This window comes from Zosterops lateralis (genome assembly GCF_965231275.1).
Source record: "Zosterops lateralis genome assembly, chromosome: 1".
NCBI lineage: Eukaryota > Metazoa > Chordata > Aves > Passeriformes > Zosteropidae > Zosterops > Zosterops lateralis.
In genome coordinates this window covers 15,303,835-15,448,013 of record NC_139762.1, presented here as the reverse complement: position 1 = coordinate 15,448,013, position 144,179 = coordinate 15,303,835, and the positions used below count along the sequence as shown (strand labels likewise).

The 144,179-nt window shown below is 40.1% G+C and overlaps 1 protein-coding gene across 4 annotated transcripts; it reads right to left on the bottom strand.

Annotated features, from left to right (window-relative positions):
• Positions 1-28,108: 28,108 nt before the first annotated feature.
• On the bottom strand, positions 28,109-141,541 carry NRP1 (neuropilin 1). 4 transcript variants are annotated; one of them, XM_083866729.1, is made up of 17 exons: positions 141,041-141,541; positions 137,671-137,845; positions 94,757-94,938; positions 90,042-90,269; positions 82,270-82,425; positions 79,362-79,528; positions 61,814-61,969; positions 58,983-59,127; positions 57,234-57,565; positions 52,558-52,702; positions 49,585-49,668; positions 46,564-46,623; positions 39,311-39,442; positions 35,350-35,624; positions 34,769-34,862; positions 33,123-33,182; positions 28,109-31,868 (listed from the first exon to the last, which is right to left on the bottom strand). In XM_083866729.1, exons 1-17 carry the CDS (start codon positions 141,105-141,107, stop codon positions 31,579-31,581), a joined length of 2,748 nt encoding a protein of 915 aa, XP_083722855.1. In that variant the 5' UTR covers positions 141,108-141,541; the 3' UTR covers positions 28,109-31,578. The 4 variants fall into 4 exon arrangements, with proteins under 4 accessions (XP_083722855.1, XP_083722853.1, XP_083722856.1 ...); XM_083866727.1 differs by having other exon boundaries at positions 49,564-49,668; positions 141,041-141,540; XM_083866730.1 differs by having other exon boundaries at positions 35,350-35,621; positions 141,041-141,540.
• Positions 141,542-144,179: the final 2,638 nt, after the last annotated feature.

Below are 144,179 nucleotides of genomic sequence, written 5' to 3'. Positions count from 1 at the left end.
TGAAGCCAGCAGGATTTGTCTAGTAACAGTGTGTGGTACTGTAATGATTTGTTTTCTGTGTGCCAGCTTTAACAGAGAAAATTTGGAAATATTTGAGAGAAAGGACAAAGGAAATGACAATATGTTAAAGCTAGTTTTGAAGAGATTCGATTTACATTGACCACTTCAGAGATTATTGTAATTTGTATTGTGAGGAGGAGTCTGTTCTGTGACAGACTCACTCTACACCTCCACGATCTCTACTCCTATCTGTCTGCCTAGTGGATACTTAATTCTATGTGAATATTTTAACAGGAAAACATAGTGTATGGCTAAACCAGGTCAAAGAAGATTTATTCAGCTCTCCCATATAATTTACAGGAAGAGCCTGTGAAAAGAAATCCTTTCTTGCTTTCCTGCTGCTAAGTGGATGAAATGTATGTCTTTCTTGCCCCTGTTTTATTCAGAATATTTATGTATATGTTTACTTATTAATGAAATTTCTTAGAAGCAGATGTAAGACCTACTTCCACTCTCCAAACCACTTACAGTAACTATATCAACTTTCTGGATCTGTTCCTTACTCGGAGACTGTGAGTTCCAGGAAAACCTGTGTGGGTGTTAGCAGGGAGAATTATTTCTTCAGTATGCATAAGGCAGTGCTCTTTCCAAAAACTTTTGGTTTTGGAAGATGGATACCATGGCTCTCCGTTTACTCCTGTGCCCCTCCAAGGCCTCTTTCTGCAGTACAAGAGTTAGTGGTATGTCAGACTGTGACATGGGACATGTGTGGCACATGGAGCAGGGAGGACTGAGGCAGCTCCATTACATCTGCATAAATCCACAGCCATCCACAGGTGGCAACATGTGGTCGTGGAGCTGGAGGGGGAATATGAGATTGTCTTGAATGAACCATGAAAAAAATTCTAAATGCAATTTTCTGCTTTGCTGTAGCAGAACAGGGGAGTGTGCTGTGAAACTGAAGGTGTGGTAAGTGCTGCTTCACAAGCTGCTCTGTAAGCACTGCAGTGTGGTCAGGCAGACCTTGGCTTTTGTGGATTAATGCTGGAATTTTCAGAATATTCTAGGGATTTTGAATAACTACTCCCAAAGCACTCATGAGAGACTTTTCTGTGCTTTTCCTGCCAGAATGAATGGAAAATGTTCTTCTTTTCTGTGTTCTGGTTTACACAGAAGTAAACCTCTAGGGCTGGTGAGTGTGATGATGAGCCTTCCACGGAAGCATGAACTTCAGGTGGGCTCCTTGGGGGCAGCAGGTAACTGAAACATATAAACAGTACACAGGCATATGACAAGTGAGAACCAAACTTTGTAGGTCAAATAATTTCCACAGGAATAAGCAGAGGGACTAAAACTTTACTGGGAGAGAAAACATCATGGAAATATGGAGAGGGGAAAAAAACAGTGAGAAAAAACAGATTATGGCGTAGGGGGAAAAAAAGCTAATGAAAAGCTTTCCAGGCAGAGAGTTGGCTGAAAGGAGGTTTGGAGCTGTGACAGAAGAATCTAATTCCTCTTTGACTCTTATTCTATTCAGGAAGACAGGCAGTTATAAATTATTTCTAAATGGGGAGTTTGCATCATAGGAATATTTTCTTTTCTCCTCAGAAGAGAAAAGAAAAAGACTCCAGTTTGGCTCAAATAGCTCAGGTCAAATAGATAAAAAATATTTATCAAGACTTTGCTGCTTGTGTCTTTACAGTATGCCCTTGCTGGGGTTTATCAGTGCCAAGAGCATGTCATAATTCTAGAAGAAGGGAGGCAAGGGAGACCTAATAAATAAGTTACAGGGAAATTTATGCTTCCAGCCACCTGCTACCCAGTCAACTGTGTTAATGCCTGGCAAAATCGAAGTCCCTGTGAGATTTCCTGTCTCCTGAATATTAGTTTCCCCTGTAGTAGGTAGCTACCTCTCTAATGGGTTTCTGGCCACCTGCAGACCTGTCCAGCTGGGTAAATTGCATTGCATTGTAATGAACATGCTTAAGCAACCAGGAGGAAAGTTGCTTCAAAATTATTTCCATAATGGGAAAACAACCCCCTTAATTAAAATATTATGCTCTTAAGTATCAAATAGAACAGTTAGAAACCCAAAAACACTTAATAGGAGCTTGCCTTTTTGTCCTATCTTAAATGGCAATGAGTGTAGCTGATGGTACCACTGCAGCTCATATATTACCAGGACATACTAAGTTGTGTGATCTGTGTAGTGAGACATATGGGGACACTGGAGGCATTATCTGGACATGCTGTTGGGATATTTTATTAAAATACATTTTCTAGACACTATGTTATGCACCTGGAGCCTAATGTATTCATAGTTAATAAATTCTAATGGATATATAAATGTGCAAAGAAAGTAAGGTCAGTGAGAAGGTAGATATGTCCCATAAATAGCACACTCCAGAGTTTTTTATCTGCATGATGACAAATCTCACCCTCCTTTTATTTTCACCTTCCACACACTAAAATACTTCTCCTGGGAAATAGTAGCAGAGGGATCCAATGAATGTTATTCATGGGAATATCAAGGAGAAATGGAAAAAAAATAATCTAGTTTTTCACATTGCCATGTAACTTGTCACAGAGAATACTGTCACTGGAAAATCCTGACAGAAAAGATGGAGATTTTCAAGCATGGCAAAGGTGATAGACAGGGACAGACATGTCTCACCAGAGCAGCTGAGAAGGTGCTGGCCTTACTGGAAAAACTCTGCCTTGTAATTTTCTGTCACAATTTTATTGCAGATCTCTCTTTTAATCTGTGTCTTACAAAAGGAAATGGTCCTTATCTTTCATCCCCATCTTGCAGGAATAGAACTGAGCTGCTCTGACCAGGCAGACACTGGATACTGTGGTTGCAGTCACTGGAGCTGTGGAATTTCTCCTGGAACACCACACACTGTATGGTTACAAGTCCCTGCAGAGGCTGTTAGGGAGCATCCATTTGTCTGCAAATGCATGCTGTAAACTGGTAAGTTTGACTTTCCAAAATTAAGAGAAGAATTTTCCAGATGTTTGATCACTTCATTTGCCTTGTGATGCCTCAGAGGGGCTGGGATCCTCATCTGCTCTGGGGCTCTCTCAGCAGCCAAGATTGTGGGGTGACTTTGAGTGGCAGACATGGCTTGTGAGGTAGAGAGGGTCTTATGTTTGAAAAGAGGAAGCTACTTTGCCACTTCTCCTCATAATCATAAGAAAGTGAGAAGAAAGATTGGAAGTAGGAACTTTGCTGACCCTTAGGTGTGACAAAATCACTTTATGGCCCTGATAAATACCTGCCTCCTCTGTGTGTTTTGTCATTGCACTGAAGCTGGAGCTTTTGCTTTTGACTCTGGTTGAGTAAATATCATGATTCTGTCTGGGCTTGCCATCCTTCTAGCTTCTCTCGAGTTTCTAAAAGAACCTCTGTGTTGAGTCATTTCTCACTGAGCACATACTCCTGAACCCCATCATGAAACAGTGGTCAGTGACAGCAGCTACAGACAAAATCCATGCCAATTCCAACTTTGAAAGTTAAAATATAGTTCTTTTACTACCATTTCTGAGACTCTGCCCCTTTTGTGATCTTTCTAGGGCTACATGAAATGTGGTTAATTAACCTGCCATCACCTTCTTTTCCGTGAATCTACAGTCACATTATCTGCGTGGTGTGCTGAAGCTTTTCAGTGACGTATGTTTTTCCCCGTGCAGACCTTTTATTTAACCTCTTGGTAATCTACTAAGTCAATTCAGTTTTTCAGTTTTGCATGAGTTGTTTTGGCTTTTTAATTTTTTTTTTTCCCTTGTGTGCTGGTATTCCTCGTCTTGGTGGTCTTACTATTAATTTCGAAGCAGAAAAGCCACATTCCTGTAAGGTACCCTGGAGGGCCACTCTTTCGGTTTGATCCTTGTCCCTGGTCTGGACTTGTCCATGCTTTTGTGGAAGGAAAGGCTTCTGTGTCTTTGTAAAACATACCTTACAATACCTCACTAACCAACTTTTTTTCTTAGATATTAGGGAATTTTTTCTGTTTTTATACAATTTCAGTAAAAAGGAAAACTACAAAAAGAGGAAATTTGCATTTAATAAAGAGGCTATGAAAAATTGCAGCTTGAAAATGTCCTCCTGCTTGAGGGAACTTAGTATAGTGAAATAAATAGGTAAAATTTAGATAAAATGGAGAAAGATAGCTACCACTGCAATGCAGTGAAATGGAATTAAGGAGTCTGAGTGATTCTTTCTTGTAAAGGTCAACATCATTGACTGAATTTTTGTGAACCTAATAAATTCTAAGATATGCTATAAATAGGAGCATCTCAAGGGCAATGCTTAAGTCATTCAATTGAAAAATGGGACAAAATAAATAGTAAAATGATAATGAGAAATGGCAAATCAAGTTAAAATGGTACGTTTAGACCTGGCTTTCTTGATAATACAATTTTAAAATGTTACCAAATCAATTCTTATTTAGAATGCATTTTGGAAAGAGATTAATTGACTTTGGATACAAACCAGGTTTCCATACTGGCTTTCAATGAGGCCAACATTATGTGTATTTGATTATTTCTAAAGGCTGTCAAAACAGTGAAAATCTTTATTTACATATTTGCAATTTGATATGAATTTTAACCCGTAAATTCAACATTTTATAAGAAAAGGAAGTAATGTATTACCACACTACATTCACTGTAGAATGACAATATTTTATTTTAATTTTCAGTGATAATGTACAATTTATCAGTAAGAAAGATAATTAGTAACAGACTTGTAATAAATATTGTCAAACTATTTTTTTAAATTGAGAATTCAGGGAATTCCTATAGTTAATGCCTTGTAGAGATCAAAACAAATGGTCATGGTGGTCCGTTACAATTTTAAATCATATTCATAGCTTTAAAGAAAATGGTCATCAATTTTATATTCATGTATAATGTTTATTTTTATTCTATGAATCAGACTTGAGGCTTGTCTTTTTTCAGGAAAAAGAGTGTCAGTTCTCAGCAGCCAAAATTGTTCTGTTCCCAGCTCCTGTAAAAGCTCCTGTTGTGCGTTTCATCCCAACTGTAAAAATTTCGTTGTCCCAAGATAACGTCATGAATCACAGATCAAGTTTGTCTTTGATGAAGTTGGGGCTTGATCAAGTAATTATATTATCAGGAGATGAACAGGAGCTGGAGAAGGGATTTAAGCTGGTAGCTGCTCTCTGCATCAATGCAGATGATACCAGCTGCCTCCCAGCCTGGCTGGCTCCTCGCTGTGTTCTGCCTCCACTGATGATGCTCCAGCTTCACCAGCCAGCAGGAACACCCTGCCCTCAGCAGAACACAGGCTTTGACAGGCATCCATCAGAGGGAGAATGAAAATTCAAACAAACAGGAGCAGTCCTAGGTCTGTAGGTGTACATTTTACAAAGCTGCCTCTGATAATAGTTTATGTAATATTTAGCCACCTTCCTGAGCTAGTGCTCACTGGTCAGAGTGGTGAAGGATAGCATCCATATCATCTCTGTAAGCTGAACCATCATGTTAAACTGCATCAGATGAAAAATGGGAAGCTGTGGACATACTTTCTATTATGTAATCCACCTCTTTGGTTTTGAGATCTTTTTCATTCCCCTGTCCCTCAGACAGATATGCTATACTTCCAAATTAATGCATTTAGACTACAGCTTCAGCCTTTTTCCACTTGTTTGTCTGCTGGGAGTGCACGCTGCAGATTGAGGTAAAGCAATAACAGGAAAGCATCTAAGCTTAGAAGCACAATAACCAGAGGCACTCTCACGGAGCAAGTGGTAAGGTCATGGAGAAGTCACAAGGAGGGCAGGACCTAAAAGAAAAAAAGGACTGAAACAGGATATGTACACAGAAATAATGCTGATAACATCTTTGTCTTGTGTTCAAAGCACTCTGGCCCCTAACAAACAAGAGCAGTGTGACTTGATGGGTAGGAAATAAAGGATGGAAAAGTAGCAGGTGGCTCTGGCCATCTGTAATTCTTGTCTAGCAGAAGTCAGGGTGGCGATGGAGACTTGCTTACTCAGGTCAAAAGGATTCAGGATGCCAAGCAGATGTGCAAGGGGCAGCAAAATACCTGAGAGCACTGGGGGGAACAGCTGAAGCAGCTGTTGGTGTTGCAGGAGCAGAGGACCAGAAGGAGAATCTGGCAAGCATCAAGCCAGGAGAGGAGCCATCCCTGCAACAAATTATACCAGTTAAACTGGCCCTTGTTCCCCACACTGGAAACCTTTAGTCAAGCAAATATCTTTTATCTAACTTTGTGAGTGAGTTTTACTTTATTCCTGTGTACTGAAGGTCTTATGAGGTCAACCAATAATAATTTGGGTTCTTAAGCTTTGTAACATGAAGTCAAGACAGGCTAGGACAGGAAAAAAATGTAGAATAAGTTGTTTTAGGTTAACCTTGGTAGGTAGCTCAGCCTCACACAGGCCCTGGCTCACTTTTCCACAGCAGCTGGGCAAGGGCACCAGAAGGGCAACAGTGAGAAAACTCATACACTGCTACATCAGCACAACAGACCCCAGATGCATCCAGACTCCAGCGGAGTTTACCTGTTATATACATCTTGTACAGCCCTCCAACTAAAAATGGGCTTTTTTAATTTTGAAAACCATTAGGAAGACTTGTGGATTTTTTTATCTTTAAGGCAATTGCAATGAGATACTCCAAAAAAGAAAATAAATACTCAAGCTACTTCTTTTCAGCTTGTTTTGAGGAACCTAACAGCCAGCCAGAGCTGTGCTCTATAATTATGGTATCCAAGATAGATGAACCTAAATAGTTTTTGTATAGATTTCTGAGAGATCAATATTACTGCTTCTTTTTTAAGCCTCTCCTGTGACATAGATAGATACATAGCTAGAAAAGTTGTATATTTGGCTGCTGCAGATGTGGGAGAATTTCTGACAGGTTCTCTAAATATACTGAAAGCAACAATTAGAGCTTTCATTATATTCTCTGACATGGAAAAGTTTAAGACGTTACCTATAAATGTAATGTACTGGTTTCTTCTATAAAAGTGGTCCAGCCTTTGGAGGAAAGAAGGTACTCTAAGTGTATAGTATTTGGACACCTAAGCTTGTAACTAATAATTTGAAGGGGTGTTGGTAATGATGGGTGATTTCCCTTCTCTTCACAAGCCCCAGGGACAACAGAAGTGAAGGTCATCATGGCTGCTACCAAGACCTGCTTTTGTTTCTGAGTCCTGTTATGTATTTTCTTGGGATCTGAATTTCAACGACAAACTAAAACGCAGTTTGAATCCCACTGTTCTTTTTCCTTCATAAGGGGAATACAGAGGACCAGAAAACAATGTCAGGAAACCCTTGCATTTATTTTTAGGGCTGTTCGTTAACGGTTTTCCCTCCTCCCCTCCAGAGAAACTCCTGTTGAAGCCGATGACTAAGGATTGCAAAACTACTCGTTTCTTGTCCTGTGTTCTGCTCTTGGCTGATCAGAAGGCCTGGCCAAGTTCAACAGTTCAGTGAAGCAAATAACAACCCCCTCCCCACAAGGGTAATGCACTGCCCACATGAAACTGTGATTGTGATTAAAACAGAAAAGTGGTAGCTGGGAAGAATCTAAATGCACATTTCCTCCTGTCACTGTGTGGTTTTTGCACTTACCAGATGGCAGTTTCATACTTGCTATGAATCCTCCTGTGTGCCCTGTGGGCAAAAAAGGCAGTCCTGCTTTTCTCCCTCTCTGCTCATCTCTTTGCTGGCTCCCTTGGGCAGAAAATTTAGCTCCCAAAAAAGGCACAAGAACTGAAAGAGCAGCTGTGGTCTGGTTGACTGTATGGTTGCACAAGTGGCAATACCAGTGCCAGCAGCAGGATGGGAACACCCACCCAGGGATCTTGGGATAGTAGGAAAACACTTGGTTGGTGGCCATCCAGTCTTCAGGTGGCTTAAAAAATTGGTGATATATAGTCAGGTAGGGAGGCTTAAGAGTTGGTAATGTGTATTACTGGGAGGTCTGTAGGCTCACAGGAATTCAGCAGTAGATGCCAATTAAAGGATCGAAGAGCAAAGATCCAAATGCCAAAATTAGGTGGTGATGTTTGCAACAGAGAATGATTAGAATAGTGAGGTGCTAATTTATGCAGCTGGAGGAGAACTTTAGAGAACTAACAGGTATGAGTGAAGTAAAAATAATTAAAGTTATATTTAATGAGAGAAGTAGGAAAGCAGGTTAGCACTGTTTGCTCTCTGAGGAAATGAGAAGGAAGATAAATGAAAGTGAATAGAGAAGATAAATAAGAAAAAAAGTAGTTAATGGAGAAAAAATGAAAATCACTATTTTTTTTTCCTTCGTCTAATGGTATTATAGAAAGAAATAAGAAAAATATAATTGTGACATTAGGAGAATTTCATATTCCTTGATGATTAACCCATCTCAGCTCCAACAGTATTTGATCATCTGGATAGACATCAGTAGGTAAATCCTCTGTCAAAATTAATCAGTTTTAAGGAAGAAAGATTAAAAACGCAGTCCTGTAGACTTTCATCTGTAGCTAAGGTAAAGTTTGCTTTTTCTGGCTGTACAGCACCATATTTCTGCCAGTATGTTGTGGAAAAGCATCTGGCTTATTCTTGCTCACAGAAAAGGACATAACAGTACATTGTATTGTATAATGAAACTACTGACTTGAGCATCTGTTTCAATTAGGGAGGAATTTATTGATATATTGATATCAATGCCATATGGCTTATAGAGAGTTTCTTGCTCTTACAAGTTCCTGTTATTTATATAGGGCTGGTCAAGTTCCTCCAGTTGTGGAAGCATTGCAATCTTTTGTGGGCACTGGGAGGGTGAGAGCCCTGAGACAATGCTGATGGCATGGACGGAGGCAGTGCCAGAACTGGGGACAGAAAAAAAAGCTCTTGATTTCCTGATTACAGCATTTTGCATTAACCTAATATATTTCTTGGGAAAAAAACAATGACACAAGGAAAACTGGAAGGTTAAAATAGCAAAATCAGTGTACTCTGCTAAATTAAAATTTATTAGCATGAGATGCCAGTGGGAAAAATGTCAGCAAGGTCCAAGTGCTCAGCTGTTTGCATGTTGTTTCTTGAAGGGGGAGAAAATCCTTCTTTGCAGAACCACAAAGGTGCCCAATAGCTACAGGCACCCTTCCATAGCTCATCCCTGTGTTCCCAGTAACTCCTCACACTCTGAATCCTTGTCTCTGATACCTTCTGAAGAAGGTATCTTGTTCATCAGAGGAGACCATGAGTTTCAGGCAGTGTCTGGCAATTACTTGGCCATGAGTAGTGTAATTCAGCTATTGATGTGTGCATGTGATTGCTCAGTACAAACCCTGAGATCCTGTTTTTACTGGCAGGCTCAGTACCTGTATTTATCTCCTGGGCACCAGAAGGCTCTGCAGCTCAGACTTCCAGCATCACAGGCTGCCAGTCTGCCTGCCAGCCTGTACAAGGACTTCTTGCTGTTTTATTCCTCAAGTCTCTTTGGAGGTGGCCTTCTCTCACTCTGGTGTCAGCAGTCCTGGTGCAGACACCTCTCCTAGACTGTGTCTGATGTCTCCAGACTTTGATGCTGCTGGGCAATCAATCTGTGTGTACCTGAAATGTGCTCAGCCACACTGGGCTCTTTGTCCATTAAGAAGCAGTGTGTGTGAGGAGGGAGGGTAATTAACATGAACCCATAAGAAACTTTCCTTGAGCTCTGAGTATGTATTTACCTGGTGGTTTCCAGTCAGTGGGTTCTCTCATATCTCTTAGGGAGGACATAGACCACCGCAACATCCTCCTAGCCCTCTTAGCTTCAGGAGAATTTATACTTTGCATGTTTTAAAACACAATTAAAGGTACAATTTGATCTGTCTATGGTCTGTCTAGAATTGCTGTCTGCCACAAAGTATTCTTATTAATGTATAATTAATATTAATTAACATGGGTTGCAAAGAACCAGAAAGGCTTTAATGGTGTTTAGGGAATTCTGGAGACACAGAATGCTTGCAAAGAGGAATTTATTATTGTCTTTTTTGATAAAGTGATTTTTCAGATGTGAACACATATTGTCACACAGAAATATAATTTAACAACAGAGTTTGTTGTGGTTTAACACCAGCTAGCAACTAAGCACCATGCAGCTACTCGCTCACACACCTTTGCCCCTGGGTAGGGAGAATTGGAAAAAAAATTAAAACTTAGATTATGTTAGATTGAGATACTAACAGTTTCATAATTGAAACAAAGTAAAAAATAATGCTACTAATAACACAAATGAAAACAACAACAACAATAATTGTAATGGAAAAGAGGGAGAGAGAGGAATAAAACTTAAAAACAAGACATGATGCACAGTGGAATTTCTCACCACCCATGACAAATGCCCATCCTGTCCCTGAGCAGCAACCTGTGGTTCCCGGACAACTCCCTCAAGTTTGTATTCTGAGCATGGTGTTGTATGGCATGAAACATCTCTGTGGCCAGTTTGCATCAGGTGTCCTGGCTGTGCTCTTTCCAGGTTTTTTGCACACTTGCTCGCTGGTAGAGCATGAATAACTGAAAAGTCCTGGATTTAGAGTGAGCGCCACAAGGAACAACTAAACCATCAGTGTGCTAAATTCACAACACAACACTGTGCCTACTACTAAGAAGAAAACTGACTCCATGCCAGGCCTAATCAGGTATGCATATGTACACATAGGTGTGAACCTTATCAGAGATCTTAGGAGAGAACTCTACAGTGTAATTTCCTGTTTAGAAGAGAACTGAAAGGCTATCAGTCATATATATGAACACAAATACTTTGAATTAAAAGAAAAAAATTATTATCAAACTAGAATAAAATATTTGTTAATTTTAGGCAAAATTTGAAGGAAATATTGAATCATATTAGTACTGTTAGTTGAGCTGTGTACAATTACATTATGATGTTGCCACATTGATGGATTTCTACACTTTTAGCTGAGATCTTAAATTTATATCTCCTCAATTTTATCATACAGGAGTATTTATTTTTTCTTATAGGTCACAGCTGAATTTACCTTGCTAGGTTAAATAACCTAATATTTACTGTGTTCAGAAAATAGAGAGAGCTGACAGCTTGTGGATAAGATGGTTGTCTCTGGGTAGAATTCTACAGCTGCTAAAGGTCCATGATGCTGTTAATGATAAAACAAAGACTTCTTGATTTTTAACCTACACGAGTTGTAACTACTATGCTGTTATTGCACATGAAGCATTTGTTACAAAGCTGAGCCAGTTTGCCTTCAGTAATCAATCATTTGCTGTGAGAGGTTTAATTTCTTGTTTGAAGCTGCTGGTGTAAATGTTTCTCTGAGACAGGATGCTAGACTTGATAGAAGCACAGAAACTGCCAGGTCACTTCAGCCTGCAAACTTTGCAAAATACCATAGGACTATTTTTAACCAAGCCTCAGCACAGCTCTCATGACTGCACCTATGATGCTGTGTGGCAAAAAATATGCTTGATTGCAGTCTCTTTTTATCGTGGTTTAGTTTTTCATCTGCAATAGTAACTTTTTTTCCCAGTGTGAGTGATGAACATAGAATAGTGTTCACTTCTAAATAGGTTTGTTCAGTGAGACAGAGAGAGAAGTTGTGTTCCATTTGGCTCAACTGAAGTCATCCCATGAGCCCTCAGCAGTTCTCTGCCTTTCTTATGTCTTTTTTCATGTTCCCTTTGGTTCCCATAGAAAACCAGCAGAAACCAAACCATCTTTTTACGGAGTCTCTGGTTTCCATGCGTAGCTTGTTCATGATCCTGCTGATGTATTTATTGGCCTTTGGAGATTAAATGAAGCACAGATAGCACATATAGCTTTTGGAGTTGAATTCCTTTATTCTGGCTATGTCTGTAGGTATTAAAATCAGAACCTCTAATGTCGTTGTACAGCTTGATTGGTTTAAAAACTCAAGAGGCTTGTTTTTAACTAACGCTTTTATTGGTGCTCTTCTGAGTCAGTACATGCAAAAGCTTAGACTTTCATTTGGTTTCTTCTCAGCAAAAAGAGCTGGAAGTGTCCCTGTGCAGTGTCCTGAGGCCAGCAGCAGAGCTCCTGGGAGTAATGCCAAATATATGAGGCATGGAAAAAAATCATGAATTGAAAATAGTACTAACTAGGCCAATCTAATTAATACCTTCTAAACCCAGGAGTTTACAAAATTAAGGATGTAATTAGGAATAATGTGAGTCCTTTGAAATCCTGGCCTTGAGACACATGGATGTTATGTGGTGTAACTAGAAAACAGGATTGGGATCATTAATAATATTCCTAAAAGAAAAAGCAAGGCAGTGAATGGAAAAGACCAGACTCAGGAGTCGGATGGTTGGGTGTAGAAGTGCTTAATGGTCAGGACTCCTCAACTCCTGTGACTGTGCTCAGTGAGTTGTGCAAATTGAGTGTGGCAGACAGTGTGAGACAGTATGAGTCTTGGGCCCCTCTTTTACTATTTAAGCTATGAACATTCAGTCTAAAAATAATACATGCCCCAGTTCACAGGGAGAGTGTGGGCTTTGGTTTTTCACCTGGAAGGTGAAATAAGTATTGCTGGTACGAAGCTGTGGCATCGTTTATAGCTTCACTGTGATTTAATGGAGACAGAGATTACTTCTTGGGCTGCAGAGGCTCAGACTATGAGTGCTTGAGTGGCAGTGAATTGAGATTTTCCTTTTGAGGGAGAAAGCCTGTTGGTAGGATAATTCAGAGTGGAAATCACTGGTGCCATGATATTTTCTTTTTGACATAGCCTGTGCTTGGGTTCAGTTTCCTTGAACTTGCACAGTAATAACCTATTCACAGAAAAGCCATCTTTGGCTATCTCTGCTGCAGCACCCTCTGTTTCTAGGATGCATGGAAAATACAAGAAGATCCAAACAACCGTGAGCTTTTTCTCCTCTGTTATCCGCTGTCTGTTCCATACCGGATCGACTCAGTTCAAAGGCCTCCTACCTGCCTGGTCCAAAAGGAGAGCTTTGCCATTAACCTTCTGTGTGCAGTTGCTTGGCAACACAAGGTAAAGATCTAAACAAAAGGACAAAGAATAATTATTTAATTCCCAAGACAGCCTGAACAGCTTTGGAGGTAGTTGCTGGCAGTAGTCTTTCTGTTGTTTGGCTTCTGCTACAAAATTTTGCTCACAAAGCAGTGTGACACCCTCAGTTATCACCAATACTCTGAAAAAAAGTCCTTGTTGCAGACACACATATGGCTGCAGAAAAGAGTGTTTCCTGGCTGGGCTCTCGCTGTCGAGGGAGGAGGTGTAAATAGAACAACAGAAAACTGCAGCTCGGTGGCATATGTTCCCCTTCACCTGGGAGCCCTGACAGCAGAGTCCCCTGCTCCTCTGGGCAGAGGAGTACCCCAAGCATGTGTCTGCTGTGACCCTCGTGTCCCTGCTCCTCTCATCTCTAGCCGGGAGGAAACGCTGGGGGCTGATTCATGCACGTCTCCTTGCTGTCCCCAGCGCCGGGTGACATGGCTCATTATGTACCGCGGTGGCAATTGGCACTTCCACTCAGTGCTGGAATGAGATGAGTCCTTGCAAGGCGTGTAATGTATGCGCTATCCGTGCCAAAGTGGAGCCTATCTCTTGTAAAATGGCTTTGATACGTCGATAAATGGAGCTAGCTGACAAAAATTCCTTAACAATGAAGTATCATTTCAAAGCCAATATTTTTTTAGAGTGCTGAAGGTACAAGGAGCCCTAATGACTAACAGAGGATCGTTATGTATGCAGGTGAAAAAGAAAGATGACAAGGATTTTAAATCAATCTATCACATTATGCAGTTACCTGCCAGCAGTGAGTTTTTCACCCCTTTCATTTTCCGCTGCCAAATACCACATATTCAGGCTGGTAAGCAGAACATTTGGGGGCAGAATTTACATTAAAAATGAACCTTTTACATAAATTATGACCTCTTTTGTTTCCCTCCTGACTGATGCACTTTAGCTGTCACATGCCCATTGTAGAGGGACTATTCTTTCCCTGATGCGTGCATGTAATTCTCATTAACATCAAGGCGACTTACAAGTACTCATTTGGGAAAGACAGAACCCAAAGTGCCTCTAAATGCTTATGACAGGGGTGTCCAGATTGCCAGGTCCTGCAACAATCCAACGTGTTCATCTGGCTGAGAGCCTTTCCCTCCCCAGTGTCTCTCATGCATCCTGCGAGTCCCACTGCCCCAACACAGATGTGCCCCCAGACACAGACACGATCCCCCTCTGCTTCCCTCAACCCCCCCCAGCACCTTGAATCCTTCACTGCCTCCTCCAAACCCTCACATCTCCAAACAGCCTGGGCCATCACGCCTGGCTGCTGCTGGCCCACCATCTCTGCTGTGTGTCCCTGCTGGTCCCTGCTTGGGGACAATCTGCAAGCAGTACCAGCAGCAGCAGCAGCAGCACCTCCAGCACCTGCAATGCCACAAGCTGTTCCCTCCAAGTGCCACATGGCCCAGGACTGTTCTGCAATCTGCTCCTTGCACATCATGGAGCTTCCTGAGCTGGAGAGAGACAAGCATATGTGAATTATCCCTCCTGCCTCCAGCAGGCCTCCATGAACAAAGTGGCCTCCTTACCTGCCGCACACATCCTCTAGTCTGATCTGCTGTTCTCCCCAGGCCTGGTACATCCAGTGTAAGAAAATGAGAGCATGCTGGAGGTAATCCAAACTGTGTGTGGATCACACACTTTGCATTGTGGGAGGTTGCTGTGCCACTGTGAGAGGTTACCTCTGAAAGTGAGGAGCTACTTATACTTTGAGAAACACTTTCAGCTTCATGCCCAGCTAATATGATCCCCATGTTAGGCACTGGCAAGGAATTTGGCTGCCTGAAGTTTCTCTTATTTTCAGATCCTCTTGCAGCCTCTGTACTGCCACAGAAGGTGTGAGACCAAAACCAGTTTCCTGCAGACTGGTGGGATTGGTAGGTTGGGGAGAGGGAAAACTGCACATTTATTCCAAGGGGAAGGGAAAGCAAAGGGGAGGGGCAAGGTGACTGATGAAAGTTTGATAGGACTTGTGCTTAGTGCCTGTAACTTGTCTCACTTGATAAAAGAACACTGAGACCTAGGTTCTCATTTGAATAGGGCTATCATTTCCTTTTCTGTAATACATCTTTCTGTGAGTGTAAAATAAAAACCAGCCCAAGTAATAGCCTAACTGATGCAGAGTAGCTTAGAGAATAAAAATACTTCTGTATCACTGATTTCTAGGGGAAGTCAGCCCCTATTCCAGCCTTTGAAGAAGCTGAAGATTAATCACAACAATAAAGTAACTCACAAAATAACAAGATATCTACAACATCAGACAGAGACGAGAGAACAGCCTCATGGAGGAAAATTACCTGCCAGTGGCATTGGCACCATCTTAAAAGTAGAAGTCATGAAAGAGAGAAATATGGCAACACTGCAGATATGAATCATGGTTTCACCTTTGGGAACAAGTAGCTGTGTGCAGAGGAGAGGAGAGGGTGGGCTGCTTCCTGGACCACCTGTTTGAGTGCTGAGGCTGGGGTGATTCTTAAAATCATGGGGATATTGGGCACTTGAGGTTTAGACAAGTTTAGAAAGCACTTTTTAATCTTCAGAATTTGTTCAGTATGAAGTCTTCTGGATCTATCCAAAATTAAAACAACAGATCAAAACATGCCTCTGGTTATCTATCTCTGGTTATAGTTCTCTATAAAGATGAATCTGGGGATATGTAACTTTGAGTTAGACATTTGCCTCCTGCCAGGTAAAGGAATGAATTTAGTTTCATAATATGTTGCAGTCAAGTAAGTTCAACAGGCCTAACAATGCACATTGTGATATTTAATTATGTAGTTCTTTTCAGTAAGAAATGTAGCTCTTTTTCCCCTCCTCCCCCCTTAATATCTCTTTCTTTATCACTAATGCTATTTGGCAAAAATTATTCTTTTCAGCACGGAATAGATGGGCAAACTGAGAGTGGCAAAATGCTCTTTTCAGAGAGTGAAACTGGCAAGTGCTTGACAGATCATAATTGTATTATGTGGCAGGGCTTTCAGGCTGGTAAACATGTGCAATTCTCAGTATTTGCTTTCATGTGGGGAGGGGGTGTAGTCTCACTATTTCACATATGTCACCTCAGGGGAAACAGAGCCATCCTACTGATACAGACCCGTTGTGCTGGTGTCTGTGCTGAGACCAGTCTGTTTTTCAGTAGTTCTAAAATATAACAAATCTCATTGACTTTATAGTTCAAGTATCTTTCAAGAACTGCTTCCTGTGTCTGAAGGAGGGGCTAAAAGGATGAGCTATAGAAGTTAGATGTGAGAGAGGATCAAGGCTGTGGGGGTGGTGAGCAATGCATATTTTGACATTTCAACCCTCGATGAACCACAAAGCCTTGATTCAGAGGTGGATGTAGCTATATGGCTGCTGGAACACGAGGGGTTAGTCTTTAACCCAGACAGACACCTGAGAATTGTGAGCTCAATTGCCATGTGGAAGTGCCCATCTCTACTTACAGAAGGAAATTAGATGGCTGGTTTAGACCTCACTTTGAGTGACTAGAGAGAATGAAGATGAATCCAGCTGCTTCGACTCCACACTTGATTTCTTTTTTTGGTGTTTTGCAAGAGGATTTTAATTCACTTCTTTCAACTTTCCTGCTTCCATGTCCCTTTCTTTGCTTCTTTCCACCCTTGCCCTTTCCTCTTCCTCATGATATGCCTGAGAAACTCTTTGGCTAGAGACAGCAAATAGAATCATGGAACAGGAACATAGAATATCCTGAGTTGAAAGGTTGCAATATCAGGTTTAAAAATTTGTTGTGTGAAGTGGAAAAAAATGAGACCTCAGTTTTGTGTTGCTTTGTTTTCTGACTGATAGCCTGGTGACTATATTTACCTACAAGGATACAGACCCCTTTCTGCCCTAAGATAACTGAACTGTGACCTTGGGTTGTACTGGGTTCCTCTCCACTTCTAGGCAATCTACCACCTATGGACAATTAGCATAAGAGTTTTAATAGCAGAAGTTTTGTAACTTCCTTGTTACAACCTTGCCTCCAAGAAATCTCCTCTGAAAGCCTTTGTGTTTAACTAGTTAGGATTGTCAAAGATGAGTAAAATGAAGCTGCAAAATACTGCCCTCTGCCAATCCCACATTTGGGATTTTGGCTTCACCCACTCTGTGACTCCAGGTGGGAAATCTCTGTCTCGTTTGTTTGTGACATTATGAAGTCACTGCATGTTGTATAAACTTGTCCAGTATGGTTTTGTGGTATCTTGGGTTTTGCTAGCAGGACAGATGATACCTTTCTGAACTAATTTTGGTTTTCTGTGCTGAGCTCTATGTTGTGGCTACGCCATTAAACTCAGTATGAAGTCAGAGTGTGAACACAGCTGCCTTCCTCAGACAATTGAACATGGAAACAGTGTAATGCTTTAGTTTTAAATAGCTTTGTTACATTCCTTTTATGCAGGAGACTTTCTGTATTTTAGGACTGCCTTTATGTGTGCTCAGATGCAAGGGGAGAATCACTGGAGCAGTTCAATGGGAGCAGGCAATGTTAATATCTGGAGCAAGAAGGAAAGAACTACATCCAATTGAATCCAGACAGGTGGACTTGTGCCAAGCTAGAACTCAATTAAAACACTGGGATTAAATCCACTTTTCTAGTAGCACCCTCTTTAATTAAGTGCTGAAGGCAGTAATATGACTAAGCTGTGTATCTTCTTGTTAGACTTTCATTGGAAAAATCTTCATAAAAGAGACAGATGAACCTGTGTATTGAATAGTTAGAAAAACTGGACAATTTGCCATGGCCAAATGCTCCGTTTTCTGAAAAGGCGACAGTGTTGGTGACAGCTGGTTCTATTTCACAAGCTAAAGAAAACAATAGAAACCCTTGTACAGAGATGAAGACATATGTTAGGAGACTGCAGTTACACTCATTGCTTAATGAACTATTTCCTTCACTTATATTTAATTATTCTATCCACGAAGAATCTAGGGTCACACATAAAATATCTAGTATTTTAACTACTCCTCAATAACTCTTTCAATATACTCAAGCTTGTGTTCAAGTAGGTTTCAAAGGAAGCTTTAAAAATATTCTCACAGTGCCAAATCCATGCTTCAGGGGATCATTTTGTCTTGATTGGCTGACAAGGTACGTTTTTATTCACTGCATGGGGGTAGGTTGTTCTAAAGGTCTAAAAATATCCATGGTCTTTGGAATATAAATTCTCAGAGCTGGACCTGGATTGGTCTTCATGGGTTTGGAAAAGAGCGAAGTCTTTGCAGTCAAATGATAATGATTTATTGGAAGGTGGAACTTCTAAGATCTGAACTATGGTGCAAATGGACTTCAATTACTCTAGAGATGAGATGGAATTTTAAAAGACCAATCCTGTCTCTACCAATGGCCATCAAATAGATTTTACAGTCGTATAGTTTTGTTGTATGTGGAATATTGACATGATGCCAAAACCTTACAGATGTATTTTAAAGTATTGCTGATGCACACGATGGCCACCAGATTCTTGGGTCAAAAATCTTGGATAGATCCTATGTCCATGTTAATCTGTTTTTATCCTTTCCAGTGAAATAAAGAGCAGAAGAGTTTAAAAGATCTGAAAAACTGCTGAATGATTGTGATGTACTTGCCAATAGCAAACAGGCCAGCAAGTTCTCGAGACTTTGGCTTGCACTGAATAGTAATTTACATCAGGAATTGAGCACTGGAACTGATTCGGGGGAGAGGAGAAGATGAGACTTGTCTTCTAAAGTTTCTTTTCTGTTGAGAGAAATAAGCTCTCACAAACTGTAATTCAGAACAACTAAATTGGATGTTTAATGAGTTCTGTGAGTTACGTGCCTGAAGTGAACAATATCTGCTGCAGTCGTGTGCTAAACAGCATGTCTAGGGAGCAGAAGTTATTTCAACTGCTTGAGGAATGAGGAGCTACTAACCTTAGAGAATATGTAAAAAGTGCCTTTGTATATTTGTTAGCATCAGGAGTTGTTTGAAACTTGCTGTCTAGGGGCTTCTTAAATTCTGAATGTACATTACAAACTTACAGATTCTGGTTTTCATACAGTAAAGTCAAGAAATACACTGCATTGAATGTAAAAACAGATTCAGTGCTAGGAGCTATAGCTAAGCTGTTATGATAAAAGGCTGAAATTGTGGTCTGTGCAAACAGTTATAATGATTATTTCATATTTGAAAGCCTGTGTGAATTGCTAATGACCAGTCTTCTCTTCTTGTCCAATCAGTTAACATTAATTTTGCATTTTCAATTTCTTCTACAGTCTTTTTTACTATGGCACTTACTACTTCTCTGCTAGTAGTCCTCTAAGACACTGACATTGTTTTTCAGCTGGCAAGAGTGAACAGTAGCCCTGAGCATTTCTCAAAAAAATCTCCATCTGACTTTCTGTGCTGTTTTGCTTGAGTAACACCCATCAGACTGGGTGTGGCAGCACCATTAGCAGGAAGAGCAGTGACATTTTGATTGCATTGTACTTTCTTCAGCTTCAACATAACTCAGCAGATTTGGGGATGTCTGATTACTCTGATTTAAAGGGCTTGGAAATGACTAGCCATTTTCCATTTCTCTATCATCTGTGCATTTTTTTTACATAGTGTCTTCCAGACATTTGATAATACATGCACGTAAGAGATCACAGATGTCTCCTGTACACACTCATATTTGTTTTAGAACACGCAGTGACCTGAGACAATAATCATAAAAGAAAAAAACTGCATTTTTTTAGAATGATCAGAGAGAGACTCAGAAAACCTTTATCTTTATTCTGCACAGTAAGGATAGAGAAACAGAAACTGTACTTGGAAGTGACTATAGTATGAACCATAGACATTTTCAAGCATATTAAAAAGTAACACGAAAATAATATGAATTCCTCTGTTTCTTGGTGTAGCAAGCACCAAAACATCAGAACAAGCTTCTTCAATATGGTGATTTATAGGGCATCTACTGGGACCTGTCCTGTTTGCTCACATAAAAGCAAAATGAAAGAAGACATGTCATGTCCCTTTTGTTAAAATGTATATTCAGATAAGAAATATGATTTTTCCTAGTAAGAAAGAATCAGAAAAGAAATTGAGCAAACTCAAGGTTTGCTGCAAGCAAAATGGTGTCAATAATAATAACAGTAATAACTCTTAATAAGACTTCTGATGATAGTTTCTGCCACCTCATTTCAGGATTCTGTCAGGTTTCATTAATATACTCACTAAACCTTCTTCTGTATTAAAAGCAGACTGTGATTTTGGGTCATCCTTCATGCTGCCTGTCATGGACATAAGTATGCTTGTTGCTGAGAAAAATACTTAACAAACTATCTAAAGTGATGGTTAGAAATGTGTGTGAAGTTATAAAATAAAGCTGTAAGTTTCAGAAGTTTGAGACTTCCTGGAGAGAATTAAGAGCTGTACTTCTGAAATAGATGCTTTTTATTCACAGAGCCACAAGAGAATAAAACTGTAGGTAGAGCAAATCTCTAAGAAGAAAACCCTCAGCTTTATGTGAAGTTACATACATAGATCAGAACAAAACCAAAACACAAAAAGAAGTGAGAAAATGAATAGATGATTGTGGGTAGGTGACTAAAGGTGTGAACTGCAGCACTGTAGGAAACACTGTAATTACCTTGTAGAGCCAGAGCAAAACCAGTTTAAGAAGCAAATTTAGCAGGCCTATAAAAAACCAGGTTGAATTCTTAGTTCTAGGCTCTGAATAAAGACATGATTAGACCCAAGGCTACCTAAGTATGAGGGTAGGATAAAGCTTCTTCAAGGCATATCGCAAATCTGGAGGCAGCAGTGGCTGACACAGTGATGAAGGATCCAGTGTTCTACCTACCTTCCACCTACATATTTGCATCCACTAGTGAACATGAGCCAGTGGGTTTTGAGACTCCTACTGTAGCCTAAGTGTGAAATTTTGCTTCTACACACTGACTAGCAGGTGGACAATGCTTCCAGAAGTCAAAACAAACTATGGTAAAAACCATTCAAAGCAGTTAAGATCGTCGTCCTTGGTAAAACCAAAGCAAGCCACAAATAGTTTGCACATAATTAAAAATGATTAGGAGTTTTTGTAATTTAATTTTATCCATCTAAAATATAGGCCCTTAAATCCAAACTATTAATTTAAGCTACCGTACAGACAAGAGAAACTGGGACTGTAAAAGGAAAATTCACCCCATCAGGTAGGTGTTTAAAACAGTGAATGTAACTCACACTTTGGAGGTGATGCCCAACATAGCCAGTGATAGACAAGCGTGGTGCTACTCTTGAAGACTAAATGACCACATTTTTCTTAGCATCCCATGCTTTTGATATATTGATCCTAAAATCCAGCAACTGCTCTGGAAAATACAAGAGACAGAGCTGGCAATAAAGGTACTTGTCAAAGGCACTGGGTCCAGAACCACCTGTGTTCACAGCAGCCAATTTACAGCTCCTGTCTGTGAGGTTGGATGGTACATGTTCTGTATCTTTTAATGTTGCTTAGATTTACAGGACCATGAATTGTAATCCTGTAGGGACCATTACAAAATAAAAATTAAATATAAATTATTTATCTCAAAGAATATTATATGCATAAAATAGTACAGCAAAATATTTGCCAAACATTAAAGATTCTTTCAAATCTGAGTTTGGAAGTGAACTAAAAGAGCAGAGAGAACAGCCTGAAAATACTTCTGCTTGTAGAGAAGCCCTTTTCGTTTCTAAATGCATTACACCATCAGAAGGAATCCACAAGCTTGACTAAAACCTTCAGATATTTAATAGCTGCACACACCTTTACTTTTAGGCAAACACTCCATCCTAGCGCTCCTTCACTGTCTGATGTAGAACCACGGCTGCATCTCAGCAGATTTGTACATATGTGTGCTTTCTTTATTTAATACAAGAAGAATGTGGCATTGGTTAAAATGTATATATTGTTAATCAGCAGCAGCTCTGAAGAAAGTTGGCAAACAAGGTTGAAAGCTGTATTACCACTGATGTCTAATGAAGTGCCTTTAGCAAGTATGTGCCCATGTGAAGCCGCAAAGGTCAGGCTTGTGTTGAGCTGTACACTGTATTTGAAACCCAGAAGAAACAGCAATCTATATTAAAGTTCAAAGCCTGTGTGAAATGAGACTTGATTAAAATTATACAAGTTGTTAGCTCTGAATTGGTTCTTCATGTGAAAAGAACAAAACTCACCACACATAACTGTTCAGTACAAAAAGCAGTGAAATCTTCTCGTGCATTTAAAGCAGTGCTTAGCATTGTAATAAAACGCACGGCTCAGTTATAATGTGGGGTCAGTAATGCAAGGAGCAAGAAGTATAGCGTTAAATTAAAGAAAATGAGAGATCTGACTGACTATCAGTTTAGCACTATTACTCATGATGAGAAGTAAAATGAAGTTCATGACCCCATCTACTCTGCCTCTACTCTCTGCTCCTTCGTGTCCTTCATCAGGAGGCACTTCCTCAAGGAGACTCATAAATCCATAGTTTTCTCCAGTGAATTGGCAGACACACATTCTAACTCTTCTAACCACCATACTTCTGTAAACAGAGAAAGAAAAGCTGCTACTCTGTGGCAAGTTACTACATCTTCTAGTTGTGAGATGTTTGGTATTTTTCCCTTAAACCATATGGTGACATCCTCACAGCATTTTTCAGTCTATCTAGTGCTGCATGCATTTGCATACAGTACACAGCATAGAAGAAGCAAATAGTCCTCATATTAAGTTATAATGATTATTATAATGCATATAACCTATTTATTACCCATGGTAATAGGCTGGTAATGGTTTATTTCACTTGGAGAGCAACGTGATCTTTTCCAGAATGCAGCTACGATTTAGGTTTTCATAAGCAGGGCTGCTAACAGGATCTTTGGTAAGACACTTACCCTATCAAGAAATCCATCTTTTGCAATAATGGCTATTAAGAGCCATAAACTAATTGTAGATAATGGCCTCCCATTCAGCAGCAGTAATTCAGCCACTTTATCAAGATATATGGCTTTAAGTTGACCACTTTAAGGCCTCAGTACGCATGAAGAAAAGGGTATAGATTGTGAAAAGACTTGTTAAAAGTAGCAAAGATGATCCTTAGTCACCTGGAGACTATGACAGTGAAATAAGAGTCCAGATTTCAAGTGAACTTTCAGTGACCTCCTCTCACAAACAAGATAGTGATGCAAAACAACCATCCAGCCAGCAGAGGCTCAGTCAGCGGAGCAGCATCAGCTTGAGAGAATGGGAGATCTGGTGGTCCCACACTGGGCTTCCCAAGCTGGAAAAATGGGAGCTGGGGTGCCCTGCACCATACAAGACAGAGCCTGGGGAAATGCGGCTTAATTGGCAGCCCTTATCTTAAGAAAAAGAAAGGCTAAAGAAATGCAAAAAGAAGATAATGTAATGTAGGGCATGAAAAATGCATTTGAAATGCAGGTTGTGAGTACAGAATGGTATCACTTCCTGTGTATAACTGTTTGGAGAACATGCAAAGGTGTGAGGGCCAGTGATCTTTCACATGAAGAGTCATGGTACCAACTTCTCCTTGCCTCAGTCTCAGAGCTGATGGTTGTGAGGTGAGGGTCCACAGTGATACAGGGTCCCCAGGCAGGTGCAAAGGAACACTGCTTTATTCCAAAAACCCAACCTTTTTAAGCAATTGGCCAGTTATCAGGTACATAGTTTTTTAATCCTAACAAACAGAATTCAACCAACCACCATACACCACCACAATGTGAACACGGAATGGTTACATAGCTTGTTTTTCTACCTTTAATTCAGCTGAGTCACTTTCCCATAGCTCTTTTCTGCTTAGCCAAAGTAGCAGGCCTGATCCATGAATTTACCAGGCCTTCCCTATAGGTTTTACCTATATGCAACACATGGTAACTCTAGGACATTGATTGGTCCATGTGAGCTGTAGATGGGACTGAGTTGTAGTTCAGTTAATTCCTTGTTTTGCCTCCCATCTTCTTAAGACTAATTGAAAGAGAAACTAATAGAACCAAGAATAAGAAGGTCCTTTCTGATTTACTGTTAATACTAAATATTTTCCTGCTTTTCTTCCATTTTGTCAGCCATGCTTGGGGTAAAATAAATACTTGCCTACTTTGATATTCCTGTGTTCTCATCATTTTGCAGACTTGTTAGCTCTTTCCAGATGTTACAGGTTAATTTTCAGAAGGTTCCAGTGGCTATCTCCTTACTACTTCACAGACATCTCAAATAGTACTTTCAACCAGTGTGGTGACTTTCCTTTTCACTCCAGAAAAACACAATTTAAAATAAAAAAAGTAACTTGTATTTATTTACATACTCAGTGGATATTTTCAGTCATGTAAATAGAACTTGGATAGAGCTGTCTTTCTTTTATGTTGTTTTGTTTTTCTTGATGACAGATTTATGAGAAACATTGATTAGCAGGTTAAAAATAGAGAAAGATGAAACATTGTAGTCTACTTAGTAGTATTAAAAGGCAAAATGAGAGTGACCCACTGACCCACTCTGATATGCTCACTAGTTATAAAGCTAGTAAGTAAATGCTTAGTAAGAATATTTGTATCAATATTTAATTAATGCAAAGATATCAGGCATGATGTTGAAAACATTGAGGCTCCCTGAAAGGTAGATTATTTATTAAAGATGTAGTGTCTGTGTCTCTGACAGGGAGTACACATCCCTGGGATGTGGAAGACGTGTGGGACAACGTGGGCTCTTCTGTCTTCTGACACATGGTATGTGTGGCATTGGGTGGCTTATTTCATACTATTCATTCCTTAGTAATGCATAGGGAAATGTTACAAAAGCACTTGAGCAGTGAAGGAAACATAAATTGCACTACAGAAAAATATATTAATAGTAGAAAATCACACAAGCCAGTAGTTCAGCCCAGGCAATTTAGTTTAAAACAAGTGGCATAAACCAACATGTTGCAGAGGAAAGGGAATAAAGATGAAAAGATTTCAAAATGATGCATGAAGAATGCCTGTCTTACACCCCTGAGATGCTGCCTGGATCTTCAAAGCCACATCCACACCTGTTGCCTCTCTGAGTTTAGTAATCCACCATTTAAGTTCAGCTCACAGATGGGTTGGTATCCCCACTCCCTTCTTCCATGCCTCTGGATTTAAAAAGTGCCTGGCAAATGCCAGAGATATTTTTATATTGCAGATTTTTAAAATACTATTATTATTATTATTATTATTATTATTATTAGTGGTTTGTGTTTTTTTTGGTTTTTTGTTTTTTTTTTTTTTTTTTTTTTTTAGAATTGTGAGGTTGGGTTTTTTATTCTGTCAGGGAAAAATGAAATAATTGAAATGAAGGGAGTTTCCTGGTAATTCTCTTAGCAGCTCCTGTCACCAGAAGTACTAGTTTCCTCAGGCAAGCCCTTTGTGCTCCAGACTCTCAACATCAAATATCTCTTGTCATGGCAGAACCTGCCAAACCTTGTCCTTACCTTCTACCCTTGAGAGAAAAACCTGACCTCTCTCTCTGGTACCAAAAGTGCTCCAGTGAGGCTCCAATTCCTTTTTCAATTAAGACACACCTCACCCATTATGGAAACACAACTGTCTGTAATAAAATCCAGTGCATGGTGCACAGTGATGCAGTATGATGACAGGGACATGAATCAAATGTCTGAGAGACGAGTAAAAACAATGTAAATTTAAATAGGAGAATATGATTATTGAAGATGGAATTAGGTTTGGACACATGATAAGACTCCATCCATCTGTGAAAAATGCCAGAAGATTTTTTAATGAGATTTTCGGTTGTAAACTTTGAGACACCATCAGTCCTGAGGTGATAAGATTAGAGCTTGATTGTGTGTAGCTATGAGAATGGAAATGTATATAGAGAACTGACCTACTGTGGAAAAGCAATTAGGGACTACAAGGGGACTAATCAGCAAATAAAACAGCTATACAACATATCCCATGGGAAAAAAAAAAAAAAGAAAAAAAAAATCAGACATACTCTGTTATAATTTAACAGACACTTGTAGATAAAATTGTGGTTATGGGTGACTTGAGGCATAAAATTATATAAAATAGGAAATTAAAGCTTTAATAAATTAATGTTGCTTGAACCAATATGCTGTTAAGCATAATGTATTGCAAAGGACAGGACAATTAAGGAATGGGAAGGGAATTACTTCTGGGATGCAATGTCCAGATGCTACAATCTGAAAATCCAACCCAACTTTGACATTTGACTTTGGCAAAGTGGCTTAGAAGAATTGACTTGGGAAGAGACTAATTGTATGCATGTAAAGACTTGCAAGGGTCAAAATTATGGCTGTATTAGCTTGCACCTGTCAGGTCTTCAAATGCCTCATAAAAGGTAGGTTCTGAGGCTGGAGGAGCTTCATCTCCACTGGGACTGGCAGCTTTGCTGCAGAGGGCGGGCTGGCACAGGTGGGCACTGCTGTAATTTCTAGGCTGCTCATGGGCCTCACCCAACCTTACACCAGCAGTGCTGCCCCCACTCTTCCTCTGCATCTGCCTTTTGCTGTGCAATTGTATTTTATGTCCTGCCAAAAGGAAAGGAAATCAGACTGGCTACATGGCTGCTGGATCTGGGATGGTACATTTGATTGCTGAAATAATTAAGGGGTTTGCTTTCACTACCTGCCAAAGACCCCTCTTACAGACCATGTTCCTCATAGCTGTGCACTTCTGGCACTGTTTGTCTGTAGCTGACCCATCTGTTATTTCCATCTGCTCTTCTTTTTCTTCAAGTTTACAAGTTATGTTCTGAAAAGTAATTCAGATCCCATTACACCATTTTTGTTCTTGCTTTATGCAGCCCATTTAGTGTGGAAAATTGAAGGTTTAGTGCTATGCACTTGTTAGCTTCTAGGCAAATTAATTTTCCCTGAATGAAAGAAAGAGAATTTTCTTAACTTTAAATACTTGTCTCTCCTGAACTTCATCCTCAACAGATTCACCTTATATATTTCCCTTTTTCACTGATCAATTCCACTGCCATTTATTTTCCCTTGAAGAGCCCTGTGGCTGGTTATCAGAGAAGCAAACAGAGTGCAATGAAGTACATCTCTAAGGAATTTGGGTATAGTGGTTCTATGGACAGCAACTTTCATGACCACCTTTTGAGAGCAATCGCTGCTCTGAGTAGGTATTTTGCTCAGGTGCTTGCTGGAGTTCCATCTTACATTTTAAACAGGTACACACAATGCTGCTCTCTTGAGGAGACAAGATTCAATACATTCTTTTCAAGTGTTAACAATGATCAAGTATATGGTAATAAGTGCAATATTTTTCCCATGAGTAATAAAATAGCTGAAGTAAAATGTTTATACTCCACCTAATGACATACTGACAGTCTGTGCTTTGTTCATCTGTGCAATGTAAAGAAAAGATTAAATGTGCAGAGTGCTGAGTATTAAAAGGAAACAAAATAGGTAAGTATTACACAAAGCAGGAAATGTTAAATCTGAAGCTTCTGATCTGAATGCAAGCTTCATCAAGGTCTCTCTGCACATGACCATGGGTGAGTTTGGCACCCAACTGATGCCAAACCAGGCCCAGTAGGCTACCCTGACTGCATTTGCTCCCATCATCAGCAAGTGGTCTGCCTTGGAAAATTTGGCCATGGCTGAGTAAGTCCTGGTGATTCCCCTGGAAATTTGCAGGGAGCTTATTGGTGCAAACCTCACCACAGGAGCAGAGACTTAGTGGAGTAACAGAGCAAAAATGGGCAGTGCTTGGCAGTAAATCTCACCCCAGCCCAAGGTGGGGGGAGTGTAACACCTGCACAGGGTGCACGTTGGGTGGCCCATGGCAAGGGGCAGTGGTGGCAAATTTGTCCTCTAAATCCCAGCTGTTTGGATAAAGAGAAGGCTGTGGGAGTGTATTCCACAAGGAAAGAGAATGGGTCAGGCAAAGGTGAATGCCTCTGTCCTAAACAATGAACAAGCCCACCAAGGTGTCTGATGGAGCTGCCTACTAACAAATATAATTGTGATGGAAACACTGTGCTTGTTGCAAGATGCTAAATAAAACCATCCATTTAGTAATACCAATCCATTTTAGTATAATAAAATACATCAGCTATGGGATATTTTATGAAAATGTTTAATTCAACTGTTTCTTTGGAATGTAGTAGTCATAGTTTGGAAATTTAAGTTACAGTTCAGTTCTATGTGGTTTTTTTATGCTACTCAGTGTTTGAGAATACAAATGTCATTTAAAGTTAAGGCTTCGCTGTTCATTTTGAAACAACAATTTACAAGTGTCATATTGTCATAGAAAATAAAAATTTCTGTAAAAAAAATTTGCACAAAGTTTTATGATGGTACAAAACATGAAGCAATAATATACCAGTAAAATGAAATCATTTTACTACAGAAGATTTTTATAGTTTTTCAATAAAGAAAAAAATATGTTATTTTACACTTTAAAAATTATGAAACAATCTAAAACAATATAAACTGAACATTTTGTAACACTGCCTTTACAAATTAATAACTTTATAAACATATAATTTTTTTAAATATATTTATCAGTGCAAGATACTTTTCAATGTAAAGTTGCAGTATCATTTTTCCTTTATTGAAGGGCAACTTTAATTCTATCACCTTCAGAGAAATCAAATCTTCAGTGCCAGATCCTCATTATCATAGTAATGTCTGAAGACCACAAAGGAGATAAATTCTTTTTTATGTTCATTATTCTCAGTATGTTAAAAAAAGGAAAAAACCCACCAACTACCAGCTTTTCTGTTCAAATAGATCAAGACCCAGAGCTGGTCTGGAATCTATTGAAATCAGTGGGAATATTTCAAAAGGCTTTGGGCCTGGGCTCCCCAATGGGATTTTCTCTTCAAGGCGATATAAGCATGTAACTCTTAGTCAAGTTAGTGGACTAGAAGTTTTTCAGCTAAGGAGAATAGACCCTTAATTCCTGACTCACACAGTGGTGGTGTGCTGAAAATAGTTTTGAAAAATTCTTTTCCTCTTTGGGTTAATTAACTAGCTGCTGCAATGCCATTATGGTCAAATTACAGTGTTAGGAACCAATGAAAATTCTACCTCTGACAAAGTGAGTCTGTCGCTGTGGACATCTCATGGACTAACTTTTAGGCAAAACTTTCAGGCCTTAGGTGCACTGTCTCACCTTTTGGAGGACCAAGGTTGAGAGGCTGGGGAGGTAGCTCTTCCATCAATCGAAGGTCTGATGACCTGAAGTGGGTGTTTGGGTCTTCCTGATAGTCATTGCCTTTAGGACCCCTCTCTGAAGTAGCAACTGTCCATGCTTTTTTTCTATTGTGTCTTCCTTTAAAATACTTTCAATTTCAAACCTCATTTTCACTTACTGTCTCCCTCATTTTTCTTCAATTTCTAGGTTACTAGTGGATTTTCTACGTATTTTTCTGTTTTATAGTTTATAATGGTGAAATTATACACTTCAAAACATTTGATGTATAAATAGGGGCGGATTCTGTTGCTCCAAGTAATTCAAGGCTGAATTAGCCCGTCTTTAATCCTAGTCCTGGACAGGATATTTCATTGCTCTTCTACAAAAGCAATTTTGGAAAAAACTAGCTCAGAAAGTCCCAATCACTTCCCTGACTCTACTCAGGAAATTCAACAGGGGAAAACATGAGCTCAGCACTTGGTAGGATGTTCCTTTCCCCATGTTTGCACTGATTTTCTCTGCTGGTTGGTGGATACCCAGGGGAAGGTTGAAGCTGCCCCCCAGTTATGGCTGTGCTGTGTGCAGGTCACTGCAGAAACCCAGGGGCTCCCCTTGGCCACTCCCAGGGGAGTGACCCCTCTGCTCCCTCACTGCCTTGTGTGGACCCCTGTGGGAAACATGCTCTCATCTCCTTTTACCCTGTTGGACCAGCTGCATAGGCTGTTGAATATTATTTCACCAATAGTATTTGCCCTAAAAGATACAAAAATTTGCCACATCATTGTCAAGCACATTTTTCTGACAGCTTAGAGTACTCAGTTCACTGCATTGGTCTTGCCTGCACTTGTGGTCAAACAGAAACCTCCTGGTATGAAATGCCAATTGGATATAACATGATGGTAAGAACATACCCTACATACATCGTGGGATTTCATTCTGCCCTCAGTACCCACTTGTAAGCCCAATTAGCATTAATTATCATGAAAATACACGGTTACTGAGAGAACAGAACTCTGAGTTCAGGTAGGGGCAAGAGAAGGAAAGTTTCTAGTTTTAAAGGCAATCTTTTCTGTAAGGGAAGCATTTTCCCCAGTGTACTTAACAGGCAAGCTGTTCAGGATAAAAGACATGTTTCATGACATCAGGAAAAAAGATACTGTCACTTTATGCTGTTAAGAAGAAACCCAAAGTTCGACTTTGGAGGATAAAGTTAAGAATTTTCCCTTATTTTTTAAACACAAACTCTAATAAAATTCTTTGCCATTACCAGCAAGTTAAAGCTGAAGTTTTCTTTCCTTGGCAATGGCAAATGCTTATGCAACCTACTCAGAGAGACAAAGAGAGAGAGAAAGAGAAGAGGAAGGGAGAGAGATTTTACATTTGAAAATACATTCTATATGAAAGAACAATAAAAGGGGATATTGCAGCTTTATACAAAAGAGTCAAGAGACATGAAGTTGAAATACAGAAAGCAGAATAATCAAGCCAGGTTGTCAAATCTGATTAGCCCTTGCCTTGGCTGAGGCTGTTTTCTTACACTAAAATATACTTTTCTTTTAGTCAGTGAGCCATCAGAATATGATTAAAGACAAGGGCGTAACTGCAGAGAAGCTGTAGTTAATGTTAACACAATGAGAAGCAGTACAAACAAAAAGGCACTTGAGAGGACATACACTAGCCAGTGCCAAGGACTTTTTTGTTTAGTTTTTAGGCAGTACACTTGGTTACCAGTTGTGTCTGATGATGGCACATACTCTTATATGGAGTTCACAAGCACGAAATTTAGAACAACACTGAAAAACATCAATAAAATTTGACTGTATTGCTTCGTAAACAGAGCTGACACGCTATATCGGTACTGATGCAGCAGTACTTTCAAAAACATCCTAACCCTTCTTTGCCTATGCACAACACGAGCAATTATACACAAATACAGGTGCAGAAGTCCACTAAATTGCTGTTACTCCAATATTTTCTGGGCACTGAGCTACAGACAGCATGTCCATCCAAAGGACCCCACTGAATACATTTTGTGACAGCATCTTGGATTTTGCACAGTAAAAACAAAATTATCCATTAACAGAAAACAAAGAGAGGGAGAGAAAGAAAGACAAAATGAACTATAAGTCAATCATACTTGGTCTCAACACCAGCATTCGATTATTTCAAAGAAAACCAACAGAAAAAGCAGACTGTACATGATTCAGGTTGTTAACACAGATTGTTGTCCATGTTCATCGGTTACACACTCATTGAAGCTCCTGAGAAAAGCTTGGCTCAGTGTCATCAATGCACTTTTCAGCCTGTACAGTAAAAGATCAACAGTTCCCCAGCACGACCGAGCTATGTCCTTCCATCCCGATTCTCTGACTTCTCCAGTTGCTTTAGGCCTTCATGCTTCCGAGTATGAATTCTGTGTGTTTAGTTTATCTTTTTTCAGTTTTACACCATCGACCAGTTCGAAGTTATAATTCTCCAGTGCAGACAAGTTCCTCTCCGACATCCCATTGTGCCAACAGGCACAGTACAGAACAACTCCACAGATGGCTCCTAAAAGCACTCCCAGTGCACTCATGGCTATGATGGTAATGAGGATTGGATCTAGGGTCTTCAGGACATTGCCTGGCTTCCTGGAGATATTGTCATCATAGTCATCACCTCTATGGTATGGAGGTGTAAACCCTGAAATTGAATAAAGAATTGCAAAATTTTCAGAACTGATGCTAGTTAGAACTTCGTTTGATGAATAGGAAATTTTGAGAAGACCATCAATTTTTTTAACATAAGTTTTTTACGTAATTTTAAAACTTTGCTTCTTCAGGGTGGTCATAAATAGTGAAAGTGTAATGTGGCCCAAACAACTGTGGATTTTTTTTCCATACTCTTCTCCAGTCTTTAAATCTTAGTAGATTAGCTGCCTCTTAGTAGAGCTCTAGTTCTGCCTTGGATTAAGCAGGATCCTTGTGAGTGAATAACGAAGCCTTTTGATTATATTTTGCCATGTTGCAGTATATAGCTCAAAAATGTTAATGAAATCCTACTCAGCTCAGTGTGAGAGGTTAGAGCTTTAGACATTGGTTGGGAATATCCAGCCATTTTATTTCTACTTCAATGACTTTAGGATTGGATCTTGAAGTGCAAATAGTGACAGAACTGACACAGAGGAGCACTCTGCCCTCTTGTGTAAAATATTCACTGGGTATCATAGTGTTTTCCCTCAACATTTTTAGTTATGAAAATGATCCAAAAGCAGCAAACCCTGTAATTGTTGCTGGAAAAGCCAAAAAGTCTTTTTGGACAAACTCACTCTCTTTCACTGAAATCAATTATAGCAATCCTGTTGACTGTAACAGAAAAAAATCAGGCTCATTGCCTGTAATATGCAAGTATATTTTATTATTGGAACAATATGATGATTATGATCCACTTAATGATCCATTTACTGTTATCATCATTGGAAATGATAATGCTTTGCTAGACTGGTCATAAAATGGCATTTTCAGCCAGGTCTGGAAAACATTTAACCTGAAGAGTTTTGAGCCTAATTACTGAGGCACAGTGCGAGTCATAAATTGTAAGATATAATGATAGTGCTTTCTCCAGCAGTGGGCAACTCTTCTAGATAACAAAATATCGAGGGTCTATAATGTGCTTGCATATATATGAATATAATGTAACAAATTAGGTATATGAAATTTGAAATGTTTCAGATAGGTACAAATAATAAAAAGTAAGTCCATATGACATGGAAGAATAAAACTATTACAATCTCCAAATAAATGTAAGTCTTCTTATCATCTCATCCAGAAAATCAAAACACCTTAATACAATATGCAGTTAGAGGACAAATCTATAAATAAATAAATAGAATGCAAAAATTCACATTAAAATACACATTAAAATTCATTCCCTTTTTAAAAATTACACAATTTTTACCTGTTTGATTACTTTCTGGGTCTTCTTCTTCATCTATTTCATTCTCCACATCAGTTGATTCTAATGAAGCAAAAGAATTGACATTGATTATTAGGGTTACAAACACTGATTGACTATCATGCTGGCAATAATGGTATAGCAGATTTTCCTGTGTCAGAGCATCATTATGGTGGCTTGACAGAGCTGTTCATTATAATGGGCTCTGAAAATTAATGGAGAAAAAAAGAAACATTAAAAAACTTCTCTCCGCCCAGTCTTGGCACAGTTTTAGTTAGCAGCAGGGGTTTTCCATACCTGGGAAAGAGAAATCAGTGTGATGAATTAGCATCTCATTCACTGTATTTAAAATTTTGGAGCCCAATTCCAAAACACTTCATCAGCATAGGCATAGTTAATCACAAGAATAGTTTCACTGACTGCAGCGAGACCACTTGTGTTTGGATTTCAGACTGAGCCTCTGGGTTTGGCTCCCTCAGGCAGAATCTTTGCTCAACCTTTGGTTTGAACAACCAAAACATGGAGGTAGGAAAGAAGTTGTTTTCCTTTCTCGTGCTGGAGTCAATAAAATACAGTCACTGTGGTCTCGGCACCTCTCTTGGTACTGGGAACACTGCAGGAGGACTAAACAGTGCATCCTGCCTCCCCTTCCTGCCAACTGCCACTCTGGTGGCATTTGATGAACCCCAGGGGTTGGACCACGTGGTAAAAAGAAATTGTACAGTTTCCTCATCCTGCAGTGAAATTACCCCATAGTGAAGATTGTCATGTTACCCTCAAAAGGATGTTAGCTACAAAAGGTGAGGAACACCTTCTATTATTGCTCTTAGTTGTATTGTTAACTCGCACAGAATAAATTTATCTTCTTCATGCTAAGAGTTCTCATTTCTATTCCTTTTAAATAAAAAAGTAATTGCTTCGTCTCTGCTATGAAGGACAGTGTTCTGTTTCTTGTGTTTATCTGGGGCTGCTGCTGCCAAATTACGTGCAGTATGCAATGTGCGTATGATCAGCAGTGACTGGAATAACACGAGACTGGCCAGGAATAAAAGGGCTGAAAGAGCATCTCAGGAATAGCCTGGCTCAGATATGGGAAAGGCCATGTCCTAACATTGCTTTGTGTCCCACGTGACTGGGAGCTGATGACTACAGCAAATGAGCCACAGCAAACTCAGAGTGACAGGACAGCAGAGGACATTGCAGAGCCCTTTTCATTTTCACCTTATCTGCTTATCCTGTAAGGTTTGATATGGTCATTTAAAAAAATTTAAGAAGGCTTCTTAGAAAGCAATCTAAAAAGGGTGAAGAAATAAAATGGGATTTCATGTGTTAGTTAAAACAGAGTCTTGCAACAGAAAAAGCAGAGAAATATAAAGAGGGCAGCAATATAATATACAGCGAGAGATGCGAGAACGTGAATATGCTGTGACTCGTGTCAGTAGGATGCTAATTCTGATCCAAACTGCTGCCATACCAAGGTGACACCAGTGGCACTTGCTATGAATAAAGCTATGGGCTGAATCAGGATGTTATCAATGTAAACATAGCTAATAATTATCTATCCTTTTTCACAGATAAAACCAGCTATCAAAACAAAATAAACAATGTTTTGGATGAGAATTCTCTATGTTCTTGTTTGTCACACTTACTTCGGCAATCCTCTTGTGCTATGTGATTGTCAATTTTAATATCATCCACAGCGATTCCTCCAGTTCCTTTTCCAATTTCTCCCTCAATAACCACCTGGAAAAACAAGATAGTGTTCACATTGTTTTCAGGTTAGCACACAACTGCAGCAGTCAGGATTTCTTAATTAGTTGGTAACACACATCTTTACTTGCCATGATGTCACATTTGTGCTTCAATTGTGGCCTGAAAATCTGCATTGCCTGCCTTTATGAACTTATACAGGCAAAGGTAAATCATGGACCGTCATGACTTTATGAAAGACTTCTACATCAGCAAAACTGTGGCAAAGAGGCAGTTTTGTGCCTGATGATAAATGATTTATACAATATTTATTTGGCCTCTGATAAGAAAGTGCTTGTATCTCAGTAATCTGAGATACCATGAAATATTTCACTATTATTAGTCACAGCAAGCGTACCTCATCTGCAGGTGTAATATTGCCACATAAATCCCTCAGTGACATCTTTTACTGCAGTGTATAAAACACGACCAGCAAGGTATTGTTGGCCTTGGCAGTTCAGCAAGGAACAGCCGAGCTCACCTGGTAGTGTTTCACAGACTTGTGAAGAAGAACACGTCCTTCCTTCCAGTAGTTCGCCTGGTGCCCGCTCAGGGTCCACAGCACCTGGTCGTACTCATCCGGCTTTTGGTAGCGCAGTTTGATCTTCAGGGTGCCGACATGGGCGCCGGCCATGTGGTACCAGAAGGTCATGCAGTGGGCAGAGTTCTGCGAGTAAATCACGGGGCTCAGCAGCCGCGCCACTTTGCCTTTCTGGGCTTCGTCAGCTTGTGAGTAAATGAAGTTGCCATCTCCTACTGTGACAGAAGAACTGTGTTAGGAATAGCCACCAGCTTTAATTTTCTTTGTTAAGATAAGAATTCCTGACCACCCCCCGATCCTTTGCTTTCTTTCCATACTGATGGGTCAAGCATCACAAACAAGAGACTCAGAAGGCATTGTTTTGAGAGTTCTAGAAAAGCTGATTTGCTTTAAGAAGAAGGCCATGAAGCTGGTCAGAGGCCTGGAATACCTCTCTTATGAAGACAGGCTGAGCGTTGAGGTTATTCAACCTGGAGAAGAGAAGGCTCTGGGGAGACCTTACTGCAGCCTTTCAGCCACTAAAGGGGGCTTCTAACAAAGATGAGGACAAACTTTTTTAATAGGACCCAAAGTGACAGCCCAAGATTCAGACTAGAGAAAGTAGATTCAGACTAGATATAAGGAATTTGATGTGTGGTGAGTCATTGACACAGGTTGTCTAGAGAGGAAGTAGACACCCCATCTTCAGAAACATTCAAGGTGAGGTTTGAAGATGTCCCTGGACACTGCAGGGAGGTTGGACTAGATGGCTTGTAAAGGTCCTGTCCAGCCTAAGCAATTGTCTTGTTTTACACTTTCTTCTGGCCATCTTCTGCTGTTCACTGGGATATTTTGTGCCAAGAGTGAACCCTAACAATGTGCTCATCACATGAAACACAAGGCATTTGCTTTTGCTAAGGGAAGGAGGCACAAGCATGTTTGGTGAGACAGCATTATGTCAGTGTGCACCTCCTGAAAACAGCCAACCCTGGTTCAGCAGGCTAAAGAGAAATCCCTGGGGCCTACTCTATGTTAATTGTGCAAAGAGCTATTAAAAAAATATCTCTGTTTGAAGTAATCTGTGCTCAAGGGGCAAGATTAGAATGGGAAGAATGCTGAAGGGAGAAATGGCTTTGAACAGCCATGATCAGAGATCAGAACTGAGATTTAAAGAATGCTCCCAAATAGAGGCTGAGCATTGTCACAGATGGTGTCAGAGTTATGCCCTTGACTTTTGTAACAATATATTAGGCTCTATGTATTTGTGACCCCCTTCCTGAAAGAGTAAGATTATAGCTGGTACTTTCTCAAGGGCATAATGGATTTATACATGTTGAAATCTGAACACCTAATACCCTTAACTTGGAAATTTACTTTCTTAATCACGCTAAGAGAGAAGCATGTGGGATTGTGAGTAGTTTGGTAGCAGAAAATTGCTAAGTAAGATACTGACTAAGGAGAAATTCTTCTGAATTACATCAGCCACACATCCATTCTGGTTGGCTTTTTAACTGTGTCTTTGCAGAGAGTCCTGGTGGAAAAACATGAAGTTCATCCTGGTGTGTGTAAGAATATATTGCATATGTAGTGCACTCATACAAAAGGATGGAGTCAGCATATATTGACATCATCCTACTGAGAGTAGGAAGGATAAAGGCAATAGTAAGAAATACTATTTCTTAAGTATTGCTGTGATAAGTATACATATCACTGTTTATACCAACACTTAAAAAGTAAAGAGGCAAAAGAAGATGTATTGGAAGAGTTTTTTTTTTTTACCAGCATTGGTCTTTGCCTATACATAACATCCTTGAATTTCACATGAAATAGTGTATAATTCAGACTTGCTGGATTGCAATGGTATAGTCCTGCACCAGCGAAGACAGGAAGATGAGCATTGCTACTCTGGTAAGGTTAAGAGTAGTGAGATGGGAACCAGGAATGAAGAGGAGTGGGTTAAATCCAGTGACTGGACCTAATAAATAAGAAACAAATGTATTTCTTCTAACATGGCACAAAGGTGTTTTCTTTTGTTTGGATCTTTCTGTGAGCAGTACAGGTATCCTGCCCAATATGCAGGAAGAATTTTAAAGGAGAAGATTATGTTAAATTAAAAAAAAAACAAACTAGGCTTTTTTTTCTTCTGTCTTTCTGCAGTAACATCTTGTCCAGCTTCTTAAACAGGAATGCTTATGTCTACATGTTGTTTCCAACTTTGCTTCTGTGCAGAGCAGCACAACATGTGCAAATCTCATCAAAGAATGGTAACAGAGAAATCCAGAGGGAGGAAAAAAGGAAAATAATCACAGCATCAGGATAGCTGTCTGAGTTGGAAGACCTAACACTGGCCAGATTTCATCACAAGATACATAATTTGAAGTGACATCCAGTGTATCCTGATGTATTCAAGCAACTGCTGTTGAAGATTACTTCTGTGTATTTTTCAGCTTTACACATGTGTCTGAGAGAAAGACATGCCTGGGACCTGCTCACTGTGGTTCTCCCAGTTCATAGGGTGGCCTTGTGCAGCTGAGGGTTTGTTTGGGACATCAGTGCCATTCAGACTGCTCGTGGTCTGTGTTCATACCCACCCCACTCACTCTGTGCCTGCTGGCAGGTGAAGGTGCTCTTAGAGTTCAAGGAAAATTTTGGAAAATATTGAAAGTGCAGTAGAAGAAAAAGGGGCTGCCTGTAAGAGTCACTAAAGCTACAGCTCATGGAACAAGTAAGTTTTCTGTGCTAGCAGGGCCAGTGGAAACAACAAAATCTCATTTGAAGAATATAATTTCTTCATCTCCTGATTGAAGGCAGGTTTTCTCTCTATAATCCTTGATGGGGAAGTGCAGATAGCTCTCATTTTCAGAATATTATTCCAGTGCCAGGTCAGGAACTCTGTCTTCATTGTCTTAATTAGAGCTTTACTTATGCATGCCTTTTAGATTTTGTCAGTCTCTGGCTAACATAGCTTTTAACCTCCTTTCAATGTCAGATCCTACTGAGCCATTTCACTTTACTCTACATCAATTTTTCCACCATTACAGCCTTCACTTCAGCTAACTGCATTTAGTTAATTTGATGCCATTTATTTGTACAATGCCATTTACAGTCAAAGTATTACAAGTTTTTTTTTCCCCTGAAACTACTGTACTTGTCTTAAGATTCAATTGAAAGTGTCTCAGAATTTAAAAAGTCCAATTTTGTCTAATTTCCTTGTCATTCTCATTAAGCAAAGGGTAGCAGAAGTGGGAAGGGGGATTCATCTCAACCCATTTGATTAATCTGCACGTATGCAAGCAAGAACACTAAAGTGAGAGGCTGTGCAGGTCACACAGTGCCCTCCCTTCTCCACTAGCCTGCAGCAAATTTATTGCCTAATTATGCTGAGCTATGAGTTAGTTACTACAAAACAAACCAATCAATTCCCCAGGGTGATATTTCTTGAAAAACTGTTTGTGAGCAGAGGATGGCTATAATCTCCAACTCCTGCAGGAAAGGAGAGGGGTGTGATAACACACCCATCTGGGAAGTTCACTTACACATGATACTTTTCTGTGGTGGGTAGTCCCTACAAACAGGAATAATGTGAGGTCATTAACTGACTGACTGTATTAGTTGGTCAGTGATATTTGCAAAATATTTGGTTATTCAGATATTTTTCTACCCCAGGTGATGATTACCCAAAGGCAAGTCAAGGGAAAGGAATATCTTCAGTTCCTGACAAGAAACAATTTTTATTCCCCAACAGAAAGGACAATTACAGTCAATTGTAATTACCTATAATGAATTAGGTTTACTAGAGAACCATCTCTGTGACTTTATGTATTTTAGGTATAATTCACTCTCCTGTGATTTTGGAAAACGCTGGTATTAAACAGAACAATCTCATTCTGTGTAAAACAGTACATCATGAACTCATGATTACCTGTGTGGTCTTGAATTGGCCCGGTTTTGCTGGTCAGGATTGCCCACCTTAAATCCACCTGGTTGTCATGCTCCCAGTCACACAAAGTCTTTTGGGATCCCCAGCCAAAGGCACAGTTGTATAGTGGCTGCTCTGCAAGGGAAGATGGAAAAGAGGGGATGAAATGTGATTATTAATTGCAGAATTCAAATTCTGTACTTCAAAACAAATGCATACATTTGACCATTAACAGAACCATTCGTTCCTGAAACTCTGAGAAGCCATAGCAAGAACAGCCCTCCTGGGAAACAGATGAAAAATCATTATTTTTTGTAAAAGATGTGGTTGCTTCTTGTCTCTTTATGACCCATATTATGGGATTTTTTTTTCCTCTGTGGTTAGATTAATTCTTCTGATTCGCCCGCATTATCTGATAACCACATTGCAGCACAGAAGACTCATAAAGAAAGCTCTGGCTTACTTATCAGATGTATTTTCTGATTGTCAATATCTCTTTGCACCATAATGGTGCCACAATTTGCAACTCACAACGAGATTTGGACAAAAGTAAGAGCAACTAGAAACATTAATGGAATGTCCTTGACAGGAAAGGATATCTGGTGAAGTCTACAGTTTTGGCTTCAATAAGGACCTTTTTTTCAGCATCTTCCAGACAGTTAAGTAGGCCCACAAGATGGCAGCATTGAAATGGACAAATTGAGAGGGAAAAGGGACAAATGTGGCTGATTGCCAAATGAACTCGAAATAAGCTTCAAAACAAGCTCTGCATAAAATAAGGGAAGTCTGGTATTATGGTCAGGATGAGATCATATCTTGTTTTCAGCTTCTTTCAATTCTGCCCAAAGGTTTAATACATAGTAGTTTATTTTCTTCAATAGATCTTGGAATTTCAATGGAAAGATTATAGAAAGATAGCATATAAATCCTTTGCATTTCTTATTTTCAGAAGCAGTTTGAAATCTTTTGAGCATTTGGTTCCTACCCCATTGGCATGAACTTTTATCTCACCTTGGGCAGTGACAACTCCCAGTAGAGCAATACAGCAATACCCTCCCAACAGCAACGTGACCAAATCTTGGAGTATTTTCTCAGGCATGACTCATGCCTTGTTAAAGGAATAACTTAGGTTTACTTTAATGAGATGCTTTGTGCAAGTATGAACTAAGAACAAAGGACTTTATGCTTCCATCAATATCGGGTCTGGGGGAAGAATTGAGTTTCTTGTCCATTATTAATAAAAAAAGCCAGGAAAGATAATGCAGCCCTTAGAATGTGCTTGTTTATTGTGGGAAAATAACAAGAAATATGGGTAGTGTGTTGAGACCTGCAGTTGGCCAGACCTTTGAGGTGGAGATCTTCCAGTCTGAGGAGGCAAAGACCTCCTCCACGTACTGAGCTGCCAGGGAAGACTGGTAAGGCTTTTGAACTCACAACTCAGATTTTAATGGAAGGCAAACTAGAATAATAATCTTAACAACACAAAACCTCAGGTGAGTAGGTTGAGACAGAGTGGATATAAAAAGGGTTCATCTATCATTCTCTCCTTGCCTGCTGTGTCCTTGTTTGGCAGGCCCTTGCTCCCAGACACAGTTTTTTCTCAACCCACTGGATTCCTGCTCTGCAGCCACCATGCCCTTTCCCCTCTGGCCCCCAGAAAATTTCACTCTGTCAGCAGAGACATCTGAACCTACGGCAGCTCCTGCCCCTCTGCTCCGCCTGTCAGTGCCTCGGCTGTGCTGTGGTGTCTCTCTGCACTGAGCCCTCATTCTTCACCCCTTTCTTTCATCCTCCCCATCCCCTCTGCCTCCCCCCTCTCTCCTGCTGGCCTCCAGAGGGGTCTACTCCACATTGTCACGAATGCAGCATCCTACTTGGGAACAAATGAATTCAACAGATAATGTCTGGTGCAGGAATTCAATGTGGAGGAAAGATGTTTCCTGGAGCACTCTAGCCCTTTCTAGGAAAAAAGCAGATTGTGGTGAATAATCTCTCTCTGGGCTCAAAATGTTGAAGAAGCAGAACTCAAGTCTATGCACACATGAGTGCAGAAAGGCAATCCATTATGTCTCTTTCTTCAGTATATGAAGTATTTTTTTCTAGACAATGGGGCCATGATCAAAGACATTTTGCCTAAAAGGGGACATCTGAAAATCAAGGGGGGTTTTTAAAAGAAACAGAGTGACATTGCAATGAATTAAAGAGTTTTAAGATTGTGAAAAATAGCCTTTCATTGTCAAGGAGGCCTAGGGAGAGCTATATTGCATGGCTTTGACATCAGAGCCATGAGACAGAACTTTAGAAAAGCTTTTAGAAAACGTAGAACAAAATTAATCTTATTAATCCTGAAGAAGGATTATATCATGCAAAGTAGTGATAGCCTGTGTGGTATTCAAACCAGAAGAAAGGAGAACAGTGGTAGATAGATCACATCCATCTGAACATACCCCACAGCATAAATGAACACGTAGCACAAAGACATTGATAGGACTGGTATTGTTCAACTCTGAATAAAAATAAATAGCCGAATACATAGGAGAAGTATGTAAATGAGTGATGAATCCAGAGACTGAGAACAGAACAATATTCTGGCTTCTCCATTTCACAGCCTAAGTAATGTGAGGTATCCATTGAAGCCCAATGTGGATCAAAGGAAAAAATTCTCATATAATGTAAGTGGTACTTGCTTCCTTGAATGCTGCAAAGATTGAACACAATTCAAAGAGAACTGGACACTGAAATGGATAAGGAAAACATCCAGAATTTAATTGTTAATTCTAAAGTGCAGGAAGTGACACAAGCCTTTTACTTCATGCTCTGATGACAGTTCTGAACACTGGGATCAGAAGGAGAGTTTCAAAACAGAGCTAAATTTCACAGCTCCATCTAATAAATGCTTTCTTACACTTTCATTTGAAATATATAGTCCAGGAAATTGGCAAAGAGCCTAAGTCTGATATGCTTTGGCCATGCCTGTGTTCCTTGGCTTCAGACTCAGAGACAGCATGGTATAGCATAAAAATGAACTTGTTTTCCATGCAGAAGTAGAATCCACTGAAACTGAAGAGAATTTGACAAGTAACCTGCATGCAGTTAGTTGTTTCTAGCTACGTTCCTATTGTTTTCTCAAAAGTTATTGTGTTACTATATTCCTTAGACAATCACAGCAATGGGATTGAAGGTCAAAGGCATTTCAGAGTGCTCTTATTTTATGAGCTGCTTAAACATGCCATCTCTTATTGCTTATTCTTATGTCTCTTCCAGTGCTTCTCCCAGGGAGCCATAAAAAAGGAAAAATAGACCTGCTAGCCAATTAATAATGGACACTTGTAGCATCAGCATAGGTTCATTATGGTTCAGTATGGACAATGGATCTGCCCCAGAAAAGACAGACTAGTTCAGCCCTTCTATTAAAGGTCCCAGGGGGCTGATACAGTAGCTCACAGCAAGCTACAGGCAATGTGTCCTCTTTGTCCTTGAACTATGGCTTGGCAGATCTGGTGGAAGGAAGGAAACAAGGGACAAGTAGCAATTGTTGGGCTCCCTCTGCAGTGCTGGCCCATTCCCATGCTAGGATAATTCTCCTGCCGATAGATGATTGATCTCTGGGTTTGTGTGTATTAAGAGGACAAAGAAAACCAGCTATTATGTAATCAAATAGCAGCAGTTCAGATGAGAATCTGAGAGGGAGGTGTGACGAAATCCCATATGCCTTTTTCAAAATGTAGGGTACGTGATACTGAATTAAAACAGATTTATCCTCTCAAAGAATAACCAACAGCTGTACTTTTTGACCACATCTTGCTCACAGCTGGGACCATTACTGCACATGAAGAAAGTAATTTGAAAATCTAGTTGAGTGAGTTTCTTGTGAGTCCATTAATCTTTTGTGGCCCACAGACTTTGACATATTTTTATAACTCCTCCAACAAGAGGCAAGAAGAAGCATGATGGCACTAAAGATGATATGAAAGTGCTCTCTAAGATGCTTTTGCCAAAGGGTAGATCAACATTAAAATAGGAAATTGCAGACAGAATTTGGACCACTTCAAAGTAGTGTATTTGGTCTGATTTGTGTTTGCATTTCACCTTTTTATACCATTTATGCTGGCAGCGCAGTATTACCTGAAATGATAGTAAATGATAATTTATCCCTTTACTGATACAAAGTTGCTCCAGCATAAATAAGAATTAGAGCTATTCTACCTTTAAATTATTTCTTAGCAGAGATTTTAACTTCAGGATTTTTAGTTATATTTTTCTGAAATAACTATTACATGTGTGAAAAACAAGGTACTTCTCAGAACAGTCTGCTCTACAAAGGACTCAGATTACACACTGAGAGCACGTAATGTAAATGAACAGCTTGCTCTGTATGTAAATAGCTAAGAGACAAGCATTTCAAATAGTCCTTTAGAATTGAAAAAGATGTGTTCAAAAAGACTAGATGTTAGAAAGTCCTAGGGCTGAGGACTGAGGTATTTACCTTGACAGACAGATTTGTAAAAGGTGTCTTTTTAAGTTTGAGGAGGAAAGTAGATCCTCTATTAAGAAAAAAATAAAAACCCCAAACCTTTGAACATTTTTAGCAGTTTGAAATCAGGATTATTTTTAATTTTCTTTCAATTCAGTCCCCTTGAAACGAACTGTAAAAGACTCCTTGATGGAACAGCTTGTTTATACACGTAGGCTTTCCTGCTATTTGCTCTTAACTGTTTCCATAGTGTATGAAAGCTGGTTGGAATAGGATAATCTCAGGCTTCGACACACACAAGCATGTTAGTCCGGGATAATAAGATTAGGGATATTTGCAGGCTGGAATGCAGGCAGTAGGACAGCAATACATGGTGCTGGCACCTATTGCAGAGTACCTGTGCCATGGCAGGTGCTGCTGCTGAGAGGGCTGGTCAATCTCTGTCCCCAGCCACTGTGGCACAAGATGCTGTGGCCCCCACTGGCACCATGTAGCTCATGCAGGATCACCCGCTAGAGCCTGCAAACTGCAACTGATCTGGAATAGCTCCTCGACTTGGAGCTCATCATTTACCTCATGGCACATTAACATCTTAAGGTAAACCAGGCCTTAAAGGGAATTAAAGCCAAAGCTGAAGGCTCAGTCCTTGATGTGTTAAATTCCTACCTTGTTCAGCTTGAGAAGAGCTGAAAGAGTGCACTTATCCTCAGGCAGCAGAGAGCCAGGGGCCCCAAGCAGCCTTGGAACTTCAAGGGCAGTTTGAATTGAGTTATTTGTGGCTGGAGGAGCAGACTCGCTCCTGGCTGCACGGCTCCTGCTCCCTGTGCCTCACTGGGGCACTCAGGTCCAGCCATGTCCCCTCAGCAGAAGGAAATGTATATACCCCCTCCATGCCAGGAGGGGTTTCCCCATGCTGCCTGTCCCTTTTTGGGAGTTTTGGCTGATTTTCAGTGAGGGATTATGAGGCAGCTGGAAACCTTTAAGTCTTAAACTGGAAATTCTGGAAACCTTATTCTTATTTATTAGCGTCTGGCTGATCTCTATCTATGATCTTTGTAATGTGCTGCCATGTGGGAGCCTGGAGTTTGGGATGTGAACTCGTCCCTTATTCCCCGGAAGGAAATGGTTCCTACCAGCACAATGCAGGGAAGTAACACTGGCATGCTCTGAACAGAGCCTCAGAAATTCTTTTAATAGAGAAAAAACTTGGCACATCACAGAGTAAGCAAAGGTGGTGCAGGAGGGAAGTAAGGAGAGAAAATGAGGATATCTTAATCTCTGGTAGTAACAGTCAGTCTGTTACTGGAGAGTCCCGCCCAAGCCAAGGGGATTAAACAGAACCTGCAAAGCAGCTGGCACTGCTCAGGAGGGAGTGAAACTGCACCTCACAGAGGCACTTTCTAAACTTGCAATTTATTTAAATGCAAGAAGATATCTTAAAAATCTGTAACAAATCCCTAATCTCATCAAAATGGAATCCTAACAGATAATTTCAGATATAAAGATTAAAATGCTTTGCTCTAAATCCACTGTGCAGAATCTTTTCTTCCTCTGCATACCCAACCCCTTTGCAGAGCTGTGAGATCAGCAGGAGCCCTCCAGCCCTTCAGGAGCGCTGAGAGAAGAGGAGGGTGGGGAGGTGTCCCAAGAGGGGGGACTGGCTCTCTGCTGCATTTCTCATTGCACTGGTGCTCCATGATCCGCCTCTGCTCATAAAGCAGGGCAGAGGTAAAAATAGTGTATGCTGACTTAGCCAATTGGGTGACCCTGGAGACAAATTTTGAGGAGAGTAAAAGCATTGGCCTCTGCAATATCTGAATGCAGAGGCTGAGAGTGGGAACAACGTCTGAGCTAAGTCAGCTCTATCTCTTAATCAGATCAACACCATCAGTGTCCTTTAGGAAATTTTTTGCATTATTAGTCCCTTTCTTTCACTTGAAGCAAGAGTGGATTGTGTCACATGTTGAGGAAACAATGGCAAACACTTACCCACCCTGTTAATAAATCACTTGCAAGACTGTGCCTGACTGTGCTTTAATGGAGGAAAAGGGAGTAACTGAAAACTGACCTTTTTACTGCTCCACAATTATTGATGCAAAGGACTTTTAACCAGTGCTTATAGTTTCTGGAGTTTGGGTTTTCTGTCCAAATCCATCCTCTCCCCCACTCCCAGTAAATTGTACAGGATATTAAAAAATGGCATGAAAGCTGAGGAAGCAGCAAACTGAGGAATTTAAAAGCTGCTAGCTATTGTATTAAGTAACAAGGACCTGCTGCCAGTGACAACTTGGTTTTCCCTTTTTAAGTTCATGGTAGCAATTTATGTAACCCCATTTCAAGAAAACTTGCTAGAAAACAATATTGTAAAATTGCCAGCTCCCTGGTGGAGAAAACTGGCAAACTTTACTTGTCTTAGTTTTGTAAAACCATGGATATAAATAGTGAGTGGGCCTGTGTGGCTGTTTTTGTTTTCCTGGAGTTTGCAAACACACTTTGTGTCACTGACATGCCACATTTAAACAGTGCACTGTGTGATTAAGTTAGTTTAATTTTGTCAGCACTTGGCATTTGCTGATGCAGAAGGAAATCTTGTTCTCTGCTGTATCTACATGTGGATGAAAGGAATAAAATATTTACTGTACAGAGCTAAGAGACCAGATGCTTCTTTACTTCAGAGACTTTAAGGAATGGTAAGTCAGGAAGTGCTGCAATTCATTATTTTGTCTCTGGCATGAAATTTGGGTATGGAATTTATTGTGGTTTTAATAAGACTTTTTTTTACCTGGTTGTAATGTATTGTCAATTACTGTTGGCTTTTCTGTGTTCAGCACTGTGGTCCCACCTGGAAAAGAAATTACGCATATCATGATACATGTGACACAACAAAGGACACAGCAGTCATTAGGAATAACCTATAAATAAACCTGAAATATTACTGTCTTTATTAGACATGTAGGTAACTGAGTATGCAATCTTAAGCATGAAAATATGACATTAAAAGTCTGGTTTCTTTTATCAAAAACCCACAAGAACTCTTCATTAAATAAAGCTATATATCTTTGGAGTCCTTGCAAGCACAACTAAATCATCCTCAACATGCCCCTGTGACAGTCCTTGGTTTACAGACACTGATTTGCTCCAAATCACACAGGAAGTTAGCAACTGCTCTTTATGGCACCTCCTAAGAGTCACTATTTTTTTCATTTACCCATGACTGCTGTTTCTCATACCAGGGATGTGAGGTAAAACTGGGGCTTCCCTGTATGTTGTTTCATAGCTGTGTTGTGAGACCTCCTCACAGGAGAGATGCATGGGAATTACCAGACTTTAGGATCTAGTCTAAGGTAGGTTTCACTTCTGTCTCAAAGTGAAGGAAAAATTAAGGACTTCCCTTTTGTCATTTTCTTCATGCAGATAAACAAGAGGTGAGTGGGGTCATGGCACTCTCCTGGGCTTACTAATTGATATTTTTAAAATACTTGACTTTTTAAAGCAAGCCTAATATTCATAAGAAAACAAAAAGGAAATTAGTACAATTATAAATGCACAGTGGGGTGCTGATTACCAGTCAATGGTTCCTCTTTTCTTTTCTCCAGCAAGCAAGTGCTTAAAGCATTATAGAAAGGATGACTATGATGACTTCCAATGAGAATGAATGCCCAAGCTGTACCAGCTTTATGTTTGTGAGAATGATCTGATGGGAAATGCTATAAACCACACAAATAGAGTAGCTCTGTATGGGGTCCAAATAGAGCAGGAAGGAATTTGGCCTACAGCACAATTACAGTTAATTGCAAGGGAGGCTTCACTGTGGCACTCACATATGTGCAAGTGCTGTCAGGGAAGCGACTCCACAGTCACACGCCGTGCATGCACTGGGAACGGGTTAGGGAGGGTAAGGCACTCATGAAATCCTCTCTGCACAGCCTTCCTATCCTTAATGGGCCACAAGACTTACACACTTGCCTTCTATGCATTTTGGAGGAAGAAAAAAATGTTTACAATTAATTTGTTGGTAAAATCAGATATGTGCATTTTACTGTTGTAAGTAACACCATCTGTACAAAGCAGCATTTCTCCAATGTCCAGAACAACTGGGCATGCACTGCCTAGGGTTTCTAGGTTTTGTAATAATAAATTATACTTAAGTGTATGCACTTTTGTAGGAGGGCAATGCAATAATTTTCAATATTAATATTGAAAAACATTCAGTTTCCTAGAAGAGATGGTGCTCAGGAAGGCTGGTGGCTAGTCCCTTGTCTTGGAGATTATAAATTGCCCCCTCAGCACAACCTGCAGAAACTGCCAGAAGGTTTTTCTTCTGCTCAATAAACGTTCCCTAAGGGACATGTGGGATGAAGGCCTGAGCTCCTTGAAGTGCAGAGGCTATGAACATGGAAGGTACTTGCACAGATCTGTCTGCTTTCCCTGACAGAGCCTCCTCTATGTGCAATATGTCTCTACCTACTGGGTTTTGCAAGACAATGCAGGGCTCTGCAGGAAGCCCTAGTGTTTCCTGATCTGCCTCTTTCTTTTCTGAATAATAAATAAATAAATGACATTGTTTAGCAACATTGAAAGCTTTCTGAGCTACCTTAATGCAATATAGACTATTTTATCAGACTCCCTTCATGGCTGTTTTCAAAAAGAGTAAGGTTCATCTGGGACACTGATTTGAAAAGCAGCGACAGTGACCGTGTACTGTCTTTCCCACTCAAGAATTATTTTTTCAATTTATGATTTGCAACATGCAATTACAGGAGACATTGGCAAAGCTCAGAAAGGGTTTGATATTGAAATTCCACATTCATTTGTATCTGCTTCCTGATGGTCTACTTGGCTCATTCCAACAAGCCAATCTCTTACCTAAGCTCACCCAATGTCCTCTTGGACAGCTATTGCCAGATTTTAATGCTATTTTATGTCATGGATATAAGAAGCAATAAACATTTATTAGACAAGCACATCAGGGAGCAGTGATGAAATAACTTGTGTCGCTGCATCTAAAACCAAGCTCAATTACTGCAGATGTATAGATCTAATCAAACAGACACGGAGATTTGTGGAACAAGTGACCTCCAAGAAGAGATCAAAAACATAGAGGTGCAGTGTCAGCTGTCTTAGAAGGACTAATGATTCTCAGAAGTCTGAGAGTATGAAACCTAGCAAGCTTCCTCTGCTCCAGATGCAGTCTATGTTACATCTACCCCTCCTATTTTCAGGCTGTGATGGCAGCCTGGAGAACATTGGCCCTTCTGTGGCTGTAATGCAGTGTAGGCAGGGAAGCTCATGGAAATATTTCTGGCAGTTTGAGTATGCGGCAGTATGCTCTGATGAAACAAATCTGGGTTTTTTCTGTCTGGGAGAGTTTGGGGATGAGATTTGAGTCCTATACTAAGTTTTAGATAGGAAGCCTGTATGTAAAGCAAGCAATATTTCAAGTTCTTCAATCTCAGACAATAAATCTCAAGAGTATTGTCCAGATTTCCTTCTTAGTAAGAGAAAGTTTGATTAGAAGATTTGATTAGACAGAATTGCTGTCAAAAAATTGCCCTCTTTTCCATCTAGTCACTATTATTTTCTTCAAAAATTACATAGCTGAGAAAACAATCAAAAGTATTGTCATATGTAAAAGGCAGATGCCCATGTTTTGACAGCACTGACGATACAAACTGCATACTAATGTCCATTAATATTGAGTGGTTAAATTACTGCAAACATTAAGCTGGTGATGGATATGAGCTACAATGAAGCTGCAATGGAATGAGGATGGTTTCTGCACCTGTCAGTTGGTAGTCATCACCTGTGCCACTGTGACAGTTTGCCTGGTCGTCATCACACTCATCCACGGGCTTGCCTTCGGAAACGGTGGGGACAGCAGTCGGAGCTGAAACAAAATCCAGTTGTTCAGTTAAAACACGTGCTGGAGAACCAGCATGCAGCTGGAAGTAACATCCTGATGAGTGCCACGTGCTCTGTCTGAGGATTGAAGCAACTCTACTTTGCACGTTGTTTAGCACTTGTTTGGAATGGGGAGTATCTGTTCTCCTTCCTGCACTGAGCTCAAGGGCTGAGCAGAGCTGGGCAGCAAAGCAGTGACTGTCTATTCACTGGATGATGAGTGTTTGTTGTTCCTATCAAGGAATAGTGAGCACCTGGCAAGGCAGAATGAGAGTCTTGGAGGGTTGCGTGTGGGGTAGACCCCATAATTGTATTGCTCTCTGAAGCCCCAGTAAGTGGGTCTGTGCAGAGGAGCAGGAGGGGTGCATGATCAAGGTGGTAATTCTCTATCACCCACTGCATTGCTGAAGAAACCTCTCAGCAGGGCACATGTAAGAGAGGAAATGTCTGAGCACGGTTCTGGTAACAGCAGCAGGAAGGCAGTGTGATGTGGAACCACTTTGTGCTCAGTGAGGACACATGGAAGGTGTTTCTTTTGTTTTTTTGTTGAAGTTATAAATAAATAAGACATCAGTGATATCAGTCATCCTCCCCGGCCACCTGCCTGCTTCTCACTGGTGATGACTTTCCGGTAGCTGCTGCCTAACCAGTAAAAGTCTGAACTTTGTTATTACAGTTAAGAGCTTCAGATTTGTGTAAGATGCTAGAAAACACATAGCCCAGTATCTGCAAAGCACACCACATCTGGAAAACTAGAACACAGAGACTTGGTGCTACATTTAAGTTTATGTTTCATGCCGCACGTATAGTTCCCTGGCTTAAGATAAGCACTTCTGGAATGTGATCCAGGCTTTTGTCTCTTCTCACTTACTGTTATTTTCATTAGCAATCTTTTTCACTCATTATAGACTGTGTGATAATGTATGTCTTTTGCAGATTCTTCTTTTCCCTTCTACTGCCCTCAGTGTCCACTGGCCACAGAAGATCACATACACTGACTGCTTGGCTTGAAAATGGTAGGAGAGGTGGTAGTTTTTGAAGTAGCAATATTATGGGATAAAACACACCTTTTTAGGAACCTGACCTATGCTTTACAGCTTCAATCTATCCCTAGTTAAAGAAACAGTTCTGTACCTATTATGAATTATGCAGAACATTTGTTACCCACATTGCTATAAAAACCCCTCTGGGGGATCCCTCTAGCTTTCTACATCCAGTTAAGTTTCTTATCTTGATCCTTGTGTCCCTGTATAGCCTCAAGCTTGTCTACATCTCTGCCATCATTTCATACATGCACCCCTGGGATGCTTCAAGCATACAAAACTTGCCCTTGATCATTACTGCTGGAGAGCTGATTTCCACTCCTCTTTGTGCCAACCTTCATGCTTCTTTTCTCATCTCAACTCTTTTCTTGCTCAGTAAATCTCAAGTGACTCCATTCAACTCCCTCCTTAAGATGCAATTATACAACATTAAGCATTATTATGCTTCTCCCACAGGCAAATGAGAATTGACCTCACCTGCCCATGGGTGACCTACAGGTGAGCATACACCAAAAGGATATTATAGCAAAAAGAAAAATGTGAAAAGATGTGTCCCAGAGGAAAAAAAATTGTACTTGCTGTTTCAGTTTGCCTAAAAGCAAAGGCTCCTCCATCTCACCAAGCAATATATTCCTGTAAGGTGTTCCACAGACTCACTCCTGCATGTCTGGGTGGCTACAGGAGCCCTGTGGCTGAAGGGCTTTGCCCACAACTTGTGAGTTTACATAAGGCAGGTGCTCGGTTTTCTTTTTTTCTGAGCAAGTAGCACAATAGTCTGCAGGAACTAAGTATTCCCACAGGAAATGAGGACTTCCTGTGGGAACTAAGAAGTATTTCCAACCTCCCCACTTTCCGGGCCAAGTAAAATCATACTTATTCAATCACTAAACTAAAAAAAACAACACAGAACTCATCAGTTCTCACAGCAAATGCCTCCCACACTTCCCTCTTGGGAGAGAAATGGTGAGAAAGAAATGGAGGTAGAGCAGTTGTTTCCATTCATCTTGGGAGCCTGTTCAGCTGCTTCTATAGGAGGTGTCATACGAAACTCCAAATAATATGGTTTGTTATTCTGTGTATTTTTAAGCTGTGTGGTTTATAAGCCTCACCGCTGTACCATCATCCACCAGATAAAATTGTTAAATCCACATAGTGTTATCTTTAGTTATCTATGAAGTCAAATAATTATGTTTATATTACAAAAATCAAAGCGGACTTCATGTCACAGTCCAAAGACAAATGTCTAAACTTTGCTTTTCCTGGTCTTTCATCTCCTACATACTCTTGCAAAATTAAAGCTTAGTAAAGAACAAAGAGGCCCCCTTTACCCCCCAAAAGTAACACCACAGACACTGTCCAGTCAAGTGATCTTTGCCCACCATAGTTTGTGGTGTGAATTTCAGGTCCTTTGAAGGATAGAGGGGCATAATTACTATATTTAGTGCAAAACTCCCTCCGCATTCTCGGAAAACATCTCCTCCAGGGTTGTATCATGGTAACATAAAATTTAAGTTCCTGTCTTTATTCTCTCCTAATAGCTCTATGATTCTCAAAAGTATAATCATAAGGCTGCTTAAGGGAATGGAAAACCATGTGGAGAATATCACTGTGATTCAACAAAGGAATGGGAAAAAGAATAATAATTGTGCCTTGGGCACATTCAAATGTTGCAGAGAGGAACTGAATAGGCCAAGAATCAGCACTAATGGCAGTCATGGAAGCAAGAGTCCGATGTGCTGCCTGTGCAGACACAGCAGTCTCCAGCAGCAGACCAAGAAGAGAATGTATTTATGAAAATAATAAAGTGCATTTATTTCTGGCAGAGCAATTACCTTCAAGTTCACAGCCCAGCAGCTCCATTCGCAGCCCCAGTCCCCCGTGTGTGGCTCTCTCAGGGTAGACGCGTATGAATCGTGTCGATACCGGTTCAAAAGTCCGCAGCTCAGGCGTGTCATAGTTGGTGTTGCCTTCAAAAGTCTGCAAAGCATGACAAATGCTACTTGTTAAAAAAAAAAAAAAAAAAAAAAAGAGAAGTCTATTTTCTACACTCATCTCTTTTTCCTTCATTCCCCAGCCTTTGAATTAGGTGAGCAGTGGGCCATATTCTAACGGTTTAATAAGTGTCAGGCATTCCTATCCTAAATGAGAATGGAAAATACATTGTTAAAGCTTCTCGGAAAAGTAATGCATTTCATTTTTCATAAACTCGGTGGCAACCAATCCATCAGGGTCATAACAAGAGCTGAGTGTTTAATGAGACATGTTTTTAAATGACGCTCTGATCTGAGGTTTAACTGGGTGACATTTCCAACACTTCTCAGGGAAAAAAAAATGGCTGAGGTGAAGATCCTGTCACCTTTTAAGTGGTTACAATAATAATCCAACTGTTCAAGAGAAAATTTCTATCTGATTTCCCCCAGTGACAGAGCTTCACAAGTTGTAGCTGTTTCAAAAGGCATAAATTAAACTTCAGGAGCAGTAGCTGCAAGAGTTCTTCCACTGAGCCTGCTATTGAAGAAGAATTGGAAGAAAGAGAAGAAAGCTGATTCCTGACAAAATTGCAGTATAATCCAACAGGTAAGGCAGGTCAGCAAATGTACATTTCTGACAAAAAAAATCTCTTCTCTGAATTGCACTTTGGGTTCTTCAGACATAACACAATTCTCAATGGCATTTGTTTGATACCTTCAGTTTCTCCTTTTCAATAGTCTTTTGCATATAGAACACATTATAATTTGTACTTATAGCAACACCTCAAGTGCTTCCATGTAGATGATCAGTCCTTAGAAGGAATCAACTGAACAAAGAAACAGTCACTGGAGGAAGGCTTTATAGCCCGAAATCGGCAAAAAGCAGTTATTTTTACCCAATTTTATAGCAAAAAATGTCTTCAGAATATCATGTACAGAAGTCTCTAAAGTACAAAATATGAAAATGTATATAACAATGAAGTAAAAGTATTTTCACATTTTCCATGAATTAGTGAAATCGCAAGGCTAAAAAACCTCTTTGAACTGCAGTTCAAATTTAAGATTAGAATTGCTACTGTAAGATACTTTTAAGATATAGCTGTGAAACCAGAAGCACTCTTCAGGAAGAAAGCACCAGATATTCATTTGGCTTGGATGAGAACAAAACCCAACCTGCAACGAACTCCTCCTGTTCATCTGGGGCAGAGAAAACAGAGGCTATGGGGAAAGCTGGCTGAATTCCTAAGGCAGAAAACCAGCGTAGGTAAACCCAATTGCTTCTTGTATTTTCAGTGCAGTTCTAAAAGCCTTTTTTTTTTTTTTTTTTTTTTTTTTTTTTTTTACTGTACACCTCTGCATAATGATCACAATCCTTCCAGCCACTGGCTACAGAGTGCCAGTAGTAAAAGCCAATCATGATGGGAGACTGTGAACAACTAAACTGAAAAAATAGTGTCAACATCAATGCTGCTTCTCCTACTTCCTAGGGAAATTGCACCTCCAAGGGGGCTTCAAGGGGCACTGGTTGACCCAGTGTACTGCCAGTGTTTGGAAGACAGTTGTCACAAATTCATGTGTAGAGGGCCTGTCAGATCTAATTGACATGGAATTACATATTATTATATTTGAATAACAATATAGTGCAAATGATCAGAAAAGCTACCTACTATATGAAAAAGAATGAATGCCATTTTAAGTGTAAAATGTAGACAGACACATGTATCTGAGGAATCCTTGCTCCCTTTTTTAATAGTAGTCTTAATAGCAACATATAATAATGAAAACTGATTTATAAAAGACATCACTATGGAGTACTGACACATAGACATTAGGATTCAATAGGCATCTAGAATTACATTGAATCATTGTCCTTTGTAGAGCAGAGCTGCCTGTGATTCAATTTTGACTGTTCATTTAAAACACATACTGATACTCATTGTGGGAGAGGAGAGAGGAGTGTACAGCAAAACTTCACTTTGTGAGTGTCCTTTATACAAGCTGTGTCACAAATTGCTTTACTCCAATACAAAGATAAGGTATAATAAATGATAGTTAAAAGAAAGAGGAGCTAAGATGCTGAGTGGAAAAAATCTGCCTAACATATTTTAAAATCAAAATAAACATTGCTGAAAAATTTTAAAAGGATGTTCCAAATGGCAGGATGTTCTGAAGTTTCTTGTACCAGAAATGATGAGAGGAACTGCAAAAACAACAGCAAAAAACTCCTGCAAAACAACTCATCCCATCCCCACAAAAAGTGGAAGGAGGAAAGAAGTATGAAAGAGAAAGATGACTTTATGGAGTAAGCTTGAGTAAGCAAGCCCATGGACAAGAAATACAAATTGGATCTTGAAATGGAGTTCTGCATGGTTATTTGATGGTTTGTTATTTTCACTCCTTTGAGTGCTTGAGCTAAATTACAGGGGGAAACATTTTGCACACTCAAAAATAGCTGAAATTGGGTCAGCCAAAGAGGAAGGAGTTATGGTAGTCCTTGTGAAAGCAGCTGCAGGCATGAATGGCAAGATCATGTTAGGAAACAAAGTGATGTTTCACCCTTTGGACACATTCTGTAGTTATGTTTAGCCTGTCACTGCTCTTTCTTCTCTGAAATGCAGTTGTTTGTTTATTGAAAGTCCTGACTTTAACCAAATGAAACTATGTGTTTCATTTCATATAGCAGGGCTGTTTCTAATCCACGTTCCTGCTGTGACTCATTATAGTATCCTGTCCCATCCAGCTCTACTTACAGTTAAAAACACTACATTCCAGTATTAACATTTTAAATTCCTCAGGCTCTAAAATCATGGGATTTATCCTATTCTCTTTAAAGAAGATTTGTGCTTTAGAATAAAGTTTATTAAACATATTGAATTTTTAGGAAGGGCTATAATTATGCCACAAGAGATTTGAATTCCAGCCCTCTCCGATACATTAATCTTAAAAGTTAATTTCTAGTGGTGATGAAAGCCGAAGATGAGCTCAGTGCATTAGTTAACACACTAGTTTTCTAGTCAAACTGCTAACTTCTGACAATGATGGCAAGTGCCTGTATTAGAAAACAGAAAGCCATGCAGCAGACGGCACGCTGCTTCGAAAGCATATGGCATTATTTTTTTCCCTCGTTGAGCCACAGTGTAGAAGTACATGTCAAAACAACATCTATTTTAGAAAGAAAATGGTAAGATCCCATTGTTGATTTACACTCCCTTCACACTTTATGATGAAGTCAAAACTCATGGTAACAAGAGAAAGGAGATGACTGCAAAGGCTGAATCCGTTTAGTTTTATTCCCCCAAACAAATGATGAAAAGTGAGAAAATGCAGACATATTCAGCGAGATTAAAACAGGAGAGAATGAAGTCCAATATTTACCAAATGTGCCTGGAAAAGCTACATCCATGGGCCCACTCAGCTTTTCCTTTAAGGAAACACAGGTTCCTCCAATGGATGAGTCTACACAGCAAAACAGCTTTTACATCTAATTTTCAAACTAACACAGATGAGATATGGAGCAACTCCCATCTGTCAAGCACCACAATGATTTGCCTTTTGAGGGCACATTTTGGTATATGATTCCCTGGTCATCTCAGTACTACAGCACCAATTTGTGAGCAGGGCTGCAAGCCTACTCATTTCCTCAAGGAACTGGGTAGGAGGACTAAGAAAGAGTAGTCCCTTTTGAGGCAAAAATGAGCTTTGTGAGCAGTGATAGCAAAATGGGATGGAAAACTTCTCTGGGATTTGGTGTAAATAAGTTAAACCCCCAGTGCAATTTAGGTCCTGAAATACATACAGCCAAAAACAAATCAAAACACATACATTCCCAGAAACTCTGCTGGGACACAATCATTTTCTTTTCCTTGGAATCTAACCCAGCAATTAATTAGGCCCTCCTCTGGAAAGGTCTTCCCAAGCAACCTCCAAGATGCTTCCCTTGTGACAGTACAATAGCACTTCTCACTTGGGATGGGATACCATGACAAAAACTTCATCACTTTCTTTTGGAGGGACTTGGATGAAATAATTACAGAGAACTTATGAAACTATCAAAGCAACCTACAGGCAGTTGAGAAATACAACAGGTGCCCCATTGAGCTGAGTAACACCATTCTCATTCTATAGCTCTGACAGAAAAGAAGCAAAATTAAAGTAATTCAAATAAATTTGTCTCAAATAAATTTGTTCAGTCGGGTTTAGAGTCTGGCTTTTTAGAGTAGACTTTTAAATCCCATTGCATGGGATTTTGCAGTAAATCGTGGGCCACAGAGGCAACAAGGTTGGCAGGAGTCAAGCCTGAACTAGCTGTTGAATAAGGAAAACTTGCTGCCAGAGAGGCAAATGACCTAAGGCCAGCTCATACCCTCAGGCATGGGACAGCTCCCACAACATTCCTTCAGGGCTGATGCCCTTGGAGTCCTCCTGCTTGGCTTCACCCCAGCTGTGTGCCTTTTCTAAGGTCAGACAGAGACGTGTAGAAGTGTAATGCCAACTTTTTTTTTAACTCAACTTTTCCTTAGTGTCGTTTTCACCCTTACCTTTATCTTTTTCTTGCTGGAATCCATGATCATTTTCCAATCCGATCCATTGTTGCTGTAGCCAATTTTGAATTTTTTCATGAACACTTTGTTTTCTCGATGCTTGCCTCCTTGGACAATTATGCCCCTCACTATTTTTTCCTCACCAAGGTCTATTTGAAGCCATTCATTTGTGTATGGATGAGTGGTTGGTGGCAGCGCCCAGCCTGAACGGCTCGTTATGAGGCGAGCGTTTTCTGGGATCCAGTTTCGATCCACTTGAGTAGATGCAGTAATCTGGGAGTCAGGAATAAGGCCAGACACCATACCCAGCATCCCAGAACAAGGATAATCTACAGAGAAAGAAAAAACCCAAATAAATTAAATAGTTATTCTGAAGAAGCGCCAAACCAGAAACAGGACATGTCAGTCAATTCAACTGTCATAACTAATTACTTATTTATTTCTTATATTCAAAATAATCTATTTGATTTGTAGATAATTTTCATTTGCTCAAACTTGCACATCCTAGTTTTAGCAGGAAGTACCAAAATACCACAAGTATTTTTGGCTTGGTGGGAACCAAAAGGATCAGAAAATCTTATTCTATTCTTGTTTTCTATTCTTCTTGCTAAGGCAAAGAGTGCAGGGCCATCTGAATTTGTAAATATTTCCTCAGAGAAAACTTCCCAAAACAGCCCAAACCTGGTTGCAGACTACCTAATTTCGGTGACATTGGAAATGGAAATCTTCATACATTAAAATATAATTCATTGTTACACTTGAGATTTTCTTAATGCATTTCTTTCATCTCTCAGACTTTTTTAGGTGACACAAAAGCTTCTTTAATGATCCAAGATAAAAATGAATTAGAAGTACCTGCTAACAAGGAATGAAGAATTCTAATACAGAATGTAACAGTAGTTCTGATTACTTACATCTAATCTGAAAAGATTTTGTAGAATGACTTGGAATTCTCTAACAAAGTAATCAGTAATCTTATCTTCCTGCTGTATGGAAACCAGTTCTAAGAAACATTTTCAAGACTAAAGAAATACCTTAAGAGAAAAAAATCCCTATAACTATGAAAAATTAGTGGCTTTGAACTGTATTAAGTGCTAAAAAATGTGCTAGAAAAATTGGCTTTCTAAAGTTGAATGAATCATTAATATTTTCTTTCAACTGTAAATTTTACTTTTACTTTACAGATAAAGGCACTTCCACTGCGTAGAAATTATAGAAAACCTAAAACAGTAAAAAAGATATTTCTAAAAACTTTTTGACAGGTAACTGTGTGATGCAAAGGAATTACAACACTGATCACAACTGGGAACTTGACTACAAACACCATTACTTGCACAGGCTTCAGATCTAAGTGTTTGTACCTTGCAATCTTTTTTAACTTAGTCATGCATGTTTGTTCCTTGAGAAACCTGCTGAGAACTACCTATGAATAGCAGACATAAGAGAGAGGGACTGGAGGGTTAGAAGGGAAAAATAAGGTGGGAATTTGCAAAATATCTGTGTATCTCAGGAATTTTGCATGAAGCTGTAAAGTGATTGCGATAAAAGTAATTAAAACTAAAATATAGTGTCAGAAAAATATTCAGATAACACAGGATGTTTGGGCTGTGGTGTTTTATTGTTTATTTTTTCTAACATTTCTACATTCAGATTGTGGTGGAAATCATGAATTTTACTCATAAAAATAAATCCCACAGCATAGGCACAATAAATTCCCCTGATTTTATAATCTTTCGCAAGACCTACCTGTTATCTTGCAGCCATACACTTCAAATCTCAGTGAAACTCCATTCTCCCAAGACACAGGTCTAATTCGCACAAACCGTGTTAAAACCGGCTTGGGAAAAGGTCTGTAAACAACATCAGTGGGATTGCTATTCCCTTGAAATACCTTTATGTGGAAAGAAAAGTATATATTTGTTAGGCTTTCTCTTGAATGGTGTTTACAGTTCTGTGTTTTACAGATAGTTATGATATGAGGTCTAACCAGGGTTGGTTGTGGGGGTTGAGACAAAAGACTTGCGTGGGAAACTATTTCATTAATCTCCTAACGCAATTTTTGCAGACAGGTTTGTTTTCCTTGGGGAGGAAAACTGAAAATGTAAGGTGTTCAATGATACTATAAAAGTTGTTCCTAATGCCCAGATCAATATGTAGGAATGACAAACACTGGACTTTGTCACCCAACGACTTCTCTGTCCTGGAAGAATCCCCCAATGCCCCACTAGAGCAGTTTTATTTCTTGTACACTCTTAGAATGATGCAGAAAGCTACAGAATCTCAGGCTCAATTTAAAGATTTGGATTTCAATTAGACCATGTCAAAATCCAATATGGAGTTATGATAAAAACATATATTATTTTGCTAACCTTGGGCTTAAGATTTTTTAAGGTTTATTGTGCAAACCTTGCTTTGTTAACCTGCTGTTTCCAAATCCTTTTCAACAAGTTCTCAGGATTTCTTTCTCTTTGCATATTGAGATTGAAGTCTATTTAAAATCTGCATAGCAGGCTCCAAGATCTTCCCTGCATCCCCAAGGCTGGCAGTCAAATTAGATGAACAATGAAACTTCCACCAGAAGTACATGATTGTGCTGTGCTTTCATGTTGAGGATCCTGCAGGCACACTCTTTCCTAGCCCAGCCAAAACCTTGCAGTGTTCCAATCCAAAGAAGGTGATTCAGCTTCCTGCTTCTTCCTCACATAGAGGGGACCAATTTCCTGTTGTTTTCCATGGATGCAGACCCTTCTCCTTTTATGGGAGATTCTCCCATTTCTTACACACACTGTCCTACTTTCCTGTTTGTTCCTTACACTAGCTGCATTAATTTGGAGTGGAGGCCAACAGCACATAGCTGTCAAATCATAAGGCTCAGTTACATCTCAAATAATTTAGGATAAGAGTTTCATATCTAGTAAGAGATTTTTAATGGAACCGCATTTCTTTCCAGCAATGTTTTTCTTTTCCTGTGAAGACCTGCTGTAGTTTTCTCAAAGTTTGCATCTGACAGGAATGGAACAGGAGTCTTTTCTCAAAAGTACACAGATTCTTATATGTAGTTAGTTCAAAACTGGTGTATGACTGCCTTGAGACCTGCAGCTGCAAACTTTTAATTTGAATTAAAATATCTGGGAGGGAGACTGGTTCATATGTTTTTCTTGTCTTGATCAATAACAAAATAATGCCATTTTAGAAAACTGATTTTTTGATGAACCCTTTGTACAAGTGACACAGGTTTAGGAAATGTTCTCACTAATTACAGACAGCATGTGCAAAAGAAACTCATGTAAAATACACTCTTGGAGAGTTTACAAATTGAAGCTGGTAATGAAAATCAGGCATGGTCTGATTTTGAAAGAAGCATTTGTTCAGATTACAGAATCCAGAGCCAAGAAACCCTGTGTCTCATACCAGCCACTGTGCTGGCCCCTCTTGTGACTTTGGGCAAGTCAATTATTGTATCTTTATATACATCACTGTACAGTGCCCACATTGTGTCATTTGACTTTCAGAACTTCCAGTAAAACCAGGATAATTCCTGTCAGAGAGAAGGTTTAAGTATTCATTTTTTATTGTTTTCCAAAGTGCTTCCAAAAAGCAAGATGCATTTGTTAAACACTGCTACCATGTTGATTAGATAAATGTAGTGGACTTGGCACAGCACTTACAGATGAGTCAGGGACAAACCAGTAACCAAATATTTAGAGCTAGATAGGGTTACACTGATAGAGTTTGATATTGCACAGCTCTTCTATGCCTTTACAGAAGGGTCACAAAAAAGCTGTTTTGAAGGGAGGTACCACAAAACTTTTCCAATTGCATCAGTCCCTGGCAGCCTCTGGGGATGCTGCTCTCAGGCACATCCTGAGCGAGGTGGGAAGGGAGGCACAGCCTCACTGGGGCTATTCATGTGAGAGCTGGAGCAGAACTGACTTCTCAGTAATGAGCTTTATGCTCACGGTAGCGGATAATGACAATTTTTCTTATGAGTGTCTAAAGCTGTTTCACTGGGAGGTCACAGAGAGCAAATCTGCTGATAAATGGAAAGGTGATAAAAATCTATAAGGATGGAAAGAAGTGCCTAATCATCTGTCTGCATGACCCCCATCACTGAGATACTTGGAAGTCTAACAAACCACTAATCACTTTCCAGCCTTGCACAGGGAGCTGGGGCACTGACACATTGCATATCCAGAGCTTCACCACAGAAAACGGACAGAGACATTTTTTGAAAACTTCTGCATAATGTTTTTCTCAAGGTCACATAGAAAATTTCTGAGAAACAGGGGAACAACAGAACAGTCCAGGAAAAAGACACAAAATAACTCAAATTATGGTGCGCTCAATAGATACGGCATCACCTTACACTATTTTCAGCTGCTCTAGGTTTTGCATAGGCAATTTCTGTGGCCCATTACTACTGAGACTTAAGCTGACTTTTGGATTTGGGAAATAGTTAGTGCTGATCAACCTGACTAAACTTTATTCCTCTTTTTTAAGCAGATGACAGCAACTAAACAGTTCAACAGACTATTTCTGAGCTGAAGAGAGATTAAAAAAGGAAAAGAAATACTTACGACAGGCTTGTTTGCCTCCTTCAGTGTAATCCAGTCCTCTCCATTGGAGCTGACATCTACACGATATGTTTTCAGATAATATTCTTTCTTTGTTTCTTTTGAGATGGCTCCTTGGGTCCCAATTCCAGAAACAAAGCGAAGAAGGCCCAGGTCTACCTGTGGTAGAGAATAATTTGGAATGTAAGGACGTCCAGTTCAGAGCATAACAACATTGCAGCAGTGGCGCCTTCTCTACCTAACCCTATTTTACAAAAATAATAAGTATTTTATATAAAGTGAACTGTAAAGTATTGTTGACAATAACACAGACATTATCTCCTCTTTTGTAAACAGAGTCATCACAGAAGATGGGAAAATTTGCCTGATTAGCCAGGAATGTTATTCACACACCAGAGAATTCTCTTTCTTCTGTGAGGGATGAACCAGAGACACCATCAGGGCAAGTGGGAATCACCAGACTGCAGAGGAGTTACTACAGGAATTCTTCAAGGACCAGTCTGATGAACAATCTTACTTAATACTTTCATTAAGCACTTGCATAGATGCTAATGAAATTCCCTAAGGACACTAAGCTGCAAGGTGTTGCCAGCACCGAGGAGATTCATGCAGTGAGAACTGAGTGACCCTGAGGACTGCAGCAGTAGAAATGGGATGGAATTTACTAGGATAATGTCAAAGTTGTGCACTTAGGGAATGATAACAAGAATTCTGCTAAGACCCAGAAGATCATCACTTGCAAATAGAAGAATGTATTAGTCACAAGGTAATTACAAATCACTTTGTGATTTTGTCAGGAAAAAGACAAACTATTTGTCAGTACTGTATGATGTATTTGAGGAAAACAGAAAGAAGCATTAGCACAAGTGTAGAAATTCTGTTTCAACTGTCAAATGCCATGAACTTCTATCATAAGAAAACAATGTAATTTTGAACTCGCTGGAGAAACATATATGAATGTGCATTAGAGGTCATCTCTCTTTTTCACTTTTCTCTCTCTTTCTCCTTCTCTCATGGAAGTACATTGTCCATTACAAATGGACACGTGATTTAGGTTAACCTTGCTTAACCCCATTATTTATTTTTCATCCAGGTCTTTTCCTTATCTAGGTCTTCATGTGGCATCAAAAAAGTATGAACATATTTGGAAGAATGATGTGGGGTGCAGGAATACAGCTACTCAAGTAGCTGGCTACTCAGTTCTGCTGGCAAAAGAAACCCTTTATCCCAGTGCACAAGTCCAGCTGCCAAATAGCTGAAATGCATAAAACTTTTATCATACTCAGGTTGGTGACCACAGTTTTGAAAATTCTGCCATTTCCTTACACCCTTTTTTTTTAGCCATAACAACAAACCAATTAAAATCAAAATTTTCACTTTCTTTCTCAACAGCTAGAACTTTCTCTTTGTTTCCTAATTTAATTTCAGTATAAAATGACACTATTCACAAAATATTCTTCAGTGTATTTTATTCCCCTAACTTCAGTTGTCCAGAGTTTAGTAGGATAATAATAGGTTGAATTAACCCTTCTCAAGTGAATGGTCCCATGAAGGTCCTAGGCTTTTTCACTATTTCCAAAGTATGTAGGCTGCAGAATGTATGTCCTGTGTCCCACAGGCGTCCTTTTTCCTGGATGTATGTCATATATCCAAAGGCACTGGAGCAGTTAAATCAACATGCTCTGCATTCTCTCTCAAAAGGCTGAAGGAAGGACACAGTGTCTGCCCTCTCAGTGCCCATGTCATATGCAAGGCATTTTTGGAGTCCTCCAACACAAGAATAGCAGCCTTGTGTGGGACAGATAGAGCTGTCTTTCAGGGCAAACCCCCTGCCCCAGTTTGTAAGGCTCATAAAGTCTATATGTAACATTTTAGCCCTTGTCTTTAGGGGTGAAATACTGCAACATTTTGGTTTTGTGATAAAAAAAAAATCAGTCTTAAAAAAAAAAAATCCCAGCACCACCTCACAAAAACAATCAAGTGATTTAAAGTAACTGGAGAGTCTCAGATGTTAGATTGTTGCAATCTGAAAGTTAATGGGGGAATCTGGGCATCATTTCTCTGAGCAATCTCAGCTTAACTTCAAATGCTCTCCAAGCTGTACTCCGCTGATTGTAAAGTGTGCTGCACTGAGTTATGTCCAATACCACATTCACTTCCAGGCTGAAGTGCACTTGAAAATCTGGAAGTCTGAGGGAGCGCAGAGCTAAGTTATTTAAATGATCTGCTTCTCTTACAATTTGAAACAGCTCTTCAGTTTTGAAATGATTAGGGTCCCAAGCCTGTACCATTCCAACTGATTTGAAATTATTCTAGTAGAGGCTTTTTAATATACAGTAAGTACTTCATTGTGAATAAAGTCAAGCAATGGCCTACTACAAGAGTTCTAGGTATTTGAAGCCAAGTTAAAATTTAATATTGGTGGCTTAGGAGATTTGATTATTTGATGCCTATCAAGTCAGTGATTGCTATCAATCACTGACCATTCAGGCCTCAGGCTTGTCCTGTCAGAAAACTTCAGGCCCCCAAATTTTGCTTGGTCCCAAATTCTGGGATTCAATACACCTTCTTAACTCCAGGGCACTGAATATCCTACAGCATCCATCTTACTGTCCAGGATTAAGTCCCAAACTCACAACAGGTATAGACATGTACTTTAATGCCTAAAACCTGGCAGAACTCTCTCACTGGGGGAGTGGGAGACTCTGAGAGGACTTCCGATTTCTTGCCTACAAGTAAGGAGGGAAAGGCCACCTCATTAGCACCTCTGAATCAGGTAACTGAGAAAGACATTACTGGAGGAAGGAGAGCCCTTTGTCAGGGAGCACATCTCTTCACATAGATCTGCTCTCTCTCCAGGTCAGCAAGTCTTTATGTGCTCTTGAAAACTGGAACTATGTCAACAGTAGTCCTCTCCTGGAGTGCCTGGAGTCTGACAGCTCGAGTGTTCAGCACAGCTTTAAACCCCTTGCAAAAGCAAGCTGTGACCCTAGACCTGCTGCATGCCAGGGGCTGTTTGCTCACAAACTGATAGAGGAAAGAAGAATAACATTTCTCCATGGGTATTTTGTGAGAAAGAAGCAATGCAAACAAGAAAGGTGAGATTAAATAACAGAGAAGCAGAACGGTCTCTTGGAATTTTTAGTACTAAGTCTGTGTCAAGGAAAAGGTCCAGGAGAGAGGTAGAGTTCAAGGCATTTACTTCCCTTTGATATCTCTTTGCAGTGGCGTCCGGAGGGGAACTGCTCCTCTCCAGGTGCATGCAAACAGAATTGCAATACCGTGCACCCCTCTGTGGTGCCTAAGTATGTTTGCAAATTAAGCTCTAAATGTAGCAATCTTCTCTAAGTAAGGTGATAGAAATGAATTATGTAGAAGACTACCTTGGAAACTACACAACACATTTTAATGGGCTGTTAAGCTCCCCCTAATTAATCTCTTTGTGATGCATTTTGTTTTTGTTCCAATTTTTTTTTTTAAACTTTGCTTTCTATAAAATGCAAAAGGTTGTCCATAAAACACAGATTCTAAACGTCACTGGGACTGTTCAGAATTGAAGTTCAACCATACCAGTTGCTGGTAACAACTGGAACCTGAAGGTACCGAAGTGTAGCTGTGATAAGACACAGCTCTTCTCTAGTTTTCCCAGAGGGATCAGTGCAGAGGGTAATAGTTCTGGAACAGCTGCGTCACCACATAGGAATTCTTTTGCATCTTGAAGGCTTATGACTATAGAGTCCACCTCTCTGCATAAGTTCCAGTCAACACAGTATGTCCTCTCCAAAGGAGTCTCCAAGTGTTAACATGACCAGAGGTAACACATTTTTCTCAGATGCAGGCTACTCTAGCTATGATTGTAATATAAGTCTTTAATAACTAGCTTTTTGTTTTGGCCTTCTTGGTCCTTTTCGTTTCAGGAACTTGTGTTTCATGTTAGAGTGACTGTGAAGAGATGTGGTGTTGAAATACGGTACTTTTGAAGATGAACATCAAATGCATTTCCCTGCAATTATTTGACATTTAACGTTCTGCACATATGATAAACAAACATCTGGTATTTATTTTAGAAAATGCGAGCGATTTTGTAAGTTATTGCAAGCCTTATGGCTGTGATCTGAGATAGGCAGCTGTCTCCAAACCTGAAATCTTCACATTTTATTTCCATGACCAGAGTTTCAGTTTTGACTAACGGCAGCATGTTTCAAGTTCTTTTTTTGTTCAAATTTTTACTTTCATTCAGATTAAGAAGCATATCTCTCTTGGAAAATGATGCCTAAGGGCCTTATCCAAAAACACAGCCTTTGATAGTTGACTGTACTGCAATGTGAAGATCTTTATTTGAAAGTGCAAGTCTGGGAGCAGACTCGCCTATAGGAACAGACCCTTAACTTACAAAAAATGAGGAGCATCTCGAGTGTGTATATTTTTTGCCAGGAGAGAAATGTTAATGTGTTCTTTTTTTTTTTAAAAAAAAAAAAAGCCTCACTTGTTCCTGTTTCTAAAATCAATTTATTTCCTACAGAAGCATATTGCAAGGCACTAGCTGTTTCCACATATGAATTACTTCCTCTCTATTTATTCTGCAATATCTCCTAGCATCCAGGAGAAATATTCTTATTGCTGTATTACTGTCTCCAAAAAATGCAGGTGGGTGACACATTTTTAAGACAAAGATATGCAAGGGGTGGCATATGCATTTTATTTGAGACCAGTTAAGGAGAAAGAAAAAAATAACATTTAGCTCTGCACAATGCATCACACAGCAAATCTGAGCAAACTGCTGGATAAAGAAGGACACGGCTTGAAATTAATATTGCTGCTTCCTGCCGTCATACATAACTAGGCTGCAGTATGGAAGACCTTATCTTCAGAATGAAAATCTGCCTTGTTAAATAAAATACAGTCATTGAGGGAGCTGTAGTAAGGGAGCAGTTCTGCCAGCTTTTAACACTCCTACTGTAGGTCTGTTCAACAGCCTGAGAAAATAAAGCACTGAGTGGTGGAGTTTGATTAACAACAGGAAGCTTTTTGTTGTGGGCATCTCTTGTGGCTTGAAAAGCTGTACAATCCATCACTTGACACAACATTCCAAAGCAAATATTTTTAGAGAACCGTGTCATTTCCCTAGATAGCATACAGTGCTCGGAGTCAGATTAACTGTTGTGAAGCTTCACTGTTCTGTCAAACATTTAATTAGGCAGGAGTTGATCTATTTTGTTAACACTGCTGTTGATTTGGCCAATCATGCTTTCTCATGAGGTATCTAAAACTATGACTTAATTCCTTAATTTCTTAGATTGCAATGCTAACTAAAAATGCTACTGGGACAGGCTCCAGTAGAAATTCTGAAAATAGTCTAATTAATTTACTTGGAAAATTACTACCAAAAGTCTTCATTCTTGAAATGAGTAGTCATTACAAGAGCACAACTACTTGATTAATGACAGGTCGTAAATATTAATCTTAGATTTAAGTGAAAATAGTTAAGCCTGTAAACTACCTCAAATCTTGGTGTAAAACTCTCAGTGATACCTGTGGTAGCTCCATAAAGTAGGGAGAAAATATTGCCATTATTAAGATCTCTCCTGAGTCACTGAAGTCTTTCTCATTGACCTTGACAGCAACATCCTGAAAGCCCCAAAAGGGAAAGCAGCTAATCACATGCTCAACTTGTAGTCTGTGCCTAACAACTGTCCCCAGTCAGCATGTTTTACTAAACTTATGCTTATGTGACTTGGCAAAAATAGGGAAGCATGGAAGAAGAGATGAGCAAACATTTGAGCCAAAGACATAGGAATTCTTGGCAGCAAAAGGGAAATGAACCTTTCTTCTGCAGTTGAAATATATATTTCTCACAATCTTCACCTTCTGCTCAAATCCCTTTCTACTGAAGAAAAAACGTTAAGTGTAAAGATTCCCCCAACTGAAAACAAAGAATAGAGTCAAAAGATCGTATCAAGTTGAGCTACTGATGCTGGGGTCATAGGACTGAGTACAGTAACTTTTCTCAGAAGCAGATCAGCCAGTTTCTTTAAGAGAAAATTTAGGATAATGGCGACAAAGTATCACTGGTAAACATGAGAACCTCAGTCTTCATTATGAGGCCGGTTCAAGAAGGAAAAGATGCAGAAAGCATAAGAAAAATGAACTCCAGAAACAATAAGGAAAGAAGAAAAGACATGAAAAGAATAAAAGAAAAAGCTTCTGTGTCTCTGACAGAGAAAAGATAATGCTTGTGTGGGCTGTGTTGCATCTGGATTCATGGCACATTCTCCCACTCTTATGTTAATTTTTTTTTGCATAAATCAGAAGCAACTAATTAAAAAAGAAATATTTAATTCTGACATGTTCTTTGAACTGGTGTTCCATCTGGTTCTGTTTGAATAGTAAAATCTGCTGTAGTCATAAAAATTGGCAAGCAGCACTCTGGTAAAGAGAAACAAAAGAGACTCAGTACAGCAGGTTAATACACTAGCATTTTAACTGGAGACATTTCCAGAATTCAGCAAACCAAATCACTCCAGTATGGAAACTATAAAGATCAAATGTGAAAGAGAAACGCTGTGAGGGGGCCGGGAGGGGCAGTGCCATGGGCACAGGAGCCCCGTGTGACCCTGGGGCTGTGAGCCCTTGCAGGAGCTGGGGCAGGGCAGGGCAGGGCAGGGCTGCCCCAGACGTGGCTGCCAGGGCGAGATGCATCCAGGGCACACGCAGGGACAGGGAACGATCCCCCTGCTACTCATTTGCAAGCTCCATCTCACACATTCATGGGGGCTTTGATGCAATGCCATCGTTATTCAGAAGACTCAGAAAATACCTTTTTCCTAATTTATTTTTCTTACTTGAACACTATTTAAAACCTGAACACCAAGATACAATAAACTCTGATAACAAAGGGAGGAAAATGTAATCGTATTGGGTTTTCTATAGACTCTGGGATCTAAGCAATCAGCATCTTATGCCATTCAAGTCCTCTCTGTAGCAATGGATAGAAAGGCTGATTAACTCCCAGTGCTTTAGAAAAAGATTGTTTTACATCTTGCAGGAACATATCTTGCTGTGAAATATTACTTCTTTAAAATGAAAACCTTTGCTTCAGCACTACATTAACTTGCAAATGGATAACCTAAGACATGTACAATGACTTGGTCAAAAAAAAGGAGGAATGTGAATGGCCCCTTTCTCCAGCTAAGATACTTAGGAACCCTTGCTGAGCAATAAATGAGTCAGGAACGTAATACTTTTAATTAACGTTTTCTGAATACTTATTTGTAATTTACATTTAATTTTAAACCTGAGCTTAATCCTCTGATCTGGAATGAAGACAACTATTTAGTGCAGTTTGAATGTGACCTTCCCTGGTTTGTGCTAGAAACTATAGAAAAGGGAAACTCTATAGCAATACTTGCAGAACCACTCTTTTGTGAGAGAAGGACATAATTGTAGGACTTTCTTTCCCCTAAGTGTACTGAGCAAGTAATGCACAAATGGGAAACAAGTAATCCAAAGCTTCTCTCTCAGACTTCTTCACATGCGAACAACCAGACTTTGGGTGGAAAAAACTGAATTTCACCTATTAAGTTCTGTCAGGTTTTTTGTGCCAGCTGCTGTTCTATCAAAATCAGGGGGCACAGGCACAGCTTGATTTATAATTGCAGTATTTTGAGTATAAGTACAATACTACATGTGTAAACACACAGTAATAACTTCTCCTTCCTGTTTCACAGCATACCTATGCTAATGGTAGGAAGCTGCTAAGCAAGGGATGATATACTGTGCAAAATTAAACCTCTCCTGTCTCAGACAGCACACCTTGATGGCATAGATAGATCTGACTGTGCAATCATTGTGTTCAGCACCAGTTCCACTGAAATAACTGGAATTTACTACACTCAGATATTTTTGAGAGTTCAGGCTTCACATTTTCTATAAAAAATCACAGCGAAATGAGGGAAAAATGATGACAGTGTCCGTGATATAATACTTTTTAAGCCTAATTTCACTGGAATAGGCGTACAACCTGTGTCACATGGAAATACATGTATTTTCTTTTGATCAGCTTTCTCATCTTGGAAAATCGGCACAGTCTCTTTAAATCAGTCATTCATACACAGGAGTCTGCATTCATTTATTCTCTGTTAAATGGAACTGTCAGTTTTGTTGCACCAAAATTCGATTTTCTATTTCATACACATTGTATATGATGATTTTAATTTACTGCTGGGTCATCAAGCAAGTCACTGCTTTTTTAAAATATGAGGTTTTGCTACCTTCTAGAAAAATGTCAGGTAGCTACAGTTAGACAGTGTGGTGAGGGTGCTGTAAATGTATGGTAAAAAAGATTATTTAACTTTTTCTGGTATGTTCCTCACAGCTCTGAGGAAATGAACACAGGTAGATTAAATACTTCTGAGACTGGGATTTAGAAGACCCACTGCTGAGAGTGGTGCTCTTGTCCTGTGCTGGAGGAGGAAGTGGGACAGCAGAAGAATGGCACTGGTCACTGACTACCAAGACAACTTTCCCTAAGTGCTGAAGCAAACCAGGAGACTGGCTGCCCTCAGCTCTGCCCTTCCTCAGCAAAGCATGTTCAAAATTCAGGCAGCAGGATTTTATTTCCATGGTTTCTTCGGCCAGATAATGGTGCCTGGGTTTTGTACCCCCACTCTGCCTATCTAAAAGTTATTCTATCTGGAGTTATGTAAAGAGAAAAGCAATTGATTTTTAAGTGCTGTGGTTTTTAAAAATAAACACAGGACGTATTTTCTTAGTTAAGCATGTAATGAAAGGAGGGAACCCTACTATGGACAGATAATTTTTAAGGCCTGATAAGAACATTTAAAAATTATTCTGTGCTATGTTAACCTTCAGTCCATACCCTGAAGTTAATAGTATTTGCATTGGAGAAGAGCCTGCTCCTGTGTCTGTTATAGGTGAAAGCCAATTTAGTCTTTAGTACAATAATCTGTAACCTAAACACAACCAGTTAAAATATACCCTGCTCTGATATGTGATAGGACAGATTGATCCTTTCATCATCTTCAAGAAGATCAACACCAGAAATGAGTTTAGCCTGAAGTGTTCAACACAGAATGCTGCAGTGAAGAGAAAGACCAGACTACACAGGTACAGCTGGTTGGTGAAGTTATGTGTAAACAATACTTCCCTGATGAGAAGCCAGTTGTGCCTGGAAATAGAAGAACCGAATCTCAGCTTAATGTTTGGTCAACTGTATTTTCTCTGCTAGCAGCTTTTGTTTACCACTCAGCTTTGGAGGTTATTCTGATGCCTTTTAAAAGACTTTTTTTGAAACCTTAAATGAAAACATTAGCGGCAAAGACAAAATGAAATTAAGTGTTTCCTTTTTGAAAGGTACTTCTTTTTCTTTTTTTCTGTGGAGGGAAGAAGACAAATTGTTTTCTGAAGGGCAGGTATTTACCACTTGGAAGAAATCTCATTTATCCTTCCACTCTACCTATTTTGCTACTGCTGTGAAAATGTCACCTAATGGGCAGAACAGAATTGAACTGGGACAGAAAAACAGGATGACACAAGGACAGGGGAGGTAAATAATAGCTCAGCAACAGAAAATCTGGAGCATGGATGCTGGGATGGGGAAGGCCCATAGGACTCATGAACTCTACAGCTTCATACTACTGTGCAGGTGTAGAAAGAGTGAATAAAAATGCATAATCGTCTCTGCAAAGCACTCAGCAGCACAGCTCTCATCTCCAGCCCAGGGTCAGCCCCGTGAGAACAGAGACCTTTAGCTCAGTAATAACTCTGCTTATTATAACACACCTCAGCTGTGCACTCCTACCCAAGGCTCTGTCTCCAGCCACTGCCCCTAGTCACTTAACTCCTAGCCTTGAGCTTTACCTCACCCTCAGGCTGACACCTGCCTAGTCTCACAGATTAATTTATTTCTGCCAGACCCAGAAAAATCCTCCTCTGAGGTACGTTCCTTCACATCTGCAGAAGGTCCTGGCTGTGGTGCTGCTTAAGATGTGTTGCTTGGTACTGGGTGGGCAAGACTGCCTCAGCCCCCACAGGGTCTGCAAACCATCTGGGAGAGAGCTACCCCTACCCAGCAGAATGGCACAAACAACTGATTTCTTGGCATGATGACAGCTTAAAACCCAGAAAACTATAACAAAAATTTTGAGCGAAGCCGAACAGGTGAACCTCGTGAATGGAAAAAATAAAAACAAAAACAAAAGAGAGAAGAATCACTTTGTACAGAATAAGTGGATTTAATTTCTGTGAAAGAAGAACAAGATGTTCTTCTTTCACAGAAAGAAGATGATTAAAAAAAACCACACAAAACCAAAATGAAACAAGCCTGTGGTGGTTAGTTTAAAACTAGTTTTAGTTTTGGTTTAAAGATTTTAATTTCTTTACCTCCTGGAACCAACTAGTGAAATTGAGATAAATTTAAAAATTATTTTAGTAGTTGCTGAATCAGTTATTTTGGTGGACACATTTTTAATTCACTGTCTCAGCTCTAAAGGGCCATCTGTCTTGCAGCCATTGAGGGGATGTAGGGCTGGACTGGGAAGTGGATGCATAGGTAATTACAGAGCTACATACAAACTACTCAGATCTCTGCATAATGGATCCCCTGAAAAACCTGAAACTATTATAATGATTAGGCTGGCAGTGGAGGCTCAGAGGGGCTCTGCTTCTGCTGCTCCTCCATATGCTGCACTCAGGATTGCTTGAAGCCGCACAGGACTCCCCTCTGTATTAGGCCTGATGTTGAAACATGTCAGAGGGAGGTAGAGAGGATTTTCTTCTAAACTGCATTTTGCACCTGCACTTCTGGAGCAATAAGGCTGCCAATGGTTTTGCACAGTTCTCTGAGCATCTCTTCAGCCTCCCCAGAGTGATAAATCTATGCCTGGGAACTTTCTGGTACTAAAATAGCTCTTAAAGCACTTTGAATAATCAAAAAACCTTCATACTTTGTAGGGCCCTTTTATTTCTCCCTCTCGCTCTAGTCTAATTTCAGTACTTGCCTTTGTGAAACTCTACCATTTATTCCCATGTCACAGTAAATAAAGGTATGAATGTATCCTGCTGGGTCAATTAACCCCGGTTCTGCACTGTGTCACAGTCTGTGCCGGCTGTGATTTCCAGAAAGGAATATTCTTTTGTCATTCTTTGCCCATGTGCAAAGCATGTTAAGACCGCTAAGATAACTGTAACACTTTTCCACACAAAGCTAACTCTGCTTTTTGTGATTTCTGGAGTGCAGTTATGAACTGTAAAATGACATGAACCAAATTCATGACTTGTAATCTAAAGTGGTAGAGAAGACAAAGGACTGACAGTTTTTGTGCTTTAATGTCAGTGTGTTCCCTAATGATGGGCAAGCCCCACCACAAAGCCTCAAACTCCAGCTCTCAGGCAGTTCTTCAAAGGCCAGGAGAACTGGGAGGCTGAGATTTCCTATTTTTCATGTTATTCTATGCTACATTATGCTGCAATTCACTTCTGTACCAAACTCCAAAAGAAACAGAAATAATAATAAAAATAACAGGCACTGTTGATTAGCACATCCATGAGGTTTTATGTGCAATATTTAGGTAAGGTTGCTGGGTAAAGTCAGTCTAAACAGCTGCCTGATGTAAGAATAAACCTGTTAATGAAACAAATGTACTGTACAGCAGCAGATATAAATACTGACTATGTTTTTAAGTGAATACCTGATGTGGAAATCAACTATGACACAGATGAAAGGTCGAGACACCAAATGATGAACTACAATTATTTTCAGAAGTGATATGGAAATAAATCAGTATTAATCTATATACCAGTTCACATCAGCGATGTATGCTCCTGGGTTTCACTTACAAAGGAGCAAATAATGAAGAATGTAGGTTAAAAACTAAAGGAATGAAGACAAATGTGGAAGGCAAATTCCATCTCTGAGTTCCCTCTCAGTTCTGGTGAAGTAGTGTATACAGACAAATGCTTTAAATCAAATGGGAGTATATTTTCATTGCACAGCAGAGTTAGTGTTAAATAAACAACTGATATTTCAATCAGTGAAGGCAAGGGGGATCTCCCAAGTTGTTTTTTGAGGAGAACTATTGTTACCTCTCTGGCCTTTCTCCAGACCCCTGAATGCTGCAAGATGCAGAGGGAGAATTTTACAAACCAGATCAGCTGACATTCCTGGGGCTGACTGGTCTAGAGGTCTCAAATTACTGCAGGGGTCGTAGGTGCCAAAGGGATAGGTGGGCAATGAGATAGAGATTGGCAGGCAGAGGCCAGAGGGAGCAGAACAAGACAGTACTCCTTGTGCCAAGCCCTGAGTCTGCAGATTTACACGTGGTATCAGGTCTGTCCTGCTGAAAAACCCAGCAGCATAAATTTGGGCTGGATTAGCTGGATTTATGTCCTATTAGCCAGAACACACAATAAGGAGTTCATCTTAATGTATGGCCCTATGACAGCTGCAGAATGACAGATAATGCTCAATCTAGAGCATAATGTCTACTTATATTAACCCCCTGTTAACCTTTTTGAACAAATTTGAACTGGCAGACTGTGTTTGTACCAGACTAGCGCTTTTTGGTTTATGGCTGCAAAGTTTTGATCTGATACTAGGATTCTTAGTGCTGGATTTATGGTTTTGTCCTAACCCAGACATAATGTGAACTGAAGATCTCGTGTTATTAACAAACACGTTTTGGTCTCTGGGCAAGTTGGAGGTCTCACTCACTGTTACAGGATGAGAGAAAAACTGTGCCACCCAGAAACTGTCATCCAGCATGGTGGGACCACAAAGATTTCTGTTATAACCATTAGAAGAAACATTTTGATAGAAAACATACAGATCCTGCAGTAAAAGTACCCAGAAGGTGTTGCTCCTTGTGGGTTTGAAAACCCACCCCACAATGAGGATTGATGGCAGCAGAGGTTCCCAGTGACCCTGGTAATAGGCAATCAGTCTCCCCTCAAAGCCACACACATGGGTTTCAAGTCTCTTTAGCTGACCACACCTCCCCCTGTGGGTGCTCCTCTGGAGCTCCCCCTGCTCCTGCTCTGGGGCTGCTGGCCACAACCCATCGGGGCACCCCTGAGCCAGAAAGTCTTGCCATGCACAATGGCCCGTGGCTCCTGCTCAAAGGACTGAGAAATAAGATGCAAAAAGACCCCTAAGTATAAAGATTTTGCATGTTATTTTTTCAGATAAGTGTAAATGTAACTGCTTTCTCAAATGCGAACATTAAATCTACTCTGTAAAAACACAATTACTGCTGCCATGGCAGGCGTCAGTTGTCCCTTTTGAAGGAATGCCTTGAAAATGCAATCATAAAATCCTTGTGCATTATGGATTTCATTAACATTGTACTCCCCTAGGATTCCCAATTGCACAATAACAGGAGTTCTTTAAATTTTAAATACCACAGACAGGAACAATTTCACTAAAACCAGATGTGAAACCCTTGCATGGGCCTTCTTACTGGTTCTAAGTACTGAAACTGGCTGGTAATTGATACCTATTAACATGTTTGTTGTTCAGATTACAGAAATGGAAACACTATACTATTTTTCCTGTGAAAGGATACGTTAATGAGGGACAATGACTTACACTGCAATGGCAGTTCCCTGCTCTTGATTCAATTAAAGGCCTGGTTTTATTTTTTATTTTAAATTATGCTGTTTCAAACTGAAGGGCAGTCAAGTGTGTGAAACATAAGTGCAATAAACAAGTAGGCTGAGCTAAAGGTTGAGATGCTAATAACATCCCATATAACAATAAACTACCTTCACGCATATTTTTGGCAGCCCTTGCTCCCTCATGCATATCTTTATTCCATTCATTTTGGAAAATTCACAGACTTATTAATGTGTTTTTAAAGAAGAAATTCAATCTAGAGTGAATCTGTTTTTGATTAAAGAGTCACTCCAAAGCTCGTGTTAGTTGAGCAATTTTCAAAGTGTGTTTGAGGGTAAAAATAAAATGGAGAAAGTACTATGCAGACTTACAGAATGACTGTACTATGGTTATTTTGAATCTAAGCTTTGACATTGATTTTCAAACAACTAAGGAATGGAAGGGAAAGGCAACTTTCACTTAACAGAGCCCTGTAAGCAGGTGGCACTCGGACTCAGGAGTTCATACCTGTCAGCCACAAAGGAGCAATCTAGTCTTTTCACAAAAGAATGGGTTTCAGGTCCACAGATGGAACTCATGCAAATCCATTTCTAATAGCAAGCCAACACTATTTTCCTAATTATTTTTGTTGAAATGGTCCAAAAGACTTCAACAGCTCAAAGGAGACAATAATATCTTGTGCCCTCTAGACGTCCTCTATAGATACCAATCTCCTTTGGCTGATACTCAGGGAGGTTTTCTGTTTCTTTTGTCTTAACAAACATTAACCTTGAAGAGAGAGGCAAAAGGAAAGGAAAGAAGAACTATAATTTTCCCCCTATACGAAAATCTCCCAACACACTGAGGAAATTAATATTTGGAGCTGAATTTTCAAGCTGTTCTGCCCATGTATGACTGTACATAACTCATATATATGTCCTATAAGATAGAAAACATACATGCATATGCACATTAGCAGCTCAAAGGCAGATATCGCTATTTACCAGCTGCAGTGTTTGTGCAGGTATGGAAACCTACAATTATGAAAAAGTTAATGATTAACTGATATACAAAATTTCTGTCTCTCAGACAAAGGCATACAGGCAGACATTTTCACTTTGAAAGTTCCAAGTTCAGCATTGCTGTATCCTTCAGCTTTTTTTTTTTTTTTTGCTGTTGAATATCTTCTAGAGTTCTGCACTGTGCAGCAAAAATCCATTTATGCTGCACTGCACAAAAGCAAATACTTCACATAAATGACTAGTTTACAATAGCATGCACAACAAAGCAGAACAAAGTGACCTCAGTCCTTCACATACAAGTGCCTTCCTCTTTTTTATAAAATATTACAATTTTTTTTTCAGTGGGTAATTTCAGAGTACTTTATCAGTTACATGTCCTTGGTTGTTTGTCTGTAAGCTCTTATGGAGATGAACATCTGTTCCCAGGGATATTTGTACAGAGGAAACATGGGACTTCAATATTTTATCCAGACACAAATTCACAACATGCAGTTACTGCCAGTGGCATCAAGACTTTGGAGAAGATCGAGATTCATATACACAAGGGCCCTCTTATTGAGGTTTCTGAGGGTCTGAAGCCCTTAGCACTGATCTCAAGATTGTCAATTAACAAGAAAGCATTTAGAACACAGTTGGAAGTTTGAATTATCAATGTCAGTACAGAATTAAACCACAATAAAATAAGCATAATCAGAGCCAAATAAGAATTATCTGAGCCAAAGATGAGTGAAGGTGTTGCACCTTGTGAAAGGGGATGATATACTGAATCTCTGAACTAGTTTAGTTCCTTCTGCTACACAGGCTGAGCAAAAGAAACTACTTAGCAGTTCTTCTGCAGCATGTGTAAAGCATCTCTTCTCAACACAATGAATCTTCAAGCAAGACTTTGTAGGCTCAGTCCTGCCAAGAGGACACAGCTGCAGCCTAACTGCTCTGTGATGAAGTCTGCCTTGGGGATGCTGGTCCCTCCACATGGGCCCTGGGCAGTGAAGGAAGTGTCCAAAGGACTGCTCAGGGAAATGGTTTGTGCTGCTTTTTCCAGACCAGGAGCTGGGTGAGGTAGATGAGAGCCATGGCATGAGCAGCACAGCATGCAAATAACAACCAGCTTCTGGGCAGACGTGGTAGCTGGAGGCAGCAAAAAGCTGCTAAAATTTATGCTCAGTGGTTGTTTCAGCCCCTGAGCACCCTGGTTTATGGCAGGAAGAAAAGGAGTCTGAGAAACTAATGTGCAGGAGGCCTGAGGTATCCTGAGCTGTTTTAAGCATGAAACCTGGAGCAGTTTGAATTCTGTTATGTGTCTGTTATTAAAGAAGTTTATGGTCAAAAGAAGTCCTTTGAAACTTTTTCTCAGAAAGATCTAGTTCTAAGTGAAAGGATTAAGATATATATATAGGTAATATATAGCTACATAGTTATCATAACTTAATAATGTTAATAAGCACACAGAACACATGAATGAGATTTGACTAACTCTCTTGTTTTGATTATCTGGTCATAAATGTGCAAGTGACAGGAGAAAAGAAGGAAACGAAGGAAAAGTGGCGACCCTCCAACCAGATGCAACACATGGAATTTGATTCTGATGCATTCCACCCTTTTTCCATGTGCATTCCATGGATTGCAAGTGGCAATGATTAATAACAAGTCTTGCACTTAGATAAGGTTGAAGAGATTTTAATGTTTATTCCTAAGTAATGAAAAAGGATCAACAGATTTTTTTTTTGCCACTCTGAAGTCTGATTAGGTCCATTGTACATGATTGCCAAGAGCTCAGGATGCAGAGGGGCCCCCAAACAGGACACCTGAGAGTCCCGTTGTGTGCCAGGGATCAGAAATGAAAGATTTCCCCCTCTTTCTTCCCTTTACTAACTACTACTCAACATGTTTTTGAGTTTTCTTGCAGACATCAAACCTCACAGGAAACATCAGTGTGAACATTTGTATGAAAGGCTAATAAGGCATTGTTTTTATATGTCAGTTAGTAATTTCCTATAGAAAATAACAGAAGTAGGAGGAATGTTTCAAATCTACAAACAAGTTTTCAATATTAGTAATATAGATATAATATGCTTAAGCATTTCTCTTAGATTTTGCCAACAGAAATAGAATCTAGGTTTCAGGCAAGTAGTAGAAGTCATCGTAAAATTGAAGAAAATCAGTGGTTTTCCATATAATGATATTAATACTTGCCTACTAGTATGTATTTTTTGTACACAGTAATTGATATGAATAATCTGAACATATGCAGGAGTCATGCCCCATTCAGCTATGGACCTGATAATATATAACAAACAACAAGCCCAAAGAGACTGACTGAACTCAAAGAACCTCTTTAGGATAACAAATGTTTGCAGGATTTCTCCTGTGTTACCAGAGCATAGCTGAGGCATCCCATTTTGATAATGAATGTTGTGTTTAAGGATGTGGAAGAATAGCCACCAGACAGAGACCATTGAACTCATTCTGTGAGTAAGACATTCTAAAAGGGACATAGGTCTTCTGAGGTGAAATCTGAGTGCATGAAAACACCACATTGTATTAATGCTTAACTGTAATCAGCTAGAGACATAGCACATACTCAGTTTACTGGGACATTCCACTTTAAGTGCATGTTAAACTAATATTGACTTTTCCACTAAACCAAAATCTCTGTTATTTGTGCCCAGAAGACTGCAAAAGCAATAGACGTGGGAAGTAGAAGAATTAATCTTCCTGACCTTTTCTTTTTCTATGCCTTTGGGAGTAAGTCTTTTTTTTTTTGTCTGTCGAATGGGGAATATGAGCTATTCACTGCAATGATTCTTAAATTATGTAGAAGTACTCTACTGTGTTATTTTTTTCTTTCTTTTGCATTCTCCACATTCAATAAACTCCACAGAGTATTATTAATAACATCTTGAAAATCTTATCTTTTTACCTGTATCCATTCTCTGATAGAATCTTCCCCTGGGGTCCATCCATTCTCAGGGTAATTTAGCCGGGACCTTTCTGAAGACCAGATAGCACTGTACTGGGAGGAGACAGTGATTTGATCAGAGTGAATTTCTCCTGACTCCATACCTAGTGGTTCCATGCACTGGAAATCTGAGGAGAAATAAATTACCATCATTATTATGGTCAGCTTTTTGATTTAGATTTTGAATAATAAGAACATTTCCCTGCTTTGAATATGAATATCTAAAGAATTTATTTTTATGTGACTTTGAATACTTAAGCAACTTTAAGTGAGGCAGTGTTTGGCTTATGGTGTCATTCTTAATACTGCCATTCAAGTTGCCATGGCAATTCCTGCAATAATAATGCAATACAAATATTTTTAGCCCAGTATTGTGGCCATTTCAGTATAGGACAATAGAAGTGTCTATCCTAGGCTAGCACAGACACTCCTCTGGATTCATAATATAGGACAATGTATGTTCACCTCAAAATTATGCACAAACCCAGAAAAGACAAATTAGATGGCTTTATGAAATAATTTGATTTTCAAACTATTTACTTCAGTACAAAAAAAATAAAATACTTAAAAATATTATTAAAATCTTAGGCATTCTCTTTGGACTCTGGACATTGGAATTAAATAGATCAACAAAATCTGAATTCGAGCCACAAAATTATTGACCTAAGGAAATTACCACCTCTTCTGTGTTACACCTCTTCTATAATGTGGAGTACTACAAATGAGTTGATCATCTCCATCCAATCTCTTTTTGTTGACACAAAAAGTACCTAGCTAATTTAGAATCAATTGACTTCTTAATCACTATAGTGAGTTCAAAGGTTGATAGGGCAGAGTGACTCAATTCTTCTCTCAGTCTTTAAAAATAAAGGCTCCAACCCCTGCTAAGGCAAGAGAAACCACTAGCTTCACACAGCTCCTCACACCCAGGTGCTCCTGAATCTTCATGTCAGAAGTTTACCAACACCAGTACAAGGGCAGGAGAAAAAACTCCATGTGCCTATGCGTCTGTTTAAGGACTTCACATTATAAAAATATAATTCATTCCTTTATTAGAATTTAAGCTAAAATAACTGTGGGAAATGGAGTTGGATCTATGTTGGATATATGTTCCTTTTTATTGCACTTTCTCTGGATCTGATGTTTCTCTAATAGGAGTGGGTGCTGAGCTGAAATTTTCAACAACCATGAGTTGGAAAAATGAGCTTTAAATAAACAAAGATTTGGGTTTTCAATGAAAATTAAAGTATTGTAAAAAAACCCTAAATCTTTTATCAGGGATCCAAAAATTCACATTCAGATATGTTATCAGGTTATTTTATAGGAACTGTAGTTGTGGCTTCCCACAACTGATTCATACCAACAATTCCTATGGAATAGGACCCTGTCCCCAAGTTCTGTGCTGCTTCAGTGTATTAGGTATGTGGTGAAGTACTGAAGCTGAACTACATTAGGGTAAGACTCAAAGGAAAGGAACTTCTGCCTGAAATCTGAAGGAAAGCCATAAGCAACTGCAAAGAATGCAAAACCTGATAGGTGTGACTAATATCCAAATACCTAAAAAGTGTCTAGTTTGATCTAGATATTTGTTGGCTTTCTCTGTAGTCTACTGAGAAGGACAAGTAACTCCTGGGGACATCTCACATGTCTGAGATAAGTAGATTGGGCTGTCCTCTGGAGGTGACCAGACAACACAAAGAGTAAGGGTGGTTGAAATTAAACAAGATAATTCACTTCTCTGTCTAAGTCTGTAGCGTATAAAATGCTTCCTCTTGTCATCCAAAAGGGTTTTCATACACACTAACTTCTGTTGTCCTGTGTTTAAGAGCTAAAGGCATCTTGGCATATTACTAATTCTGTAGATGGTGCATCTGCAGCCTAGGGAAGGTGACTGTGGAGGAGGTGGACATGAGGACACAAGTTACTTGTGCTAGTTATGAAGAGAGAGGAGCAGCACCTACATAAAGAGAAACCAAACTAGCTGAAGGTACAATGCTTCCCATGCACAGAGGCTGTGTGTCCCCCATTCCCTCTTCCTGCCTACATGTGTGTAAGGAAGCTGTTAGAAAGGCAGGGAGTGGAGCAGAGATGGAGAGTTACAGTTAAATTTTCAGTTTACTCATTTTTCTTTTGTTCTTTTCTTGATTAAACAAGTACATCAAATCTATGTGAATCTTCTCGAAACTCAGTAAGACACAGAAAGGAGAGGGAGTTTGATATAGAGTACGTGTTTTATCTTGAGGAAAGCAATGAAATCTGCAAGGACATGGCGTAACACAGCATGTTATTTTCCTGCTTCCCTCACTTCATTTCATTCACTTCACTCTGTCCAAAGGGTAAGCATGAAAATGAGTCAACTGAGAAAAAAGTATGAGACAGAGAACAAAGCTTAGATAGCTTATGAAATGGTTTAACAAGAGCACATATATTATATAGGCTCTTTTTATTCAAGAAATCGATCATCAAAGCTTATTCCATGTAATAAAAGAAGGCTTTGGATAGTGCATTCATTGTTCATGTTTCATGGTTTTAATGCAAGTGTTCAATTGCTCTGCATTCCTGTGTTTCCTTGGTCAGCACAGTTTTTCACAATAATTATCCCAACTTCCTGGCAATACAGGGGAATAAAACTGTAAGGAGAATTCTGTTTCTTGCACTTCTTTTCAAAGGGCATCTGTTCTTAAAAAAAAAAAAAAAAAAACAAAAAAAAAAAAACCGAAAAGAAAGAAAAAAAGGAAAACAGAACCAATCCTTCTCCACCATCTTATTTATTTAACATTTCTTTAAAGCTTCAGACAATACCTGGTGTGCAAGAAGACATAACAGAGAGTATTTTCCAAGAAGCTCTGCAGGATAGATAAATACTGACCTTCTGAGACACTGCTCTGTGACACACTGTAGTTTGCAGAGAAGCCCTCCTTTGCTATTGCACTGTCAGTGTAAAATACCATGGACAGAATCCCTGTTGAAGACCGGACACGTCCTGGGTTGTTTTGCCCACAATAACGCCCGATGTGTGGGCCAACTGCAAAGAAACAGCATACAATAATAAACTGCCAGTGCTGCCATAACAATAGGTGCCACTACAATATCCTCCCAAAGACAGTCCCTCAGCAGGAAATGGTGAACCTCTGTAACAATTCAAAATAACAATGCCATCAATAACTTAGAGATGAACAATAAATTGTTTATCCTACCCTGGCAATCGTACTTCTAAAATGCACCACATAGCACTCCATGAACCTCTGAAAATATACAGAACCAGGATTTTAAAAAATGTCCTTCAAAGTGTGCAGACAGGGCAGTGATGCACAAAATTACATATACAAAGCACCACAAGTATTTTCCAAAGTGTGATTGAAGCATCAATTTATGACAAGAGCAACTTGTCATAAATGGCCTGATTTGCCAACCCAGTACACAAGATGCTGATGTGAGGAGGTCAAACAGTGCCTTCCAGGTTTTATGCTCTATACTGCAGGTGATCTGTTAACTTCATCCCAAACTTTGAAGAACATTTTTTGACTCATATTTAGGCTATGACCAATGAATCTTCATTCCTCTTTATTTAGGCTTTCAGATCCCTATAGTTCTTTTGCCCATATGGTTGATATTAAAGAATATTGTAAAAGAATTTAAGAGTGAAATCTTAATCCTTTCAAAAGAGCAAGAATTTAAGTATATCTCCATGTCACAGAACACACACACATACAAGTGACATGATCTCTCTTCATGTTAATACTGTATAAACCCAATTTTGGTATTTTTCAGTATTTCCTGTGCAGTGAGATAATCTTTTTCCTTAATTAGGCTACTCAATTCACAACCAACATATGTGGCCTTCTAGCACTTGAGCATTCCCTACAGATAGGTCCTTAGGCTTTGGAATGGTGGTACATCTGTGCTTACAAACAATAAGAAAAGATAATGCTAAAACCCACCCATGGAGTCAATCATAAAAACAATCATGAGGCGTCATTCTAATGCTTACACCACTGGCTTTCCAGGCTTAAATTAACACCTTGTCATTTTTCTAGGAAGTCCATTACACTTTCAGTTTAAAATATAAAATGTTTAGATATCCTAATTATTCACAGTTCAAAGAAAATCTACAGCTAACATAATTTTCCAGTCATTTATTGGCATTTTCCAACAAGTAAAACAGTTCCAGCTTGGAATAACTTTATTATGTAAGCTACACATTTCTGTAAGGCCCTAGAGTTGCCAGAAAGAGGGAGCTCAGATGTTACAGCTCTTGCTGCCAGCATGTGCTTTTCCATCCATATTCTGGCCACAGTTAGTCTTCAGTTGCCTTGGCAATCTCGTGGCATTTGAAATACCTGCCAATTCATACTTTTTCCACTAAGGTTGTTCAATGCAGCACTGATAGAATGAAACATCCTATAGAATATATAAGTTGAGTTCTTCCTCATCCTAGAAATCATTAAAGCTTCATGGTTTTATTTTTCAGAGAGAGAAATTTGTTTTAGACTGTTACCATTAGGGGCTTTTTAAAAACACAAAATAAAGACCTCAGATTCCAGTTGCTGCAAGTTTTTGGTTTTATATTTGTTTTTGTTTTCTTTTGCATTTTCTGTGTGCAAACGGCTCTGATTCTGCTCTTTCACAGAATGGCTTTCAAGGTTATAGCTGTTGGTGGTGGTCTAAACTGCAAGGAAACAAGGAGGATGAGGCTACCATGTTATGGTACTCTGAGCTTCCCTCCTCCCATTTCCTGTAGGGAAGCCTCTTTGAAATGACAAACAGAAGAGAACTTTGTTTAAAGCAGACAGGCTTTAAGATTGCTCATGACTCATTGGTTTATAATTTTTAAGACATATTTAGTGATTATGCATTTGAGTCTTCAACAGATTGGAGTTGCCATCACAGTACTATTCCCTTTTCTAGCTATGTGGATGCAAGTTCCAAAAATGTGCAGAATATGACACAAAGAGGTATTGAATTTTTTTGCACAACATGTAAACCTCAGCCTGCTGAGCTAATACGATATTGATCTGAGCACAACTGGATGAAATAGAGATTCTCCTTCTTCCATAAACAGCTAACACAAAGTTTCCCCTCTTCTCTTTTTTTTCCATTCAAGTCTTGAAAACTTTTAAATGATAATAAATTATCAAATATTTTGTGTGTCACCACATCAAATAAACTCTGTGCAGGAAACCCATCTGAGGAGTCGTTCAGGGGGTGAGACTGCTGTCTCTTTAGGTAGACTATGCCACCGTCTTTCTTTTTACCATCTTCCTGACGATTCCTTAGGAAATGAGATGGGATTTCATAATAGATAGTATAGAGTTCCAGATGGGAATTTTAGGGCGGAAGGTGCTGAAAAAGTCACTAGGCCAGCCTCTAACTGTGGACCATCATGTTGCTATGACAGCATTCCTCAGGAGGGACTACTCCAAATGTGAGTCACTTGGATTATGTCTTCACTCAGGGATGCTTCTACACTACCTGCAGAACAAAGGCATTTCAGTGAGCCAGCCCCCTCATCTGACTGCCCATGCTGTAGCAATTTCTAAGACCTTGGCTCCTCTTTCCACTGGCACGGTATTAGGCAGTGGAAAACTGAGTAATTTTCTCGTTAAAAGATGGAGGGACAACTAAGAAATCTATTTTGCATGCATTTCCCAAAATGCAGAATCTAATTCTATAGCTTGAAAAAAGCAAATCCTTGTTTTTTCTTAATCAGTATTTTTGAAGGTTTACAGATAGGAATGTAGAATATATAAAATTGGCTGGTGGTTCAAGCGGTTCAGGACTAAACAGAAATCTTATCTTTACTGATTCTTCTTTACTTTACTATAGTTTGCCCTTCTGCACAAATAATATTGATATGAGGAAATTCTGAGACTTACTGAAATACACTTTTATCCATCTAGTTGAAATGTTAGCTTTTGGAATTAGGTTAAGGACCGCCCCCCCCCCCCCCCAAAAAAAAAAACCCCAAAAACAAACAAAACAAAACAAACAAAACAAAACAAAAACCAAACAAAAAAGCAAAAAAACAAACTACCCCAAAACAACAAGCAACAAACAAACCAGAAACAAAGAAAAAAGCTATATCAGACTTCTAAAATATTAAAACAAATGTTATGTTAACTAGCCATATATTTAATTTTAAAGCTGTTTTTTGTAAGTATGCGGGTATGATGTGGACAGTATTTTCACATCACTATGATTTTTACTGAAAAAAATATTTGTGCACAATTTAGGATGCTGAAGAAGAAACAACTGAAAAATTAATTGCATCCTTGCATTCCAGTAGTCAACTACACTGAGCTTGTGTATGCTCTTAGATCGTAATGGCTTCTCACAAGAGTGTAGAAAGCAACCACAACAGGAGAAACACACTTAGATTAATAGCAACCTTCATTTGCACTGATGTTAATGACTGCAGTAAAGCATTCTGCTTTGCTCTGTAATTCAGTGGAAGCTCTTGTGGTATTGACTGAAGCAGCAATGCTTAGGCTGTGGTTGTCAAACCATACATAAACTTCTTTAAATTACGTTTGAGCCCTAGTAGACAGCCTATAGGGTTTCAAAGAGCTGCATGATGAATATGTGCAATTCATCACTAAAGCTAGTCCTCGTTTTGAGTGGGCTATTTTTCTTCAAAGTCATCAATGGAGTGTTCTCAGCAGACGCTGGCTGAGATATATCTGTGCCTTGGGCAAAGATATTTTTGGTATCTAGTTTATTCATGCAAAATTGTATCTTTCTATTCTGAGATCTACTCACTCTCCTGCTCTAAATCCACCTGTTATCTCTTTCAAACCATGGTCCCTTTTCTGTACAATATTTGCAACAAGCACCTGTAGTTCTCAGATATTCTTCTACAAGTTTTTTTTTTCACGAAACAAAATGCGAGGTTTGAGGCACTCCTGAATGCCTACCATTCCCCTCTTGAAACAGCAAAACACTTACACCACTGTTTAACTTCAGTCCTGTAAGTGTCCTTGGTGAATTCCTTTTGAAGTCAATCTAACTTCAAAGATAAGCACGTATTTTGTAGAATCAAGTAGCAAATACTCAGCACTTGCCAGCTTCAATCCACTGAAAGGACAGCCAGGTAGGCTGAGGACTCCATGATTGTGACAGAGCATTTCAGGATTAACGTCTTTTTGAATGACTGTTACAGTTGCTGTCAAATTCTCTAACAGAAAATTGTTTTCCATCACTGAAATGGAAATTACGTAGAAGTAAAATGTAAATGGAAGCTTACTGACTTTGACATATCCTTTTAAACATCATTGTGAAAATTTGTTTAAAAGAACATTTCTCTTCTTTATTTTTTGCTCTTTTAGGAGGGAAGGAAAGAAAAAAAAATCACAACTGTATAAAACAGCAAAATTATTTCCTGCTAATCTCCAGTGACTGTAGCTTATCAAATTCTACAGTGAAAATATTTTCCACTTATGTTGAGTTTCATCTGCTCTAACTTAGGCATCTAAAGTTTACATCTGACTTAAGGATTCATAGCGTCTAGTACAGTCAATGAGACAAAAAACTCCAGAGGTCCATTAACTGTGCCCTAAAGTAGATACTGAGATAGGGCAGAGTAGGATGCTGTTCCCTGCTGAGAACAGAGGGACTCGCTGTGCCTGGCTCAAATCCTGATGCCTGTTTCCCAGAGATGCATGTTTAGGGGGTTGTCCATCTAATTCTGCTCTGGTTGAGACCACAGTTAATTTCCAAAAAACTGTTCTCTCTCTCCTTTTACAATACTGCCATCATCCCAGGAAACCACAGCCGTGTTACTGTGAAGTAGGGATGTGAACTGAAGGATATGTATTTTTTTCAGGTATTTAAAAAATCCTTCAGTCACGTTTATATCAGTGCAATAGCAGCTTTAACACAATTGGGCATGTGAGCACCAATGCATTTCAACAAAGCAAAATAACTTGCTTTTCTGTGGATATGTCACTACACAGAGCAGGCCAGGGGACACCCTCTGGACCTGCAGCCAGTTGTCACGGACTGCTCCTGGGACCAGACTAAGAGTGTGACAAAGCTTGCCCCTAAGGGGCTCTTCCTCTGAAATTGGCTGGCCATGTCCAGCTTGCCTGTTGAGAATGATCCCTGGCTTTCACTGTCCTCCAAATCACGCTTAGGAATTTATTGGGAAAGTGCAAACTGATGTGTGCTAAAACTGTGTAAGGGAGTACACCAGCTAACTAAAAATGCACATGACAATGCCCATGTTTCAATTAAAAGTGTAGAATATTTTTGCACAGACTAAAGGGAAATGGACAAATGGCTCAAGGACTCACCCAGGGTGAGTCTCCCTTCATCAAAGGGAACCATAATGTCTAATTTACCACTGTGTAGAAATTTACTATTTCCATGTGGATGCAAATTAGGGTTTTTTTCCCCAGATTCTCTCTCTCTATATATATTCTCCTGTATCCAGACATTCTCTATCTTCAGTTCATGGCCAGGTTGTACCACCGGTTTCCTGTGCCAGCTTTGCTCTTCAGTTGAAACAGTTCTTCCTCCCAAGGATTCATCCTGTGATGCATTTATAGAAATGCAATCACATTCCATCTTTCTTTGGGGCGTTAAGTTAAACAAGAGAGACTGACTGCTGGCTGAGGATCATCCTACATTTTCCTACAACTGCTGCAACCTTCAACAGTTTGTATCTAAGAAAACATTTCTCCAGTCTACAAATTCTGCTGAATATTTACAAGTAAACAAGAAAGTACCCTTAGCGAGTGTCAGGATCATTTTGAGTGTAGAGAGTTTATGAGACAGTTTGTAGAAGGCTGATAATGCCTACAGATAATTGGTGTTCAGTATAGCTCAGCCACTTTCTTGAACCAAGAAATTACTGCTTTGAAACCCTCTACACTGACAATAATGCATTTATTTTTGGTTATATTGCACATAAATTGATTTACTGGATCATCTTTTCAAATATCAGTTTAAATGCAAGCTCTACAGGACAGATTTGGTCTATATACAAATAAAGCTATTATTAAATGTTCCAGACATCATTATTGCACTGTTAAAATATTGTTTTCCTAATTGAGGAATTAAGTACTAAATAGTCTTTTAGCTACTGTTATAGGTCTTTCTTCACTCTTTATTGAAGTGGATTGAACAGAGCCATGATAAACCCATTAAGCATAAAATAAAAAAGTGCAAATATATGTTAAAAGACACATATTTCCTGCAGCATCAGTAGAAGCTTTAAGCAAAATTATATCAGGGATTTATTTAGGAAAAAAGACAAGTTTTAATGTGTTATTAAAATATATTCCTTAAGTTATATATTTTCATTTAAATCAAATATTAATGTAGGATTAGCAGTTTGTAGAAACTGCCATTGCTGTTCATAAAACAAACAAAAACCCGCTATTAATATGGGTTATCACACAAGTGGAAAACTGAAATCATTGTAATTAGTGCCCAACACAAACAGCATAAATCTTCAGTCACTGAATTTTGCTACAAATTAAAAACTAAGAATAAAAAGGACAGCTTCAAGATTCTTCTTTTTATTAGCTTATGCCAAACATAGAAACAGTGAAAAAAGGCATCACTAAAAATCAGCTTTACATAGCTGTTTCCACAGCTCATATGGGCATTTGGGCACCCTAAAGGTTGGGCATTCAGCTTGAACAATCCCTTTTAGGCTGGAGCTGCAGCCTTTGGCTCTAGGTCCTTGGAGATCTGGTACATGGCTGCCCTCCCAGGGGAGATTTAATCCTTGCAGACTCAAGATTGTATATGAAGAACAGAGAAATCATGCAGCTACTTTATTTGTCAGGCTCAGTGTGAAACAGGGATATGGGGTTGGGCAGAAGGTGAAATGAGGGCTCTCTGGCTCTACAGGGTTAGCTAATATCTAGCTATGCACTTAGTGAATGTGCACAAGGTCAACTGTGGTCAACAACTAAGTGGAAAATTACTGAGATGGCAGAGATGTTCCAGAAGGGTACCCAACACACCCACCCTGACACATGAGGCCATCTAATCAGAGATTATAAATTAACAAATTAAGATAAAACCTTTGGATTTGCTTAAACTGCTGGAAGAGAGAGCACTATAATGGAGGAACCCTGCAGTGCCCAGTCACTGAAGCCACCTGAATGAATAACTCAGTGACTGTTTACTGACCTGGGTAATTGTTTAGTCACTATGATTTCAACTGCATGGACACCACGTTTTCCCTGGCAAAGAAATTCTCTGCTTTGACAGCTGGTCTGTAACACAGTTCCTCTGCAAGTCAGAGGGTCAGTACCCAAAGTCCAGTTTCTACAATTTGTTGGAATACTTATGGGTTAACTGTGAAAATTTGGGGACTCATTATAAGGCTTCACATTTAATTTATTTTAGTGTAGGAGTTTTATCACATATTACTACTGAACACAGAGGTTTCTGCTAAGCCAACTGTTAAAATTGAACATATTTCATTAAAAAAAAAAATCATTCTGACTATGACATGTTTTACTGAATGAATTTACAGAGCATTTTCTCCATTTCTTTTTAATTCAACTCACTTCACATAAATCAAGCAAGGATCTTTCTAGCATGACAGTTAAAAAATGGAAATATGCCTTCTGCAGGCCACTACATAGTAATGGTTATGCATATTAAAGTCCATTTTTCTCTTACCATCAGGGAATCCATCCCAGATTTCCAATCGGTCATAGCGACAGAATGCTCCCCCTGGAGTATTTGAATCAGGTTCTAGCTCAAAGCTTTCAAATTCCAGTATAATCTCTGACATCTTTGGTGCAAAGATAATATAAGTGCATTCAAGGCTATTGGGATATTTTTCAGGGAATCCAGGGGACTTTATCACTCCACTTGAAGACGTAAAGTTCCTGGAACATTCAGGTCCTGCAGGAGAAGGAGAAAAATCAACTGGGTTAACACTGTGCTACTAAGCAAAGCAGTTAGCTGGAAAACAAATTAGGTTGTATTGTCTCTCCAGCAACAAAGGTGGCTTTTCAATGAAACACCTCATTTTTATCGCTGCATTAATCATTCAGCCAGCTTGTTCCTATTATTGATAGTCAGTCATTTAAAGCCCAATTCGCATATACTGTCTGATCTTCAATTTTCAATTTGTATGGAACAATATGAAAACTTGTACCAACTCTAGAAAAAATTATGACAAATACAAAGTCATGTGGGAACAATGAAAGTGTAAGCTGCAGAAATCTCGACAGAGCCCTAGAGAAATAATTATAGCCCCTTCAAGCTCAAATCTTTAAATCTTATGGCTGACAGGCTTTTATTGGTGAAATAGAATTTTTTACAAAAGTGGGTGAGTGAATTCAGTAGAGGGAGTACTGGTTTCAGATTCCTGGAGCACTGACTCAGTAACTCTGCCAGATGTGACCTATGCCTCCTTGACAAACTAAATGTGAAAGGTAATTCGTACATGTACTGAGGGTGAGTGACTCATTCTGAGTGGTGTTGACACAGGTGCACCAGTAAAATGTTGCTGTTAGTGTGGCAATGATAAACTGTGTGATTACAGGCAGTGTTGCTAGAAGTCACCTAATGTCAATGTTGACACATCAGCTTTCCCTGATGTTCCCACCATGGCATAATGGGATGCTCCAAACAGTGCTCTTGGTGGAGCAGGAAAGTGGCAGTAAAGATGTAAGGGTATAAAAGGCCAGGTCACTGAATTTGCCTTTGTGAATACCGGGAACAAACTGGAATCCCTCTCTTGTTGACGGACCTCATTTCTCCTTTATTTAGACCCCTCAGGAATCCTCTCTGTGGATCCCACACCTGCAGGTGTGCTCAGAAGCCAGCTGCAGGCACTGCCCACACATCTTCCCACAAGGTTGGCATAGGTACCTCCCTCTGCCTTTTGACACTCCAGTTTTAATGGGGTGATTTACAGGACTTGGGGCATTGGTGGATATCAGCTGGCCTGGGGAGTTCAAGTAGGATGACCCAAATGAAGGTCCTCAGACATGGAGGAGAGGAAGGACACAAAAAGCACAGCTTGGTTGCAACAGGCAGGTCTGCACTGGAGGACGATGTGTGTGAGGCCCAAATCTGGATGAGTATGCCCAGCATCCTTAGAGAGCATAGTGAGGAGCCTTAGAGGATTTCCAATGCCTAACACAGATCATTGAAGGAAAACAGTCTGGCTTGTTGCATATATGAATACTCTTATTTCACTATAGAAAATGTTTTCATTGTGAATGTGCCAAACATATTACCCCCCACAGATCTGGCCACCTCCCAGCTAAATTCAGCACACAAGAGAGAGGTCTAAATGAATTTTCTCAGTTCAGGTATTCTTGCCCTTCAATAGACACTGAGAGGAAATTCTTGAACTATCACATCAATATTCAGAACACTTCATGGCATGTTTTGGAAGATGTGGATATTGATGCTCATGTAACCTGACCCATTCCAATTTGGGAAATTATATTTTGCCTGTAATTAAATCACCCCTTTACATATAAGTCGAATATTCCTCTTCTCTCCCTGTCATTCCCTTGTCTCCTTGTCATGTAGGGGAGGGTTATATTCTGATTGTTGCTCCTCACTCCCACCAGTAGCTGCTGTTTCAGGATAAAATAGCTTTGCTATGCCATTCATAGTATAAACTGCTCTGTACTCCTCTTTGAATCCAATAAAAGATGCAATATAAAATGTAAGCCAGGATCATTATTGCTTTATTAAATACAGCCAGATCCTGGCTTCAAGTGTGCGCAATTGTCAGGCTCCTTATACTCACACATGGTATCTTGATGCCAGCTTGCTTTATTTTAAACATATTCAAGTCAATCTGGTGCAAGAAACAGAAACTGTTTTCAGGGGAAAACTCTCTCACTAAAATGACCTCCAAAGATTTTGACCCTTTATTATATCAATACTGAGGTTACGAGGAACTCCATGGGGCAACATGCATGGAAAACTGGCAGAAAAGGTTCCAGTGGAGATACCAAAAGTAGACTCTTCTGGGGTGGAGAAACTACATATGTACACATGTATGAAACAAAGATACATGAACTGAAGGAAAGACAGAGAGGAGGCAACAGAGAAAGCAAAGAAAAAGAGATGACATTGGGGTTAATTTAAACTGCTATCTGTGGGTGTCACACTGAGCCAAAATTTCATTTGCCTTCTTGGTTGACACTTTTTTGCTTTTAGTTTACACCATAAATTTAGTTGACTAAAGTTAGGAATGTTGAACGTGAACTGTGTAGATCCTTTTCTAGTGAATACGTCACTCATCCACACTAAAATAGGATGTCTGCGCAAGCCAAAATGATGAACATTCATGTGGGCTAAGTGTTGAGCAAAATGTGTTTCATGTTTAATCCTGACTACAACTTCTTCAGTGTCTCTCTGGCCATGGAGTTGAACGACAAGTAAAAAGTAATGGGGAAAAATATACTGTGTGCTGGAATGGAGCTCAGCCTCCAGCTCAGCACTGCAGGACCTTGGGCTTGGGATCATTCTTCCCATACCTGGGAAATGATGAGGAAGTTGTGAATATGCTAAACGAGACATTCTTGTTTGGTGTAAGCAGCTGAGTTTCACCAGTGCAAAAGGGTGAACTGCTTTATTTGGCATAGATATTAAAATGCAAAACTGGTATAGTGTATATGCATTTTTTCAGAAGTTAAATAGGGCTGTGTTCTGGCAGCAATGATAATTTGTATCCTTTGTGTACACATGGCATTTTCTAACACTGCATGGTGATAACTGTCCTGCCTTAATATACAGTTTATGTGGAATGAACTGGAGTTAAAGTTGCTCTGGGAGCCATAATTTTGAGTTTCCTGACTTCCATGTGTGTAAAATCGCATTCATAATGCCATCTTAACATGGTAAATGTGTATCTTTCAGACATGTAAATGACCACACAAGGAAATAAACACAATGTTCCTGTCAGAGTTCTAAGTTGTCATTACACTGTTAGGAAATAAATAAAACCTTTTTCTTGAAAGGGTTCAGTTACTAAAATAGATTGTTTCACAGATCATTCTTTCACTACTTCTTGTGTTTCAGCCTTGCTCTTTATGAAAGATGGTACTGCATACATAAGCACTGAGAAACGTCAGAACACATTTTCAAGAGTTTGGGCTCCTAAGGACATCAAAATAAACAGAGATTTTTTTTTTTCAGGAAAGCTTGGTGTCATTTGGATGCTGAATTCTTTTAAAAAATGTGACCCTGAAGGTCAGCAAAAGAATTTCTGGGAGTCAAGAGTGGATTTACAGACAGGGAAGATGGTGAACAAGAGGTCTGTGGCCCCAATTAGCACTGTGCAGAGCAGCAATAGCAACAGAAAAGCGACTTCACTACTGCACTTCTCCTCATTAGCAATACAGCTGCCACCAAGACCGTGTGCTGAACACAGCTGAAAACCTGGCTCTGGTTTAGGTGTATAAAAGGGACTTGGACTGGTTCTGAAAATGGGGCACTGACTGGGAGTGGTGTGCATTGGAAATTTGAAGTTTTGAGCTGCTTTTGTGAATATGACCCTAAACATTGATGTTGAAGTCAATTTTTTTCTATAAAATGAATGTTATTGTCTTTTTTATATATTATGAGTTTTGGTCCTGTATTCTCCAAGAATGAAATATATGAATCATTAATCTTCATCCAGTTATATGGAAGATGTATGCCAAAAAAAATGACCTTACAGCCCTTCTAGCTATTGACTCGGGAAGAATGTTATAAAAGAGGGAGTGTCTCTATGTCTGGTTAATCCTGCACTCCCTGTTTCTCTGAGCTCCCTCTGTGCCCCATAAAGCTAATTGTGCTAACTGGCACTAACTCCTGGCATGAGCATCCAGCAGGTCATGCCTGTGATCAGTGTGAGCTGCTTCTCTCCTTTACCTCCCAAACATGATTTGTGAAAGCAGCATCAACATCATCTGCTCCCCATGTGTACTTGAGTCCTTTCTGAGCCCACAGCCATCTCTCGGGAGTGCAGAGCAAAACACTAACCAAAATAAGCCAGGGACTCAGAAGGTTGCAATGCTGCTGAGGCAGTAACATTGTAAATCATACAGTAATTATTATTAAAAAAAAAAAAAAAAAAAAAAAAAAAAAAAAAAAAAAGCAATGAAGCTAATGGTTTTAAGATGGTTGAAACAAACAGCTGACGAAATCTACCATATTTCATGTAGAGGAGTCAACCCCCAGACACAGCTGACCCACTGGACTCATGATGATTTACACCTACTGAATATACACCCCACTTTGGAATGACAAGGTAGTAAGATTTTCTCTTTCAAGCATTTTCATGCATTTTCCCCATTCCAAAGAAGTATGGTGAAGTTTATGATGCAAGTAAAAATCACAGGTTATGAACTGTGTAACAATGAATTGTTTCTCACCTCTTTTGAAAACTTCATAACGGATAGAAAATCCTGCTCCATGCGTCTCATAGTCGGAAACAAATTTAATAAAAAGATATGGTCCTGAAGACACTAAAGGAGGGGGAGCAATTTTTCCACAGTACTTTCCCCATAAGCGTCCTTCAGCATTATCTCCATCAATCACTTCAACATAATCATACCTGGTAGATAAATGGAAGGAAGAAACTTTTAACTTCCAGGAAAGAAGGAGACCTAATTAATTTAGAAACCATAACACAACATAGATAATCAAGAAAAATGCTAGCTTGCTTGGAAAATGCATTATGCTGAAAGATGTAAGCAAAATGAAATAATTAAAATGGACTACATTATGTCTGTAGACATCATCTGGCAACATGGAACTATTAGGAAGAATGGTGTCCATTATGCTTGCAGACAATGTCAGCTAAAGTAACCAATTAACAAAAAAAAAAAAAAGGAAATCTCACGAGCACAATTCTGTATTATTAAATTGTGTTCCTTTGTCTGTGTAGTGTTGTTATCAATACATAATGCATAGCATTCTTTTCAAACTGTGAAGTTCTGTTATGAATTCAAAAATGTCTTTTTGGCTGTAGCTCTTTATGAACAATACTTTGATTTCCATATGCTGTCCTCCACACATATGTCCACAGAATAATAAATAAATCCCTAAACATTAGATTTTGTTCAAAACTCCATCATGTTGCAGATCAGTGGCAGAAAAATCTGTTATTTTCCTTATTATCTGGACAAACAGTTTGGAGCATATCACAAAATCCACAAGTCAGTCACAGAACTTGTTTTTTTTTCAGACAAAAATTGTTTCAATACAAATCACCTTCGTTTAAGTATTTGAATCAAGAAGTTCACATTCCAACATTCATGTTTGTACAGCATGTGATTACTAGACAGACTGGGCAAAAGCCTCTGTGATTATTTGCATCAAACCTAAGACTGTATAAGGAAAAGTATGTAATAACCAGATAATGATTGATAGTAAAAGTTTGCCTGTGAGCAACACGTTAAGGTTCCTCAGCCCTGTCACCAGAGATATCAATGTCTAGTGTCTGGTCTGACAGATTTGGTGTTCAAGGGCTGAGGAGAGAGAGCCCAGCAGGCTGGTGGTGCTGAACCAGCCCAGGGAATACAAATGAGAATGAAAGTCATGGGAGGGAGAAGCTGCAGGTGCAGAGACAGGTCTGTTCTTAAGTTTTATTAGCAGATGATTTCATTTGACCCCAGACAGGAAGAAGGATCAGACCCAATCTGTAGAATCAGTTTAATCTTCTCCTAGAAGGTGGTGGCATTTGGAGTTTGGGTTGTGTCCTGTGACTCTTTCAGACAGCAGCAAAAGGCTTTTCCCTGCCCCGTGTCTCTGTGTCTCAGCCACGCTGCCCTTTCATTTAACAAGTTGCTGTTAGCCAGACAATCTCATTTACTTTTCATTATCTTACTACGACTGACATTAAAATGTTGCCATTAATTTGTTTAGACCTTTATATTCTACTGTTATGCTCGCTGAAATGTTCCAAGCATATTAATATACAAGGAAGAGCTAAAAATGACAGAACAATAAAGTGTGTCTGGCATTTTTAAAGAGATCAAAGGAAAAAAATGTCTTCATGATGACCAATGTCATTTTTAACAACTCTGCTCCAAACCATTCAGGGCACATTACTTATGTTTACATGAAGTCCTGTGAGACAGCTGCAAAGATGATATCACTAGTTAAAGTGGACAGCTTAAGGCTCCTTAAATTAAAAATGACATTACCTCATCAGTTAAAACTGTGTGCCAGCTTTGGTGTATATCAAATAGAAAATAAAGCTGACACTGATGGAACTGTAAGCATTAACATATGTGAAAAATTGTGTTAACTGCATTTCTTCTTATGTATTTGATTTTTCTAGTAGCAATTGCTCAGCTCACTAGCTTAACTGTCCCAGTGCAGATTGGTGGAAATTCAAAGTGGAAACATGCATTTCTGAGATGATTTTACAGATACTTAAGTAGCCTGTAGTTTTTAAAATTAGGCTTCCGTTCTTTCCATAATGTCCTTATCATGTGTGCATAACAGGATCTGAAAGTCAGGAGAAGAGTTGTAAAGAGACCTCAGAATTATTGGAGTTTTGTGTAGTTTGTTTTTTATTTTCCCTTCTCTGAAAAAATCCTTAAAATTGCCAGCTCTCCTTGCAAAACCTATTGAAAGTACTCAGGGATACATGCTACTAGTTTTTAGATTTTAGAAAAAAAAAAGTATATTGAGAATTTTTAACAAGATAACTTTTCCCCAAATAATCAACTGTTTGTTAAAAAGCAAGAATAACCACATAAACCCACAGCATCTGAGTGATAGTCTTTGCTCCATTTACCCCACAGTGACATTATTTCACAGGTTTCCCAGGCACCATTCCCTGGTCAAGCTTCAACAGTAGACAAATTTTCAAATGATGTGAAAAAAATTAACTAAAAATGATAAGCAAATTTTACACTCTTTTTTCCTTCATATATAAAGAAGAAAAAAATTCAAAAGGCTTGATGTTTTTATTCTGCAACACCTTAAAAATAAACAATGTTATATAGTCTTGCTAAGTCTTCTATATACAGCCAAAAAATAACTAACCTGTAAGTACCAATTTTGCTATTATATGGAGTAAATTAGGCAAAAAACCCCCATTCAAATTAAATTCTATCACTCTTAGCTTTCCTCCTTTATAGCAACAGCCTGCCCACACTTTCCATTGTCCCTTGTAGTGACAGAATCATAATTTATGGTGCTCTTCCTGGCTGCTGTGCAGTTGTAAATGACACAATTTGGTTACTAAAAGGCTTTCTTCTAATGGATTTTTGCAAGCTATAGGTCACACAGCCCCATGGAAGATTGGAGGGTTATTCAATTTTTTTCATTTCATTTCGAAAAATTACTGACAGACAGAAGAAGTTTAGCTGTGAGACAATGGGTAAGAAGTACAATTTAAAAGAGGCAGCTTTAGAGATCAGCCTCACACCCTTCATATTCTAACAATCATGTTTTTCAGTTGGCAGATAACAAATGGCTTCGGATCCTTCTGCACTGCTGGCAACATATGATATCTGGGCTGCAAGAAATGAGTACCTATATTATTTTATTCTCAGAGAAATAAAATTACTCTGGATTTTACTAGTTTGCACTTGGAAACCAACATCCTGCTGTCATTTTTGCACTTTTCAAAATCCTACCAGAGACCACAGCATATCACAAACAACTGGTCTTGTAAATAGGAGAAAGTACAGTCACAACTTGGAAATGGAGTTACTGCCAAGGAAGCTCAGAAAGCAGCTTGCATGTCCCTCTGGACTTGGTAGCAGTTCTTTTCCATAAGTTTGTCAGAAGATGCCGTGCCAGGGCTACAGTTGGCACATTGGCATCCCTGTGAGAAGACTGAATGTGTCACCTCCGCAGCACCCAGACAGACTTGGCACACAGCCCAGAATACTGAGTTTGCAAATTTGGATTTCCCATTTGGCAATTCTTCACTCAGTTACTGCTGTCAATGGTGTGGCAAATATTTCTTGTAATTTTATAGTCCTTTAGGGCTTATGGCAGAGAGATGTAAATATAAACATGGCGCTAACCATGGAGTGCAGTTTCGGGTGAAAGACTAGTGCATGAGTTCAGATGTGAAAATAAGGAGATGCCTGTCCAGAAGAGAAGACAGTCAGTGAATATGTTCATGGTGCTGCTTTGGCATGGTGAAAAAGCATTCCCTTTTTGCTTGCCTGGGTCTTCCCAGATAACCCACTTCTGTTTGTACCCTCTCTAGTGTCCAAAGCCAGTGTATGGCTCTTGGGTGGGAGACTGATGAAATGCAGTGCAAGAGTTCACACACTCTTCCTGCTCCTCCCAGCTGGTACCTGAACAGGCCATTACTATTTGGTCCTAATTTATGGTTTAGTAAAGCCACGTCTGGGAAAGATTCCCAGTGGAAAGATGAGAGAACCCAGAATTCCTCTAATTCTTTAAGGAATTGCAAAAAACTTGTTCATTTTTAGAAAGTGTAAGTTATCATTTTGAGGAAAAGGACAAGCAATACCTATAAAATGAGCCCTGGGCAGCGAAAAACATAAAGACTTGGAGAATTCAAATTTTGGGGAATTTTCTAGTACCAGTTTCTAGTAAGTGATAACAGTGCCTACATTGGGATTCAGTTCTGAACATGCCAGAGACCTTTGAAATGCACCACTGCATGTTGTACTGCAGAAGGTGAGGTGCAAGTGCTGGAAAGCCCTGCCTGCTGCTGAAGCCAACCATTCTGCCAAGCTACCCTCTGCTTCTACACATTTGCCTATTACCAGGGCAGTGACAATATGTCTTTTTCCTTAAAAAAAATCCTTCTCAAGAAATAGGCAGAACTCATCTGAAATCTAAATATCTGCCTTTTAATCTTATGAAACTATAAGTGAAGTATATAAAACTATAGTTTACATTCCAAGTATACCATATTTTTCTGCAGCCTACTGTGGTCTATATGTTGTTATAAATACTTTGGCTATTCACCTGTTAGTATGAAAAAGTTTTCCAAGTCTCTCTTTATTTTATCACTCTGATTCTACATCCAACCAAGCTACTAAATTTCTCACTGACGTGAATTATCTGCCCTGGTCAGACTATCTTTGGTTCTGAAATTTTTCTTCTTAGTACATATCTTTCTTTTGCCTTTATTTTATAAAGTTTGTTTTTGGTTTGTTTCTTTTTTTAATTTTTTTTTTTTTATTCCTCACAAGCCTGCACTTTAGTCGAACAGAAGGCATCTCAAGAAGAAATCTAAATAAAGAGCTTCAAGTTGTTCTGCACTGTGGCTTTGTGCCCCCTTAGTTACTGAGGGTCAGAGGTGTGGGATTTACTGCAGTGCTGGTAGCACAAAGCAATCTGTATCCCAGAGCTAAAAGCTTAAAAGCTGCAGGCACTTGAGGGACACCAACCTTAATCCCAGTATATTACTAACAAGAAAAAGAAGTACATGCTATTAAAAATAAAAAATTAGGCACAGCCCTGAATGGGCTGATTTTATGCCTGTAACCTCAGCATCTGTTGCATTTCTCTTCATCTGAGCCTCCTCTGTGAAGCCTGACCAGTGTCCAGGGCCTCCTGTAAGGTAACCCATCCCATGGGCACTGGGGGACTGACCCATCCTTTGAAGACACACCAGCTTTCCCTGTAGCTGAGACTGTCAGTGCAGGCATCTATACCAAGGGGATATAATTCCTCATATGTGGATCTCACAAGATACCTTGATGGAGGTAAAAGCAGCACTCAGAGGGTCCTGGGTGACAGCTGTGTCCTCAACAAGTCTAAGCAGGGCTCAAGTGCTCCCTGATCACTGGGTGGCATGAGAACTGCAGGGGTTTTTCCTTTCTAAAGCCCCTTCCCAAGCGTGCTTACTGGCATGGGATCCTGTACGGTGTGTTCCTACCCAGCTGTTTGCTCCTGCCACACACCATAGTCTTCTCAAAGGAGAGGCCCTTCTTCATCTTTACAAGTCACCTATTAGTGGGGCCTTCCTTCCTTCCTTCCTTCCTTCCTTCCTTCCTTCCTTCCTTCCTTCCTTCCTTCCTTCCTTCCTTCCTTCCTTCCTTCCTTCCTTCCTTCCTTCCTTCCTTCCTTCCTTCCTTCCTTCCTTCCTTCCTTCCTTCCTTCCTTCCTTCCTTCCTTCCTTCCTTCCTTCCTTCCTTCCTTCCTTCCTTCCTTCCTTCCTTCCTTCCTTCCTTCCTTCCTTCCTTCCTTCCTTCCTTCCTTCCTCCCTCCCTCCCTCCCTCCCTCCCTCCCTCCCTCCCTCCCTCCCTCCCTCCCTCCCTCCCTCCCTCCCCCATTCTCCCTTTCTACCTTTTTTCTTCAAGTCTATTAAAATGCCCAACACATGATTTCTCTGAGGATGGACATGCATATAGTTGAATTAGGATGAGCCAGGCAGTGCCAGCTCCATGAGAAGGGAAGGTGGGAGTCTGTGCCCACAACAGAAGGCTTTTAAACTGGTTTTGTTTGTACTGGATTCATGGTGCAGATGCAGCCCCGCGAGGGAGACAACATATCATCTGAATCCCAGAGTTCTCCAAAGTGCTGGATATTTAAATGCACAAATTGCAATCGATTAATGATTTATGGTTTATTGTCAGTCTGGGGGGCCTTTGTTTCCATTGGTCTTTTGTGAGCTGGTGTTTTTATGGTGTTCACCCAGGGCCAAAATTCACTGGAGTTATTCATACAAAGGTCCTGTCAACCTAAGAGATTTCTGGGAATAAGGCCATTGGGATTTGGCCACTGTTCAGTAATTTAGTAATGCCATTAACTGACGGTGGGTCTCCATTAAGAATGAACTACTGAGGGTCTATTTTAGTACAAGACAATGCTGTAGTGAAAAAGAGAAAAGATGTAACAAAGACATCAGTGAAGATCTACAGTTACCCACTGCAACAGTTTAATTCCAACTACTGTTAGCAGCAGTCTTGTTATTACACTGGTTTCGGGAATAATTGAATGCACTGGGATTTGTGCTTTCGTTTAAAATTAAGCTCTTAATTCTCTGCTGAACAAAGGAATCTGAAATGCAACATAGCTTAACCAATAACATTTCAAAACCCAGAAGTAACAAAAACAATCATTACTATTTTAAAATCTGAGTATCCTTCATCTTCTCACATGCTCCTTGTATTTTGGCTCATGCTTTTTGAGTACCTGAGACTGGCAGAACCAAAGATCTGAATCAAATAAGCAAGATTGTATCTGCTCTTTTATCTATACAGCTCCACTGAGAACAATAGCCAGATCTTTAGCTGCTGCAAATGAGATTAGGCCCTTTATACCAATGGATCTAAGTCGGTTTACACTGACATATGGCTAAAAAGGGTGCAAGTGGTGACAGAGTATTTTACCTTGTATTTACTTAGTTCTATTCTGTTAATATTAAATAAAATCTGGAAAAATCTTCAACAGAATTGAGAACACCAGGATTCACTTTTGGAATGTATGTAACATTGTCGTGCAGAAAACAAAGAAGAACCAGAGGTTATGGACTGGGGTTTGACATTTTAGCATTACAATGTCCTAGGGGGAGTAAAAGCAAAATTCATCTGCTAAGGTCTTCAGCACATCTATCTGCAAAAAGCATTTCACCAATGAAAAGATTTGATCTTCAAGTTACAGTAAATTCCACTGATTTCATTGCTTGCCACATACTGTAATAAATTATAATATAATGATCCCAGTATATAAAAATGAAAACCTCTTCTGGGAAGAAACATTCAATTTTAAACCTCTTCAGTGTGAAACCTCAGTTCATAACTTTCTGGCATAGAAAAATGCTATCTTTTCATGGAAAAGGTTTCTGTCTGTCAAATAAGACAAATTTACAAATGCTTGACTTCCACTTTAAGTGGGGGAAAAAGGAACACTTAGCAGTTTAAAGACTTCAGAGAGGAAGGAGCTTTCTAGTGTCAAACTGGTGAAGTTTAGTATTTATAGGAATTTCACATGCCTCTAATTACTCTAAACTCAGTTCCCAAGTAAAATATGCCATCTGGAAGATATTAGAGTCATTTACAACTTGTTCACTTCCCTATTTCACTGCAAAATCTTACCTCTTGCCAACTTTCCAGTGTTCTTCACAAAATGAAATGCAGTCAAATTTTTACTGGTTGTTTAATATTTACTTTATCTATGTTGAGACAGCTAAGGGGTTTAGAAACTAGGAAAAAAGTTACATTTTAAAAAAACTAACTTTCTTGTTACTCGCTGTACCACAAGTTTTTTGTGTGGATGTTCCAAGTTTGAGGGTTATGCCTTGGCTTGGTTTAGTATTGAGCCACTAATTTGACATAGTTAGATTTGAAAAGATATCCTAGGTGATAAGACAGAGAAGAAGGATAACACAAATAGCCATCATGCATAAGAATTGGCTCTTCTAAAAAAAATAAAATCCAAAAACCTCACTTATAGTTTTGTTTTTGTTTCTATGACCTCCGAAGAGATGCCCATCAATCAGAAAACTTCTTGTTAGTAGAGCAACTTCATCCAAGTATGCCAATCTGTTTATAAGTGAAGCTTTGTGACATTCCTCTGAGGTAAAGTTGTCATTCTCATTTTACATATGGGGAGATGGGAGAGAGAGACTGAGTGCCGGCAGTCTTACAGAAATTTTGCAAACAGCAAGGAACGAAGCTCAGATAGCCAGATACTGTGTTTTAAATATTAGAGCCCAGTCTAGCTTCTCCTGAAATGATGGAAAGATTCCTAGTGGCTTCTGTGGGTTTCAAATAAAGCTTCTTAACAGAGACTTGAAAATTGGAAGCTTTCCTAAGCTATAGAATGACTGGAAGAAGGGGCTGCAAAGTCTCACATGGAATCACAAATACATTTCTGTAGGAGAACTAGACTAAATAACTTGCATACAGAGACTCATGCATACACTCACACTCACTGTACACCTCTATATTCATCAAACATTGTTTTCAAGTGCCTAACAAATTTAATGATTTGTGGTTGAATTAGTGCTCTGTGCATGTGCTGCTGAATTCACTAAAAAGCCTGCCTAATTGGTAAGTAATAGAAGCCTTGGGTTTGCTTCCTCGAATGCCTAAAGAACAGAGAAAGAGCTGTATCAAATGGAGATCAGGATCAGTTGTGATTTCTTTTTCTTTCCATGAAAGGAGAAAAGAAATACTTTAAAGTTATGGCAACCTTACAGCACTCCATTTGGGAGTTTTGAACTACTGATTAATTTGTAATTATCCTTTGGGGATCTATGTAGTATATTAATCACAACCTTAGGTACTCAACTTTTAAAAGTATAAGGTAGATGTTAGTTTTTCACAGAAACTGTGAAAGTTCAGAACAGAAAATAAGTTCCACACTTTGGAAACTCAGATATTTGTCCCTTGTGGGCTGTCTACAACCTCCCTGACCAATACCTATAATTAATGAAACTAAAAGAGGCTAAAGGAGAAAGGAAATTACAGACATACATATCAGCTTTAGATCAGAAGTTACTGCAATTTTCTTCCATAGCAACCATGTCCTGAAGCTCCGTAAATACAGTAAAATGATGGGCATTTTCATTTATTTCCAGTTAGGAACTATATAAGGGAATATTAAGGATGCAGTGTTAGGCACTTGGAGCTCAATATTTCTCAGAGTTGTTCCCTTTGTTGTGATTTCTGCATCACATGCCTTGTGGGCAGACCTTGGGCCAAGTGAAAAATCCACTGTGGGTTTAGTGTCTTCACATACTTAGTCTGTAGTGATATAAATGACTGTGTGGGTCTTCCTTGCCTGAAAGTGTGACACATGTAAATGATTGGATTGACGTTTTGCTGAGACTGTATCTCAAACCTGTATATAGCCACACGATTAGGCATATTGTACAAACAAGTGGAGTTACTGGAAAATGTCCAACTTTGCTTCTGAAACTTTTGGCTTGTCAGTGTTTCATCATGTGCGTGTATTAGAGCTTTACCCATGGATTTTTACTGGGGAAAGGCGGGGTCAGACTCTCTTGAGCTATCACCAAGGAAAAAGAGTTTGAGCTACATAAAGGAGATCCAAACTTTCAAGTCTTTTCTGTATTGAAAACAGAGTCTTTAAGTGTGTGAGATACGTGGCATTATTAGGTAAATATTCTCATAATGCTGAGAAGACCTTTGGCAGACTGTTGTAACATCTAGATGAAAACCATCTCCTTATTTCTTTCTTATAATACAAACTTGGAAAGGCAAAGTGTCTGGCCATAACATCTAGGAGTGCTCTCTGGCACAGGAGGCACACAAAGCTGAATAAGAAACATTTGTAGTTCAGAGATCAACCCACTTACAACGTCTGCAGGTTTCCTGGCGAGCCGTTATCTCAGCACAAAATCATTTGGTTGTGTACATTGCCACTTTAACAAACAACCCTTAAGCACATGAGTAATACTTAGGGTTGGCAACTTTAAAGGAGCCCTGGCTTTGTGAAATCTGAATGATATTTCCTAAGAGCAGTGCAAGGAACATTTACTCAAGGATGGTGCTTTCAAATTCCAGACTTCTGATCTGAGTAAGTGTGGTTGAAGAGCTGCCTGAAAAAGTCCCATGGCTTGTCTTCTGTTTTGCAACAGTGCATGCACATACGTGTGTGTGTTTCTCTGTGTATATTTTTATATTTCTTATGCAAGAAAAAACCTGAATCATTTCAGATGTTTCTTCCCAAAGTTCATTCTCAGCCAGAGAAGCAGCCTGGGAAACTCAGCCTGGAAGACGTTCATTTCAAAACCACTAAAGCAGATGAGAACAGGGAAGCAGAGTGTCTGTGTGATAGTAATTGCTATCAACGCTTTTCTGCTAATTTGTTGTCTAATTTCAGTAGAGACATTATAAATAAAACTCCTGTTGGTAACTTATGCATGTCCTTATAGGTGTAGTTTGATTTTGCACGCATCAGTGCGTTAATCTGACATGAGTGCAGACCTCTCCCTGAGATTCTGCTCTTGAAATCTGCATTAGGAAATTCAATATTACCCTCAGAATTATAATTTTATCATAAAGTACATGATTACTTAATGTTTATTGCAAACAGATCACTATTTAAACTGTTTCAGACTTACTGTACTTTGTTTTTGTAATAGAGCTCACAGTTAAATGGTACCAATTTGAAATGTCGTTATAGAAAAGTTTGTCCCATTGAGCAACTTTATTGCCATTTTATTGTGTGTATCCTAGAACTGAAAAGTATATATAACTTAAGTAAATGTATTTATCTTATGATAAAATATATCTTAAATGCTTAAAGCTGCTAAGCCTGAATTTAGTTCATTTGTATCCTAAATCAGAGAGAATGTCACAGCTTTTATGTGTTTTGTGACCTTATGATTTATATAGGTCTTGAGGAATAACTATGTGTTTAGAAAGGAGGAAAACAGTGGCCAATAAACATTCCCAGTAGCCTAAAAACAGGAACAGCTTGTTAGCTGAGGTCAGCCATATGACCCAGTGCCCAGTGAAACTGCATTGTTATAGCTGGAATGTGGGACAAACCAGCCATGCAAAAAAACCCACCCAAGTGATCCACCTCTCATAAAAATGTCTTAGAAAGAGAGGCATGTGATAATGACTTACAGGAAGGAAAATGTGCACAGCAGATCAGCATCATCTCTAGTACAGATTTACAGTTCAGTGGCATCGCATCTGAGGTGCATTGCCCTACACTAATTTAAAATGGAAAACTAAGTGGAAAACCTACCAGAATTCACAAGTGTTTGCTAAAAATTTTTGCATAGTTTTCTTTTGGTACTTAATACTTTGGAAAGCAAGCAAGGTAATGGACATACACAACACAAACACATACACAGCTCATGGGCTTCAGTAATTGGGACCATACTGAATACATGCGTGCCAACTCAAATCCCCAGCAGGAGCTGCACAAATGTCAAGGAAGTATTCATTAAATGGGACCAAGTTTGTCTTCTTTCCGCTTCCTTTTCCTCCCTCATCAGTGCAACTTCTTGAGATATGTTCTCTTTAAAATCTGTTGAGCATTTGGACCTATACTCAGCGAACACTAAATCTATTTTGGTCGGGGTGAAATGACCCCTGCCTTTGAAAGCAGGGTAGTAGAAAACCTAAGTCAGGAGTAACACACTCACAAAGAAATTGCTGAGGTCAGAAGTAATGTTCTCTTAGAACCACTCTCCCATTCTTGTACAGGCTGCTTCGACAACTGTAATCAAGAAAAAGACACTCTTCAGGAAAGAGCGGTTACTGCATCCAAGAAAGTATGGATAATGGTGTTGATATGTTTTCTGCATTTTATGGGTCATGCTTCTGTCTTGGCTTTCTACTTAGAGAAACGGACAGGGTGACATGGAGCTATAATAATATATTGCCTGACAGACCAAGGGGATCTGCAAATAACTCAATGAATTGCAAACAAAAATGGCATTTGCATCTTCTTTCCTTTTGTAATCCATAAGGGAGAGGTGTTCTAAGTCTTCTTTAATTAATTACAATAAATAAGCCTTGAAAGGCAAAAAACCATTATACAGCTGATGAAAACACTTACTCTGCAATTAAATGGATAAAAATCCTGTTTTGATGGCTTTTGTTTTGTTTACACTTTCAGTAGGTATCTATAAATGCTTTTACTTTTGTCTACTTAGTGGTGATAAGCACTACACCCAAGAGCAACCTGTGCAAGACTCTGTGGTATCAAGCATTGATTCTTTCCTCTCCTTCACCCCTGGCAAGCAGCACACTAACTCAGACAGACAAGCCGTGAAATGTGTTTGGGCCGGATCCTCTTGTACGTGCAGAGAATATGTGCCAGATAACGCCAGGCTTCCCTTTATGGTTTAATAATGCAAAAGACAGGCTTTCACACACCAGGGAGAACAAGGTTTGTTTGCCTTATGCATTCTTAAAGGTATAAATTGCCCAAAACAGTAGTAGGAAGTCTGGGAAGGAAATGAGATAATACACCATCCCTTTCCTCACTTTGAGCCTCCTGAGCAGGCTCACAGAGATGTCTGACTTGCACGGAGGGACCTGGGGACTCCTTTTGGCAGCACAGCCTCCATCCTTCTGTTGCCAACACTCCCTGTGGTGCGTCTGAGGCGGTGCAGACCCCAGTGTGCTGTGCTGCAGGGCACATAGTGCCCTTCTGGAGCTGTCCTCCCTGGCCAGCAGTCCTGTCAGACACTGTCACCTTGCAGTGTAGCAATGAAAGAGAAACATGTGGGTTTGCTCTCTCAGTACCCAAATAACCAATGGCACACCCAGCTTTGAGCCAGTTGGTAAATGCATCCTGTTCAGCCCCTACTTTGAATAAAACTGTTGGTACCCATCAGGGGAAGGTCTGTAGCTGGAAAAGTCTCAACCTTTGTGTCAAAACCACTTGTTTTTTATCTCAGACTGAAACATTATTTTCATGATTTTTAAATACAAACCCTTCCTGTCCAAACAGCTCATGGGTTTCATGCTGTTGAGCCTAGGTGTCCCTGCTAGTCCCCCCTTTAAAATTTTACAGTGTAACATAACCTCATTTTGTTACACTGTAAACATTTCCAAGATACATGATCCTGTTTTTTATTATTGGGGGAAATGGTAATAACCCTCCCTCTTTCCTGAAACATGCAAAAAACCCCCTCCAACAAATTAAATGTATGCATTCCTCATTAGCTTTAACCTGGATTTGGTCTCGTGGGCACTGTAAAGCCAGTCCCTCTTTCTCTCTGAACAAAGGGATTTTAGGAGCTTACAGACCACTGGAGAGGGACAATCCTGCCTGACTCACAGTACCAACATGTTGTGATGAACAGATTCCTAAAACAGCTCTGTTGAATTGAATTTTCACATATTTGGCATATAGTATCCCATTTTTCAGCTTTTCCTCAATTACTGCACATTTCTCCTCAAACAGATACCACAAAGTGTCCTCTGTCCTCACATGATTGCTGCATGGCTAATATAGGAACCACTCCAGCCAGATGACTTTGGGAAAAATTTCAAACCTTTGTCCCTTCCCCCTGTAAAAGTTCCGCATGGGAATACACAAAAATCAGAACTAGCAGATAGATAATAGACAAACTGATGAAGGATTACCTCTCTTTTCCCCACAGGGATAAGGATCATGGAAACATGTCTCATGCCAGCAACAAAAGGATATGTCAGCTGGAAAGAACCTGAGTAAGGTTTCTACGCAGCACTGTGCTCTGGGAAAATCACAGTATTGCTTGTTAATGGTGTTGCTCAGAGCAGTGATAAACTCTACCAAAAATTGCAATCCTTGCATTTGGAGATGTGATTACAACACGTCTGAACTGTTTTTATTTAACTGGCTGAGGTACTTAGAATGTCATAGACTCTGATCAGTGCTGAATGCTCCCACCAGGAACAATAAATCCTGTGCCACCACAGCTTTACCACTAACTGGGTAAGAATCTGGCACCACTATGGATGTTGCAGTCACGTCTTTGACTGCAGTGCAGATGCGAATACCCAACCTGCGGCAGGTGGGAAGCTGGGAGTCATTCCGCTTTCATCAGAGCCACTGTCTGGGAAGGCAGGAGCATTGGAAAGGAATTGGGCTGCCCAGGGGTTGCCTGTTCAGTCAGCTGTATGCTTTCTGGTTTGTTACAGCTCTGCTTGCTCACATAGTTAGCAGGGCCATAAAGCTGTGAGAGGAGAGAGTTGAGATTTTAAGCTGCAAATGTGAGCCTAGATAACCCTCAGTACAATGGGGCTTGGTTAGGTCATTTAGGGAGACAGGAGATGGGAGAAAGTGGGCAGACACTGGACTGGAAGGCTGAAAGCAAGCTCTTTACATCTGCCATGGCTATTCAGTGAAGCCAAATGTCAGCTAATTTCCCTGTGCCACAGCTTTCTGGATTGGAAAATCAGATATTGATATTTTCCTGAAAGAGTTTGAAGGCATAGGATGAAATGAGATGGCCACAATACTAGTGACAGTGTCATAAATTTTGTGATTCAATACATCTCTTGTAAATAGATATATTTAGTTGACAGCTCTTCATTCTTGCTTCTAACACTTTTTAGCTGTGATTTCAAATTTTAACCCTTGAAGATAGACAATAAGAAGAACAAAGAGACCTAAACCACTATGTATTTTATGTGAGTCTCCATTCCAAAACATTAATAAGTGAAATACAGTGTTTTGCTACTCTTGCCACTACATCAAACCTTCTTCTATTAAGTCCATTATAACAAGCCACAACACTTCTTTATAACCCAGAAATAATCACTGATGTAGCCTTGCCTAGATGTGCAGGGATTTAGCCAATTAATACTCAGAAGTATTAATAAGCCCTCTGCATAAATCCCTAGGTGTGGAAGAGGCAACCGTGTATCCCTAAGCTCCTTAGGGAAGGCACTTACAAGGAGCCTGAAAAACAAAGGATTTGGGGCACAGTCTGTATCTAAGCAGAAAATGATTTTTTGACATCTGAGGGACCAGGAGTTACTTTGAGTCATCCTGAGTGACCTGTTGCTTTGGAGAACTGGTTATCTGAGGGACCGTGCTCTGGTGCATCACCGTAGGGCGCCCCAGCAGGTTATCCACTCTTTTTTCACTCTTGACTAAACACATTGGGCAAGTGGATTCAAAAGATTTTTGCTTTGAAGATGACTACCTGAGCTCAGGTGTGGGAGGTTGGCCAGCTTTCCCCCAGACTATCTAAATAAATTATGATGGTGATTATACTACTGTAAGTAATATAGAGTAGGAAAAAAGAGGCATGCTACCTTCTTCATAATCCTGGCAGGATTTTCTATTTGAATCTCATCTTATTATGCTTTTTTACTCTTTGATAATCAGCATACAATCCAATAATTTTGCCATGATGTGGAGTCATTTCACATAAAGTTATTGCAGAAAAGCCTCTTGTTGCCTAAAAGCCTTAGCTAAATTGTGTACAGGATAGATTGCATACACACCATGAAGTTGTCAAAACATTGTCATTTGATTAATGAGGCTGTTAATTTTCAGATTTGTCTCCCATACAGATCTCAAGCCTCTTCAGTCACATCAAGACTCGTGAGGTTAAGGCTATTCCCTGCCAGCCTTAGCATGAGTTTGTCACGTTATAAATGACTCTCTCTTCATTTGCCACGTAGGAATTGTCTTAGATACTTGGGACAACACGAGAGGATGAGAGCACATTAGCAAACACTTTGCTATGGTGAGGCATTCTGAATGTGAAATGCCTTTCACCCAGTATGACCAGCACCCAGTATGACCTCCCCTTCAACATGTATCTTGTCTCCTGACACTTCTAATCCTTAGGGATGCAAGTCCTGCTCAGTTCAATTTTGCAGCCTCCTGCCCATCTACATTTAGCCAACATAATTGTGAGAAGAAAATCAGGGATTTGCTATAAGGTAAGTGAACACGGTTTCATATGAATTGAATCCTAAAAATAGCCTGTTCTGTTTTCCTAAATCTGCAATATCTGTGTTATTCTGTAAAGAATCCCAAAGGGCATTAACATGTAAGTAAGGAACAGAGAACAGTGCTGAGATCTTTTTTTCCCCTTGTTTCAGCTCATCCTTCATACAGACAGACACACAGACATGCAAATCCATTATTAGGAGGCATGGTTAAAACTGCTTTTACATGTGATTTTTAATGTGTATATTGATAACCTTCTATTTGTATTTCTTTCATTTTAAGCACATAAGTCTTGACTGATTGGTGTTTTTTTAAATCAGTACTATCCACTACTCATATGGTTTAGAAACATGAATTACTCACTAAGCTGGAGAATTTTAATATTCAGCCAGTCTCATATTCAGGCCATATGCTCTACCATACAAAATCTGAGATAAAAATGACAGCAGCAAGAATTTATATGAACATGACTTATTTTAAGAATTAGACTGTGCAGCCCTGCTTTTGCTGACGTCAGTGAGACTATTCATGCACAAGGATTTAGCAGCATAGAGGTTACACACAGAGCTTGGGAAAAGGGTTTTAATGTTCCGCAGCATGACATCAGGTTGGAACTCTATCTATCTTTCTGTAATAAAGCCAATCCAAATAACAAGAAAAAAAAATCTCTGCTTATATGGTTTTAACAATTTCAATTGTTGAAAACTCAAAAAAGCCTTTTAGCTTATAGATATGAATTAGAAATGCACAATCCTTAAAGTTGAATCACTTAACAGAATTACAGATAAGTCCTTCTGCGTTCCCCAAGTGCTTATCAGCTTCACCTAAGGCAGGTTTCTGGGTTACTTTTCATCAAATAAGTTTTATTTCAGTCAATACTTGTTAAGAACCTGTTAAAAATCCTCCAGTTTCTGCATGACTCAAATACCTTTGAATATTCCACTGTTGTACAAAAACACATTTTCAAACGGTGTCCAAAGTGATGCTGGAGAGCAGAAATACAATTTCTACATGCAATTGCACTAGCCTGTCAAAATCAGCATAAAGGGAGCGAAGAAAACAGGCTATGTGATATGTTTTGCTATTGTCAAGCCCAAGAGGGCATCTCACCTAATAATTTAAATGAGATCCTGTTGCTTGACATTTTTAAAGCCTTTTGATCTCCTTCTTCTGGTTCCCTGCGTTGTGGCTCTGTAGGGTGCAGTAGACAGAAAGCTATGGATTAAACACCATGTTGCCTATGCCCCCCTTCACTTTGCCAAAACCCCTGTTAGAGGTCAAAACAAATGTTTGCTTTTATGAAACACTATTCTGCTGGAGATGGTGGAGAACAACCTTTACTAAAAGTTTTTAGATACGAGCCAATCAGTAAAACTGCTAAGTTCAGATTTTCTCTTATTATCAAGGCAATAATTCTAAGGCCCTTTGTTAGGAAGATTTCACAATTTTGTTGGCACAAATTATGGATTGAGATTAATCTGATTTTGAAAATCAACTTAATACTCAGTGGATCCCCAAAATCATGTAGAGGCTTTTGTTTTGCAATTTGCTGCACTTGGATATAATGTTAGGAGATGACAAATTTTATCTTTCCAGAACAAAGACAGAAAGAAAGATACCTTATTATCACTGGTTCAGTGAGATCAGATAAGCCTGAACAATTTGAAGATAAAAAACTTAGCAGAATGTTTAGAACTTGAGTCACGCATGTAACTTACACATTTTCTCATTGAATGTAATGCCAACACAATCATTAACTTTGATAGAGGAAGACATTGCTTAAAAGCTTGGACATATTAAATTATAACAAGAATTTTGTGAAAAAAAAATAAATTAAATAGGCATGAGAAATCACAGAGATTGGGAGCAGACCTTTTTCCTGTTGTAACCCAATTAGTGTCTAAAGAATTATATGAAGCATTACTACGGACCCTTATATTTCCAGTGGGTCAGCTTTAGTGTAGGAGATTGTAAATTGCTTTGTGGCAAACAGCTCAAAGCATTTGCATTCAATTTACATTTAGAATATGTAACACAAGCTGAGAAGAGGTTGTAAAAGTCCTTTCAGAAAGCTCCATTTTATCTGTACATAAGCATTAGCTCCAAGCATGTCTGTGAGATCCGTCGGCTCCTTTGGTTTGGCAGAAGCCTCTGGGGGAGCCGGGTGCCACTCCCCCTTCACAGGGAAATGCTTATTAATTATTCTCCCAACCAGCACTGATAGAAAAGTGTCACTTTCAGCTTTGACTGTCTCCCCTGACAGCCTGCTACTTTGTTTAAGTGATCTCACACTTACAACATTTTTCATAATATTTAACCTAAATTTTCCTTGCTGCAGATTAATCCTACTCCTTCTCTTATCAAGTACAATAACTTCATGGCTTGCAGACAGCGTTTCTAACATGAAACAGGGATCTAAGCAAGGGCTCTTTCTTAGAGTACGTGATGTCAAACTGACCTTTGACTCTCACACTTTAAATACATCTCTTGGCATCCTGTGCAGAAGAAAACAGACACCACTTGTTTCCTAACGATTTTACAACTGGCTTGGGCTAATTAATCAGTCTCCAGCACACACAGCTCTGTGCTTACCTGGCTGGAGGAAGTGCAGATCACAGGAGCAAAGTGAAGTTTCTCAGATCTGTTGTTCTCCAGGTACTTCATTAATTACCAAACAGACAAAGGGAAATCTCCTCATGGCTTCTTCTTCCTTTCTGCTACTGTGCAGCAATCTCATTACCCATTTGACTTTTTCATTATATGCAAAAATAGATTTTGGTTCCATAGCCTATTTCGATTCCTGGTGTAGTTTAGCCAAAGCCAGTGAAATTCCAGGAGGAACAATTTGGCCCACTGTCTTTAAGCATTTAACCATCTGCACAAGAAACCACAAAAGAGACGCCCAAACCAAAACCACTCATTTACATAATAAGGATGTGAACCTACTACAGCCATGTGAAACTATCATTTTTCACATGTGCTTGGGAATCTTTTCCCAGGCTTTTGCAGAGGGAGGGGTAATCTGAGGGCTGGGATATATGAAGTGAAGAGAAATGTGTGGGTGGGGAAAACCAAGAGTTTTAATTTTTTTCCTTTTATTCTTTAAGAAGTATGCAGCAATTACTTCTGTATTTTAAAAAAAATGGTAAAAATACCCAGAGGTTATAGAATGATGCTTTTCCTTAATGTTTATACAAATATAAACATTCATCTAAAATAAATACAGAAGTAAATGGAATACACCCACCTCTACAATTACAAAATCACTTTCCCATGGGTAAATTTCATTGTATCCCCATCTGTTAGAACTTGGATTGTGCCATGAACCATTATGGCTTATATCCCTTAATTATTTTGTATCATATGAAATGTAATTGTGGACATTCCATGTCTTCATTGCAAATCCTTAATTTTCTTTTGTAAAGCTACCTATATACTCGGCCTAGTTCTGTGTTGTGGAAACGAATTCCCAGGGTTAATTAGGTGTAACAGAGTAAGCTGCAGTCCCGATCCCACAGTCTCTACGTAAATTAAATTCCCACAGAGAGAACGGAACATTTCCCAGAAGAGAAAGAGAAGAAAATAAAAAAGAAAAACACACCTAACACTCTGCCCTGTGTCTGAGACCGGGAGCCCCAAGAGAGACGTGCAACAACTGTCCTGAGTAGATGACCATGACAGACGCCTTACCCAATAGGGAAGCCAAAAAATCTGCCCTCTGCAACCACGCTATCCTCTCTGGCATCTAGACAAACTTTTCAGACTTTAGTAGCAGAAGGCATGGCAGCACAAAGGTACTGCTGTCAGGAGGGGAAAAGATGTTACTGAGTGAAGAATCTCAGCTCTTAAAGAGCAATTTGAAATCTGCAATTGGAAAATACATTCAAGTCTTTCTCACAGAGCTTTTCTGGTCCTGTTTGTAGGATGTGCATCCGGTCCTGTCCCACCACTCCAGCTCCACCAAAGCTGAAAACTGACACAGCTCCATTAATTTAAGTGGAGGCAATTTAACCTGCTGAGGTCTAGCTCAAGGCAAGTCCTCCTAGTGCACCTATAAACATGTAACAGTAGGTATATTTAATAGCTGTTTTTATACCCTGCAGCTGAATTGTGGAATTCCTTGAGTGAAGAACGTAGAATTCATAAACTGTAGTGGTTTGACAAAATCCACATAAGACCAAAAACTGCAAACCTTCCTGTGTATCCTATGAGCAATTAGATATCTTGCTTCTGAAGCAGGTATGCCAGACTCCTAAGAGCAAAGGGAATCTGTACTCCTGGGCTGTATTCCTAAAAGAAAAAGTGCTTGTGATACTACCAGGTAGCTGATGAGAAAATGTTTTTGACTTTGACTTGAAGACATAGATTTTATTTTTCTAAGAACATACTTTCATGACTTTGAACTAATGCCTGCTTTAAAGCTGTGCCAGTTTTCACATCCTGTACACCTGCTTTGCCCCCTTGGTCAAAAAACAGGCTTATTATGGCAGACATGAAAACATCATGAATGTATTTTCATGACAGTTCAGCAGAAAGTCTCAGATCCTCAAATCCAGAAGGTTGGTATAAAAAAGAAGATAGACAGCCTCTGTTTGAATTACGGATCTCTCCTGACAGAAAAGAGGTAATGGATTTCTTACACATAATTTCTTACTGGATGTTAGATATCCTCTAATAGACTCACAATAAACTACAGCAGATGTTTGAAAAGCACATAACTGGCAATTGATTATACACATATATCACAAATCAAACATTATACAAATAATAGTTGCTCTGTAATCATATTGCTTTTGTGATTCAACTATTCAAGTATTGGCTGAATTTTTATAACTGGTCTTCTACAGTGTCCAGGTTTTGACTATAATAGAATTAATATTCTTCCTACTGAGTGGTACAGTGCTGTATTTTGAATTAAAGATAAAAATTATATTGATAACAGTGATCTTTCGGTTGTTGGTGAGCAATGTTCATGCTAAGTCAAAGACTTTTCAGCTTCTTGCATCACTGGCAAGGGAATAGCTGGGGGTACAAGACCTGAGAAGACACAGCTGGGACAGCTACCTCAGCTGATCAAAAAGGTATTCCAGATCATACAGTGTCATGCTCAGTTTATAAACTAGAGTGAAAGATGGCCAGCGGCTGCATGCACTTGGCTGGGCATTGATCAGCAGTTGTGAGCAACTGCATTGTGCATCACTTGTTTTGTACATTATTATTACTGTTACTGTCACTGTTATTATTATTATTATTATTATTATTATTATTATTATTATTATTATTATTTTCCCTTCCAGTTCTCTCCTATGAAACTTTCTTTAGCTCAACACATAAATTGTACTTTTTTCCCCCACATTCTCTCCCCATCCCACTGGGTGGTGGGAGGACCAAACAAGGAGCTGTGTGGTGTTTAGCTACCTGCCAGGTTAAACCAAGACATACAGGAAATATAACTTTGAAGTACTTAATACCTCCTAGCAACAGTGACTTCTAGGATATACAAAAAAAGCTGATGTGTGACTTCCCTGTGTGCATGTTTTTTACCTGCAAAATGAATCAATCAGATGAGAGTAGCTGCGTTTGCATAATTTCACCTGCAATTTATTACTACCTATGGGATCTATTCAGTTATGTGGCTAAGATGTAGTAAGAAAAAGAGGAGGTATTCTCTCCTGCTGTCAAGTAAGGAGGAAAAGCAGTATTAGGGTTTGGCCTGCAAGCATGAATCAGCTGGAGCAGAGGTGGGAACCTAACACCAAGAGCAGAGTGTCAGGCTGGAAGGGTTGGAAATAAATTTTCCTCCACTGGTTTAAAGCTGGAAATGGAAAGAAGGGTTTATTCTGAAGATTTTGAATAGAAGAATAGATGCATCATGATCATTTCAGTATTATTCAGCCACTTTGACATAATCTTTGTCTCCTTGGTTTATTCCTGTCTGCTTTCACATGAACTGAGAAGTGTTGAAAATATACAGACATTTCCACACAAAAGAGCACAAATACATCATTTGAATGTGAAAGAGGTGCTAAACAGTGCTCTCATTTAAATGATGTGTAAAGCCAAGAGACACACAGCCTAAGATATATGAGAACAAGACACAAAACCATCTCGATCATATTTAAAAGCACATTTGTATAACTACTTCATGCTGAGATTACGTTCAGCATTTTTCCCTAGGCCTGGAGTTGCTGAGACAGACAGAACATAGCTGACCTTTGGAGTGGGATTTTTGCAAAAGAAATAAACTGGATGGATGAGCATAAAAGTTACAGAACTCTTTAAAACACCATATGTGAAAATCCTGTAAACAGTCCATAAATATCACCTGCGGGGTAAGATTTGCAGAAGCTGCCGCAGAATTCACCAATAATATCTCTTCACCAAAACCATTGAACCACTTCATAATGGCAATTTATTCTATAGCTTTCCTGTTTTCATGTGCCTATAATTATAAAACATGTTATTAGCAGCTTTGGACTGGAAGCAGCACCATCTCACAGCCTGGGGTCAAGAGCACTGACACTTTGACTGAAATGCTGGTAAGGCTGAGGCACCCGTGGTGACACCAGCGCAGTATTTGCCTTCCTCCCTTTGGAGGTAACTTTGCTGATATTATAGGTGACAACTTTAGCAAGCATAGTGATTGTAAAACTGAGCTCTTAGTTTGTCTTCCAGACTTCAACTTCCTGAGAAGGAAGTTAGCATTGATCTAATTCTCACTGAAACAAACAAGGTTTTTCCATTTGCAAGCCAGGGCTGGACCAAGCTCAATACTGCAACTTTTTGTGACTATCTCTACTAGGACTGATTCTTGGAAATAACAAAACCACTGAGTGCTTTAAGGGCTAATTTCTTATTGAGGTAATTTTTGAAGTAGATTTACTTTTCAGTCACAGATCTATGAAAAATTTTTGAAGAGCTTTTTCTTTTTCACACATGAAACTTCTTAAGTGTAAAAATTACACCTTTTTATTTTAATAATTTGGGTTTAAATATTCACTCATTGGTTGACTTTTATCCTGGGAATGAATTTTTATGGCTGATATTTAAATCCTTGAAAATAGGGTCTTATAACAGAATCTCCAATGTGGTTTAAACTACTGTGCAGCAGTCCTGGCTGGCTCTGCTTTAGGTAGCACTCCTTTTAATCTACAGTTTGAATATACTGCTGAAGAAATACTCTGGATTTTAGTGGGCAGAATAGTTATAGATCCTAAATGACTTGACATGAGAAATGGAATTAAGAACAGTACATATGATTTAATAGCTTTATCATTATGAACAGGCACAAAGGCTGACATTTGAAAGTCATTATCCTATTGCACAAGCTGGTACAATTTTACTTTTAATCAAGAATTTCTGCTTCTTTTGTAACTTCCTGTCTTTCCAAGTTCCTGTGATATACAGTTCCCATTTTGGCCTCATCCTGTTTTTCCCTGCTTCTTGAATGTTAAGGAGTCTTGCTCGACTGTAGGCTAGCATTTTTCAAATACAGCAGCATACAATAAACAGGAAAGATTCCCTTAGAGACACTGTTGTTTTTAGCTGATCAAAAGGCCATTCTGACATCCGCTTCTTGCTCAATAAAAATATTATTTAAGGAAAAAGAGAAACAACCCAAGATTAACATTCTGTCCCCTAGCCAGACTAAAGCCTCGGCAAAAGAAATTGCTGGTGTCATTACTGCTTAACCTATTGGCCTTCAAGTCCACCCTGTTTTAGTTACATAAGGTAGAGACAACAAATCAGACTGTAAATGAAAATGCAGTGTCCTCTATTTTTCCTGAATTTTAAACAGAACCACTTACTACAGTTTAGCAAAACATCACAAATTGCCCTGACAATATGCCAGAAGCCCATGAACTACATCCAGTTTGCATTTTAAAAAATCTGTGGGAGTTTTGAAGCAACAAGAACTTCAGGATTTGGGCTTCATAAACTGGTCTGAGACAGTCATTGCTTTGACCCTGAGTAACAAACAGTTCTGAGCTCAGGCCCAAATGGATGCACATGAACAGTCTTCTGAACAGAAGCATTTCATAGTGCTTCATTGTCCATGTGGTGTGGTCTGTAGTGATCACAAATCCTAGCGTGCAGTGCTCCATTTTAATGGAAACAGTGTTGTTCACGTGTTACAGCAGGAATATTTTGGGCCTTAATTCAAGCACATTACTAAGCATGTGCTTAATTGTAAGTTGGCTAGGTTATATTAAGCAGGATTCAAGCATATGTTAAACAGGACTGAGTGTGTGCTCAGAGAAGAATGAGGAAGTCTAAGTGAATTAATGACATTTGTTGTATTAGGCAGCCTGTGCTGTGGGCACTTATATTCCAGTATTTTTCTTCCCATTCCCTTCCACTTCAGGGATGTTGCTTATATCACTGTGTCCTACCAAGGATCTTTTCTACAGAAGATCTCCAGCTGCTGACCACTGTGCTCCTTTGGTGCCTGTGCTCTGCAGGAGTGACTTTGAAGGCTGCAGACCAGCGAGCACAGGTCTGTCTGTCTGTCCCACCAAGCACAGCACTGACCGTTTGTCTCACTGAGCACAGGTCTGTCAGTCTGTCCCACCGAGACTTCCCCAGGCTTTGAGCCAAGCCACAGGGGCTGCAGGTAACACTGCCTAAGCAAACACAATCTGACCTATGACTACATCAACACGTGATACATTGCAATACAACTGTTTCAGTTCTTGAAGAAAAAATTACTTTTATAAGGACAAAACATAAAGGTCTCATGTTCATTTTCCATTTTAATTTTCACTTGTAAACCAATTATACTGCTTGTTGTGCATTAAGCCTGTGACACAACAACAAAAAATTTGAAAATGGTAACAAGACTTTTCTACCTCATTGACATGGGCAATGCTGTACCAACCTTGGCAATCAGCTCTGTGTCTGCCATGATAGAAATGAGTTCCTATCTAAGTCTGCCAGCTTTCCTGTCCATTGAGGGCAGCCATTTCTGAGGATTTTGGGTGGAATTTATTTCACCTTATAATAGTTGTCTAAAACCAGGGAGATACTCTGAGCTGGTTATCCCTTGGTAGTCTGGGGAGAGAGATAAAGGCACCTGGAAAGAATGATTTATCCTGGTGATCAGTCTTAAGGTAGGATTTATTTTTGCTCCATAAGCCACAGAAAAAACCCACATACCCAGATTAGAGAACACACGCAATTTTTTGGAAGTTGAATAAGGTGAAAGTATGTGGTTTTTGATGCTTTTTCACTTTTTTTCTCATGGTTATTTTTAAATGACACTTGCTTATCATTCATGCTTATGCCTTGCACTTCCATCTATGCAGCAACTCTGCAGCGAAATACCCTCTGTTTATTTCCTACCTATGTGCAAATACTGTTTTCTGCTACATGTTCCCTCTACAATGATATTAACACTGGGCAGCACTCCTTTTGCCAGGAAAAAGCCTCTTTGGCAGATCACTATTTCTCAGTTATTCAAAAAGGCCTCATTCAGGGAAGTTTCGGATTGCCAGATGAAGAGAAAAAGTCACAAAGGAACAACAGGTAAGATCGTTTCAGACATTAACAGCATCTTCTGAAATCTAAATTGGAAATGCAGTTTTAAGTGTAGATGAGAAAGGTGTAGTGTTGGGGAAAGACAGGAAATTTAGCCTCTGAGTTTGGCTTATGGCCCTAATTTTCATGTGTGCATCATCCAATTACTAGACACCTGTGCTTGGGACTTGAAACTTGGCTGGTGTTGCATCCACGTGGTGTAAAATGCCATAATAGGACTTTGATCTAATGATATGACCTAATCTTACAGGAAGGACAACTCTGGTCCTGACACTCCAGGTCTGGGTGAGCTAGCAATTTTTGTGGCTGAATGTGCAGCAAGATCGGAGAGTTCAAAAGTGAGGGTAGCTGCTCTCGTGGACAGAGCCAACAAAGGCAGGGGCTTGGCAAATACAACCAATTCCTGCCTCCCTTATCTTTGACATGCTGCCACAGCTCTCCAAACACCTTTCAAAGGAAACGTGCTGCAGTCGGGCCAAAGTAGCACTGTGTGCTTCCACTGGCTTGGACTCACTAGGGTGCTGAAGTGGTTGTGCACGTAAGCAGGGAGGATGGCAGGCATTCCCAGAGGAGCACGTATTTAGCAGGCATCAAAGGAAGCTGAAACCCAGGAGCTGGCCCACAAACCATGTGTTCCTGCTGTTTGTGGCCTGCAAAATGCAGTGAAGCACTCCCGGACAACCGAGGTACAGATGTGGGAACTCTGGTACATGAGACAAGACTCCAGAATCAGTCTAGGAGTTACAGAAATACTTTAAGTCTGATTTATTGCAAATTGGCTGTTGTTTGGCCGTTGCGTGTGACCAAAATGGGTCATCCTTGCCAAAGAAGGCAAATGCAATTCTGTCAAATAGCATCTAAGTGCTTCCTTTGCTAAGTGGAAGCAATTGCTTCTCCTCACTTTGCAGACTCCTCCTGGTATTTCCTTAGGTGGCACTGACACAGTTCACAGATCAAGCACGCCAGTGCTGCTAATATTAAAGAAATAATTGGAACAAAATGCAGGAATATTGTTTTTTATTTCCCACAGCAAAATTTCAACTTCTTCTACAAAGAAATATGCAATAATGTTACCATCTGTGTCGCTCTATTCAGGCCCTATCCACATTGCAGCTAGAAGAGTGTTCCCATGCTGAAACACTGCATCATTATTAGCAATTACCAACGTAGCTGCGTTATTAGCAATGGGATGTCTACAGCCAGTTTGCATTCTCTGTGCTGCTCTTATTTATTTTGGAGAAACAACGAACATAAAATGTCTCTGCAGGACGCTGACATGGTGTGTACAAAGGCAGATGTCTCTTGCAATCTCAGGGGTGGACAGGGAGGAGGTGTCTTAGGGAACTGCTCAGGCACTGAAAGATACTTTCATCAGTGTTTCCTTTGGAAAAGGCTGCTCAAAAAAATGCTAGGGGAAAGGTGGGAGGGAGGCAAAGAGGAGAGGGAAGGAGAGAGTCAAAAAAGCCAAAGATGAAAAGTATTTTTTTTACTGCAGTCAGCTCAGAAGCTTTTCTGACAGATAATTGCTAATTATTTGAGAGAGATGGGCATTTTTCTGCAGGTAACTGTCTCTCATGCCTTAAAACCCTGTAGAGCTACTCTGGAATAGCCTTTAACACCTACTTTAAAAAATCCTAAAGACCAGCAGACAGCAAATGCTCTATTTAACACCTGGGAAAAGCAGATACACTGCAAGAAAATATTAATCTCCTTTCAAAACCAGATGATTCAAGAACATATTTATAGAGTGCCTTTTAACTTAAGACACCAATTCAGTGTTCTGGTTACTGGGTCAGGGTGCTTAATGGCTGCGTCAGACACAGGACGATGCACAAGCGAAGTCCCTGGCTCAATGGCGAGGGAATGAGATCTGCTCCAACGTCTGAGTGCACAGTCGTGACTGCTTCTCTTCAGAATTTGCCAAGAATGCACATTAAAAGAAGCTGCAGGGTAAAAAACTACAGCTGCCTGACAGACAGGCAGCAGCCTCATTTTGCACAACTCTTGTCTGTACTCTGCTGAAATAAAAACAACAGGCTGATTCATAACTTCTAAATTATCCATGCAAGAAAAGTGGATTTTCCCCTGTTATAATGAGAATATAGGAGCCTCCTTCCTCAGCACCATGCTGGGGCAACAGTCCACAATCTGCCCCCTCACTGCAGCTGGTCCAGACCATACACACTACAACAGGCTATAACGACTCATTTGGTAAAAGCTTTTCCATTGACTGTGCTTGATACAGTCCTTAAGAGAAAGCCTATTTTTGATCCTTTTCTGCAGGTCTCAGTCTTGGTTCCAGATACTTTGAGAGGGTTTGCCATGCTGGCGGCAGCCATGTCTGCATGCTCCTGCCATGGGTGGAGGTACAGTGGTGATTCCTCAGTACAGGGTGGAAATTGTCAGACAGCTGCAGCCCTGATGATCTTTGGGAAAACTTGCCTCCCACTAGACCAAAGCTGGCTATTTTGTTCCTACGTCCTGCCTGCCCTGAACCTTAACACTGAGGTGTTCCATCTTCATGCTCTCTCTCTAAAAAAGTCTTTTCTGGGCTTAGCTGAGGGGACAGCCCATGAGCTGGCAGGGCCCTGCAACAGCTGTGTAGGGACATGCTTGTGGCCCCACCCCGCAGCCCTCCTCCTAGGGAAGACCAACCTTACATGATACTTCCATGCATTTTAAAAAAGAAAAACAGAAGGGAACCTTCTTTTCAATAAAACCATAATATTTTAAAATTCATAAACAGAGCTAGTGACAAACTTGTATTGACTTAAGCAGAAAGGCTGGGAGAGTCAGTGAAATAAAGGTTCTGAAACACCCTAACTAGACCTTCTTTGTTTTTATGGAAACAAACATTTGGTTTACATGGATTGCTTAATTTTATGTTTTGCATTAAATAAAATGCAATTTCTTTGATTAGTAAGTTGGATGAGGTAACCTCCTAGCCCCTTCCAATTTGAAAGTTCCTAGGATAGGGTGAAACAAATCTAATACAACTCAATAAAACTTTATTTTCATATAAGAATAAAAAAAAAATCAAATTGAAAAGATGTTTCATCACTTTATCATAAAAATTCAAATGAAATGCATGACAAAAATTGAATTGAATTCTTCCCCTTTGCTTTATGGGGGAAAAGAACTGGATAGTTTCTTAAACTGGAATTTAAGACATTCCAGAGTCAGACAATGGACTTTGCCAGGTTTATACAGTACATGTTTATATTAAAACTTCCTAATCTGATTTAAACTAGTTTTTCCCATGATAAAGATATTTTCTATAAAAGTCTTCAACTGTTAGCAATTGTTGCAATTGTGTTGCATTTTTCAGTGCAGTTCCCACCCCCAGTCAAAACCAGCGACTCATCTAAATAACACTTTCTCTGATGCTGAGATGGAACTCATCTGGAAAATTCTTGTAGTACATTCCTGCCAAAAGCTATCTAAGATTATACCTTACTAAAAAAGCATTTTCTCTCCAGGTTCCTTAGTGGCAATACAGCAAAAAAGGTGTTCTTTGGGATACAATAAATAAGCATGTGCATGCGTAGATGTGCATAGATGTGAGATTTCCCCAGCACAGAAACATACAATTGAGGTTACAGCAGTGACAGTTCCATTATAAACCCATTTTCACACGTTTGGAGCTTTCTGAGCTGTATTATTTTGTCACCAAGGTTTACATTTGGCCCCTAGCTCATAGGTGATTTTTTTTTGAGGTTTCAAAAAGTCTATTAATCCATTTTTTAGTTACCAGAGGGTAAAGAAATGCTTTTCCCACCTCTTAGATTCTTGTAGCCCTGTTATGGCATTGATTTTTGCACAGAAGTCTCTGCAGAGTTTAATAGCAATCAGCAGCCTGATGTGCCTTAATGACTTCCTCTGTGCATTCAAAAAATGGCTAAACTTGACAAGCTGAAGCCTTCCAAGGGGCCAGTGCTCACTGAGTAATAGCTCCCAGGCCAGTTTGGGATTATTATTGTAAAGTAATAACAGAATAAAGACATTAAGATTTCCTTGAGTTTATAAAAACGTTTCAAAAATTAGTCTTGTCTTCAGAACAGCCCCTGAGTTTAGAACTATGTGCACTTCTCAGCTTGTGCACATCAGATTAGACCCACTGCAGTTATTGTAACTGCAGCAGGGAAGGATCTAAAACATTAAGGAAATACAAAGTGGTTGGCCATGACTTCATTTACTTCACTAGAAACATGCTGACAAAAAAATGGTATAGTTAAGTGCAGGATGGGCCCCTTAATGTCAGTGATAACTACTTTGCACCATATTTTTGTGTAATATCTGAATGAGAACAGTCCCCTGCAAACATAAACCTGTGCAACACATAAAAGAATGTGGCATAAGCACGTTTTTTCTGTGTCAGTCCACCTCATTTATCTAAAGCAGGACTGGCAGAGGACAGCTGCCGCACAGGGAAAGGATCCTGAAGCAGCCCATGTGATCTTCATACCAACTGTGCCAGCAATTTGCAGATCAGGTTCTTCCTGAGCCAAAAGTCATCTCCTGGTATTTAATGGCTTTCAATCAATATTTTCTCATTGGTGTAATCTGACTTTGAAGCCAAACAAATAGGTAGCCACCATAACAATTCAACTCCTAATGCTATTTCATATGTTCTCAGAGAAAAGGACAGTAAACTCAGAGGTTTTTGGTTTTTTTTCCCTGGGATGAATTTTGATTTCTGCAAATTTTGATCATAGAGTGAGGGGCAAAGAAACATAGTCAGGCAATGAAATCAATATAAATTAACACTTCCTTTTGGTTCTATTTTTCTTCTCTAAATCTTCCCTCCAGTGGGATTTTCAGAGCTATAACTGAAAACAGAAACAGCATCAGAAAGCTGTGACTTTAGGAAGAATCTAACATTACCAGCTCTCATTAATTTAGCATGAGTAGCATGAAATTTGGTTGCATATTTTAAAGCATCAACTGATGATGCCATGGTATTGCCAAACTTCTTGTTTATGGCAGAGGAAAGCACTCAAAATATACTTGATAAAAAATGAAACAGGAAACAGCAGTAATTTTTGAGATACAAAGATTTTTATAAAGTTCCATAATTTTTTGAGGCTTGACTTATAACGCCCAAAATTTGGAGTGGACAAAATTGAAAAAGGAAACTGCTGTGTTTTCCTGAGGAGAGTCTGAATTTTCACATCAACTGTAGGGAGGAGAGAGGGAAGGACAAGGCATCGGGTGGAACAGCAAACCATAAACCAGCCTAAAATGTTCTGAGAGGAGGCTAAGAAACAAGGCAGATGACCCAGCACAGTACCTCATGCATTACATGTACTCTAACAACAGAAAATGGTTGTGGGGTGTTTTTCGGCTTTGTGGTTGGTTGTTTTTTGATTTTATTTCATTATTGTTCTAGCAGTACAAATACCTTTGAATAGTGTGCATTGAAAGGACTATAATGTCCAAACTGAGAAAAATCCTACAAGAGACACTGGCACCACTAAAGTGCTCTTCAAAAAAGGGCTTTCTGGGGCCTAAAATATTTTTTTTTCAGTCCAAGCAAAACTGGGGAGAAATCTTGTAATTGGCTTGAAGGAAGTCAGAATTTCACCCTATGTGCAAGAATAAGGAATGCTCCCCCCATAGCAGACAGAACAGGTCCAAAATCTTTTGTGTCATCTGCTTCCACCCAATAACAGCTTTATAGAAGCTAAGAATGAATAACTTAACAGCTGCCCAAGGCGGCTCTAAAGTGCTGCTTTCCCCCGCTGCACATGAGAAGACAGCCATTAGTGCTGCTGCTGTGAGGTTCACTGCTCCTTGGGGGACTCTGCATTTGCAGAATGGCCTGGTTTTGTACTGGCAATATGCACACATCTGAAATTGCTCACATTTGGATGCTGTTTGCTGCACAGTTTTGACTTAGTGCCATGTCTGTTACAGATTCTCCTCATCAGGGGTAATGTGTCTCTTGTGAGCATGAGACCTATTCTTTATTTTTGTTTGGATAACACTTCTCTCAGAACGTCAGAAGATTGCCACATGCATTTTTACATAGCAGTATATTGTTAAAAAAAATTTAACAGCTAGAAGATGAAAAACAATCAAACAATGGCAAATTACTGCTATACTGTTCTAACTTTCCACCAGCAGTCTCTAAGGGTTTTGCAAACACTAATAAGCACATCCTCAGATATTTGAAAACCAGAGAAATATTATGCTCTCTGAGGAAACAGAGGCACAAAGATGATGATTGACTGTCCAAGATCAAGCAGTAGGAGAGAATTAGCACTGTAAGAGTCACAGTACCACCAATCCTGCACATTTCTTTAAAGATGTTAGAGGAAAGAGAGTTTTGTACACATACAGAATTATTTTTGTCATTATTTCATCTACTTTTAAGAAGCTCCTACCCATTCTGTCTAAGTATTAAAGTGCAATCCTGATGAATGGCAAAACTTTAACTGACTTCACCCTGAGTTAACATTTGTTCAGCTACAATAGTGACCTTTCTTCTGAGAATTTCTAGGGAGCTGTGGAAGTGTAGAGTCAGCTCCTCACTCAGCTGATATAAATCACTGGGGTTCTACTAAGTTCAGTAGAATGATCTTTAAAGAAATTAGGAATATAGTCCATGAAAAAACAGCTTTCTTTCTTTACATATTTAAATCAAATTTATCTGGTATCTCTCAGATGAAAAAGAGCTGAAGCTGGGATGTTGAAAGGAAGGATTTACTTTCTTTTCTATGCTGAGCATATGGGGACATGCAAAAGCTACCTGGTGATCAGATGTTTATTTTCAGAGTACTCAGATTTTGATTTCAGAGCTTCAGATGAGCTGTGGTTACACCTATAAGCACGTTTTTACTTTGTAATTTCAGGTATGGGGGAGGAATAACTAAGAAACTTGCATGTCATATAGAAGATCACAGGGTGAGAGTGTGCATATGGATAATTTCCATGGAGTAAGTGAGGTGCTTGAAGGTCACACCGCAGTAAATTATGTAGCTGCCTAGTAACACAAGTCCAAAAAAAACCTTCCTGGAAAGCATAAGTTACAGCAGGCAGAGGAACTGCTTAGCTTAGACACTTTGGCTAAGCTTTTGTTTGAAGACTAAAAGCTGGGAGAAAATGGATGTGTCAGGAAGACCCTCAATATGCACATCTACGTCCATCTTGCAATTTGCAACTCACAATCAGTAGTAAGGCAATCAAATTAACTTTTGCTGACAAATTTAGCTAATACAGGATCCCAAATCCTCTACTAGCATTGGTGACTGGTTATGTCACACAGAAGTAGGTCTATACATTGTTTTTACAGGCACTATAGCTTCACCAGTTTAGAAACCTTTATAGATAAAGCAGTACAGTCTTTTTTGCAAACTGCTGACATTAACAAGGCTTATTCTGCAAAAGTACTCACATTAGACATCTTTTTACTAGAATATATATATCCCCCAGTGCATGCTGATTAACTATACACAAACAAAACTTTAACTGAAATCATTAAATTGGTGCAAAAATCAGTGCACGAAGACTAGGCTTATAAGACAAAGATTAAAATTCCAAGGAGTACACAGGTACACTAGGAAAAAAATGTGCAAAGTATAAATGTAATAGCCAGTAGAAGGAGTCTAATTGGCAAATATGAGACTAGTGCTTGGAGGTAAGTTTTAAGTTTAGTTTGGGAGAGAGCTATTTGTGTGGGAAAGGATGAACAGCACTGGTTTCTTGAATAATGACTTACTATAATGAAAAGAATGAGAAGCAATTTGGGCACTATTAGCTACACTGCTCAACAGTAATAAGGAGCTTGAAAATTATGTCAGAGAAATGAGATAAAGATGACTATTATACTGTTGGAAGGCCATCATCTAGTGTAGCTGTGGAGAATAAATGAAAATGGAAACCAGTAAGGAACATAATAAGATATACTTATGGTATTTTGTGTTTGAGCTATTAGCAGGTGCAGCTCTACTGGCATCAGTGGAGTTGTCTTCACTTGCTTCACAGCTCAATGCAGTCCGGTATCTATTTTATATATGTACATTTTATAGTCTATGTGCTGTAAGAAAACATTGAAAAACTTTTGAAATGCATTAGAGTATTAGACTATGTGGAGTAGTTAAAATGTGCACCTGATTTAACTCCTTGCCATCTGGAACACAAGGAGATGAACCTAAACTGCCTGCTGTAATGCATGCAAAGAAGTTTTGGATTTAGGCCCAGATATGAATATACAAATAGATAAAGTTTACAGAACTGTGACACAAAGTCCCAGGGGTTTTCTGGGAATGTCAAAAAACACTCAGTAATCAGAACATATGCCTTCCGTGTTAATATATCTTATGCCTCTGTCTCCAAAACAGATTATGGAGATGACTTTGAAATATGAAAAAAAAAAAAAAGTTTTTATTTAAGAGCTACCTTTGCATATTTTTCTAGACTTAGCTAAAGCTACTCAAATGAAGCGACAGCCTAGGATTTCCTCTAAGCAGGGCTTTTAGCTTGAGGGATGTAAGCCTCTCATTTTGCATCTGGCAAAGTGGTGTGATCACTATGGAAATAGGCAGTGTAGCCTGCATTTCTACATGGTGATCAAGCTAAACCTTTTCTAAATTGCTGATCTGCTTTCCTTGTTACAGATGAATACATCAGAAGAAAGTCAGTAGAAGTTGTCTGGTTTAATGACAGATTGGCACAAGAAAGCAAACTTTGATTCTGACTCATGCACTTAAGAACTTGTCTCAAATATTCACTAGTAAGAGCTAAGAGCTGGAGAAGAACTAATAACCTGTTTATGGTGATCTATGAAGTATGAGGCTGAATCTTCTACTGTACTGTAAATTACTCCGCAAACATCTGAAAACCACTGTTATAAAAAGCAATTATCAATTTGTGTAATGCCAGAAATGTATGTCCTACTCATTAGCCCTACTCAAGTAAGTCTGTTGTTTTAATTGACTTCAGTGTGACTGTCTATGTGAATGAGCAAAACATCAGCTTTGAGGGAGCATTTCTCAAAGACTGAGGCAGCATAATCACTCTGGTGTGAACAGACCTCTAGTTTTCTCTGTTATCAACTTTCAATTTAATAAGGAGTTTTGTAGGGGAAAAAAAAAAAAAAAAGGAAAAGGAAAAGGCCTACCAGTATATTTTTTTCATGGAATGGCATGGCCCCATCACAGGGCTGGGATGTGAGCTCAGTCCTGCCCCACTTGCAGTGGGGTGCTCCAACCCCACTCCCACAACACAGCTCTGATAGGCTGTGTCTTCATGTGGGCGCACAGAGCAGCCCAGAACACAAATGTGCACTGGGGCCCCAGTGCTGGGAACATAGGGAAGGGATTAATCCAGGCTCTCACTCAGCGTGAGGCTCAGCCTGTCTGTATTTAGGGGAACCATAGGACGTGTGGCCACTGCACGTCAGTGTGGAAGGCAGCAGACAACTGCCCAGTTTCTCCTGAACAACAGCTGGTTATTGTGCTTCTGGGATGTGCACAGCTTCTTCTGGAAGAAATCATCACATTAAATGGGTGTCTTTTCCACATATGGAGATATTTTCTCAATGGTCCTTTTGAGCCATCTAAATCCTTCATTTTACAGCATTACATAAAATACTTGCAATGATATTAACCTGCAAGACGAGTCCAAATATGCACAATCTGATCATGTTTAAATAAATAATTATAAGTTCACACAGTTCATAACCAGCTCTGTGGATCACAGAGTTTTACAGTATCTTATGCGTGAGAAACAATCTGAAATTTGATTTCTGAGGTTACACTTTTAAAAACCTTTGATATTGCCCATGAAAATCAATTTCCTCTATGGAAGTTTAGGACTTGGGAAGGGGGTTATTCTCACATTTTTGTGAATTCCTACAGAAAAGCAAATGACCTATGCTCCCAAAAAGTTGGCAGGTGACTTATTAAACTTCTCTCAAATCTCCTTCAGGAAGTTCATTAAAAGTCTATTTGGAAATGGCCAGGTGCTTGCTTCCCACAGCGCAAGAGGGAAATCTGTCACCCTGTTTAAAAAATTGTTTGGTTACTCGGGATAAAGAAATAATCATTATACCAAGCTGTGTGGTTTTATGATGGAAAACTGTGGCTTGGTGAGAAAAGTACCAAGGTCAATGCAATGAAAAACCCACAGTGAACTCAGACATGATTTCTGAAGTCAGTGGTGGATAGAGGCCAGGAGAACAAAGTCTTTCTTGTGGTTCACTTGAAAACAATTTTTAAGATTACGGATAAAAATAACTCTCTAGCTTGAGAGAGTTATTAGCTTGAAAAAAATATCATTAGAAAAGATTTTTTTAATGTTTAATAAGGATTGCTAAGGCTGATAAAATTACCTTGTTGGACACTGGATCCTGTCCTAAAATACTACGGCCAAGTCAACTAACAGGAAAATAGTAGGGCTAAGCCTTTTCATTCTTTATTCTGCCAAACCACTGCCTCTTGCAATCAGGATTGATTACAAACACCCAATTAAGAGGCATTTGGAACATGATCTGAACACTAATCCTGTCCCTTTTTCTCTTTATACCTAATTATCAGCCTTAAGATGGGTATTAGTGCTTTAATTAGCAGATTTACTTTAGGAACTTCTACATAAACTAGAAGATCTATAACATAGACATAAATACAAGTATATATGCACAGTCCTAAAGAGCTGCACATAACATATACCTATATCCAAGTAGTTTGGTATGATATATAAGCCTACACATATACATGTGATTGCATGTATATCTAGTTTTCAGACATAATTTCATTCTTTGGAAATACTACAAAAGAAAATAATTTAATTTGGTTTTGCATTAGCTGTAAAAAGATCTCTATATCATAATTATCAAATTATGATTCAATGTTACAGCTTGCAATAAACTATAATTAAGAAGTAAGAAACTAACAGAAACACATAGGTTTTTGTTTCAATTAGATTAGCACAGGAGAGGAGGGTGGAGAGAAGAGCAGTGTGGGGTTGACTGAAAACATATTGAGAGTTTCATGGAGTTAATTCCAACAGCTCTGGGTTTCAATTTAGAAAGGACTTAGACCTTTTTTCTGAATTTGTTTATCTCTGCCCGCAGAAAGGATGAAGGATTAGGCTTAAGGGAATCCATATTTGACCCTCAAATTTTTCCTGTCTGAAGGGCATCTTGTTGTAGCACATCTAGACAGAATTCTCCTCACAGTTAAGTGGTCAGAGCAATAGACACATCCATATATGACTGGTTTTATAGTTCTAATGTGCTACTGTACAGAGACTCAAGTCAAGACTTTGCTGTGGCAGGGGATACACCCATACACAGAGTGCAACCCTGGGTTCTGCATCCCACTCCTCAGCCCTGAACACAGGCCAGCACAGACTCTCTAGCTATGACCAGGCAGCTTGGTCATGGATTTCCTAACACCTTTTCCTGAGAAAACTCAAACTCAAATCACTACTCCAAAAAACCAAACAGTTTGACAATAGAGACTTTCACAAGAGTTAACTGCTTGGATAAAAACCAAAGGAATTGTTTCATTACACTGTATAATCAGAAAAATAATATAGTTTCCAACTTATTTTAACTCTTATTTACCCCTACAATAAAATAACAGCATCTTTATCTTCAGATACTTGCATTTGTGTGTGCAAATACACATGGAATCTTGTGGCAAAGAGAACATTATATATACTTTCATAATGTAAAATCTTTAAGTTGTGGAAAAATTTTGGGGGTACAAGAGTTTTCTGCTTCCCTGATCCTGCACAGGGTCTGGGCTGACTCCTTTCTTTGACAGGAGCCTTTCCTGCAGCCTTATGGAGGATATCAAACAGCAGTGGTTTCCAGAAGGGCTGTCTGGGTCTAGCTGAGTGCTCCCTGAGAGCATGTGCTCTACATAAAGCAGAGAAATGCCCCCAAAGTGCATCCAGAAACATGAGATACCACATGGCCCCCAAACCCACTGCAACAACTCATCTCAAACTAAGCCAAAAGCACTTGTTTCTTGTTTTAGGAATAGAATGAAGGATGGCTCCCTTCACCCCTTTAGTACTTCCAATTAATCTCTTGACAACCCCAAATAGATCTTGAGGGACAGATTTCTGAGGGAGACAAAAAAGGATAAGATGCCACCTCCTCAGCCCAGGTATGGCCTTCCCAGAGTGTCAGTGCTCACATCCCACCTCTGCTGGGCCATGCAGCCCATGGTGGGGTGATTCCACACGTGTGGGTGATTAGTGAATCATGCTCAGAACAAGCAGGGGAGTCTGGGCATCCTTCCAGCTGCCCCCAGCAGTGAGCAAGGGGGCACTCTCATGTCTCCTGGATACCTTGTCCTGCTGAAATCCACTAAAAGGCCAGTGCTAATACTTAGCTGATGGAGACAGGCCAGTCAAGCCGTATTTCTGTTAGAAAGCTCAGAGGCCTTGGCTCCTTCAGACCTCTCTGCTCAGTGGTGGGCAAACACAAACCCTGCCTTCCACAGCCCTGAACAACTCTGTTCCTGCACTGCTCTGCTGCTCACCCTGCCCTGGCAGCTGCAGGCACTCTCTGCTTGCCGAGCCCCATGGTGGCCAGGCAGAGGGAATTGGGAAGCTCTGACTGATATTTGTTATCCAAACAACTGATACAATCATTAGCCATCCTACAGGGCCTGCACCGAACCCCAGAGTCATCAGGAATGATGGGAGACAGCTCTGTGGGAGTGGAGGGCAAAGTTCCCACTGCTTCCATGCACAGGGGGGCTGCACCAGGCCCAGAACGCCCCTGCCTGAGATGTTCTTGGGGCAGTTTGTGGGAGCAGCTCAGGGCTGTCCAGGCTCCAGGTGCACCGGGGGCAGTCAGGAAGCAGCTGTTGTGTGCAGCTGACAGCAGAACCCTTCTGACAGGCTCAATGGGCAGCCCAGCAGGATCATTCATGGGTGGTGTCCACGGGTGGGCAGCAAGGTCATGGGCACTCTTAATCCCACTGCTCAACCCAAAGGGCTGGAACCACCCCTGCACAAAAGGAACAAATACGAGGGACGAGGCCTGCGCAAAGCAGACCTCGCTGCTTGGAAGAATAGGAGAATAGGAACCAGGATTTAGACAAAAGCAAATGAAAGCTTAAACCATGCAGAAATTAAAGAAAGGCTGAGCCATGACTTCGCTTGCTTCTGTTTATTTTACCAGCCTGAGTTTGTTATACCTACAGATTTGTAGCATAAATCCATTGACATTATTTAGAAATAAAATGGATGGATGAATTTCTAACATCATTAAGGTCTATGGGAGTAATGTGGAGCTATACTTTCACTCTGTAGGTCTGAATACCTATGATTTCTTCCTTACCCAAGGATCTGGGGGAGCCATTTTTTTCTATATAAACAAACATAGATATTTTTTGCTCTGTATTCTATGACTGACTGCAATTTCTATACAGTTCTACTCTCATCCATTTTACTAATCCCTAGTAAATGCAATATGAACAGTAATTATCTATGGCATCTCTCCTATAACTTGAATATCTCCAAAATGGGCAATTTTTCCATTTTGAGAGATTTGACAGCACTGCTGTACATAATCCACAAGTGTTAAGCAAGAATGATACTTATTTTCTACAGCTATAAATGATGGCCATTAAAATAATAGTGTTGTGTGGCGTGTATCCATGAAAACCTTGTAAAACAATATAGTCAAGTCTGGCAACAAAGTTAATAATTTGTCAGTAAGGAAACCACTGTTGGGCTTTCTATACCCAACCCTCCACCTTTCTTAAGCCCTTCTCTTCTGAAGCTTCACATTCATTTTCTTAATGTTTTTAACCTAGTGTCTGTGAAATTTTTATTGCTCCCTAGATAATGACATCTGATCTGAATGTAACCACACACCTCTTTGCTCAGCAACATTTGTCACAAACCATTATAAATTATCATGCTGATAGTGTGCATTGCTGGGAAACCGGAAAAGTTCCATAAATTCAAAGTACTGTATCAGTGACATTCTTGTTTATTATCTAGGTATAAAGTTTTACTAGATTCAAGATGGCTACATTTACACAGTAGGTTACTTCAGCAACACGAGACTTGTACAGCTTGCACTAAGTGCTGAAAAGCATTTACCACATGCAACAAATAGTGGAGCATTTTAACTAATATGTGGCCATATGTTTCGTCTCTTCTATTCATTTTAACTGTGCTCTTGACTCCAAGAATGCATGCCTATTATTGGGACTTGCCTGAGAAAAGGTAAAATGGCAAACAAAAACTACTTTTCTCTTAAAGTGCAACCATAATTTCTGTTTCTTGGCTTCCTGAAGAGGAGGCATAACACTCATTAGAGTTAAAAGTTAAAAAGAGACTGTGAATTTTTCCATTATATATGTCCTTGATAACAATCTGTGGTCAACCTGCTTGTGTACTTCCTTTTGAAACCCCGTAGTTCATAATGCTGGTACAGTAGTCCTGTCTAGAAGACTCTTTATTAGACGAACCTAGCTTGTGTGAACATATTTTTAATTATTTGTGTAGCTTTACTCTTCAAAACTGTGGAAGTTGAGTCCTTTGGAATGCCTCTAGAGAAAAAGGAATTTTCACCATGTTTACTTGAAATTTAAAACATCTCAAATGGTTCTGATTGTCAGAAAAACATACATATATGAATTTTATTAGCAGTCATTTGAGAAATACTTATTCATTAAAGCATAGCATAATAAGTAGGTAAATCAAGGGCATATTCCTAAATTAATTCCAAACCCTAACATACAAAGAGACTAACTGGGAACAGTTTCAGTAACAGCTAATGCTTAAATGTGCTGCTTTTGATTCTCCTCAGAGAATCAACCTTTCACCAGTTTTACATTTCAATACATCTAGCCTGCTATATAGAGCAATATTTTTTAAAGTTAGGTAAAGCCTCTTGATTTTCTTGTTGGCACTATGGAACAAGAAGGTAACCTTTTCAAAGTCAAAGTGTTTCACTTCCTGGGCTCAGGGGGTCCCTGCTATTAAAGTTGTTTTCAATGCTAACTAAGGTCCAAGTTGCAATGAACAGCATTATAAAGAGGATTTTGGGAGCTAGGCCAGCAAGCTAATCTTCTCTAGTCTACTCTAATTGTATGGGACATTTTTTGTTCCCAGACATGAATTCCCTTATCTCTCATTTTCTATCTGCATTTCATATTTAAGTGGTTATTAATTTCCAGTGCTAAACCTTTCAATAAACTAGAGTGTAACCTAAATTACACATTTCTAGATTGCAGACTAAGTTTCTAATAAGCTAAGCTTATTACAAAAACAAAATGTACTTAGCTGGAAAACCAAAAAATCTTGTGATACATTTATTTCATTAATCGCCTGTTGTATTCAATATTCAGTACAAGGAATGTGAATTTTGTAAGTAGATGCTGAAATTTCAGACCACAGAGATTGCTGACAAATTCCTGTTGCTGAAATAATTGTTCTGGTCCTAAGGCTTTGGGGTTTTTTTTTGCACAAATACAATTCCTCTCAAGTTAAAAAGAGCAATTTTCAATATAAATGAAGTAGCAGCTGAGTAATTTAGCATAGCCTAGAAAATTAGCTTTTCAGCACAGACAAAATAATGGTAAAGTCATCACCATCATACACACTGCAAAGACAATGCAAACAACCCTGTTGAGAGACTTCCTTCCACCCACTACCATCTCATTACTGCTTTGGGCTCCATTTCAGGGGCAGAAATAATGCAGCAGGGAGAGTGGACAATGAACACTGAGAAGGAAGCAACAGAGGGAGGGAGTCAATCCTTTCCCTGGACCCAGTTCAGCTCAGTCTAGCACTGTTTAGCACAACACTGTGCCACAAAGATTACTTGTTCTTCAAATAATTGTATGCTGTACACCATTTTACTGCTGCCAAGGACCATGTTGGTTTTACAGAGTTGGAAAAACATGCATTCTAGCAAGGGAGAAAAAGGATTTGACACTGAAATATGCTTGATTTAATCTCCTAATTTCTCTCAAAGAGCCAAAGAGTGACAAATATTTTAAAGCATTAGCAGTGTTCCACAAAACGAAAGCAAAACCTGTATCAAGAAGACAGAGAAGTGAACCATTTCCTGAGTACAAGACATTAAAAATTAAAGAATGGGAAGTCAGTGTGTGAACATATGGTGTGAATACGAGCTGCAGCTCCAACACCACAGCAAAAACTCATTTTCGCAAAGTTTAGTTTTATGAGCACAGGGTTTTCCTGCATTATCACTCAACTATGGCACTGAAATGCTGATCTATAAGTGATCATAAAATACCACAAAAAAGCAACTAAGCACCACAATGCATCATTAAAAACTTCATTTTAAGAGAAAACAATGATTGTGATCTAAGTATCCAATTTATTAAATCACAGGACAAAGACACGCATGGTAAAAAATTAAGTGCTTGAATACAGTTGCTTTCTTTCCATAAGTCCAACACTCTCATCTCACAGTTTATCACAACAACTCCTGATAAACTGAGCACCATTTTATGGGACCAAATCCTGCATACTCCTATGAAATACCAAACACCACTGGCTAGTGAGTTTAATCTTTCTGACATGCAGAGAAAATCTTGACTGGTATCATCAATGAACAGCAACTCTATTGTAGCTATCAGTAGGGGACTAAAAATCATGATACACAAGAAATATTTAAATAACTATGATACTCCAGAAATATTTAAATAATGAATCACTAAAATATTTTCTTCATACAACAAACAGGCTGAATTCAGAGGACACGTTGGAGAGGGGAATGATCTGACCATATGTTGCCTTGTGCAAGCTGTGAGATTTACAGATTTGGGGAAAAGTGGAGAACAGCTTCTGGGAGGTTCCGATTCTCCTTCTCACTTTTGGAATGGGTGGTCAAAGGGAATGTGAGGACAGGGGACAAAGGGAGCCTCAGCTCCCCCCTTCCTCCTCGAAGTGCCTTACAGGAGAGCAGGAGTCAGGGAAAGAAAAGCTGCTGTCTATAAATCAGCAGCAAAGGAGAAAGAAGGAAATATGACTATCAGTCCTCCAGTCCACTGCCCCTTGAAGGGTGAGGTAAATGCCAGACTAACTGTGTGTTAAGAAGATTTGGCAATTTATAAATGGCCTGTCTCTTCCATGGGCTGTTTGTAGTCGCGGGGGTACAAAAGATAAAGGAACTCCTTTTTCAAACTCTAACTCCAACGAGAGACTTACAAAAGCAAGTGGCCCAACAAACGGGGCCTCACCACAACCGCGCATCACCACCACCATCCGCTCACCGCGCACCGGGCGGGCGCAGCCCAGACACGGCTTTCAGACCGCGGAGAGCTGCAAAGCCATTTTTAGCAGGCGCACACACACAGACACACACAGACACACACACAGACACACACACAGACACACACAGACACACAGCCCGCCCCGCCCGGCCCGGCCCGGCCCGGCCCGGCGCTGCCCGCGGCGCTGCCCGCGGCGGCCGGCAGGTGTCGCCGTGGCGCTCCGCAGAGCGGGCGCGCTCACTCACTTGCAGTCGCGGTCCTCCAGGTCGAAGTGCGGGTTGAAGTTGATCATGATGCGCTGGTAGGGCTCCGGCGCCTGGATCAGCCACTCGCACTTCTGGCTGGGGTGGTAGGACTGCGGGTAGCCGGGAGACGTCAGGTACCCGGGGCTTAAAATTTTGATCGTGTCGCCACACTTGTCTGCGGGGGAAGCAAACATACGGGTTGGTCTCATCGTCCCCGGCAAGGATCCTGCAGCAGCGGGCCCGGCAGACTGCCGTGGGAATGCTGCGGGGCCGCAGCCTTCTTAGGGCTAATTTAGCATCCTTCTGCTTTTCAAGGCATCTGTGCTACTTTCTACAGGAAGGAGGAAGAGTTCTTGTCCGTCCCCTATTCCTTAAATCTGGTGGCTGGACAGGCAGCAGGTAGCAGAAGGCACCCCATTTCTAAACAGTGTCCTTTTTAAAAGCCACTCCAACAGTGCCCCTTACAGTGTTAAGACCTTGCACCCTCATAAGAGCGTTAATGTTGCCTAAGAAATGTTCCTGGGACACAATTAACTCCAAAAACTATACTTTTCTTAAGTACAAAGTTTTAAGTCAAGCTGGGAGGAGATGTTGAGGGATGCCATTTGACCCCCTGCCCAGCTATGGGGTAAGTCTGGTCTGTGTCACTGACCACTGGGATTGTATTGGTGGATCCAAGCTCATTCACAGGAGACCCTGCCTTTGTTTTATCAGTCCATAAATCTAGGCAGGTTGAAACTATCTGTGCTCTTCAAACCCAGGGTAGAAGAGAACAAAGTAGCTCTAGTGGAGCAGAAATCATCCGCTATTTACTCTTTCAAGGAAGTTTGTTCATGCTTGGAGACTGCATCAAAGTAATGGAGCAGAACAGCCTCCCTTCCTCTTCCCTTCATTCCTTCCTCCCCTGAACAACAACAAAGATCTATTTCTAATAGCAAAATAGTTGCAAAAGTTTCTAGAATCACAAAGGGTGACTGTGAAATGTGGTATGCTGCATCTTGCTCCTTTGGTCAGCATTGTCAGGGATGCATTTTAAGGTTTATAGGAAAAATAAAAACAATCCAACCTACACAGTCACTCACTTCACTGTCCAGTGCAGGTTTTGTGTTATCACTTTTTTTTACCAGTATGGATTTCTTTTTGTGGACCTTCAGGTAGGAAAAACTTTCTCCAAGTGTTGGATGTTTAATTTTGAGCAATAAAACATGACAATAAACCACGGACAGGAAGAATGTCCCCACTAAAGCAAGCCTATATATCACTATATCTCAATAATGGTATATACAGGCTGCAGTGCTCTATCTAATACATTCCCTGTGAAAGCAAAATGGCAATCCTTGCTCTCAGCATGAATTTATAAATATACAGGATTTTATTGTAGAAAAACAGGTCAAATGGAAACGAATGAGGAAGCACACATCAAAAATGCATAAAGCAACACTCTTTATAGAAATTATTTGCCATAAATTAGGAGGGAAGGGGTTGATAGGTACTCAGATGTATGGTCAAACCCACCAGATACTAAGCACATTGCTGGAAAAGGCTATCTTATTATATTTCCGCTGTGCCTTTGCAAAACAGGCTGTTTTCCTCTGACCAGAACAAAAGGCATTGCTGCTCAGAGCTCAAAAGCTGTCACTGGTGATCTTGCTAATCCGCTGTCTGGGGCTCTCAGGGAATCTTGCCTTTTCCTCCCTGTGTAAGCATACTCAGAAAGTGATCTTGTCTCATTAAGCCCACTCCAGCACTGCAAACAACATGGCAGAGTCTGGCATCTGTTAAATGCCTGAAATAAAGCAGGGCTGCTTCTAGTCACTTGACAGAGTCACTTCAGAGGATGCTGAGGTGGACTCACTACCACCAGCGCTCCTTAATCTGCGACTTCTGGGAAAGTGACAGTGTATTAAGATAATGCGGTCTGCTAGACTCCTTGGCTCTGTGCAATCTCTCTCACACTTGATTAGGAAGAGCAGTTTCTAATGACTTTGGACCATTAGTTCCAAATAAGGTTAATGAATTAATTTAGTGGATGCTAATACTGCATGTAGGTGAAGGTGGCATTAGTCGGTCTGGTAGGTTATAAAGGAGGTTAATGGCCTTGGTGACTCCAGCAGGACCACCATATTAACCACTCGTGGTGGAGGCTTCTGCCCAGCAACTCACTCTCCTCCCCTTCAATGATCAACAAGAGCACGGGGGTGGCCCCCTTCCATCCCTCGGAGGTAGAGGGTGGCAGTATGGGTCTATGTGGGAGGCAGCTGCCCACACCCCGAGCTGGGCTGGGGGGATGAGCCAAGTGCACCTCTCAGAGCATCCCCACACCAGGCTTGGTGCACCCCTCTAGCACCTTTGCTCCTATGCCAGAGCACTGGAGGAGGAAGCTCATCCTATTTCAACTAAGCAGCCTCCTCAAAACATATTGGGAAAGAGATTAACTTCCATCATAAAACATGCGATTTTAATACTCTTGCTCGACACTCCACTTGTGGTCCCTTATTAAAACAATATACCAGTGTAAGTGGAGGGTGCTCTCTTCTTTTAATTACTTTGATTGAAAACCCAGTGAGGCAAAAGTAAATATTTGATAATTAGTTAATAATAATTGCTCAGGATTTGTCAGGAAAGGAAGACTCACATGAGCTGTTTCATGTGCAAGAGCTAAACGTTAAACAGTCCCACAATTAGACCATCTTTAAAAATGCATCATGCAGTGAAATATTCACAGCGCCCTGGCATTGTTCGGGGAAGGAGGAGCACGCTGCTTTTAATTAGTTGTGTTTTCAAGCGCTGCCTGACAGTGAACTACCCACACCACTCATTTGTTATGGGATTTCTCCTCTTGGAAGGGAGTCTAGAGCCTTCACAGAGAAGCTCAGCTCCTCTCTTGGCACACTGTAAGTTGCACGTAAACTGCAGACTTGGGAAAGGGGTACCCTAGAGAGTTCTCTCTGTGAAGACTACTCGCAGGTAGTAGGAGGCACGATCTAAAATTTTACGCTTTGGAAAACAGAAAGGGCGGGTGGGGAAGAGAGCCTTCCCGTTAAAGTGTTCATTATCTTTCAGATAACGAAGGAGAGACGGTTAATTGCCTATGGGACGGGACATTATTAAGATAATTGGCTGATCTAGTGAGAATGAGCAGCCTGCTTTATACAATAACCCGAAAGAGCAGAATATAAACTCGGAAGGCAATGTCAGGGCGGGCGATCCTCAGGCGAGGGCTGCGCCGCATCCCTCCTCAGGCAGAAAGTTCCCCCCAGCCGTGTTTATGTCGCTGCCGATCCCACGGCCCGCGGGGCCCCCCCGCCCGCCCCCCGAGCCCGGCCCCGCAGCTGCCCGCGCTGAGACCGGCGTCCCCCGTGACACTCACCGCTCCGCAGAGCCCTGCCGAGGGTGAAGGTGAGGGCTGCACAGTGCAGGAGAAGTCCCCAATCCATTTTCCCTTCCGACAGCAGGGAAAGGAGGAAAAAAACAAAAATGCCCTCCACGCACAACTCTTCCTTAAATTCTCCAGCCGGAATGAGGAGCAGAAAGCAGGGTCCGCAGGGGCAGTCTCGGGGGCAGAAGGAGGCTGGCTTCTCTCTGTGCCTCAAGCCGCCCGCATCTTGTCATTTAGCTCCGGCTCCCTCTCCCTTTCCCCACACTTGTTCCTTCTCCGGGCGCCGCTGCCCCTGCCATTCCCAGCGAGACTAGAAAGCCAAATGAAAACGAGGGGGAAAAATAACAAAAAACAAAACCCAACAAACACACAAACAAGACAGACAAAAAATACTGGCGACTGCTGGCACTTCGGGAGCGCTCTGCCGGGCGAGGGTGCTCTGCGGAGGGGAGACAAGGAAAGGAAAGCGGCCGTGAGCGGGGACCAGCCGGGCGCCGGAGTTTGGCAAACTGCGTCCCCCCTGCCTGCCCCGCTGTCTCCCGCGGGGCCGGGGCCCCGGGGCTGCGGGCGGCGGTGCCCGCACTCACCTGCCCCGGCGGGAGGCGAGGGGCGAGCGCGCTGCCGCCGCGGGGACTCCCGGCCGGCCGGGGAAGTGGGAAGCGCCCGGGCGGCTCCTGCTCGCAGCCTGAGGAAGAGGAGCGCAACTCAGCGGCAATAAGAGAGGCCGAGGAGCTGCCGTCTCCCAAGCCCCAGTCCCCTCCCCCTCCCCGCCCTCCTCCTTCTCCCTCCTCCTCCTCAGCCCCCCAAGACATCGGCAGCGCGGAAGAACGAACAAACAAACACGGCGAGCCCCAGCTCTGGCGCTCAGCCGAGGCGGGGACTGGCAGGGGGAACGCGAGGGGCAGGGGGCCGGGGGGCGGCGGCCCCCGCCGCGGCAGGTAGAGCCGATGCGGGCGGCGGCACCACCTGCGCCCGCCGCCCCGCGGGCTCCTGCCCGGCCCTGCCCTGCCGTGTCCTGCCGTGTCCTGCCCGCCCGCCCCCGCCGCCCCGGCCGCACACGGAGACACGCACACACACACACACACACACACACGCATCCGTGCCACCTCCCGGCTCGCTCGCCTCGGGTACCCCGTGGGAACCCTGCCCCATCCCTTCCCGGGCCATCCCCTCTGCCACCTTTCCCTCCTCCGCCACCTCCCCCCCGCCTCCCAACACTTTCTTTTTGTTTCGTGCGAGAGTGCGTGTCCTTCGGAGTCCCTGTCGAGGGACACCACCACCAGAGTCCAGAGGGACACCACCGTCACTTCTTGTCCTAGGGGAGGCTGGCTGTGCTGATGTGGGGTGAGCTGCTAGGAGCCCCTGTCACAGTACCCTGTCAGAGCCCCTGTCACAGTACCCTGTCAGAGCCCCTGTCAGAGTACCCCAGGAGTCAGGCTCATCTGGCCACTGTATATCTACATCTCGGGGGAGGCCTCCCTGTATCCCCTCCCTTCCGACCCTCTTCCCACCTCCCTTCTCGCACACTCTTGCTGTCATTCCCGTCTCTCTCAGCTCCTGTTGCAGCTTTGCCCCCCTCTGTCTGTCTCTCATGAAGCCTCTTGAAGGGCTGAGGATCTGCGGGGGTCCCCCAGGGCCGGCTCTGCTCCCGAAGGAGGCTGTGCAGCATGAAATCCCCACTGGGGAGTGTGTGTCTCCTCCTGAGCATTCTCCCCACCACCCACCACTGGCACCAGAGGACTGGAACAAGGCGGGGACATACCAGGCTCTGAATCCTGCTGCTTTGGCTGCACGGTCTGGTGCTCACCTGCTATGGGCCCTGTCTCTTCCTTGCCCTATTGCCCTGCCTTACAGGCCGTCCCTGCACCTGGGGAGTGATCACCTTGCTGAATCCGACTCCTTCTTTTATGTGGAGTTCTTTGCACACCCCTGTGAAGGCAATCCAGTCATTGGGGTAGGGGTTACAGGAAGAGCTCCAAGGCTGAAAGCTGAAACACGGTGTTAAATGGTCCCCAAAGGTGGGTCTGTGCTAGGAAAATGACCTGCAGCCAGTGGTGGATGTCAGCCACTCTCATCTCCCAGGGCAGTTTGAAAACAATTTGTTACCGGTGCACAGTCAAGGCAAACTCTGTTAACGCTTCATCGGGAAAAAGCCCTGATAGAAGACCTACTCCATAAGGAGTTTTTCTGAAGGATGCATTGGGAAAAGAGCTGGGCTTTACTGAGGACAGGGTCATCCTCCAAGTGTAGCCATGGCAATAAACCCCTGTTCCACTCTGAAGATATAGCCATGTTTGAAATAGTTTTCAAACATAGTTGTCAGTCTGCAACCACACAGATTAACTACAAACATGTTACATCTGTGTACAGAAACCATATACAAATCCAGTCTTTTCCATCCCTTTGTCTCTAGCCCTGAGTCTGAGATTTCTACTCTCACTCTCCCTTGCTGCCCTTTTGAAGCCCTGAATTTAAGGTCAGCTGAAGTCTGGAGATTAAGTTTGTAGGAAATCTGTCTGCTGGCTTCATACTGCACACTCTCTCACCACTACTTTCTGAGTTTTTTCAAGACATTCCCTTTCTCTCCTGTGATTATAATTCTCTAATATTGTGCACTAAAATGCAGTTTGACATTGTTACATTCTCTGTACACTTAATTCTTTCCTTTGTCAGCTTCTGCCTCTGCCCCTGCCCGTGCCCCTGCTCCTGCCCCTGCCTGTGTCTGCAGGCAGGCTAGAAACCAGGCAGGCTGGAACTAGTCAGATTGAGTTATTGGGTTCAGTCTCATTTCCCCGTCTTTAGGCAGTCTCTGGATCATAATTTGCAATACTTATGCATTTTCCTGATTGATTGGGATGTATATTTTATGGGTAGCACATTAAGCATTAAGCCCCCCCCCCCTTTTTTTTTTTTTAGAGACATTCCCAGAACACGGGGGAAGGGGAAAGTTAGCAGTGCTTTCTGATTATTAAAACTCATTCTGCTGGACAGTCCTTGAGATAAATGGAACCTGATCATGGTTTGACTGTTTGAGCAACAATACAGCTTTTAAAATAAAGTAAATCTATTTATGAAAACAGAAATTACCTGCTGATGGTTGCTTACTAAGGCTTTGCAGAAATATATGCAT

Bases quoted from the DNA above. Each gene is read 5' to 3' on its own strand.
- NRP1 (XM_083866727.1), bottom strand. From the start codon at position 141,107: ATGGATTGGGGACTTCTCCTGCACTGTGCAGCCCTCACCTTCACCCTC. The intron at 52,703-57,233 runs GTAAGGGTGAAA...CATGCTTTGCAG, and splicing joins CCAGCAAGAAAAAGATAAAG to ACTTTTGAAGGCAACACCAA. The intron at 46,624-49,563 runs GTGCAGAAACCA...TTTCTTTTCCAG, and splicing joins TGATGACTACCAACTGACAG to GTGGGACCACAGTGCTGAAC.